The sequence below is a fragment of the Juglans microcarpa x Juglans regia genome, chromosome 6S (assembly GCF_004785595.1).
Source record: "Juglans microcarpa x Juglans regia isolate MS1-56 chromosome 6S, Jm3101_v1.0, whole genome shotgun sequence".
In the NCBI taxonomy this organism is placed as follows: Eukaryota; Viridiplantae; Streptophyta; class Magnoliopsida; order Fagales; family Juglandaceae; genus Juglans; species Juglans microcarpa x Juglans regia.
Window position 1 is genome coordinate 15849803 of NC_054605.1, and position 138516 is coordinate 15988318.

Here is a 138516-nt window from a genome sequence, read left to right on the forward strand (position 1 = left end):
TTGATATATATATATATATAAATGTTTAAAGACGTTAAAAAATGTGAAAAAAAAATTAATTTTGCCTAGACGGCATGCTCAACGGTCACTGCTGGGCGGCAGCCTAATATCACTTATTGTTGTGATGACTTTAAAAATACACTTATTTAATCAGATCGGTGATAGTTCTATTGTTCTATTATAGACATTATGACCGGGGAGATTTGGAAAACATAGGTATTTTACAATCCAACAACACCTTGTCATATAAGCATGGCCACTTTCTAGTGACATTGTAATCTAGCCTAACCCTCAAGCCCGTGAGAAGAATGAAAATTCTCGTGATAAAGGACAGCCACTTTTGGTGATCACTTATGTCTAGGGATTGCACGAGCCTCCATGAATGGACATAAATGAGAGTGTAATTCACGTGGAAATGACAAGTGGATTTAAGCCCCCTTTAGATACAAAAATGTTTCGCCCTGCCCATCTCGGACTCATCTTATATCAACTCACTATCTAAACTGCAATTGCCCACACCTAATAAACCAAAGATATCTCCATAAATGGTATGATTTTTTTTCCATAATATTTTTTCTATCAAATTTTACCGCTAAAATAAAATGTACCAATTCATGGCAATTCAAAAAAGAAATATTACATCTACACAAATATTTTTACAAAAACAACTTTCATGATCATTCAATGATGAGTGTCAATTTTGGCTAAACAGAAAATTAATTAAAAAATTAAACTCAAAATAAATCTAACGCATTACCATGTAAAACCACTCTTATAGAATTCTTGTATAAATTAAGCAATCCTCAACTAAAAAAAGATGAATGATACTCTTCATTACAAATATTGTCATTCATGGTTACACATGGTTATGTGTCATATTTCAAACAACTTCTTTTATCAGTCGTTTAAGTGACTTACTTGAAATTTACCGCATGTTGATGATATACAAAATTAAGATAAAAAAGGGTATTGCTTTGTAAAAAGAAAAAAGAAAAAAAGAGGGAATCTTCCTCTTCTAAATCTCAATTTACCAAGCTGTTCAAGCAAAAAATTCTATCCAGTGAAGAGTGTTTTTTAGCATGACCAAAACAAGAATACGTGGAAACGATGTTTTCATCCTACTTTATTACTCTTTAAATAAAGGACGTTGTTACGTCGATTTATATCGAAATCCATTATGGATTTGTTAAAGTCTTTTTTTTTTCTACTTTTACTTTTATAATTTTTTTAAACTATTTAGATATTTTTTAAAAGTAAAAAAAAATAACGTATTCATTTAAAAACACTTAATTAATCACCAAGTAAAAAACAAATTAAAAAAATCGGTATTTCCCTTAAAGAAATATATTTATAAACTTTAAGCTGACAGAAGGGATCCGTGGCGCAATGGTAGCGCGTCTGACTCCAGATCAGAAGGTTGCGTGTTCGATTCACGTCGGGTTCAAACCCTATTTTTCTTGATATTTTTTAGTCCAATCACTGAATGCCATCTGTGTCCGGAAACTCATCCCTCACTTTCCTATTGACGAGCCCAAAATGTCTCAGCGAGTTATTCCTAGAAAAAACATTCGACATCGCATCAATGTCCTTTGCGGCGGTGTAATTTTCTTTTCCACAGGTGGCGCAAATCTCATTGGAAAATAATAAAAGGGTAGTGGTAAATACTGTTTTAGTGTGTGTATATTCAAGACATTGCATCAATGTCCTTTGCGGCGGTGTAATTTTCTTTTCCACAGGTGGCACAAATCTCATTGGAAAAAATATCGGAGATTTGTATATTTTAAGATTATAAATATTATTTTTTATAATTAATAAAAGTATACTTTTAAAAATAATAAATAATTAAATTGAACTATTTATTATTTTTTTTTTCTTTCATATTATTAGCTTCTGAAAACCTAATAATTAAATTCTTAGAGATTGACTCAAGTGGTAAAAACTTTGATTTTGGTGGTATGCTCCCTCTAAATCTAAAGTTTAAGAAACAAAATTTTATGAATAATAATAGTAAGATAGTTTGTAAATAGTAATGAGATAATTTGAGTTTAGTACATTTTAGATTTTAGGAAAGGAGAGAACAAAAATTGAATAAAAAATATTATAAAATTAAAATATTGCAATAATATAGTTTTATAATATTATTTTTGTTTAGAGATTTAAAAAAGATTGAAATTTTTATTTTATTTTATTTGAAAGTTTAAAAAAGTTGTAATGATTAATTTGAAAATTTTGTATTTGAATTATGTTTAGGGTCATCTTATCATTACAACTTTATCAAATTCTTACACAAAATATAATAAACAATTTAACTTTTTCAAATATCAAAATAATTTTTCTAAATTCTTATGCAAAATATAATAAATAATTTAATTTTTATTCTACTTTTTACAAACCATCTCAACTCATTAGCCAATCTCCTCATTTGGTTAAGCCAATGAAGATGCTCTCATCTAGCACTGTTCATCCGGACAGGATTTTTTCCCGGCTCGGTCCATAACTCGAAAAATCGGATTCCGTTCCGGCCCGGATAAAAAAGATTCCGAAACCCGGATTGTAAAACCCGGACCAACACAGTCCGGGTACCAGGTTTAAACCCGGTACCCGGGTTTTTTTAAAAAAAAACGTATTGATAAACCCCTCCCCCCCCCCCCCCGACTACTTCGACCCACCTCTCTCTTTCTCTCTCTCTCTCTCTCTAGTCTCTTGCTATCTCTCTCTCGTTGCACTGAGGTAGATGCAGAAACCCTAGCAGTCGCCATCGCGTCACCGCATCTCCTTCGCCGTCGTCGCATCTATGTTGCTGTCGACCTTTGCTCTCGGTCGTTATTCCGGTAAACACCCCCCCCGGGCGACTACTTCGACTCACTTCTCTCTCTCTCTCTCTCTCTCTAGTCTCTCACTCTCTCTCTTGTTGCGCTGCGGCAGAAGCAGAAACCCTACGTCCCTAGTTGCCGCCATTATGACTCCGTTGCCGCATCTCCTTCGCCGTCACCGCATTTGTTTGCCATTGAGATGGGTCGTGCGGTGGTGGATGGATGCTTTGACCATCTATTTGCTGGTGGCCGTGTGGTTTTTGGAATGTTTGGAAACTTGTTTTTTTTTTTTAAATCTGTATTGGGTATTAACTTGTTTATGGATTCGTTGATTCTCTATTTTAATGAATCTGTTTGGTTGTTGAGAAAGTTGAAGGAAAAATACCCAAATTTGTTTACTTAGTCATTTTCACTCTCTGTATGTACTGTTTGGTTGTTGGAAAAGTTGAAAGAAAAAAGCTCAATTTCATCATTTTCACTCTCTGTATGTACTCATCCATGCTCTATTTGAGTTCAAGAGAAATTTCCATAAACACCACAGTTTGAGTCCAATGTATCTAGAATTCTTGATGGTCAAGTCAATGATTTTTGAGCTTAAAAGGCCTTGTTTGCATGAATAACTAGGGGATGAAAAAAAAAAAAAAAAATTCCCGAGTACAATTCGGATCCACACGAGTTTTGGCCTGGGTCTGACCTGAAATAACCTGATCAGGATTTCAACTCGAATTTAAAATCCAAATTTCGATCAAGATATACTTTGATTCCCGAATCAAAATCCGTATGAACACCCCTAGACTCATTTTAACTTATCTAAACTTTTCTCTAAATACAAACCGCTTCAAACAATGGCCTGACATCCTTATCATTCGGACAAATTGACTGACTAATTTGGTAAATTCACAACGTCACCCCGTCGTCACAAACAATCACCCAGAAAAGGGCATTATGCTTCGTGCCCGTTTCTACCGTCGTCACCGCTTCCAACTTACCTGTATCTTGTCCCTTCTCTTTCTCTCCCTCTACAATCGAGGGTTTAAGTTTACCCCTCCGATGACAGCGTACATTTTGACCCTCCCCAAACCCTAAAGAAAACAAATTCCCCAATACGCTCTCTGTTTCTCAATAATAAACTATGGACGGAGTCGATAATGGAGGCGAGGCGTCCGGTTCTAGCGGCGGTGATCATCCGGCCCCAACTCCGATGCCGACCGCAAATGCGCCGCCGCCGTTCTTGAGTAAGACGTACGATATGGTCGATGACCCGGCAACCGACCCAATAGTGTCGTGGAGCCCCACGAACAACAGCTTCGTGGTGTGGAACCCGCCTGAGTTCGCCAGGGACCTCCTGCCCAAGTACTTCAAGCACAACAATTTCTCCAGCTTCGTCAGGCAGCTCAACACCTACGTATATGCCTTCCCCAATATGTCCATTGCTTTCCTCAACTTCTTCTCGCTCTTCTTTTCATTGCTTTGAAAGGTGTGTGTGTGTATGATTTGTTTTGAGAATCTTGGTTTCTTATTGATTAAAGATTACGGTGTCGATGTTGATCGTGATGAGTACACTAGTGGAATTAAGAATTAGTTTCAGCAGTGGAGTAGAGATCACCCCGTAGAAATGAGAACGATTAGGTCTATTATAGAAGCCTTTGTTTGGTAGCTGGGAAGGCCGAGGGATCTACTTATCCAAAAAACTAGAGAGAGAGAGAGAGAAGGCTGGGGAATGGAACATGAGCTTTGAATTCAAATGGTTTGTTTTCTTTATGGTGTTTGAGGTTCTGGACCAGCGATATTTTTTTCTAAGTAACTTAGTAACCAAAATTCCATTAAAAAGCTCAGTCCAAGTATATTTGAGCTACGATTTAGGGCTAGGTTTTCTTGCATGTTGTAAAGACCAAGGAAGGCTCAAGTCTCAAGTCAACAGTACAATGGGAACCCATTGGAATCTCATAAAAATCAAGAACTTCTTGTGATCCCCGGTAGCAAGTATAAGTGGCTCACACGGCTTGCTTGGGTCGGAAAATTTTTTGCTCTTTACCATGATTCCAATGGACTCCGATTGTATCATTCACTAGTGCTTTTGGAGTATGGGCCCCAGATGTGACTTGGGCATTACTTGGGTCATTACAAATAGTATTAAAGCCAATCCCAACAAAAATGGGGGATTTGAGTTGTGCCACCTATGATGGAATGATGCGACAAGGATTTTGAGAATTTGAGGGGAGGAGATTGCAATACCCTATATCGAGTAAGTATAGGTGGTGAATGGGACCCACATTATTTGAGAGTGAGAAATTCTTGCTCTTTACAATGATTCCAAAGGGCTCCAATTGTACAATTGACTATTACTTTTGGAGTATGGGCCTAGATGTGACCGGTGCCTTCTTGGGGGTATTACACACGTGGTCATTCCCTTTGTTTAGTTGTTGAATATTTGATGAAAAAAGGTAAGATAAGAAAATGAATGAATGGATTATGGTCTTTTTTTTTTCTACGACTTTTTTAGAAACTTATGTTCTTGCAGCAAGTGCAAAGATCTTGTCGATGATTTGATACTATTGCTTCTGTCTCCAAAAAAATGAAAAGTTTGTTTAATTTGAAGTTTTGATATCTCGTCTTCCTGCATTTTTATCAGCAATCAAATGGAGCAAAAGTGGGAGAAAGGGAAAAGGAAGCGAGTCTCAGGTTGATCATGACCTGATCGCATGGTTAACAATGGTTTAATCTTGTCATATGATCTTGTTGTTTCAGTTGTAGTCATGGTATGGCTGAATGCAAGGCAAACATATTAATCGATTGGAGAGGATTTAGATACACCTCATGAAGTATTTGAAAACGCCTCAGAGAGATTACTAACAGATACCTATCAAAAAAGATTACTAACAGATGGGGTGTGTAAACTCTTTTTTCTTTTCATGATAAAAGCATTCTTTTTACTTATTTTTTAATGAGTAAAGTTGCATGTTTTCTCCAAAGCCCCTTTCTAGGGCATAAGGACAGTGTTAAAAATTTTGGTGTATGATTTTTTTTTTTTTTTGGTTCAAAGCCCGTCATAATGCATAAGGTTGGATATACATTTTTTTAAAATGCCAAGGAGTATGGTGGCTTTCCATTCAAACTGGTTGTCATCATTGGTGCCCTGGCATGTTGTTTCATCCAGCTCAGATGGGATTTACACCCTCTATGTAAGACTGGGGCCCTAGAAGTTTAGATGTTTTACTTATAAAAAAAAGAAGTTTAGATGTTTTGGGAAGTGAGTTGAGTTGTGAAGAAATCTTGGTAGTGTGTTGACAAATATATTTCAAACCAATGAAGATAAGAGAAATGTTGCATTCTTTAGTATCATAATGCAAGGAGAAAGTTTGTAAACAAGAATGTGAAAATGTTGACTTTTGAAGTTTACAATGCATTCATATTTTTGGAAGGTTTATCAGTTAATAGCAATAAGATTTCTGTGGGATATTGGCTTAAAGAATTGAGGTTCATATGTTTATGGTGGGATTAGCTTGGGTGATGCCAGGACATTGTGGAACGAAGTTTTTGCTCGGGTGGGATTAGCTTGGGTGATGCCGAGACGGGTAGTGGACCTCCTAGGTTCTTGGAAAGCCATTCAGGGCAACTCTCAGATCGCCTCTATTTGAAAGATGGTTTTAATATGTTTATGGTGGTGTATTTGGAGGGAGAGGAACGAAAGAAGTTTTGAAGATCAAGTGCGGTCAATGGATGAGCTTAGAAGTTTATTTTTCAATACTTTATTCCATTGGTTGGTTGTAATTGATTTTCATGGCTTCTCGTTTCATGAATTCCTTGTATCTCTAAACTAAGCACGCCTAGGCGTTGCTCTTTCATATGCACTGTATACTTGGGCTTTTTCCTATTCTTTTGATCAATAAAATATTGTTTACCGATAAAAAAAATTGGAACAATATAATAGTAGCGCAACCAAATATTGGAGATCTATAGAGCATAGGCCATACTGGTTCCCATGGGATGAAATGTTGGGATGGATTTTCCATTTAATGGAGACACATTCTATGTAATAGGGTCTTAAAGTGATTTGGAATTTTGCCATGCAAAAAGGGTAGAATTTGATACAATCACATGATTATTTTTATTGCAGCTAGGTTAGTAATTTACTTTTGAATTGAGCATTCAAAAACTACCATTGTGTATAACTGATTGTAGTTGCTGAGAATTTTATGGAAGACTGCAATTCTCTGTGATTTTGTTCCTTTCTTTTCTTTTTTCTTTTTTCTTTTTTTTCCTGACAAGTGGTTTTGTTCCTTTCATTTGGGTCATGTCCCCTTGATTATTCCTACTTGCAAAACCCCAGGATGGATTGTGGGGAATTGGGATTCTTATTCAGCATTTTATCTCGCTATTTAAGCACAGCCCTGAGTGGCGCTCTTTTCTCTTTGTTGAAGTATCTCATATTTGGTCCCCATACTTGAACATTGCAGTAGTTCCATCATTTCTATGGCGCCACAACAAGTGAATGTGGTTTTTCAAATGAGTTTGTTGCTTCTAATTTATGAACTTGATGATTATCATGTATGGAATTGAATTACTCCATAACAATTTGATATTTAGGAAAAGTTTACATACATTTTCTGCTTTATTATTTTAATGTAACTACTTGCATTTTTTATTGTTACTGTTTTAATTTTTTTTAATTTATAGAATATGTTTTTCTGTTCATGGATTCTACTGGTAATTTCTTTCTTCTGTTTATATTTCGTTGAGTTGCTAAAATGAGATATATCAACTTTGTTATCATTGTTTATTCTGCTGATAGAATCGTGCTTTGCCCCGCCCAGTTTTGTTCTTCATTTTTTTTGTCACCTTTTGTTGAACAGGGTTTCAGGAAGGTTGATCCAGACCGATGGGAATTTGCAAATGAGGGCTTCTTGAGGGGCCAAAAACACCTGCTTAAGAGTATTAGTCGGCGAAAACCTGCTCATGGACATAGTCATCAACAGCCACAGCAATCACAGGAACAGAGTTCATCACTGGGAGCTTGTGTAGAGGTTGGGAAGTTTGGCCTGGAGGAAGAGGTTGAGAGGCTTAAGAGGGACAAGAATCTGCTTATGCAGGAACTTGTCAGGTTGAGGCAGCAGCAACAGGCAACTGATAGTCAGCTGCAAACCATGGTGCAGCGTCTTCAGGGGATGGAGCAGAGGCATCAACAGGTGATGTCATTCCTGGCAAAGGCTGTGCAGAGTCCTGGCTTCTTGGCCCAGTTTATGCAGCAGCAAAATGAGAGCAACAAGCGCATAACTGAAGGCAGCAAAAAACGGAGGCTTAAGCAAGAAGATATTTCCGAGAGGGAAGATTCTCCTGCTCCTGATGGACAGATTGTTAAGTATCAACCACTAAAGAATGAGGCAGCAAAGGCAATGCTCAGGCAGATTATGAAAATGGATGCTTCCTCCAGGCTGGAATCTTTTAACGACGAAGATGGTTTACTGATTGCCGATGGTCCATCATCGACCAGTGCAATGGACGGTGGGAGCTCTACAAGCCATGTATCAGGAGTGACTCTGCAAGACGTCTCACCAACTTCTGAGAAAGTTGCAACTCCATTCCCAGTCCCAGATATGAGTCTGCTGGTTGGAGCACAAGATGCACATTCCATTTCTGTTCCTGAGGCCAATGTAATCATGCCTGAGCTTTCGCAAATACCTGAAATGATGCCCGAAAGTATTGTGGACATTCCCAAGGAAAATTACATGGGACCTGAGACAGGCAATGGAGGATTTTTAGATCCCTCATTGGAAGTTAATGGGCCTCTTCCAATAGAAATTGATGATATCTCCCCAGATTCTGACATTGATCTCTTTCTAAGTGATCCCAACTTTTGGGATGACCTTGTGCAAAGTCCAGTGCCGGAAGATATTGAATCAAATTCTGTGCATGGTATGTTCAAGGAAAATGAAGCACAGCCAATGGAGAACGGATGGGACAATGTTCAGCATCTGGACAAGCTTACGAAACAAATGGGCCTTCTTACATCAGATATTAAAGAGGCCTGATATTCGTTACTACATGTACATTAGTTTCACTCATCGGATGAGGTAATACTAATCGTACTAATCGTCTTTCTAATCATGCAATTCTCTTGTTTTGGTCTTTGGAAGAGAAGCTAAGGCCCCTTGTCTCTGTTCACCCTTGCTTTGTTTTGCTCATATGGAGACCTTTAATCTAGTGTTTTTGGTTCTTTTCTCTGAATCCTCCTTTACCTCATGTTGATGATGTGTGCAGTGACTCGATGGGATAAGTATTGTAACTGGCTATAGCTCTGATTTTATGTTCCTTTATACGAGTTGATGTCCTGCTCTAGGTAGGCTTGGCCTTTGTTTGAAAGAATGAATGGTAATGGATGCTTTGCTGAAAAAAATAATAATTTGAGTCTAGATTATTTTACTAGATTAGATTTCCCTTCTGTAAAATACGCATTTTTGTTCATAGTTATCTGAAACATTGGCAGTAAATATAGATCCTTCTAAAGTTTGACCTGGTGAATGTACATTCTGGAACATGCTACTGGAGGTTGGAGTTATTTGGTTGAGGGACAATTATTGAAACAATTATCCTAAAGGGAGCACATGTAGGTCTGATCTCTTTAGGGTGGACCTAATATGGATAGTCATAAGCAGCCCAAGCAAAATCCATCTTCAACTTGAAATGATATTAGTGGAAACGATACTTCTACTGAAACCTGTGGGTGATTAAATTTGGAAGCTTTAGAAGTTCTGCTACATATAGTCACTTTTGCATACTCCTTCTGCACTCCACTAATGTGATTGGCTAAAACAGTTATTTTATATTAAAAAAAAGTGACGCAACCAATCAAATTGGTGGAGTACACAAAGCCACCGCATATAGAGTTTTTGTTATTTTTGTGGTACGATTTGATTTGCAAGATTCAAATCTGTAAATTTTTCTTACAAATTAAATCAAGCCACATCAGCAGTATGCAGCGTGTGCGCTATACATCGGCTCATGAATAGAATTTTCCTTGTGCATGATTCTTAGAATAGCCTACAGATATTGGAGCTCCGTACTTTTAGCAAGATGAATTGAATTTCTCGGATATATGATTCTTTCTGATCTATAGATGCGGATCCTCTCCAATGGCTTTGCAGCTTGTAAGAAAAACCCTTACCAAGGATAGCGCCATAAAGCTGATGCAGGATATTCCTACGCAACAAGATCATGCTTGCTGATGGTACGCTTTAGCGTAAAAAATATATGCTTGCCACTGAAAAAGAGGGTGTTATAACTTATTACTAGCGTGAAATTATTAATTCTATTTTATTTTTTGTTTTGTTTATAACTTGATTGTGTAGTTATTTTAGCCTCTTTCTTCTTTGATTACTAATTTTAGTGGACTATTTATATAGAGTAAAAAGGATGAAATATTTTCGTTATTTTAATTTGATTTAATGTATGATATGTTTTAGAAGTGATAATTTTTATCAATAAATTACATTTGTAAGTTAGTATGGAGGATATAAGTCTGTTAATATGTTAAAATCTGATTATTTTTAAAACCTTAAATGGATGTTCAAATCATAATGGATTAACTGATCTTGATCTTACTCACCTAATGAATTAAATGTATATCAGTTCTTGTCATCTTGAGTTTTTATTTTAATTTTAGAATCTTCCGTCAAACTCTTGTTAATTCCTAACAATCAACTTGTAGCGTGGCATCAATCAATCATAATTTTAAGAAATGATATTTGTAATTCTAGTATAAATCTCGCGTATTCTCTTTGACAAAAGTAGATAAATTTGAAATTTGTATGAATTTTTTTTTTTTTTAATGACAAACCCTCTTTAGAATTGTATCTAGCTATAATGTACAAGTCTCTTTGAATGATAATGAAAAAAATGCAATTTAAGTTTTTAAAAGTATTTTAAACTTAAGAAAAAAATAAAATAAATTAGTAAATAAATATTCAAATTCAGATTGTTTAAAAAGAATAAAGAATTAATATGGAATTTTAATACATTTCATTTCTTGTTTTTTTCCTTTTATTGACTTATTTAATTTAACTTCTTTGAAAACATAAGGCTTGTTTTAAATAATTTTTAATTCTTTAAAACTATTTTATCTTTTTATTGGTTTTTAGAGAGATGATATACATGTCAAGTAGGGCTGTACGAAAACCGACAGACCGACCGTCACTGATTGAAATCGGCCGCTGGAATTTGGAATTGGTCAAACCTGGTGGAGAACCAGTTGGGCGGCAATGGAAAATGTTGCAAATCAACGTCGGTTGGTTCGGTCCCGACTTGAACCAGCCAATATAATATATTTATATATATCTTAAGTAAAATGACATTGGTTCACTTAAATGAATTAAACGGTGTCGTTTCTCTGTTTACCTCTCATACATTTCTCATCTCTCTGCCTATAGAAAAATTTAAAAGTTTCAGATGATTCTCGTTTCAACTTTCCTTTTGGATTCTTTGGAGTTGATTTGTTGTGAACTTATGAATCTTGTGAATTTGTGATGTAGCACGTTGGGATCGAACTCAAGTAGAAATCATAGGATTCAAAACCAACCCCCAAACTGCTAAACCAATCGATACCGACGGCCGGAATTTTCCCTTTGGATTCTTTGGAGTTGATTTGTTGTGAACTTATGAATCTTGTAAATTTGTGATGTAGCACGTTGGGATCGAACTCAAGTAGAAATCATAGGATTCAAAACCAACTCCCAAACTGCTAAACCAATCGATACCGACGGTTGGATTCCGGCCGATTCTCTATCTCTCTCTCTCCATGTCAACCTATTCAGTCAGTTTTGGCATCTTAAAAACATGTTAGGTTTGGTTTTCAGCCCTAGTGTCAAGTTTTAATTGATTGCCATATAACATTAATATTATACCTGGCATGTTTTAATTGCTGATTTTAGATAACCTAACAAGTATTAAGTAAGTAAAAATCATGAACTGATTTTCTTTGCACTAAATTTTAATAGTATGAAATTATTCCGATATGTTATATTTTAACTAATTCATATGTTTATTATTTAAACAGATGGCAACTAAAAATATGGTATAAGAAATATAATAGAAAATATTTTAGAATTATAAAATTATTTTTATTATAAAATATATTTATTATATTATATGAAATCATACTATTTTATAATTTTATTTTTATAAAATCTCTTTATAACTATTCTCAATATGATAATATGCCGTGTGATCTCAAAATAAACACTCAATAATGAATTCTAAAAAGAGAATTACTTTTTTCTTTTTCTCAATAGAAGCTGCTTTTTTTTTTTTCCTTTCAAAATGCTTGTCCGAGACCTTACATCTCGGAGCCATAGCACGCTGTCCTTCTGCATTCGGTAAGGGACAAACTGACTGTCTAATTTGGTAAGGATAGTGCTAGCGGGCCGCGCTGTGCATACTGACAGTCTATTTAATATATTATTTTTTTAATAATTTTAATCATTAAAAAAAATCATCCTACTCTTAATTATTAAAAAAAATAATTATTATTATTATTTTTTTATTAATAGCCATTTTTTTAATCGTTAAATCAAATAATTAAGATAATTGAAGATAATTTTGAAGGGCTATTTGGTAAATTCACAACGTCATCCGGTCGTCACAAAAAATCACCCCACAAAAGGGCATTCTGCTTCGTGCCCGATTCTACCGTCTTCACCGCCTCCAACATACCTGCATCACCCCTCTCTTTCTCTCTCTCCCTCCCTCCAATCTACGGTTTAAGTTTACCCCTCCGATGACAGCGTACATTGTGACCCTCCTAAAACCCTAAGAAAGAAAATTCCTCAATCCGCTTGTCTTTCAAGACTCAACTATGTCCGGAGTAGATAATGAAGGCGAGGCGTCCGGCTTAAGAGGTGGAGGCGGCAGTGATCATCCGGCACCAGCGCCGATGCCGAGCGCCAACGCGCCGCCGCCGTTCCTAAGTAAGACGTACGACATGGTCGATGACTCCGCCACCGACCGAATAGTGTCATGGAGCCCCACGAACAACAGCTTCGTGGTGTGGAACCCGCCCGAGTTCGCCAGGGACCTCCTGCCCAAGTACTTCAAGCACAACAACTTCTCCAGCTTTGTCAGGCAGCTCAACACCTACGTACATGCCTTCCCCTATATATCCATAGCTTTCTTAAACCTCTCGTCGCTCTTCTTTTTATTGCTCTGAATTGTGCGCGTGTACGTGATTTGTATGATCACGATCATGATGAGTACAGTAGTGGAATTAAGAATTAGTTTCAGCAGTGGAGTAGAGATCACCCTGTAGAAATGACAACAATTAGGGTTATTATAGAAGCTCTCTTCTGGTTGCTGGGAAGGCCGAGGGATCTGCTTATACAAAAAACGAGAGAGAGAGAGAGAGAGAAGGCGGGGGATGGGAAATTAGCATTAGAAAAATTCTAGACATAAGCTCCAGCACACCACTTAAAAACATCTGATTTTATTCTTTTACCCTCGTATTTCATATTATATTTTGAATTCATTGTTTTGTTTTCTCTTTGTATGAGGTTCTTCAACTGCGATCATTCTGTTTTTTTAAGTAACAAGAATTCCATCAAAAAGGACAAAAGCTCAGTCCATGTAAATTAAGTTCTGATTTAGGGCTAGATTTTTGTGCACATGGTCGTTACCGCTGTTTGGTTGCTGAAAATTTAATGAAAAAAGGGAAAATAAGAAACTGAATGAATGGATTATGGTCCTTTTTGTACGGCTTATATGTTTCGAAACTTATGTACTTGTTGCAACAAGTGCGACAGTCTTGTTGATGATTGGATACTATGCTGTCTCCGAAACAATGAAAAGTTTGTTTAAATTGAAGTTTTGATATCTCGTCTTCCTGCATTTTTATCAGCAACCAAATGGAGCAGAAGTGGGAGAAAAGGAAAAGGAAGCGAGTCTCAGGTTGATCACGACCTGATCACTTGGTTAAAAATGATCTTGTCGTTTGATCTTGTTTTTTCATTTGGTAGCCAAGACATAGCTGAATGCAAGGCAACCATATGAATTGATTAAAGAGGATCTGGATACACCTCTTGAAGTATTTGAAAGAGCCTCAGAGAGATTACTAACGGATGGGACGTGGAAATTCTTTTTATTTGCTTTTGATGATAAAAGCATTCCGTAGTTCAATTGAAAAGGGTTGAAGCAGTTCAGACTTGATCACACCTAAATAATCAATAGCTTGTGGATGAAGTTGCACGTTTCTTTTTTATGAGTAAAGTTGCATGTTTTCTCCAAAGCCTATCTCTAAGGCATAAGGACGATGTTAAAAAATCTGGTGAATAAGTTCATGTGTTTTTTGTTGAAAGCCAATCCATAATGCACAAGGGTGGATATACCAATTGTTTTCCAATGCCAAGGAGTATGGTGGTTTCCATTCAAACTGGCGGTCATCATTGGTGCCCTGAGGCTGACATGTTGTTTTGTCCAGTTCAGATGGGATATAAGTAAGACTGAGGTCCGAGAAGCTTAGATTTTTTTGGGACGTGAGTTGAGTTGGGAAGGCAATCATGTTCTTCGCATTCCAATAAAATTTCTTTGGCATAAGACGTAGGTGGCTGAAATTGGTTGCGTGTTGAAAAATCTATTATAAATCAGTAAAGATAAGAGAAAGAATATTCTGTAGTATCATAAGGAGAAAGTTTGTAAATTAGAATGTGAAGATGTTGAGTTTTGAAGTTCCTAATGCATTCATACTTTTTGAAGGTTTATTAGTTAAAAGAAATGAGATGGCTGTGGTATATTGGCTTATAGAATTTAGGTTAACTAGAATGTCTTCTGATAAAATGGAACATTGTAATGGAGGATGTGCAATAAAAAATCAAAGATCAATAGAATGTAGGCTTCGGTTCCCGTGGGATAAAATGTTGGGATGGAAACTCATTCTATGTAATGGATCTCAAAGTGATTTGTTTGCTTTTGGCGTATCAAGAATTTTGTCTTGCAAAAAGGGTAGAATTTGATACAAGCACATAGATGTTTTTTACGGATCTGCGAATGTAATTTTCTTTTGAATTGACGTATTCAAAACCTACCATTATATATGACTTATGGCAGTTAGCAAGAGTTTTATGAAAGACTGCAATTCTATCCGATTATGTCTCTTTCATTTGGTCTGTTTCCTCTTGATTCTTCCTGCTTACAAAACACCATAATGGATTGTGGGGGATTGGGATTCTTATTCGGCATTTCATTGCACACTATTTAAACACTGCCCCAAGTGGCATTAGTCCTTTTTTTAATGAAGTATTGCATATTTTGTCCCTGTAGTTTAACTTTTCCATGTGGTTGCAATAGTTATATTTCAGTAGTTCCAACATTTCTATGGCCCTGTTGCAAGTGTATGTGGTTTTTGAAATCTTCATTGCTCCTAGTTTATGAACTTGATGAGGATCATGTACAGAATTGAATTACTTCATAAAATTTTGATATGCAGGAAAAGTTTATGTACATTTTCAGTCTTATTTTTTAAATGTAACTAAAAGCATTTTTTATTACTACTGTTATTTTTTCAAAAATTTAGATAGAGAATTTACTTTTTTGGTCCATTGATTTGTGCTTTGCCCCCACCGGGTTTGTTCATTTTTTTTGTCAACATTTGTTGAACAGGGTTTCAGGAAGGTTGATCCAGACCGCTGGGAATTTGCAAATGAGGGTTTTTTGAGGGGCCAAAAACACCTGCTTAAGAGTATTAGTCGGCGAAAACCTGCCCATGGACATAGTCATCAACAGCCACAGCAATCAAATGAACAGAGTTCATCAATGAGAGCTTGTGTAGAGGTTGGGAAGTTTGGTCTAGAGGAAGAGGTCGAGAGGCTTAAGAGGGACAAGAATGTGCTTATGCAGGAACTTGTCAAGTTGAGGCAGCAACAACAGGCTACTGATAGTCAGCTGCAAACCATGGTGCAGCGTCTTCAGGGGATGGAGCAGAGGCAGCAACAGGTGATGTCATTTCTGGCAAAAGCTATGCAGAGTCCTGGCTTCTTGGCCCAGTTTGTGCAGCAGCAAAATGAGAGCAACAAGCGCATAACTGAAGGAAACAAAAAACGGAGGCTTAAACAGGAAGATATTTCCGAGAGTGAAGATTCTCCTGTTCCTGATGGTCAGATTGTCAAGTATCAACCAATAACAAATGAGGCGACAAAGGCAATGCTCAGGCGGATTTCGAAAACGGATGCGTCCTCCAGGCTGGAATCTTTTAATGACAAAGATGGTTTCCTGATTGCTGATGGTCCATCATCGACCAATGCAATGGACAGTGTGAGCTCTACAAGCCGTGTATCAGGAGTGACTCTGCAAGAGGTCCCACCAACTTCATCTCATAGTGTAACTTCCAACAAAGTTGCAACTCCATTCCCAGATATGAGTCTGCTGGTTCGGGCCCAAGATGCACCTTCCATTTCTGTTCCTGAGGCCGATATAATCATGCCTGAGCTGTCTCAAATACCTGAAATGATGCCAGAAAGTATCATGCGCATTCCCAAGGATAATTACATGGGACCTGAGACCGGCAATGGTGAATTTATAGATCCGACATTGGAAGTTAATGGGTCTCTTCCCATAGAAATTGATTATATCTCCCCAGATGCAGATATTGATCTCTTTCTAAGCGATCCTAACTTTTGGGATGACCTTGTGCAAAGTCCAGTGCCGGAAGATATTGAATCAAATTCTGTGCAGGGTATGTCCAAGGAAAATGAAGAACAGCCAATGGAGAACGGATGGGACAATGTTCAGCATATGGACAAGCTTACGAAACAAATGGACCTTCTTACATCAGATATCAAAGAGGCTTGATATTGGTTACTACATGTACACTAGTTTACTCATTGGATGAGGTAATACTAATCATCTTTTTAATCATGCAATCATCTTGTTTTGGTCATTGGAAGAGCAGCTAATCTCTGTTCACCCTAGGGTTTTGCATATATGGAGACCCTTAATTTAGTTTTTACTTTCTTTCTTTTTCTTTTTTGTGGATTTTCCTTTATCTCATGTTGGTGCTGCTTGCAGAGGCTAGAGCTATGGTCTTATGTTCCTTTATAGGAGTTGATGTCCTGCTCTAGTTAGGCATGGCCTTTGTTCAAAAGAATGCATGGTAATGGATGCTTTGTTAAAAATAAAAAATATATAATAATAATAGTAATAGTAATAATAATCTGAGTCTTGTAGTCTGCGTTCAGAATATTTACTAGATTAAATTACCCTTCTGTAAAATACACACTTTTGTTCGTAGTTATTTGGAACATTTAAAGTAAATATATGATCCTTCGGAAGTTTGACGTGGTGAATATGCATTATGGAACATACTATTGGATGCTTGAGTTATATGTGTGTGTGTGTGTGTGTGTGTGTGTGTGATAAGTAGAGGTTCGAGTTATTTGGCAGGCGCATTTCCTTGGTCTAGAATGTCCTATGTACACTAGTCATTGGATTGTGTGGTTAAGGGACAGTTGTTGAAACAGTTATCATAAAGGGTGCACATGCAGGCCTCATATCTTTTCGGTTCATAGGGACCTAATGTGGATAATCATAAGCATCCCGAGCAAAACCCATTGACAACTTAAAGTGATATTATTGGAAATGATACTTCTTTAGAAACCTGTGGTTGGGGAAGCTTGAAGTTCTTGGTGAGAAAACATTGTCAAAGGTTAAATGAATACAGAATAAGACTTTACCCAAGCCTAGAATTTTGAGTTTGACAGGATGCTACCTGTTCAAAGTTTGATCAGAACTCGGTAGGTTTCCGCATGATTATTTGAAGAGAAGTGACATTCATCATCATTTTAATCATCATCCCCAATATAGCATCAAATGATTGGAAAATTGTTTGTTATCGTTTACTTTATCTTCCAAGTCATTTGATACCTCATAAGGGCAGATATTGGAGCTTTATATGTTTTAGAATTTCTCAGAGATATGATTTTTAACCATTCTATAGACCGATCCTCCAATGGTTTTGCAGCTTGTAAGAAAATCCTTCACAAGGATAGCCATAAGCTTATTCAGGGCATTGCTACACAGCAATATCATTTTGATCTTAAATCTTAGGCTCTTTTTATTGCGAACTTTTGGTCTATTCTATACATGGTGACTTGGAAACGTTCAAGTCGTCAAAAGCATTTGCCACTGCAACAAAAGGTGTTCACGGTTTATTATCACTAGTCGTGGAATTATTAAACTATTATTTTTATTCTATATTTATCACTAGTCGTGAAATTATTGACTATTAATTTTATTTTTATTTTGTTTTTAACCTGCTTGTAAAGTTTACCAATTTTAGTGGATTATATACATAGGAAAGGCGATGAAAGATTGTAGATGTAAAAAACCGTAGTGTTCTTGACCTTTAATATAGAGAGACAGACAGAAATGACATAGTTCAACAGAAGCCAACATCTTTATAAGAGCAAGAAAGCCTCGAGCGAATGCCAAATGTTTCCATTTTCCTCTTTGCAAAGAAAACTGTCGTCTTGATACGTGCCTGAATAGGAGCAAATGATCAGGCCCTCTTGTCAGCTAATGGCAATCCATAGTACCCTATAAACCTTCTGTTAGTTAAGGGAAAAGCGGCCTCTACATGGTTTTGCCTTCCATTTCGGCTTTTCTGATCTTTATAAATCTGATTTCTAGATCCTGCAGGCGTAATCCCTATATCTTCCAATCATATCCCATGAGTTAGTGATCAAAATTGTTCATAAAAATAGGGTGTCCGGTTAATTACTTTAAGTAGCAAAGAGTTGTGAAAAGTACGCGTGTCAATGTGAATACTCACCTAGAACGGCAGGTTTGGAAGAGATGAGAATTTTGTGTTTTGTTTGAGAGTTTAAAATATTGTGTTTTAATATTATTATTGTTTTGGGATTTGAAAAAGATGAATTGAGATTTGAAAAAGTTGAATTGTTTATTATATTTTGTATGGGGATTTAAAAAATGTGTAATGAGAAGATGAGATGAGATGAGAATTTTGTGTCTCATCCCACCTCCCAAACTTGGGATGAGATGAGATGAATTCTCTGATCTGCTTGTGGCTTCTCTTACACACTTCAATCCCATTTATTAATAGTTTGACACTCGTCAGATTGAGTTCTATGCTTCTCTTAAATACATAGAGTGAAGAAGTATAATCAAGAGTGAAGGAAAGAAGAGAGCTTGGAAGGAGTATTAATGACATTGGTGAGAGAGAGAGAAGGCATTGGCCGCATGCGCTGAGGCTATCACTGCCACCACCAAAACCAGCATCTGAGTTTCAACACCAAACCCAATTCCCGACATTCTTGTCATGCCCCCCCCCCCCCCCCCCCCCCCCCCCCCCCCCCCCCCCCCCCCCCCCCCCCCCCCCCAACTCCCGAGACCCCAGGTATCAAAAACCTATCCGACCTTGAGAAAATAGCCATTCTTGGACATGGTAGTAGCAGCATGGTCTATAAAGTTCTACACAAGAAAACCATGTCAATTTACGCGTTGAAAGTGCTCAGGATCAATCAAAATGATGTCAGTGTTTACCTACAGGCTGTATGTGAGGCCGATATCCTCAAACAAGTTGACTCTCAATATATATAATAACGTGCCTTGCAGTTTTCGATAATCATTTTGTTGGTGTGAAATGTGGAGGCGTTCTTTGCTTGAGTGGCTCTACAGCCGGGAGCTGGGAGCCACCGCTAGTCTTAGATTGTTTTTTTTTTTTCATGTGTATTTTTTAATGTTTTTAAATATTTTTTAAAAATATAAAAAAAAACAATATTATTAAAAAATACATACTTAATCATTAAGTAAAAAAAAATTTAAAAAAAAAAAAAGGGAGCGGGAGCTACCAGCGGTAGCCCCCAGCGGGACATATATCATTTCCCTCTTTGCTTTGTCATGGAGTACATGGAAGGTGGCTCCCTACAGGACGTGTTGCGAGCACGACAAAGATTGCCTGAGCAGGTTATCTCTAGAATAGCCAAGCGTGTCCTGGAAGGATTGCACCATTTGCATGGCATGCAGATAGTGCACAGAGACATAAAACCATCAAACCTTCTTGTAAATGATAAGGGAGAGATAAAGATTGCAGATTTTGGGGTCAGCCATGTCATGGAGAGGACACGTGAAGCATGTAACTCGAACATTGGCACATGCGCCTACATGAGTCCAGAAAGATTCGATCCAGAGGGGTGGGGTGGTGATGATGTAGATGGGGTTTGCCAGGGATGTGTGGTCACTTGGGGTGGTGGTGTTGGAATGCCATGTTGGTCATTTTCCATTAATTGGTGCAGGGCAAGGGCAACCACCTGACTGGGCGTCATTGATGTGTGCAATTTGCTTTGCAGGAAGGCTAGAGATGCCGGAGACAGCCTCGCCAGAGTTTCGGAGCTTTGTTTGAAGGTGCCTAGAGAAGGATTGGAGGAAGAGAGGGACAGTGGCTGAGTTTCTTGGTCATCCTTTCGTGAACAAACGTCGCATTTCTATGGAAGGGTGGTTAATTAATTGATTGCCCTTAATTTGCACAATTCAGTTGCACTTTGCATCCTTTTCTTTTCCGGTCCCATTAGAATCTCTTTTTGTTTACATAACATATAATTTTTTTTATTAAAAAAACATTTTATTTTTTCAAACTTGAATGTTTTAAAAATAAAAGTTTTCCAACCCCACATCATGTCATGAGTATCTGGATTGTTGTCATGACGATTAGAAGAAACTAATTTGCCAAGCTGCCTCACGACTATTATATGAACATGCTGCGAATCATGTAGTAAATTAACAGTCCAATTTGCAGGTCTAACAATTTAATGCCTCAAAATTTCATAATTGCTCCTCTCTACCTGGACTGATAGCAGGGAAACATGCACTAGTCTCTGTACTCGGACAAAGCAGCGTTGTGTATCACAAGTTGGAAAATAAAATAGTGAAACAAACCAGAGAAGATGCTCATTTGATTACACACATAAGAGAATAAATAAAAGTTAAAAATTGAATAAAATATTGTTAAAATATAATTTGTTAATATTATTTTTATTTTGAGATTTAAAAATTTTGAATTATTTATTGTATTTTATATGAAAGTTTGAAAAAGTTCTAATGATTAGATGATATAGATTGTATAATCAAACGAGAATCTCTCATAAACAGTGGATAAAAACGATTGCCTTCCTTTTACTGTGAAGGTATCCTACACGCACATGATAATTATCGAAGAAAAATGATAAATGTACTTAAAAAAAATTTATAAAAAACTTCTCTACATGTAAGTTAATGATATGCTAAAAATTATGAAATTTGAATTTAAAAAAAAAACTAATAAAATGAGTCTTATAAGTAAAAGTGTAAATATATGAATACTAATTATCGAAATAAATCTTTTTCTTTGGGTCATCTCTGGATCCTGAGTGAGAAAACATTACACACGGACAATAACATTCACTGGAGTATGCATGTCGTTGACCAACTACAACTGCAATGTTGCAGATGTTATATACTGACCACATTTTGTCGTTTGATAATTTATAAAATAATAATAAAAAAGCAATAATAATATCATGTTCAGTTTCCCTGACAGGAGAGGCACAAAGTCAAATGAGCCTGGGATGGTTGTGTACAAGACATCCGTATGGAGAAACTAATGAAACATGGAAAAGGCATTACCATTTGAATGGCATGTAGAAGACAATAAAACGCAAAGAATAACGAATTTAATTATATATAGGATAAAGGACAATTACACAATTAGCTGTAACACATCCTGAAACCCCCAAACACCTTAGAGGAGAACAATTATCCCACCCCATGAAAGCATCCAAATACAGTAAGCAGACACCCTATTTATGTACCAGCTTGCACTAGAAGTGACACACTTCAGTCAGCCATGATGTCTCGTAAAATAATACTTTTAAAAGAAATTAATAAAGGGATACTATCTTGTTGCTGAGCACCGCCAAGTTTTGCTCGACAATTGGATTAAGCTGCAAGTACTATGATCACAATGAGAAGCACAATCCCAAATATCACCAAGAGCAAGCACGCCTGCACAGAAAAGTATATTTTGTTTAATATGATTGCACATTCAATTTTGAGACCATTTGGTTCACAGATGAAAATAGTTCATAAAATATTTTCTATGGCTTTTTTGTTTTTTTCCTCCTTTTATTGATCAGCACTGCTTTTTATCAATTAAGCATTGATGCTGCCTTCTCTTTTCTTTGTCGCCATGGCCGGTTGGGGGGTTGGGGGGTTGGTTTAGGGGGATCATTAAAATCATCAGCTCCAGAGTCAGGCCTCCAACCTAAAGAACCAAGCACACTCTATGCCTTTTAAATACTAGTGTTGGAACCCTTGCAGTATAACTAAACTGAATATTCATATGGCGCACGTTTTAAGCTCATTGATAAACCAAGAGAACTACATAAACAATGGCAGCAAAAGCCTAGCATTGTCGATGGATAGCTATTTGGCCATCCTAATCTTAATTTTGGTACTTAGAATTGCTTTTGGAAAAGCCTATCATAAAACAAGTAAAATGGACAGCATTTAGATTGGGTCATCCCAGCAAAGGATGCATGAAGTCCTGGAAGTCAACACCCTTTGTCATTTTCCCAAAAAAATAAAGGACTGTCACAATTACCAGGGATGAATTTGATCTTTGGGTCTTCGATGCTTTCACAAGTTGAGATTTCCCTTGTGAAGTGGCAGCCTGAGAACTCTCGATATTGGAGCCAATATCATCTACAAAATAAATATGCTTGAAATGTGACAACATGAGCCAGACTGGCAAAATATTGTCAACTTTTGGTGCATAAGCCAGACAACTTACCAATCATAGCTCCTTGCTCATGAACCAGCACGGCAAGATCTTTGAAGATCTCATTCACTTCACCAATTTGATTCTGGATTTCTTGTATACCTTGCTCCCTTTCCTCAATTACAGCCTCATTGAAGGCAATCTCATTGTCCAACAGCAAGACCTCCTGTCTGCAGTAAATCATTTAGAAGTTATGGGCAGGCAGCTTGTTCCAAACTCAATTCGCGTGACTGGTTAATGAAATCAAGATATAGAGCAGCAAGAAGCTAATGGCAGTTGGGCAGACGCAAATTGGTCTTCATGGTTGAGGTTTCAACAGCAATGCTCTTTGGGCATTAGATATGTAGCACTTTTAGGGAAAAGGAAAGAATTTTAGGCAGAAATACAGAGATCTGTCTTGAGTTTTCTAGAATTAAACCCCCATCGGGGGTGCAACCTAGTGGACAAAGAGAGGTCTTGAGATGAGCTGTAGACTCAGAGATCCTGGTTCAGTCAAGATTACCTGATACACAATTCTGGTGGGGGAGTGGAGTCATGTATTATCCAAGTTCTACTCCCCAGGGGTGGGTCCGAAGAGCCCTGTCTTGGTGAGGTTAGTCATCAAAAAAAGTTTTCTAGAATTACACTTCAGTCCACATTGAAGGATTCTATCAACAAAAAACATATGTTTATGATCCCGACTTGGCATTTTGTTTTAAACAAAAATTAGGATTATGCTTATTGCTTCATTTGAAGGGGAAAAGGAAGAAAAGAAAAATATATAGCCGTGTGTGGAACATACAGGATTGAATTTGGAGTAAGAACTTATAAAATTACCATGCATCTTAGAATAACAAAACTGAGCTATTTGAGGCCTTTTATTTTTCTTCTTATAAGAATTCAGGCATTTCATATTAGTTGAACAATGTCATTAATAGTTTTTATCTCTTCATGACATTGGATTTAAATTGTCTGCTACATATGACAACACATGGGAGGTTGAAGTATATTCTACAAATACGTGGGAGGTCCACGAATTCTGTTAAGCCTACAGGAGGTTGAAGTATCTTTCCCAAATAATGTCAAGTTCGGAAGAGGGCGGCTAGAGATAAAAAGGAATCCCACAAAGGGATCCCACACACTGCCACGTCTACCTTTTTTCTCTCTCTTTCTCCCCCCTCTCCCTTGCCTCTCCCCTCCTCCTTTCCCTCTCCCTTTCCCAACCCCTCACTGACGTCGCTGCCACAACCTCTCACCAACGTTGCCGCTGAATCTTCCTCACCCCTCGCTGACGTCGCTGCCACACCCCTCACCTTCCTTGACCCCCGTCGGCGTTGCCCTTCACCACAGCCCAGTCATCTACCTTGCCTCCGTCACCAGCAAGTACGAGCTCTCTCTCTCTCTCTCTCTCTCTCTCTTTCTCTCTCTTCAGGCTGAGGGGGTGGGGAAGGGTTGGGAAAGGGAGAGGGAAAGGGGGAGGAGGGGAGAGGCACGGGGAAAGGGGGGAGAGAGAGAGAGAGAAAGGCACGGGGGGAGAGAGGAAAAAAAAGAAGAGGGAGCCAGTGTGCCACATCAGTGTATGGGATCCCTTTGTGGGATTCTTGTGTGTCTATAGTGTTTTTCAGTTCAGAAACATATTCTTTTACAACGTCAAAATAATGTGATCTTGACTATAATTAAATATTCTAAAGATAAAGGGAAATCATCTATCCATCTCACATAGAGCTTCACCAAGACAAAAAGATTCAAAATAAACAAACCAAAGAACTCCGCATTTGGGGCATCAAATTAAACAAGTACATAGATTAGAAGGGTACATGTATACTTAATCATTAAAGGTGGAGATAAATCACAATTAAAAAATTTTGGTTTAAACTCCAAATACAACCATAAGTTCACCATTAAGTTCTGAAATCCAAAATTAGAACAGAATACAGTATATAACATTTTGGTAATGTGATGGAGGATAGGATGATTTGGACTCCAGATGGGAATTCTAGGTTCTCAATCTGTTCCTATTATAAGGCCCTTTCGGGATTCTCTAATGATCATTGTTTTCCTTATAAGGCTATTTGGAAGTGTAAGGTCCCTCCTAAGATTGCTTTCTTTATATGGACTGCTTCTCTTGGGAGAATCCTCACCAATGACAATCTGAGGAAACGTGGTCTCGTCATTATGGATTGGTGTTTCTTGTGTAAGAAAAATGGGGAATCCATGGATCATCTATTTTTACATTGTGATGTGGCTCGGTTCTTGTGGAATGAGATTACTAACCAGACTGGTGTTGCATGGGCTATGCCTGGGTGAGTTGTGGAAATTTTGAAGTGCTGGACAGCTATTGGGGAAATATTCACATCGCTGCTGTGTGGAAGATGATTCATCTTTGTATTATGTGGTGTTTGTGGATGGAGAGAAATAAGAAGTACTTTGAAGACCAGGAGCGGAAGAGATTTTTTTATAATACATTATTTTCTTGGGCTTCGGTATTTATAAGTAATGAGGGCAGTTTTCATGATTTGCTTGTATCCCTTATTGGTGTTTAGTGGTACTTAGGCTCATTCTGTGTATACTTCCTATGTACTTGGGCTAAGCCTTTTCCAATTATAAAGTTTTACTTTTACTTATAAAAAAAGAATACAGTATATAACAAAAACGTTCAAGAGCAAGGAAATAGAAGCTTGAACCCTTTTTTAATTTTTTTTTTATGGGACATATGCAAGAGCATCGCCTATGCATGCCAGTTTAGTTGAACATTGAACGGTAACAGAAATATTTTTTTTTTTAAACAATTGGAAAAGGACACAAATGGATGAAATTAACAAAATATCATCGATGAACAAAGCTCGCCTTCTAGATTCCACGAGAAGAGCACGCTGTTCTGGACTCTTATCTGAATTTGCATGTATCTCACTGGCCGTGTAGCTGTAGGAAATGACCAAAATTCTAAGATTCATATCACATAACCAGGAAACTTTAAAATTATAAAGTAAATGGATTGCCAAACAGTGGGTGAGCTGCACAAGCTAGTACTACATAACAATAAATTGCTGAAAACAAAAATATTTTGAGGAAGATTTATATAGAAATGCCATTCATAATAAAATTCACATTTATTTGGTATAATTGATTCATTTTCAAAAAGCTGCTTTCTGCAAGCATTAACAAACACACAAACTTAAAAGGAAGGAACAAACTGGAGGAACGCTCTAACAAAGCTGCAAGCTAAGTTGTTAAAGCTTCCAACAGATACCTGGAAGGAAGAATTGCTTGGGGAGAAAAAGCAGTGTATGCTGTTTCCCGCTCAGCTGCCAGACGTTGAGCCTTCTGAAATTCTTTCAGCACTGCTTGAAAGTCTTTTGCAAGTTTAGCATCGGCAACTTTTTTGCTGGCCTGGAATTAGATGGGAGCATTCAAGATCATTAATATATATATAAAATAAAATAAAAAAAACAAAAGAAGACAAAAGAGAAGTATGAATGCATTCTAAAATGAAATTGCTTCTGATTTTAGCACCATACAAGTGTGCTTCTAATATCCATTCAACTTTCATACTCACGTAGGATTCTTATCCATAGCCTGCCCTAAAACTAACAGCCACCTAGATGTAAGCATATTCTCAACTAACCAGGTCTATGGAATTCCTAACAACCCATGAGATATTCAGTATAAAAAGTAGTGGCCTCACACTTCTTCAGTACACAACCATACAATCACAGGTAAACCAAAGGTAACTATAGTCACACTTGCATCTTAATCGCTTAAATGAAGGCAAATAAGGTTTCTTCATTATTTAGAATAAGCAGGCAGGAATGTGCTGGACAGAATGAGGAAGTAGGGGGGAAGGGGGGATCTGAATTTTTTTTATAAGTAGAGGTAGCTATTACAGACTACTTACGTTAACTTCTGCATGATGATCTATTTCACTTGCTTGTTTAAGTTTAGCTGAAGTATCCTTCACCAATTGCCCAATATGTAGCCTTGTCTTGTGCCTGTAAAATATGGATATGAGGACCACTAAGATGGAAATTCATCATTCCATGATTTTCTGGACAAAGACCAACCAACGATGATGAAAAATTAAAGAAAAACAACTTTCATAAGGAAACTGTGGCCCCAACATATATGTGTGAGGTATTTGTGTAGGTATGTATGCGTGTATATCATGAATAATCCAAAAATTACACAAGACATCTAGTCAGCACACTTAATCAATTTTTTTTAAAAGAAATTGAAGTCCTAACAGGACGAAATAAAGAAAAGAAAAAGGACAGCACATAGCAAGTATATCATACACATAACTTCCACACCAAACACAGCACATTCCAAATGAGACAGCCATTTTATCCTTACTTCGAAAAAATAAATTGAAGTGATAAACCGAACATTAGAACCTGCAAAGGAAGATAACTAGAGAGCATGCGATTAAGAAAACAAGAGGAGAAATACCATTAAGACTTGTCATCTTAATACCCAAGCATAACCTGATCTTCTTGCATGCCGGAAATATGGGTGGATTAGACAACTAAAAGCCCGTCTTTGTCTTAAAATGAGTATGCTGAGCCCTTTATTTTGAGCATAAGACAGCACATAGCAAAGAACCATTTTATTATTTTACAATTTCCAAATACTTATAAAAAAACAACTCCCAACTAATAGGAAGATCAGAGGAGGCTGAATAAGCTAACTGTGCGTTCACAATAACAAAGTATCCAAGTCACGGAGAAGTAGCCCCAGCATACATTACCTCTAAATTCCCATACTACAATGCAATCCTCACTACAAAGCTAACCAAAAGCAAGAAAGCAATACATTTACTTCCCAGATGACCCTCATCACCAGCACCTACGAAAAAACACTAAATCAGCATTGCCTTCAAAAGCAGAGCTTTATACGAAGTATCAACCGTAAACGCAATATATTGCGTCAACCGTAAACGCAATAGGTTTACTTCCCAAATTCTAATCCATGATTATGCATTCTGGGCCTTGAGATTAAAGATCTTTTTTTATCTTGTTTTAGCCGTTGCTTCCGCTAGATCGATGGGATCATATCCTGTTACAACCCAATTATTCAAATCCCAAATCAAGAATTCTCCCTCCAACATACTATTGAAGACCAAACTCGAACTCAAAAAATCAATTCAACCAAATCACGCAACTCCCACATGATTCAACCTACACATGCGAATAATACGCTATATATGTATGAAGTAATGCAAAAATAACCCTTGGATTTTTCCAAGCAAAATTCAGACACGGGAACCGAGAAAACGGGACTCACAGCTTCTCTCGCAGTTCGGGCGTGTCCTTTGGGGTGCCGAGCGTGTTGACGAGCCTCTGAAAGGTGGACACTGCGGTGTTGATCTGGAAGATCCCGGAGGCGACGGCTTGAGTGGAGTCCTGCTTGCCATTGATGCGATTGCGCCTCAAAGCCGAGGGGCGGCCCGCCTCGAGATCCCGGAAGCTCATTATCCACGTATTATCGAAAACCAAAGCCTAACTTTCTCGAGAAAAATAAGAGACAAAGTAAAATTTACCTGAGAAAAATGGCAGAAAGGTTAGTGTTTGGTTACAGTGATCCGGAAAACCCTGCCATGGTAAGGGGAGAGTCAAGTTTAAGGGAGCTGATAACACTGCGGAGAACGAGGAGACAAAAGGAATCGACGGTAATAAAGAGAGGCATCTAACAAATCATTGGGCAGTTGGGAGTTGCATTCCCTCGTGTTGGACTTCAAAGGTCTAGAATACGTTAGATATATAAAGTATTTCACAATATTTATTAACAACATTTTTTAGTAGGATTTAGTGTATTTTCATAATTTCATAATATTCATTGATAATATTTTTAAAAAATTATTTATTTTCAAATGGTTTCTTCTATCAAATACTTACATGACAACCACTTATGATTATTAAGATATAAAATAAATAATAAAATCTATATCTTTTTATTAGTTTAAATTTTTAAGACAAGTGATGATTTCACATAATATCAAAGTAAAAGTCCTGAATTCAAACCTTCATTCTACACTCTACCACATTTAATTAAACATTTCTCATGTTAGGTCACTCATTGAAGGAGAGTCTAACCCACACCTAAGGGGAGTGTTAAAATATAAAATAAACAATCAAATCTACATATTCTCATCAGATTAAGTTTTTGAAATAAGTGATGATTTTACAATGATACATCAAGAGTAACTAGAAATGACAGCGCCTAAGATGAATAAGAACATTTATCGCATTTTTTCTTAATAATTTTACAACATTGAGTATTGCCAGATATAATTTTAAAATATGCAAATCTCACACATTTAATTTGAAAAAAGTGGAGTTTTATCATTAAAAAAATATTTTTTTTCATGTATGTTCTAGATTTATCTTTTTTTTTTCTTTTTTTTTTTTTTAAAGTGAATGATAATTGCATACTTTAAACTTCAAATATCATTTATAGGAAAAATTGTCAGTTCTCCACAGCACACCGCACACCGATGTACTTGACAAATCCAGTCAGGGAGCCATGCACGATTCAATGTAAGAACTCCCCTCTCCCTCCTCCTCTCCCTTCATCTCTTCTCAAATCTCTCTCAGTTTCAGAACGCCTTCAAGTTCTTCTCCCTCCGTCGCTTGTCTCTCTCCATTTCGTTGCTTCCCTCTACTCTCTCTCAGTTCATAAACCAACTTTCTTAGTTCATTTGACTTTTTTTTTTCATGAAGATGAAGGGAAGCCGAGGAAGAAGTGGAAAGAAAAATAGGAAAAGCACATGACAGCGATGAAATCTACTAGGACTTTCCCTTTGTGACTGGTGTTATGGTCCAAAAGGAAAAATCTACTTGAAAGTCGATTCCCCACAACAACATAAACCCTCACTCAACCTTCCTCTGTATTCCAACATAAACAAGAAGCACACAACCAAGAAAAACATAAAAAGATCTCAAAATTAAGAAAGCAAAATGAATATATATATATATAGAGAGAGAGAGAGAGAGTGAGAGAGAATAGCTAAGATACAAATTCATTAGAAATGGAAAGATATTTACCTGGAAAGCGAAATCAAATAGTGGGAAAGAAATAACATGAAAGTTTAGGTTGTGGCATGAGAGAGAGAGAAGAAGAAGAACAAGAGATGAGGAGGGGAAGGGGATTGCTCTTTCCTCGGTGGCCCCAAACAGTGGAGGGCGTCACAAACATGGGAGAGATTTGGGGTAGGAGAGAGCAAACTGATTGCTTGGGGTTGGGGGGAGCCGAATTTGAAATGAGAAATGATGCTGTTGTTTCATATTTCAAAACGCGTGTTTTAGGTCGGGAAAAGAAAAATCCAAGTTGGCAGGTGTGCCGGCATAAGGACTCCGAATATAAGAACACCTCTCTAAACATTATTGTCAAATAATACAAAAGGGACAATGCCCCCTAATTTATCTCCGTAACGTGTAACCACAATGTGGGGCCACGTGATTTATTAAAAGAATTAAAAATTAAAAATATAAATATAAAAGGATAAAGATAATTTAAGATTTTAGTCTTCATCTTTTTAAATTTTTAAACGTTATTTTATTTTGAATATATATATTAATATTTTTAATAAGTCATGTGACACTACAACGTAATGTCACGTTGAGTAATATAGTAACATTTTCATACGAATGTTATGATAAGTTGGAATTAGAGCCCGGATACAAAGAATAATTAAAATATAAGACAAATTGCCTATTAATCATGCAGTTGAGAAGTTTTCGAATAAGGACCAAAGGCAGGTCAAATAGTTAGATAATATAAAGAGAAATGATTTATACGTGTTTAAAATAGATAAGTGTCATATAAGTTTTTGTAAAAAAATAAATTTTACTTTAAAAAAGTGTAAAAAAATATTATTTTTATTAATAAAACCCACTTTTTTACAAATAGCTTGGCTTGTACCATTACTCTAATACAAAACACCGTAGTTTATAGGATTTATCTTTCTACATGTAGTTGCTGTATTTTCACGTTTATAGGCTTTATTGTTCTTCAATAGCTTGGCTTTTTCAATGCCTTTCATTTTCACGTTTGTAGGGTTTATTATTAGTAGGGTTTTTCTTCAATAGCTTGGTTTTGAATTTTTTTTGCAAAACATTTTTTTGTTTTATTATTTTTAAGCATTTATCCACCAAAATAAAAGGGTTTATTAATAAACTTAGATACTCCACTACTTTCTTAAAAAATTTGTAATAATATAGTGTAACTCGTAACTTCTTTTATATGTTAAAAAATTAAGCTAAAAATATTATAAAAAATTTAAAACTCAAGTAAAGAGTAACAAAGAAATGCATTTTAAAAAACTAAAGAAATATTTGAAAAATTACCTGTGTTTAGTAAGTAATCTCAAACTACTCTATTACTGTTCAGATGGTAAGTGAAGTAGTCTCAAATCACTTTTTTCTATTCACTATTATTTACAAACAGTTAATTATTATTCACAAATTATTTACTATTTTTTATTACTATTCATTACTTTTTTACAAATAATCTGAGGTCGTCTCAGCATCCAAACGTAGCTAAATGAATAGAATTAAGAACTAACTGTTGTGATATTTAAAGAGAAGAAAAATTATATTTGAAGCCAGTGTGCAAAGTAAACCATTTATTTTATTGACATAACAATATTTAATTTGCTAGAAAATTTTAAAATTAATTTTGTTTTACGAATCGAGTGTTACGATATAAATAAAATGAATGGTATGTTTTGAAAACCGACTTTCAAGTAGAACTTTTAAAGTAGTTTGGTGGTATAGGCCATATTTTTAAAGAGAATCATGTGGAATTGAGTTTATAATTTTCATTCATATTTTAATTGGAGTTAAAAAAGGGTAAAGTTCCTTAAAAAAGAAATACTTATAACTTTTTTTTAACTTTATAAAAATTATCTTTATATAAAATATAAAATAATTTTAATTCTTAATTATCAGAAATAGAAAAATATTTATCTTAATAAATGAGATTATTTAAACATAAAATTATTGGACAAGTACTCTAATAATGTTCAAACATTATACAGTCGTCTACGACGATTTATGAGGAGGGTTCAAATTCAATGACTCGAATCATCGAAATTCCAACTCCGTGTCGGATGCTCTCATCATTTAAAAACCCTTCCGAGACGGTACTTGCACGTGCGAAGACCTTGCCGGCGAGCGGCACCTTCCACACACGTACGACCAAAACCCCCCTATCCCCTCTAAAGTCTCACCGTCTAGACATATATATCATCCCTTTTAGCTCTCTCTCTCCCACGACCTTACCTCACATTTTCCTTCGGAAAGACTCTGCAACAGTGAGAAAGCTCTATTCTTCGTCGAAGCTATTTTACGATGTCGGTCAGTCTCTCTCTCTTTCGTGTATCTTTACTACAAAAGTTTTTTCTTGATTTATCATGATTTTATCGATCGATCGATCGATCGATTGCTTATGGTATAAGTTTGGTGTTTGACTTGGTGATAGGCACAGATCTGTGTCAAATTGTGAATGATATATTTTTTTCACAGTTTATCGATTTTTTTTATATTTAAGAAAATCTGAAACTACTGTTTTTGGTGTGTTAATCGAATGTTGATTTAACACGAGTATTGCGCTCATTATTTTCCGGCTATGCTGCTTATTCTTTCTACTCAGTTTTTTTTTGGTCGAATAAAGTTCTTATCATCGGAAAGATGTTTACTCGTGTTTCGATTATTGGATGGGGACTATTGGGTTTGATTCGTACTGTTTTGCTCATGGAAAGAAAATCTTCGGATGGTATCCCTCTTGTGCAAAATAAATTTATTTTAAGGAAATGTGAATGATTAATTTATTGTATAGATTGATGATTCTCTGTGATTGGATCGGACGGGAAGTTCATATGTGTGCACCATTTGTTAATCGAAGGCTAGAATCGCTAGATACTTCCCTTTTATCCTAATCATTTCATTTCTGACAGAGTCAACCTTTAATGGATTGAAACACATGCCATGAGCATGATAGTCGTAAATGGCAGATGTGCTTATTGACGAGGCATTAGGTGGGTTTACAGATGTGTCGCATGGGTAAACTGGGGCTTGACGCTAAGTCGCTAATCATAACTTGAGAATAACTTATTATGAAGGAGCGATCTTAGAAAGAAATTTCCATTCAACTAATTTTCTTACTACGCAAGAATTTACTCTCTGCTGTAAAAAGCATTTTGCTCATTCTTCATTGCTTTCTTCGCGGTGGTTCTAATGGATATTCTTTTCCAACTTGGAGTTGATGATCTCAACTTCTAATTTTGTGTGACCCCTTGTTTTGCTACATTTTGAGTTCTACTGTTATTATTTTTTCATACAAGTTAAACACATTATATATTTTTTCATCTTTAAAGCCTGATCTCCTTTGCTGTACTGGTTTTCTCTGTGCTGTTTAAATTATATATTTGTTCTAATTGCAGGCGAAAACTGTTAAAGTTAGCAATGTGTCCTTAGGAGCATCTGAGCGAGACATCAAAGAGTTCTTTTCTTTTTCTGGTGATATTGAATATGTTGAAATGCGAAGGTAGTGTTTTAATTAGTTCTGTTCTCTCTCGCTCTCTCTCTCTCTCTGGATCATTATCATATGAATAGCAAGCTTATCAAATGCTTATGCAGTGATAATGAGCGGTCTCAAATTGCTTATGTTACCTTCAAGGATTCACAAGGAGCTGAGACTGCAGTTCTTCTTTCGGTAATTTCACTTACGAGTACATATATTTTTTGTGAAAAACGGAGAAAACCACATATTTAAACCTTCTTAATTTTTCCATTTTCCAAGACTCCTAAATGAAAATGCATTTCTAAGATGATACTAAACATGCCATACACCTGGGATCCAATTGAAATATGGATTAGAGGTAGCCTATAAATTAATCCCGGCTTTTTGGGTAAAGACGTGATCTTAGGGTAAGCTAGGTGAAGTGAAAAGAAATCAACTAAGGAGCATTGCAATCCACAGGTGTGTGGTCCATGAAGTTAGTGGGAACATCCATTCTTGACGAGCTCAAGAACGATTCCAGTCTAGAGATGATATTGTACAAACTGGTTCTGCAAATAACATTTTAGGAACTTTATTAGAAGTTGTATTCCCATTCTTTCCTCCTCTGTATCTTTGCTCTGCTTCAAGAAATCATCCCGCCTTCTGGTATGTGCTTCCTTTCTCGTGAAGAAATTTCTAAATGTGAAAATTCTCTTGAATGCACATACATTTATGGCCATTTGAATTTGCACCTACGACTAGTCCTAGCCGTGGGACTTTGAAGGGCTTGGTTGTTTTAGTTAGCGGATGTTAAAGTTTGACTGGCAATTCTGTCTTACTGAAAGAGAGATTTTCTAATTGAGACAGAAAGCAAGTAGAAGAAGCTGGATTGTTTAAATAATATCTTCAGTGATACTAATGCTAAAGAGGCTACGGGACAGCTGCAACAGAGGGCAAATACTGCTGCCACTCATTCTCATTTATAAAACAGTTATCCATGTGAAGTCATGCTATCTAGTCTCCATTTCTGGAGGAGAACGTTTCCGTTGCAAAAATGTCATGGTTTAGATTGGGTGTATTTGTTGAATATCCCCACTGTCTGTAATCCCTGTGCTGTCTCCTGGCATCCTTTTAAATCAGTGGAAATTAAGAAGCTGGGAAAAAATTATGGGGCCTGTCACATGGCCAGGAGAATTAATTTGGCTTTTTTAAGTTCTCTGTAATCTAGCCGAATGGTGAAAAGTCAAAGTGCTAGGCCTACTTCAATCTTTTTCCAGCTTAAAACATATGTAGTTTCTTAATTTCTAAGAATGCTAGGAATATAGAAACACGTGTTTATAAAACTTCTTGTAGTTGCCAGAATGAAGTTGTTGAGATTGCTGGGTGACAAGTTGACAACACTAAAATAGTGATATAATAATAAACTCCATTCAAATATTGCATTAACTGTGGACCAGATGAGGACAAGTTGTTGTAAGTGGTTTGGTCATCTGTGAGAAAGATCAGTAAGTGTACTTGAGAGGAGAAATTTTTTGATGAAAGCTGCTATAAGTGCCAGAGAAATAAGAAAGTTGGTTGTGGGAGTGCAATGAAATCATGTCATATGATATGACTCGTATAAATCAGCAGATGATTTTATTACTAAAGCTGATGGTCTGCTTCAGGGGGAAAAGAGGAAAGATTAGCATTGATCCTTTGATATGTGACACGATTTATAACCCATCAATTCCCATAGTTTTTAGTGTTTTTAAAGCTGAGAAGTGAGAAATGGTTTTAAGATTTCTCCACCCATTGTTTTCTGAATCCTAGGCTGGTAGACTTGGAGGTGAGGACATACTAGATTTATGTGGAGCATCTCTCTCTCTCTCTCTCTCTACACACACACACACTCGTATATGTATATATATCATCATCATCATCATTACTGTTTACAAATAATGATAGCTTCTATAAGAGGTCAACTGTACCATGGTATTGCACAAGTTTATGGTTTTATACATAGGAAAAAGACTCTGAAGAGCATATTCAGTTTTGGCTGTAAGCTTTTATGACCTATGTTTAAATTGTTTTTGTTTATGCATCATAAACTTTGCTCCTGTCAAGGAGGCATGAATATCTAATGGATAGAGGTCTTGGATCTCGCTTTATATATATTCAGTGTGATGAGCAATGTACTGATGGCAGTTTGGGTTTGTGGCGCTATACTATATGTCTTTTTTGAAATTTATTTGGTCATATTATGATGTGTTTGATGTGTCTCATACGTAACATGGCTCCCAACTCTTCTATGCTCATAACCAAGTTTCATTTATTACTGCATTTATCTCAGGGAGCAACAATAGTTGATCTGTCTGTCAGCATAACTCCGGATCCAGATTACAAGCTGCCACCTGCGGCTTCAGCACCCCCTGTAAGAGTCTCGGAGTGAATTACCATATACTGCATAATCCAGAATTACCGTGACCAATAGCTCAAATCTCTGCAGGCAACACAAAATAAAACTCCAGGTGGTACTGAATCTGCTTTTAGAAAGGCAGAGGATGTGGTTAGCAGTATGCTTGCTAAGGGCTTTATACTGGGCAAAGATGCAGTCGGCAAAGCAAAGGGCTTTGATGAGAAGCATAGGTTATCCTCAACGGCCACAGCCAAAGTCACCTCTCTTGACCAAAAAATTGGGTTCAGTGAGAAAATAAGTGTGGGAGCTTCTGTGGTTGGTGGCAAAGTACGGGAAGTGGATCAGAAATTTCAGGTTTCGGAGAAAACCAAATCGGCAATTGCTGTTGCAGAGCAAAAAGTTAGTAGTGCTGGATCTGCCATAATGAAGAACCGGTATGTATTAACCGGGGCTACATGGGTGACTGGGGCTTTCAGTAAGGTTGCAAAGGCAGCTGAGGAAGTTGGCCAGAAAACAAAAGAGAAAGTGGGAATGGCCGAGGAGGAACAGAAAAGAAAAATGGTGGATGACTATGCTCAAATTTATCTCTCCGAGTCTCCAAAAGCACCTATACCAAGTGAGCAACAGCAACCTTCTAAGCCAGCACCTGCTCAAGGTTTAATCCTTTGACGTGCTATTTTTACTGTAAATACAATTTGTCTGAATTCAAAAATCCCTCGCTGGATTACTTTCTCTGTGTTTTAGTGTGAAAGGGACTGTAGGACAAATTCCCCAACTAGTTGGTCTTGATTTCATTTAATTTGACATTTCTTTATAAGAATGTCAAACTGAGTGTTCACGATTTTATTTTTGACCATTTGTTTTTCTTAATCTTATGGATAATGGATCTGTTTGGATTACCTGTTAGATTTCACATAAGCAACGATATGCAATTTATGATTGTTACCAAAAGTTTAAGGCCTTGTTTGGATAGTGAGATGAGATGGTTTTAGATAAGTTGAATAAACTATTGTTAAAATATTATTTTTTAATATTATTATTATTTTAAAATTTGAAAAAGTTGAATTGTTTATTATTTTTTATATGAAAATTTAATAAAGTTATAATGATGAGATAAGATTGGTTGATAGTGTTTCTGTATCTAAATGGAATTTAATTGTGGTGTATGCTAATACTTGTCTGGGTTTTCTTCTTGATTCATTTTTGGGTTTTCTTATAATGTCTACTAATTGGATTTAAATGTTTATTTTTCTCGGGCTTTTTAACATACAGCTTAGATTCGACTCAAATAACAAAACACGACGATGGTAACATTATTCATCTAACTCTTTAATTTATTATTTTAAAAAATAAGAATTGATATAAGAATTTAATATAAATCAGCATTGTAAGATAAAGGCAGAATGCAATCTATAATTTTTTTTTTAAAATTATTATCGAAATGAAGCTACATGTTGTAAACTCACTGAGACCTCGTTTGTTTTTACCGGTGAGATGAGTTAAAATTAAAATTAAAAAGTTGAATAAAGTATTGATAGAATATATATTTTTAATATTATTTTTATTTTAAAATTTGGAAAAGTTAAATTATTTATTTTATTTTATATTAAAATTTAAAAAAATTATAATGATTAAATTAAATAAGATAAAATGAGAATAGATGTTTTTGAAAACGAAGGAAGACTTAATTAATAAATTACTCCAAACCTGTGAAAAACGATCACGGGCTGAAGTGGTATAGCTTCTCCTCGTGATTGGTGTGGGGGCCATCATACTTCGTCTTTCCTACTAAGCAAAGGCGACCCTTTTCAAGCGGTGGACCTGTTGCGGGAAAATGATGTTTTCATTAATAATAGTAGATGAGTAGTAGTAATCCTATCTTTATTCTTAATAATGATTCAGCCAATCCATATGAGTCAATGCCAACACCGCCGGTTAAGATAAACGGATGAGACAAACACCGCCTGTTAAGATAAACGGATCAGATTTATCTATTTAAATAATAGGTCATATCATGTCATCCATTTAGTATTTAATTATAAATTAATCAACACAAAATAATATATTTTAAATCTTTTTACATAAATAGATTAAAATGACTCACATAATTCATTTGACTTGATTAATATAATTTTATGTAAATAATAAAATTTATATTTATTAGTAGTCATAATATCTAAAAAAATAATAAGACTACCTACTAATAAAAAAATATCAATATTTTTTAAATTTTAACTTATAATAAAACTAATATTACAAATCCAATAATAACAAATATAAGCATGAGTTTAGAATTACAATCTCAACAATAAAATATAAGTATATTGATAAATATCAATATTACATTCTAGCAATGATAAAATTGTAATTTTGAAATGAAATTTAAATGAATTCTTGCGGGTTGATTTCGGGTTAATCGGACGTTATTGATCCGTTTATTAATCATGTATTAATGAGTCAACATGTTTTGACCTGAACATATTTCTATCAAATTCAAATCTGTTAATTTCATATAGTGTTCGTATTGAGTTCACGGGTCGTTTTTAGCATAAATAATTTTTATGAATATATGCCATTTAAACACTGAAAAATTTTGATGTTAGTGTTAAGATTTAAGAGGATTAAACTATGGTTCGTTCTATCTTATGGGGAGCATCTAAATAAGTCCCAATGCTCGACTTCGGCATTACATACTCAGTATGGGAGTCATCTAATTTCCTCCTTTCTCCTGCAGATGAAATAAAAGGCCAATTTCATCAAATGAGCACCGCAACTATATATCTTAAATGTTAAATTTATGCTATTTATAAGAATGATATATACAACCAAAGACATATGAACCAATGACATAACACCCAAACCTTTAAAATGGACGTCTTGAATTCGAACACCCTGCCGGAATAAAAAAAAAAGTATGATATATACAAACGGTAGAACCTATTATTATATTCATAAAAAATAAATAGTATAACCAAATACATCATGACTTTTATTTTTATAAATACATCATTACACTTTATTTTTATGGACCTTTTATCACACGGCAGGCCTCCACCGTAAAATCAAATGACCCACCCACCAAAACATGCTAATATTCATCATGCCATATGCCATAACGTTGTGTCCCGTGATCACCATCGCCAATTTCATCGTTCACATCTCAAATCCGGTCCTCTTTTACACAGCTTGTTTGAAGAAAACACAAAAACAAATTAAAAAATAAGAGAAAATTGTACTCAAAACATCCTTCGCATGAATCAATTTTTTCACTTATATATTAATATTTGTCACGTCAATACAATTATAAATATCACGATTAGCAAATCAGGAAAAATGATACTCTCATCACTAATTCTTATTACTCGATATTACAGTTGAAATTTTTTATTTTTTTTTTACTTAGTGATTAAAAAAATATTTTTTAATAATATTATTATTTTTTTAAATATTTAAAAGTGTTAAAGAGTACATATAAAAGAATAAAAAATAAAAAATCAATTATGTTTAACGGTAACTCTAAACGAGAACTGAGAGCGGCGGACGTATTACTGTTCATTTACACATCCTAAAATCTTAAAATCTTATCTAGATTACTTAAACAAAAGGTCCACGTAATTCTAATAGTATAATATTAAATATAATTTTTAAATAGATAAATCTCATATAATTTTTTTTTTTTAATAAAAAGTAAGATCCATTAATAAAAATTAATTTTTTTATATTTTTTTACAACAACTTATATATAAAATTTATTTATTTAAAACTCGTAAAAATAATTTATCATTCCAATATTCATCCTTGCTATCTTGGAAGCACGGAAGACCCGGAAAACACAAAGTTCCGAGTATCGAGCTCGTGAAATTATGATGTGGGCAGCACGTACAAGTACCACGTCTATACAGCTGGCATTCCAACCCATTATGAGGTGCGGTAACGGTTCGAACAGCCAGCTGTATCCACATTGGAAAAGGAATAAGGATACACTATAAATCACATTTAATAATAATATTTTAAGAGATGAAGTTATTTTTATAAATTATTTTATACAAATACTATTCATTCGGAATGTAAAGTCTTGTGAAAAAATAATCTTATTGTTTATTTCTGTTCATCTAATATTATTCTGTCTCGGATTGGACACGGCGGTATCTGTTGTTCGTTCGATAACGAATAATTTCTACAAATCCGAAACAAAAAAAAGCCATGCTGCAAACCGATGTACTTGCACGTGCTAGATTACAGAACAAACCGATGAAGATGGAGTTCACGTGTGGATTCTAGAGAGAGAACCGGAAAATGCGGCCTATAAATCGGCGAGTTTTCGGTGGGAGCGAGATTTCGGGGGCCGTTTTCCCAGCTCTTGCAAGTTGCGGAGGCTTCGGACCCAGACAGCGCCTTTTTGGAGCTCAATATATCGCTCGACATCGTTAATCTCGGTCGGTTGATCTACGAGGAAATCGAAACAAACGCATCAAGGTAAAACGGCGAGATTGTGATAAACGTTAAAACGCGTTCGATAAAAAAACACACGCACGAACAAATAAGAACAATTACAATAATTTTTTTTTAAAAAAAAAAAATATCAGAATCTGCATTTTATACCAATGTGCTTGGCCGGTCGCTTAAATCCATTGAACTGAGCCAAATCTGAAACAAATAAAGCGAAAACCAACGACGACAATTAAACAAACGGAAACGATGGGGAGGGGGCGTTGATAGTGAGTAGGACGAAGACGTACCAGACTGAGAGGGACTGTGGGAGCAGAGGTAGAGAATGAGAAAGCAGAGGAGGGTGAGGAGGGGGATGACGTGGACGAACTTCTCGGGCCTCGGAAGCGGCGGTGACGACAACGACAGACGGCGAGGCTTCAGTGCTTTGTACTCGTCGTCATCGCCGCCGCGGCGCTTTGGATCTTCGACAATGAGGGTATCGTCCTTGGCTGCACCATGGCCATGGATCTTCGTGACAGGCGAGCCCAGAGACTGTCTATGCATCGCAGAGAGAGAGAGAGAGAGAGAGAGACGCTGCTCAGTCAAGATTCTTGTGTTCAAGATTTTTAATTAAAAATAGGACTTCTTTCTTTTTTTGTCTTTTGGTTGCCGTTGCTTTCAATCCACCTGTCTGTACTCTGTAAAAGAGACGGAGATAAAGAGAGGAAAGGAATACGGGTGGGTGGGGACTGTATTGATTTGGAACCCTCTCTCCGATTCGGGACCATTCTCTCTCTCTCTCTAAATTATCTGTACAGTTTCTTTTTGTGTATAATTGCTCAGTGCATCATTTCTTTTGTCCATAGGTAAAATGGAAAGAATCTTAATTAATAATAATGTGAGGAAAAATTAAAATTTTATTACGTGTAGTGTAAAAGTTGTGATTGGTTGACAATTTTTTATTTTAGATTTCTATAAATAGAGAACGTACCAAACAAAATTATAAAACGATTAAAATCAATATTTGGTTTAAAATCAGAAATTATTGGAACCGTATAACAAACTGAGAGATGAAATTTTCCTTCATTTAGCTTCATAAGAATCATAAAATCACCAAGTTTTCGTGGCCATTAAAATATCATAAAAAATAATTTATATTATCTCAGAATATGCAAGTCTCATATACTTCATTTAAAAAAATAGACAAATATAAAATTCATATAAAAAATTTATTACCTTACTTTTTTTATTAAAAAAATGAAAAATTCACACATTTTAAAATTATATCTGTCATCAGTTCCTCTTCGAGCCAGTGGCACCTATAAACAGCATTTATCGGAGACTAATTGCGAGCTGCCACGTAGGTGTTCCTTAGTAAACCGTGTAAGACGCATAGCAGGGGATCACTCTACTCTCTCCCCTTCCCGCTCAAGCTCCAGACCGAATCTCTCATTCCTGAGTCTTTCTCTTTGTGTACTCAATCTCTCTCTCCTTCCCTCTCCGAATACCATAACCGATTTTCAGAATCTCTCTCTCTCATTCAATCTCTCTCCTTCCCTTTCCCTCACTAAAACTAAACCGATCTTTAGAATCTCTCTCTCTCTCCTTCCCTCTCTCTCATTCAATCTCCCTCACGAAAACCTTAAAACGAAGTTCAAAATCTCTCTCTCTCACACAGGAATTCCTTCAATCTCTCTCATTCTCTCTCCTTCACAAAATCAAGAACCTGAAATTAAGACCTCAAAAATCAAAGGACCTCAGGTACCAATTTCTCTAATCCCCAATTTTTTTTTTAATTCCTAATTTTTTGTAATCCCTAATTTCTAATGGTCTGTATTTTGTTGTAGGATTTTTGGCTTTGATTTCTCACTGTTCACAAGTTGTAAGGAGAGAGACGAAGATGGAGTGAAGGATCCTCGATAGGCAACGTGAGGGAGGGTGATCGCCCTTCGGTTCAAGAGAGAGAGTGTGAGAGATCAGAGATTATAAGAGACTGAGGTCTTGTCGAGAGAGGGAGGGTTTTTGCCTTTCGGGATCGAAAGAGAGAGAGAGAGCGAGAGAGCAGAGAGAAAGGGAGTGTTTTACGTTTCTGAAGTGTTTACTTTTTGCTTCGGAGAGGGATGGAGGGGTTATTCCCTATTTGCGCACCTCTACCGCAACTTCATGTACCGCACACGTGGCAAGGTGTCATTGACTTTCGATATATGCAAGTTGTAGGTAACACCTGCAGGAAGGTTTTCTCATCCCCTTACTATTGTTTTGGGTATGAATCAGTGTTTTGAATTTCGTACCGGCCGTTGGGTTGGTACAGGTACCCTATATATTTCATACCGCCCTAAATACCGGCCGTACCGGTCACTCCAGCCTCAATTTCGGTTTGTACCTGCCTATATTTTGGTCTTCAATTTTTTTTATTTTTTTCATTTTTTCAAACTACAAACTTATTTTTTGACCTCCAATTCAGATTAGGCTATTTATAATTTATATATATATGTATTTATATATAATTTATACATATATAGACTATTATTTTAGAATTTAATTTATATATATTAATATATATAATTTATTCATATATCGACTATCTCGAAACGGTATCGGTACTGAAATATTTCATTCTAGTACCTTGACCAGTACAAATTCCGGTACAGTATTCAAATCATTAGTATGAATTGTTATTTTTGGTCAAAATTCTACTTTTAAGTGACATTTATTTATTTCTTAAATCACCAAGAAATACGATATTTTTTCTAGATCTTGACATCTTATCACGAGAGCATAGAGAAGCCCAAGTCCAAGCCCAAATCAAATGCTGTCGGGTCGATAATCGAACCCGAATCAGACCCTCTTTCAATATTTCTTCAGTCCCAGCTCCGCTCGAGATCGTAGCCAGAAGCTAATTCCTCGGGTCAAAGAGATCAAGCAAAAATAATTTTCCTTCAACTTTATGCCAAACAGGTAATCATCTGCAACTTCCCTTCTCCGTTGGATTGATTTACATGTAACTGTACCGATTCGAATTGTATTATTTTTAAGTTATGTTTGAATTATATGTACTTATTGCTGTAAACCCTAGGAATGGGGTTGTTATAACGGCCTTTCCGAGATAATCCTGTTTTATTTATTTATCAAAGTAAGTTAAGCTGGCTCTCTCTTTTTTGAAACTGCATGAAGCGGGGTCCTTGTTGTGCAAAGGAATCTAATTCATTTCATTGTGATCTGCTGTGGTATATTGGTATGGGGATTTGGATCCTAATGTGTGTTGTTTTGAGGTGATGCCTTTAGCCCATATGTTCTCTCTACCATTGCAATTCCATGGACTCTGATCTCCGGTAATCGGTCTCTTGTGAGAATGAAGCTTTTGTTCACAAAAAAATTATGATTTATTATTATTTTTTTGAACAATTTAGGGTGTATTCTCACCATTTTAAAGTTCTTAAAATTTACAGAATGTAAGTGTATATTATTGTAGTTAGTCGAGGTGGATTATTGTATAGGAAGGGGAGACATGGTTTTATTTATTATCATTGCTTGTTGTTTTAACTACTTCTTTCCTCCCATTTTATCTCTCTTTCTGGTGTTGGGTTCAGGGTGGGGGATGAGGGGATTAGGATTGCACAGATGTAAATGGTGCTTGAATTTGAAACAAAAAATGAACAAGTTTAATGGCATGTGAGGAGGAGTACTTAATAAAAAAAAAAAAATCTCAAATTACAAGACTAGATCAAAGATGTCTGCATAAATATGATGAAGACGACGATAATAGTAATAATAAGAGACTAATTTGTATTATTACTATTATAGTCATTATTATTATCTTTATTCATGCTATAGGTTGATTGGAAAGTAAAATTATGGTATTCCAACTTGTAAAAAAAAAAATTATGGTATTCCATCAAAATAAAAAAGATTGTTCAGAAAGGGAACACAAAGGATGCTGTTGGAGCATGAACATTGTGGTTAAAATCAGAAATTTATAAACTAGGTTTGGTGTTTTGATTGTGCCTGTAGAATATGCCCCTACAATTGGAGAATGAAAGAGAATGAGAGTCCATGAGTTTAGGTTACATGAGGATAACAAACCAGCATGTTCTATTTTATGGCTTTGAGGTTCCCCGCTCTAGGCAATTTAACTTAATGGTTGAAAGCCTCATTTGGTTGCTCATAATTGAAACTATTAGCAGTATCTGTATTTTTGGAAGGGGGTTATTTTCAGTAAAATTTGGTTTTGTCGAATTTAAGTTCAATTACAAGGTAATTTATATGCTCTGACTCGCCTGAACCCTGAGGGTTCTGTTGTTCTTGTTATCATTTCTCTTTCTTGTGGGTGGGCGGGGAGGGTTGGTGTTTATTATTCTATTACTATTGCAGGGTGGGAATTTTGGTTGCCTACGCACAACTTGTTGAGTCTTCCTTGAATGTATTTTACAGGCAGTAAAAGGCACAAACATCAGAATGGAATTAGCAGACAGGGCAGTTGGGTTTCTATTATCTTTCATCAGCATATCCATATTCACGTATTATACTTTTTGGGTCATCATTCTGGTCAGTCTTCCTACTATTTAATTAATCTCATCTCCTATTTTTTAACCAACCAACCAACCAAACAAACAAACAAAGCATACCATAAGGTAAAAATGTCCTATTGATGTTGTGCTGATATCTTTTTATCTTTCAGCCATTTGTAGACAGTGATCACTTCATCCACCAATATTTCCTCCCGCAAGAGTTCGCCATACTAATACCTGTATTTGCCGGTGTGGTTCTTCTTTGTTTCTTATGCGTATTTGTTGGATTTGTGATGCTAAAATCCAAAAAGAAGAAGGCTTGATGGAATCAGTTTGGTCATTTATTTTTTTATTTCTTTAAAAAAAAAGAAAGACCCATAGAGCTTATACTTTTCTTACTCCCCCATCCCTCCTTTTTTCCAATAGATTTTGTGATGATATGGACGAGAATTTTAATTTAGATTTGTTGCAGCTTTCAGATTTTGCATATCTCTAATTCTATCGTTTCTTATAATATTGGAAGCTCACATTTTATATATTATCTTAGGATTGAAGGTCAGTTTGGAAAATAATAGATGAACCACTTCATGTGCTGCATTTTGCTTATAATTTGTCCATAACGATTGCTTTCTTTCGCATTCGGTGTGCTCTGCTGTTGGGTAGAAACATGTGTTATTCATGAACTTGCTTCCCCTCCTTCGCTCGTCCTTTCCGAAGGAGGAACTCATGTCTCAGTATGAGCTGCCTATGAATTACAGCCGACCCCACTGCTTTTGAGGGCGATGGGGGGCCTCACACTGGCAGCTCTAGAGATGTGAGGCTACGAGACTTTTCGATTGTAGAAAAATTCGCTTTTAAGATCTTATGGGCTGTTTGACAAATCATATGACTGTATATATATATGTATATATGTATATATCACATGTATATGCATGCATGCATGTATGTATGTATGTATGCGCATTTTCATACAGATATATTCAGTTTATACGGTTGGGTCAAGCAGTGACAAACCAAAAGGAGCTAAGCATTAGGACATTAGGTTACCAAATTTCCAATTTCACTACCAATTAATTATATCTGGACCAAGATATTAATTTGATACAAGATATATACTTGTAAATTATCCATCAACTGGGGGATCCCAATCCCAATTATCTCCTGTGGGTAATTCAACAAATCAAGGAATTGCAAATCACAATTCTGATGTTTTGAGCGTGTCAATGATCAGAACAGTAATGATAAACCGCTAAAAACAACACTTTGAAAACGATCGCAATATCTCCAAAATCAAAGGGCATGAAATTAACCAAAAAAAAAAAAAAAAAAAGCTTACAAAGCTAAGAATTTAGAACATGTCTTTTTTAACTAAGAAAATGGGAGCTGGAGATCATGAAGAAATTAACACGATCTTCCTGACTAATTAGCCCAATGTCTAGAATATTGATCATCATGCATCCGTCACTCATGAATGAAGGGAATCATGATCATCTGCTCCTGCGTACGTAGCCAAATAATTGTAGATCATGATTATCAATAATCTTACTCTGCGTGGCGTGGGAGTTTGTCCAACCTGCAAGAACGTGTGCACCAATTATATATACTATAAGAAAAACGAGCATTTGTGACGGATTGTTTGTGACGAGAATACAAACTCGTTCTAATAAGAAATAATCATTTTTACAGAAAATAGTTGGTCACAAATAAGTAATTTTCTTGTAACTAAGTACGAGAACAAGTTCTAAAAACTTGTTTCACCATCCATGCATGACCTATATATGCTTTGACGGTAGAATGTTGTTGATCTCGTGTGAAAATCATTAAAACAACCTAGATGACGAAAATTAGTACTAGTACTGCAGCCTCATAAATTTTCAAATATAGCAATATATATATCTGCTGTTTTGCAAACAATTCTTGAAAGACGAGATCAACTTCCGGAGCCAGCACAAGATCAAACATTATTATATGTTTGGTCTAGCTAGTACAAATCTTATAACTTCGATCGACTGTAACGTCTATTGTATATATATATATATATATATATATATATATAGTGCTCATGCATGAGTCGGTCCCTTTCTAAAGTTCATGCATGTCTAAGTCAATTTTTCAGGCCGATTGCACAAACAATATTAACAGTAACGAGAATGAAATTTTGAAAGAAAATAACAGAAACACTCGTAACCCAAAAAAAAAAAAAAAAAAAAAAAAAAAAAACAGAAATAAAATCAGCTAGCTAGCATAAAGGTGGTTCTAGCTAGTAGTATTGAGTTGGCATGCAAGAATGAACCGAGTCATAAATCGTTCAGATACAATTTTTTCAAGGAATCACATGATGCTAATTACAATAGTACTAGACGAAATATAACTCGATCAGGCACCAGAACGTAATTTTGTGACATGATCATGATAAGAGAATGGTAGCCAGATGCATGCATGGCTTCAGATCATGACAGAATCTGAAACATGATTTAATAATTAGAACCCCCAGATTTGAGTTATATTATGAAACTTCCCCAAGAGGCAAAGAAAAGAAAGTATAACATATATATATCTAAGGCATACATCATGCAGCTTGTTCAGATCCTGATCACGAGGAGAATTGGTACTCCATCTCTCGAGTTAAAACTATTAGCTTATTCGGATGAAAAAAAAAAAAAACGATGATCATGGTTTATTCATTGATCGATGTACTTTGCTGTGTTTTTTCAAATACTTACATTAATTTTGGCTAATTCCTTCTTAATGAACCGAATTGTATGCTAAAATCCCATTCCAAGCAATTAATGGAGTACTAGCTGGAGATGAATTGAAACTTGACAGTTCAATTAAGTTAAAAAACAGCGAGATATTAATTTCAGATCACTTCCTAGCAAAATGATCATCTCAAAATTAAGTACTCCACTCCGCACATATTCCAAGCAATTTCACAAACACCCACAAAGAACTTCATATGCTAAGAACAAATGAAAGATCAAAGAAAATCAAAACAAAATTAAGCAAATTATAAGAGAAAACCCATACCAAAAAGAAACAATATCCGGCCATGATAATTAATGTTTCATTTCAAGCCCATGAATTATCAAATGCAGCAGAGGTTATCGCCTGCGAGAATTCCTGGAAATTAATCCTCCCATCTCCATCCGTATCGGCCTCCTTGATCATCCCCGTCAACTCCTTCACAGTAAGCGCATGCCCCAGCTTGGCCATGGAGTGCGCCAACTCGGCTGCCGTGATGAACCCATTTCCATCTCTATCAAACATCCTAAACAGCTGCTTTAGCTGGTCTTCTGTGTATGGAGATTTAGCCGGAAGAAGCTCCGGCGCCACAAGCGCCACAAACTCCGAGAACTCGACCAGACCGTTGCTGTTCTTATCAGCCTTTTGGGTCAACGTTTCGAGCTGTTCCGGGCTAGGTTTTAAACCAAGTGACCGTAAGAGCGATCCGAGCTCAAGTTGTGTGAGACTCCCATCATTGTTCCGATCAAAAGAACGAAAGATTTCACGTAGCTCGGCGATTTGCTCGTCGTCTAATTCAACTTGTTGTTGCTTGTTGCTCATGTCAACAATAGAAATCAATCTTCTGATCTTTCTACCTTAATCTCTAACTCTCGTTAATATGATCAACGTCTTTGAGTCATGTAACAATGATCTATCATATAACTATCGTAACCAAATATATAAGTTTGCAGTTCCTTATCTATGTTTTGAGAGAGGGAGATAGATCAGAGAAATCATGATTACTTTCATGTCTTTGTGTGTACCTGCAGAAAGGAATTAAGCATTGAAAGATCCGATCGAGATCTACTTGCATGGAGATCGTTCTTCTTCCTCCTCTTTTGATGGGTTTTCCTAAGTACCAGCAACCTCACCAAATTCTCGGATCTGGATCTTGAATTATCTTCGCTGATCGAGAACAAGAACAAGAATAGATCAGAGAGAGAGAGAGAGAAGATGGTGCTTCTTCAAATTCAGTTTTTGTGAAATAACTAGCGTTCGATTAAAGGTCAACACCAAGGACAAGGACATGATGATCGAAGATTAATTTGGAACTTAATCATGATCTCTCTCTCTCTCTCTTCAATAGAAAAATCCAAAAAGAAAATGCTGAGAAACAGGCGGGAATTCCGTGAGTAATGCCCACGTCTTGCGTGCATGATGGCAAGTGTCACGGATATATAGGACTTCGTCAACAGCTTGTTTTAAAAAAGTCTGGGGTTTGTGAAATTTAAAAGTCTTTAAAGAATGTTACAATCTAGCCAATGCCGCTTTCGAGGTATTAATAATTTGTCTAAATTTGATCAGAGATTGGTTCGCAGGGTGATGTGGTTGGTTGGTATTAGGATATAACTGGACTGTACGTTGGATTGTAGGAATTGTGGGAATAACTTGTTATAGGGGATTTTAACCAATTATTTTTCGTGGGAAAACAAAAATAAATCTAGAAGGTTGGAAGTTGGAACATTGACCAAGGACGGTGGTGTTTGCAAATTAAGAGATTTATTCCCTCATCGTATCTTATAATGCCTTAATTTGCACAATAGACCGGAAGTGAAAAAATAATTATCCTCAACCCACGAGGTGATTCAGACTTCAATACAATACTCTTCACATTTATCTATAAAATAAATAGCAAATAAGTATAAATAAAAAAAGACACATAGATTTACGTGGTTCCAAATAATACTTACATCCATGGATTGTTTAGAGGCGAAATCCATTATAATGAGTGTTGTTACAATCTCTTATAGCCTCATATATCTTACAATACAATAGGAAAATTTAGGGAAGATCTTTTAGAGTTGTAGTGGAGTTTCTGTGGAGAGATCTTGTGTGTAGAAAGCTTGTGGAGGATCCGTTCGTTTTGTGGGAGATCTCCTCATATATATAGAAGTCCAATTTGCCTTGTGAAGCTTTTTCCTGTTAGAAGTTTGAGTCTCTTTCCTTTTAGGAGTCTGAGTCTTTATCCTTTTAAGAGTCTGTGAGTCTTTCCTTTTAGAAGTTTGTATCTTTCCTCTTAAGAGTCTGTGTGTTTTTCTAGCTCTTAAGAGTCTGAGTCAATTTTCCTATCTTTTCTTAACTTTATCTCTTAACTTGAATTTCGACTTTATCTTAAGACTAAATTATAGACTGCTGATTTGATCCCTACAATATCCCTATCATTTCTCTTGATAATTGTTGCTTGGATTCTGAAAAATGTAAAATCCAATCAATATTAAGCTAATGGATTGAAGTGATCTTTAGGGGAGGGGAGACATAGTTGAGGACCTGATGTGTCGGACTGCCTAACAAAACATGCACTAAAATTGATTGTGATTACAAAAAAAAACATTCAGCTTGCATCCACTTTTGAAAGATTGCTTATAAAGATTGAACAACTCCTTTGCAGACCCTAAAGAATGATTAGATTTGACAGAAACGTGGTCTTCACCAACATAGATATATAGTTTGGAATAATATATGGAGTACGAGAAACTACATTTGTCAGCGTACAAATCTCGCATACTTCTTTAAAAAAACGTAGATTAATCTAATCATCTGGATACAAAAAGTATTTTATCTCATCTCATCTCGTCATTACAATTTTTTCAAATTATCATACAAAATATAATAAACAATTCAATATTTTCAAATTTCAAAATAATAATAATATTAAAAAATAATATTCTAACAATATTTTATTCAATTTTTAACTTTCATCTTAATTCATCTCATCTCAACTCAACTCAACTCATTATCCAAAAGAAAATACACAAAAAAAATATTTTTTAATGGTAAACCCTCTTTTCTAAAAAAAAAAAATATATATATAAAACTTACACACCTTATGACTATATCTAACATTACTCAAATCATAATTATGTGGTTTGTTAATTAGATATATGCATTATGCATTATGGTAAGGAACATGGACCTGGTAATAACCAACACCATTGCTATGCTGGTACGCATCAAAAGCACCAACCGTTCTGTCTTCCATCCACTCCACTTTCCTACCCATTTTGACATCTTCTCTAATGTTAAAAAGTTTATAATATAAAAGGACGGTGCTTCAATCATGCATACATGATATAATCGTCAAAGATATGTATGAATTTGGTCACAGGTTTCGATTTGCCATCTGCCAATCGATTCATAATCTTTCAAACTCACAATATTACAAAAATATTGCCTCGGAGCGGACAAATTAAATGTTAACTATTGCTTATTTTGAATCTCTTCCCTTCAAAATTTAACAATTCTATGTATTATTGCAATGCATGCAGGGAAAACAAGAGCTCTGTCTCACTCTTGCTATGGCTCCCTGTTTTCCTTCATCCTCTTGGCAACTCAAAAGGAACAGGGTAACTAGGTGAGAATGACGTCTTAACCTTTTTTGTTTTTTGGAAAAAAGAAAAAGTAAAACCACCATGGATATACAGAATGACAATGACACAATTGTTTTTTCTTCTATTTAAGCAGAAGGGGAAGGTGGGAAGAGACTGTTATGTATATGCCTTCTATAAATAAATGGTGGCAACATGGACCTCGCTACTGATCAAGCAGAGGACTCCCTTCTTTTGCAAGCACAAAAAGACCACCATCTCCCCTTGAGATTCGAAAATCATCGTCAAGGTAAGTAGTCAAAAGCCAGGAACTAGTACGTTCACCTGGAATGGGAACCTTAAGAGGCGGCTGACCAGAAATGACTCGCGATATGCTTCCAACTGCATCCTGCAGCGGACCAAGGGATTGCTGCACAGCCGACAGGTTGATTCGCTGCCCGAAAACATTGACATTTTCTGGGAGATCAATAGTTGATTTTATCTCTGGAGGTTGAAAGGTGCCTTCCTTAAATGCTACCTGAACATATTGAAGTGTTTGATAGTAAGATTTTATACTCAGGTGTCTATCGTAATAAAGTTTGCCAATACATGGTTCCAGAAATAATTGCTTGGATAGGCAAATTAAAAATTTGCTAAAATGCAACCTTCCAGTTGGGCTACTACATAAAAATGATGATGCTAGATTCTATTATTAATATTATTTAAAAAAAAAATTAAATGGATAACTTACACACGCATCCAAGATGTTCTATTATTACCACTAATACTATCATGATCATTGTCTATATTATTATTAAAAATACATGCCACCTTGTTACAGTAAAAAAATTGTTCAGTCACATACTTTTAGCTCATGGCAATACCTGTATTCTTGTGGGACTCCGAACTTCAAAAGTAGCAGATGCACTGAAAGAAAGAGTAGCAAAAGGACTAGACAATGTTGTAGAGTTCACGATGGTAAGATCGCTGGTGTCAATTGTTTGGCGTATCTCTTTCACTTCCAAAAAGGGTGAAGTTCCTGCTGCGAGAAGTGGTAACAACTCAGAAAATGCAGTGTACCTGATTAGTTGGAAAGCAAACTGTGTAAGCAAATCAGGAACAAGTTTACTCAATAAACACAATGATAAAAGCAACAAGCTTCATCAATTTTAATGAAGAAGCTGTCCACATTGTTCCATTTATCCAAACGACACCAATACATTATTTCTATGTCAACTACATCAGCCTTCTATGGATCCATATTCCTGTGCATATGCCACATGGTCCAACTCAATGGACCATGGCAGAAAGGAACAAAATACAGGTCTGAAAATGATTCATAATACAAAGTGATTTTCGGCTTCTTAAACAGTACAACTCGATCCAATTCGGGGAAAAGCAAAAATGCTATGGTCCTAATCCTGGGAAGACATTTAGATGTCATTTGTATAATTTTCTTCGAAATCCATACAATTTCAAACTTCTGCATCCCAAATCGTTAAGAAGGCAGCATGATTTGATTTTTTTTTAATCCTACTGCCACATTTTTGCTAAGCTCAAAAGCGTAGAAATATACATTATTGTCTAATAACCAAAGAAAGATCGTACGTGTGGGAGTGTTATGAATATATCCCATTCACAAATAGAAATTTTACATAGTTTTGTTCCTACCATGCCATAAAAAAAGAAATCGAACGACAAATGCCAAGCCAATGAACTCACAGTAAAATCCAGTTTCCATTGAGAACCCCCGGTGCTTCGGTAGGCGCCGGTGTCGGGTTGACCGCCTCCAACTGACTGACCAGCTCCGAGACCTCGGCCCTCACCTCCGGCCCAGCACTGAACCCAAACTTGGTCCCGTAAAAAGTGTCCACCAAGCACCGCTTCAGCTCCGCACGCTTGTTTGCAAACCCATCTTCCGTCGGCACTTCAGGCCTATCCGTAGCCGCAGCGGAGGCGGGGCTACCATTACCGATGGCAGAGTAATCGTCCTTCTCCTCTTCCGTATCACCGCCTCCGCCCCATTCATCCTCATTCTTGGGAGGGTCCGGTGGATACTCAGGCTCGGGTTCGGGCTCGGAAGGTTCGCCCCACTCGTCGGAGATCCGGGGGTTGGGGGAGGGATCGGAGAGAGAGGAGCGGGCGAGGCGGAGGGAAAGAGGATATCTGAGGAATTGACTTCTAGGGTTTGGGGAAGATAGAAAGGGAGAGAGGAGGAGAGGGAGAGGTTTACTGGGATTAGGGATTTGGGAGGAGAGGGAAGGGTGAGAGAGTGAGGAAATGGTGGTGGCAGTGGAGAGGAGAGCCATTTTTTTCCTGGTCGAGCGTGTAAGGTGAGAGACTCAAGAGTCAAGAGAGTGAGTTCATTCACTGATTTGTGGGGGGTTTTGTGACACGTCTCTCAACCTTCGCAAAGGACAATTGGTCATTTTTCGTGTACTACGGCGACTGAGAATTCGAAGTCTCCCGACATATGTTTTCTTTTTAATGTATTTTTTTAATTTTTTTAATATTTAAAAGGAAATTATAATATTATTTAATCACTAAATAGAAAAATATAAAAATCCATTATCGAAATTTCTATCATTTTCTTAGAAAAATAAAGGATAATAATTCATTCTCTTTTTTTTTTGCCAAAATTCCTAATTCTTAAAATAACAAAAATAAAATTTCTGAGCGACTAAAAGAATAATAATATTTTATATAATTAGATCTTAAAAATATAATATTTTTATAAAATAATATTATTTGTTTACCGTTGTTCATGCTAAAATTGGCAATTCATTCTAAAATGGGCCGCTGTTTGAAAAAAGTTTTTACATTTTTCGCTTATATATTTGTTTGCTTATTTATGTTTAAAAAGAATTAAAGATTTATTCTACGGAGAATGCAAAGATTTTTAATTAGGTGAATTAATAGGTTTTTGTTTAGTAAATTTATGGTCATTTATCTCTTATGTTTTTCCCCATCATTGTACTGCACTGTTGGGAATCAAGTTAGTATAATTGAATTCAAGGCTGAAGATATTGAAGATCAGAATGTCAAGATATGTAGCAATGGTAATAACCGAAATCACTGCAGCAGATTTGTTGAAATCTCAACAATAAATCAGGAACCCAACAAATGAGGAAGACTCGATCCTATGATTCAGTGATGATAAGATTGTATAGCTATATTCCTACTGTAATCCTTTTTAGTTCAATTGTTTACGTAAATATATGGATCGGTTGTAATACTCTTATATATATATATATATATATATATTGTTGTACAGATTACGTTTAATCACGAAATGAAAAACATAAGATTCAATTATTTTACATGGTATCAGAGCAGCCATCAAAAGACCAACGGCTAAATATCTTCATCTCACTTTAAAACCCAATCTCCCTCCATTACCTCCATGCCTTCTATTACTACTATCAAATTGAGCTAAGATAATTATCTTCTCTAGAAGGCTAAACTGGTACCATATTTCTGCGGACAGGATCTTTTTGGTTATCTCGACGGAACCACACCAAAACCACCAAAAACAATTTCTGTATCCCACCCCGAAACCAATGTTGTTTCTGAGAGACTCAATCCTACTTACTCTCATTGGATCAAACAAGACAACCTCATTCTTAGCACTCTCATGTCTTCTCTTACCAAAAGAGTGCTTGCTCAAGTTGTTACTTACACATCATCCCATGATGTCTGGTGTGCCTTGGATGCAACTTTCTCCTCAAAATCTATTGTGCACATTGTTCAAATCAGCACACAATTGGTCACTACCACTAAAGGTAGTAAATTTGCCACTGAATACTTCCACTTCATCAAGAGGCTAATGGACGAGCTAGCAATCGCAGGCCAGCCAATGGCACGAGATGATACTATCACAATATTCTTGTAGGTCTCGGCCATGAATATGACAGTTTTGTGTGGCCTTCATTTCTGCTCGCACTAATAGTATGTCGCTTGAAGAAATTTATTATGTAGGAACAGGTCATGGAACATTTACCCAACCAGCAGCCCATGCACTCGACTCTGATGATGCACAACACGAGGAAGAACAGCCTGCTTCTACTAACACTCATTCAGTGATCACCAGGTCAAAGAATCATATTCATAAGCCTCGACAACCACATGATAGCTGCATTCAGTACCCTTTATCGAGAGCTTTGATAACAGCAACTGCACCTCCAACAATTGAGCCAACTTCTTACACTGAGACTTCCAATTCAACCCCACTGGCAAGATGCTATGAATAATGAATTCACTACCCTACTCCAAAATGGCACTTGGTCTTTGGTGTCCCCATCACATAACACCAACGTTGTGGGCTGTCATTGGGTGTTTAAAATAAAAAAGAAGGCGGATTGGACCATTGAACATTATAAAGCACGACTCGTAGTCAAAGGTTTCCACCAACAAGAAGGAGTCGATTTTTATGAAACTTTCAATCCAGTCATCAAACACACAACTATTCGGTTAGTGATTTCTATTGTCGTTTCTTATAATTGGCCTATAAAGCAATTGGATGTACAAAATGTATCCTTGCATGGTGACTTACAAGAAGATGTGTTCATGTTACAACCCCAATGTTAAATTCATCCACAATATCCAAATCATTTGAGTAAATTACACAAGTCACTCTATGTATTGCGGCAAGCCCCAAGAGCATGGTTCTCCAAGCTCTCTGACAAAGTCAAGTCTTTGGATTTTCATGAAAGTAAAGCTGATACTTCTCTATTTATTTTTTAGAAACCAACTATTATTATTTACATACCTATATATGTGGATGATATTTTGATAAGGGGCTCAAGTTCAGATGCAATTAGTCGTGTGATTAAATGCTTGAAAGATGTTTTTATTGTCACAAACTTGGGTGCACTACATTTCTTCCTTGGTGTTGAGGCACTTTGGTGTACAAATGGAATTTACTTCACTCAACGCAAATATATTGTTGATTTACTCAAACGGACCAACATGAACAAAGCCAAGCCTTGCACAAGTCCCATGGCCTCTAGTTGTCGTCTTACTTCCAATGATGACCATCCTTTTGAAGATATAAGTCTCTACCGAAGCGTCGTAGGTAGCATGCAATATTTATCCTTCACAAGGCTTGATTTAGCCTTTGCGATACATAAACTCAGTAAATTTATGCATCGACCTCTTGATACACATTGGATGGCAATCAAGCGCATATTGCACTATCTTAAACACTTGGTGTCAACTGGTCTATACATCACCAAAGCTGCTGATATGAGATTGCAAGCTTACTCAGATTCTGATTGGGCTACTGATCGAGATGACCGACGATCGATTGGTGCTTTCTGTGTCTACATGGGCTCCAATTTAATCTCTTGGAGTTGCAAGCAGCAACCTACAGTTGCTAGAAGCAGTACTGAGGTTGAATACAAGGCGCTAGCAAACACAACAACCAAGCTCACTTGGATAAAATCTCTTCTATCTAAACTTGGTCTTCCACAAAAACAACCACCAATTCTTTGGTGTGATAATATTGAAGCCACTTACCTCACATCAAATCCAGTGTTTCATGCACGAACTAAGCACATAGAAATTGATTTCCACTTCATAAGAGACTAAGTTCTCAATAAACAATTTGGTTCAATTTATATCAAGCCGAGATCAGTTAGCAGATGCACCTACAAAGCCATTACCTCCATTGAAGTTCAAACATGTACAACACAATTTGCATGTCCGTGAACTACCCTTTAGATTCAAGGGGCATATAGAGAATCAAGTCAGTATAACTTAATTCAAGGCTGAAGATATTGAAGATCGGAATGTCGAGATATGTAGCAACGGTAATGACCGAAATCACAGCAACAAATTTGGTGCAATCTCAACAACAAATCAAGAACCCAACAAATGAGGAAGACTCAATCTTATGATTCAGTGATGATAAGATTGTGTGGCTATATTCGTGTTGTAATCCTTTTTAATTCAATTGTTTACATAAATATAGAGATCGATTGTAATACTCTTATATATATGTTGTTGTACAGATTACGTTTAATCAATGAAAAACAGAGGATTCAATTATTTTACATGCACTAACAAAAAAGAAATTTTTTCTATTGTCCATACTCGTCAATTTTATTAAGGACAAGAGAGAGAGAGGGTAAAATAGACAAAAAGTATATAACATATACATAATCTATTTTTTACTTAAAAATTAATATTAGAAAAATTTTATTATCAGGTCGATATGTAGAATACACATAGTAAAATACTTGCATGACATAATTTGATTTGAAAGATAAATTTTAAAACTTAAATTTTACAAATAAAATCTGATTATTTAAGTAATGTGTCATTACTGGGTAGCGGACTACTAGGTCATCCTGATGGAGAGTCAAGGAAGTGACTCTCACCAAAGTTGGGAGGTGAAGTCTGAGCCTTCATACCCTTTTATCTCAAGAGTAATTCTACATACAATCGTGAAGTGCGTAAACGCCGCGTAATCGCTTTGAAAGAGAGTGAGGCCCACTATTAAAAAGTTAATTTTTTTCATGTGGATTCTATGTTTTATTCACTTTTTTCAAAGCGATTACTTGGCGGTTGCATAATTCACGATTGTAAATATTTTTTCTCTTATATCAATAGGGAGCTCATCCATCTTTCCTATCATAAGTTGATGATCTAAAGCCATTGATCGATGGAAGAGTCTTTCTCCAATGAGAATGAAGAAAGTTTTTGGGCAATTGGTATGCTCTATACACTACCTTAATAATAAAACAACTCTTCATATTATATATCATACAATTTTAGGCATAAACACAGAAAATTCTTAATGCTTCTTGCAATCGTGTGGGGGAGTCGGTGTGCAATCGTTGCCCATCTGGAAAATGAAACAATTTCATTTTCGACAAACCACGTCGTTTTGGTAAAACACATTGTGAACTCCATTCTTCCTTATACTCTCTTTCATCGCACCCCTTTTCCCCCTTCTGCTTGTTTCTCCTTCTCTCTGAAGCTTCTTTTCTTTTCTTCCACAAAGAAAATGTCCTTCCCAATCACCATGGCCTTCATCTTTGCGGATCCAAAAACTTTATTCCCTTCTTCTTCTTTCTTCGCAACCTGAACCTTTGCTGCTCTGTCAAGATGCAGGATTATATGTACGATACTTGAGTTTCGCGTTTTCCACGTGTAGCAAGCTTTTGTGCCTGCAAATCACAAGCAAAAATATTTAGATAACTTCCATAGTATTCAAATGTAAAGGGAACAAGATATAAACAATAAACATTTTCTCATTCTAAAACTAGCTCTACACTTTGCCTATTTTAGCCTATCGTGACTGGAGCTCGCTTGAAAATAACATTTTTGGTTTATAAGCGAATTCACTTAAATGAATTCCTATAAATGTTAAACAATCAATAAAGAAAACTGGTAAACAAGAAAAAAGAAAATTTTTTACTACGATGTGTCGAAATATGGGTTTACGAACCGAGGGTGAGGAAGAGAACAAATCAATTTGCACATATCCTTCACAAATTTTGTAATGAACCCTTTTATATTGTAATTTTTCGTCATGCAGTATTTTACTTGTGAAGATGAGTCATAGAAAGCCATGGAATAGAAGAAGAGTGCATATATTTTCACTCATTTGCTTAAAACTAGTGAAAAATGGAGGGAAGAAGAGAAAAATGTCTAGTTTGTAGAAAAAACTTGGAAGACTCTGTTTCAAGATCTATCGTCTCAATATATATATATATATATATTTTAATTTGGTTGGCGTGGCACCGACTGCACAACGGTTGCAAGCAACTGACTGTCCGTAGAAGAACTAAAACACATATTGTCCATGTATCTACCGATTTATGAATGTGAATATGCATGCATATAAATTTGTAAAACAATTTTCCATCTTCAATCTAAAAATCACCATTTACTTTTAAAGTTGTGATTGTAAAAGAGAAGAGAGATTTAGGGCTCTTTTGAACACTTAGAATATTTCATGATATATGTGAATAGTAGTAATGAAATGAGTTTAGTTAAGATATTTTATTGGACTTTGGGAGATGAGAGAAAAAATTTTGAATAAAAATATTACAAAGTTAACAAATGATTTGAATATTATTTTTTGAATATTATTTTTATTTTAAACTTTAAAAAAGTTGCATTGTTTGAAAATATGAAAACCTTGTAATGATTAGCTAATGATTAAATGAAAAGGTTGAAAACCTAAAGTTAAAAAATATTTTTTATTTGAGTGAGTGATATTTAGAAATGAAATATTTAAGAATATATGAAAATAATTAAAAACACCTTATTTCACGTACAAGCCTTACGAAAAGCAAGAAGTTTGGTTTGGATTGAGAGTTAATCTCAATCCATCTCATCTTATCTCTCTTATCATTACAACTTTCATAAATTCTCATACAAAATATAATAAATAATTCAACATTTTTAAAATTTAAAATAATAATAATATTTTATTTAATTTTTAATTTTGATTATCTCAACTCATCTCTCTCAACTCACTATCCAATCTTAACCTAAAACAAAGTTAAACTTTGTATATTGAAAAAAAAAAATAGTACCATAAATTCGGAAGAGATAACCTTCAAACCAAAAGTGGGCCACCCAATGGGAGGCTGATATTGTTTTCTTTAAAAAAAAAATTTGAAACAAACACAATCGGAGCCCATTTTAAAAGGAATTAATTAAATAAGAGATTGAGTTGTTTGAACCTCATTAGCACGAAATTAGTACCCTTTCTCAATTAATAGATCGAAGCCCTGATCTATATGTACCCTAGCTAGCTACCCTTTAATTTGCTTCTCAAGAAATTTCACACATTTTTGGGCAAAATTTCAATTAGGGTTTATGCTTGATTCGAATCATGAGACGTACGTACGTACGTATGAAGTTAAAAGTACTCAGGATATGTTGAACAAAATTATCTTAATTCGTATTGTTTCTGTTGTAAGTGTTAGTGGGTTGAAGCATATATTTATTGTTCAATGGCTTAGATGGGTGATCAGAAGGGAAGAAGGAATCAGATATTGGGGGTGGGGGTGGGGACTTGGCCAGGAGATAGATCTGAAATTAGGGTCATAGTCATTTTGAAGTACTCTGTCTATCTGAACATGTGGTAGTACTGTATATACCATTACTTTTGATGATGAATATGAGAAGATCACAAGTCCGGATCAGTATCTACTTTTCACAAAATAAATTAGGGGAAAATTGTAGGAGTATGATGAGTGATGAAAGAACAAAAATCCTTCAACTCGTGTTTGGTTTGATTATATGATGTTCATGGGCTACTGGAAATTAGAGAAGACAAAGCCAGCCAAGACCACATCCTCCTTGATGGATGGCTTAGCACGTGAAATATTTAATTAAATGAGATAGAGTATAGAATTAGGAGTCAAACTCAAAACCTGATCTTCTCTAATACCATGAAGAAAATGAGCATTTGGTGTGCGTAAAAATGTCTCTAACACCGTGAGAGTGTTGAGAGCCTTCTCCTTGTATATATAGACATTAATTACAATGTGTTTATATGATATGAAATTACAAAGGCGCCGTTGGAGGACTACTATGTACAAGGAAATAATCAACTGGAGTATAAATCATATTTAGGAACAATTGCTAGTATGGTCCGATATAGCCGTTGGAGAGGAAATTATGGTCGTCATAGCTGTTGCTGGAGAAGTATGGAAAGTCTTCTCTGTTTGGATACGAGCTAGTTCTTCTTTTTTATTTTGATTAATGAGCTTAATATTAATAGGAGACCATAGAGAGAGAGAAGAGAGAGAGAGAGCTAAACTTGAAGTACCCTAATAACGACGGAGATGTCAGCAACATCGACTGAGAATGTCTATTCAAATGATGATTTATGCAATCAAGGATGGTAGGTGTTGTTTCTCAAAATCTTTATTTCAAATACAAACAAATTAATAAGATATAAGTACTTTTGGATATATGGTTTTGTTTATTAACCAATACAACTTCATTTTGCTTGACGTACCGGCTATTAAATATCAAGTGCAACGCATTCAACTTTAAAATTTATGAGCCAATTGGATGGTGTAAATTATCACCACTTTACACCATGTGATCATCCCTTTTGAATGCATGCGAACACAGCATAGAACCATTATATATTATATATTAGACATGATGAGTAACCAACTGATCGATTATATTGAAGAAAAACAGTTCTTGTATATATACTGTTTTTCATTGCTAAGCTATAAAGGAAACTGATCATGAAGAGAAAATAAAGAGAGAAGAATCTTTATTTCAGACTTTCCTGTTTAAGTTTCTGATCTCCAATTCGATCTCAAGTATTTGAAAAGAAATTGATCTTCATGGGTCAGAAATTAACCATTTCGATCTTCACCTCATGTACTTGAGTAAAAAAAGAAAATTCTAGTGAGCCAAAAAGTAATTAAACCGCCGAACTATATATATTATCTTTTGATATTCAAAAAACGGCAATTACAAGTTTCATCTCTGTTAAAACAAGGAAAATAATTACCTATACATCATCATGTATTCCTCACGCATTAGAAGAGAAGAGAAAACTTCATGTTCTTTTATTTTCTCAATATTCTATTTTTAAGCTGGTGTATAGAGTACGACATGATTCACATTAATTAAGTGATAAGATTTAATTTGTAAAATTTAAATTTAAAAATTTAACTTTTAAATCAAATTATCTGGGGCTTAAAATAGTAGTACTCGTATCTTAATCACAAGCCATGCTCACTAATTTCTATAATTTGGCTTTCATATGATATAATTAAATATCTCACAACTCAAAAACAATCCAACACACATTGACACGTTGATCCTTAATTTCCCATAGTTATTGCACAATATTTTCAAATAATAAATATACAGCCCAAAATCTCAAACGGCATCATGCATGACCTGCCTTGCTCGTCTTGATTTGGTCATAAAGTAACTTCACGAACAAATTAACGTACGCTGTTAGTTTATGATCATTAGACCCCCAATGAAAGACCATGCATGCAACTCAATCTGCCAGATCAGAGGGAGACAAAAGTTGTAGATTTTCTGTCGGGACCCACAGCTAGCTCTCAAAAGAACGGTCACGATCCTTTGACATTGTCACGACCTTTTTTCTTGATTTCTGCCCTTCAACTCTCTTCCTCTCTCTCCCCACGGCCTGTCTCTTTCGAGTCAAAAGTAACCTAACCCTAACTCCCGGTGACTTTAAGTTACCGTCTCCGTAAAAACCCTAAACTACTAACAGCAGCACTATCCTCACTCGAAAATGGAGCATGTGTACAACACGGAGGAGTGCAACCTCGCGTGCAATCTCACGGATGTTTATGTACTCGTGGAGTGGTGAAGAGGGAGATCGAGGTGCTTTGACTTTGGGTATGGCTGAGAGAAACGCTTGGATTTCCACAGAGAAACGGCCACGTGTAGAAGAAGAAACAGCTCGACTGAGTAAGTGGGCGTTTGGTCGGTTTCTGTCAATCCGCATTTACCACACCACAGTAATTCATTATAATATTACCGATTTATGGAACAGATCAGATGGTGTGTCTAGAAATTGTATAGAGAAAGAAAAATAATCTGCGAGTGAGAATGTGTGTGCGCGCGTATTTGGGGGTTGTGCAGTACTAAGCTATAGATTTCAAGGTGCAAAGCTAACTGAGAGAGATTTTCTTTCTTCATCGTATTCGTTCTTCTGAAGTTTGTCCTTTTTTCCAAAAAACACCGACACTGGTGGGTGTGGTTGTGGTTGTGGTATAGTTTCTGATCCACGTCCCACTCTTCTTGATCTTTTTCTTTGATTGTCTTAAATTCCGATGACTCTCCTGCACTGTTTTTAGTTCCTCCATGGCTGTTTTAGAAAACCAAATAAACCTGAATTTGGTTTTGTATGCCTGTAGTACTGTTTTTTGACCTAGCTAGAGGTAAATATTATTGGTTTTAGGAACGCTTCTCTTTCTTCTTGTTTTCCGCAAATTTTGAGCATTATCTTTCTTACGTCTTCATTCCCTTTTCCATTCTTGTAAATTTTGAGATTTCACAAAGTTTTGGCGATTCCTGCGCTGTATCGTGGGGTTATGCCCGTTGATCTAGTTAGTATTTCACTTTCTGAATCTGAGCTTATTTTGCTCTCATGACTGTAATATTTTTCCCAAATTTCTGGTGTAATTCCCATATAAATTCTGATTTTGAATATCTTGTATGTGTTTTCGTGAGATAAAATTAAACAGGTCAGGATCAACGGAGCAAAGTCTGCTACTTTCATTTGGGAAGAGAAAAAACCATGTATGGGGACTGCCAAGTAATGTCAACCCTACGAGCTGGTGACGTAGTTTCACCAGAAACCCTCTTTTCGTCGGCGCCGGTCCAAAACCCTAGTTTCAACTTCATGCCTTTCCAGCCTTTCCCTCCCATGATTGCTGTAAGTTTTCTACCGTATATCTTCGTTTCATGTCCTCTTTCCTCCAAGATGTACAAGTGCAAAGTGCAATAGGGATACAAATACCGACTTTCGTGCAAATTTCCTGCAGAAAGAAGAAAACGGGCTGCTGAGAGGAAAAGATGAGATGGAGAGTGGGTCTGGGAGCGAACAAGTTGAAGAAAAGTCGGGGAACGAGCAAGAGAGTGAACAGCCTCCCAAGAAGAAACGCTACCATAGGCACACTGCTCGGCAGATCCAAGAAATGGAATCGTACTCCCTCCCTCTCTCTCTCTCCCTCTCTCCTTCCCTCTCTCTCTCTCTCCCTCTCTCTAGTTTTCTATCATATTCGCAAAATATTTCTCACAAAACCTCTCTATACAATTTTCTGTAATAAATGTTTGTTTCTTCTACTATACAGTTTGTTTAAGGAATGTCCACACCCAGATGACAAGCAGAGGCAGAAACTCAGCCAAGACCTTGGCCTCAAACCGCGCCAGGTCAAGTTCTGGTTCCAAAACCGGCGAACCCAGATGAAGGTACTCAAATTTGCATTTCTGGGATCCATTTAAAGCTTTCATTTTCAAAGGCAACCCCCTAACATGTGCCAACCCTTTATGAAATGATCAGTTAAGCCCCACGCTTAGCCTAGCAAGCACCTTTCCCAAGGAAGCGCGTTTCATTTTCCCCATCAAACATTTGAATTCCTGAACGGCTAGAAGAAGAATCTCATTTACTTCGGGATACACTTTTTGCTTATAGTTTTGTGTACAGCCTGTATTTCATTAATGTGCGCAATTAAACCCTACCGGTGCATGTGCTTTCCAGAGAGTCAAAGACCAATCGAGAATAAATGCTACCCCATTTAGGTTTACATGGTGTTGGTGGGGGGGGGCTCAAAAGTTTTCATGCCAGATTCGATGTGTGTAATTCATTATAAGATCGATGGAAGGCGGGTTACGAATATTTGTGCGCAAGAATGGTGTGGCGTGCTAGGCTTATTTAAATATTCTTTGTTTTACTTGGAACTTATCTTATAGGCACAACAAGACCGGGCGGATAATGGGATACTTAAAGCGGAGAATGAGTCTCTAAGACAGGAGAATTTCCGGCTACAAAGGGCGCTAAGCAATGTTGTCTGCCCTAATTGTGGAGGTCCGGGAATGCTGGGAGGGGAGATGGGCTTCGACGAACACCAACTTCGCCTTGAGAATGCTCGGCTCAGAGAAGAGGTATGGTAGAAGATAATTTGGGAACTATATATGAAAGATTAGATTGTATTTGGATGTTGAAGTGAGTTGAATTAATAAAATATTGATAGAATATTTTATTTTAATATTATTATTATGTTAAGATTTAAAAAAGTTAAACTTTTTAATTATATTTTGTATTAAAATTTAAAAAAATTGTAATAATGAATTTCTATAGATTTAGGAACACGAAGCCTAATAATCCCCATATACAAATTAAGACCAAGTAATTAACTTTTGACCCACTTTAATAATATTATTACTTTTAGTAAATGAGCTTCAATCTGAGTTACGTAGCACTCATTCTTGGATCACATGCTGTGAGAGTTCTCTAACATTTCTGTGCAACTTTTATATGTGCATGTTGTCTAATGCAAGTTTCAAGTTGGAGCATAACAATTAATTTCCTTTGGTGATTACAAATGTTGGAAATAATGTTTTACAGCTTGAACGTGCTTCTTGTCTCGCTTCGCAATATGCTGGTCGGCCAATCGGAGCAATGCAGTCAGCTGCTATGCTTATGGCCCCTTCATTGGATTTGGATATGAATATGTTTTCAAGGCATTTCTCAGACCCTATGGCTTCATGCACAGATCAAATGATTCCAGTGCCTATGTTAATGCCTCCAGAAACTTCCCACTACCCAGAAGGCGGTCTATTATTGGAAGAGGAGAAGCCAATTGCATTGGAGCTTGCCGTTTCATCCATGGATGAACTGGTGAAGATGTGCCAAGGAACTGAGCCTCTTTGGATTCGTGACAATCAAAATGGAAGAGAAGTCCTTAATCTTGAGGAGCATGCGAGGATGTTTCCGCGGTCGTTGAACCTCATCAAGCAGCACTCGAATGAGTTCAGGACGGAAGCCACCCGTGATAGTGCCGTGGTTATAATGAATAGCATCACCTTGGTCGATGCCTTCCTTGATTCTGTAAGGAGTTTGCTCATAACCAGGATCCATGATTTCTTAAGTAGCATATACATAAATATATATCTTTTTCATCTATTTCTAGGCTATTATATATATACATATATAATACTGCATAATGTGGGTTCTTATTTAGTAGCCAGCTTCTACATAATTGGGCACTTGTTTGATTTTTTACCTTCATGTTTCAGAACAAGTGGGTAGAATTGTTTCCTTCAATTGTTTCAAGAGCAAAAACTGTTCAAGTTATTTCATCAGGTGATCCTGGGCACGCAAGTGCTTCTCTTCAACTGGTATGCTAGCTAATGCTATACCTTAAGATATATATAAATCTTTTTCTTCCATTTATAATTTGTTCTTACATACAGTACTCGTTGATCATGGTTTGAGTCATGTCTTTACGTACGAATATAATTAATTTCCTTAGCCATGCAGCGCTTTGTTTTTCTGTTATAGATTGCTCGTTTATTTGTTTGCTACGTGAATGTTTGGGCAGATGTATGCGGAATTGCAAGTTCTTTCTCCTCTGGTACCCACTCGTGAGGCTCATTTCCTTCGTTACTGCCAACAGAATGCTGAGGAAGGGACATGGACAATTGTTGATTTTCCAATTGATAGCTTTCATGACAACCTTCAGCCCTCCTTTCCCATATACATGAGACGGCCCTCTGGCTGTCTTATTCAAGATATGCCAAATGGCTACTCCAGGGTGTGTTAATTACTGCCACCATTATTTGATTTAATTTTTTCGATAAGTAATAATTTGTACAAATATATATATATATAGGTTACATGGGTTGAGCACGCAGTGGTAGAGGAGAAACCTGTTCATCAGCTATTTAGTGAGTTTGTCTATAGTGGGATGGCATTTGGAGCACACCGCTGGTTAGCTGTCTTGCAGAGACAATGTGAAAGAGTTGCAAGCCTCATGGCTCGAAATATATCTGACCTTGGAGGTTCTTAACTTTTTTATTTTGAGACAAGTGAAGTGATGTTTTAACTAGATATCTCATGATTATCTATTTTAACCTTGATCATGTTGCCATGTACAGTGATACCCTCTCCAGAGGCACGAAAGAACCTGATGAAACTGGCTCAAAGAATGATAAGAACATTCTGCATCAACACCAGCACTTCTAGTGGGCTGATATGGACGGCTCTATCAGATTACCCTGATGACACTGTTAGAATTTCTACAAGGAAAATCACAGAGCCTGGACAACCAAACGGGCTCGTACTCTGTGCTGTTTCCTCTACTTGGCTTCCATACACTCATGACCTTGTCTTTGATCTCTTGAGAGATGAACGCCGTAGATCTCAGGTTCAGACTAATTGCAACTCTTTTAATTTACTATTCTATTTAATGATCTACTCCTTTATATATCCCAATATTAATATTCAAACTGGCTTATTTGAATGAGTTATTGAATGTACGTATTCATGTACAGCTTGATGTTCTCTCCAATGGGAATTCGTTACATGAGGTGGCTCACATTGCAAACGGCTCTCATCAGGGAAATTGCATTTCTCTTCTACGCATCAACGTAAGAACTTTTTTGAGCTATGATTACTGCTCCTTTCGAGTGGTGAAGCTATCGTTGCCTAAAAAACTCGATGGAAAATATTTAATTTTCATATTTCTAACTTAATTCATACTGCAAGCAATTTGCATCGAGGCTCAATTCCACATCCTTTAATTGTTCCAAATTTCTGTGCGGGGAAGATAACCTTTTTTTACAGCTGATCTACTACGATCCGACCCCAATAGATTCAAAAGCTCAGTTTCGTTGCTTGGTCCTTACAGATTAAAATGCATTTTTCAATTCATTTTGGTTTTTTATACATAATATACGAATATGTGTCACATTTTTTACACTGTTTTTCTCCACCTTCCTGCTATAAAAATGAAAAAGATTCCATTCTTTATTTGCATGCATATGCAGGTAGCCAGCAACTCATCCCAGCACGTTGAGCTAATGCTGCAAGAGAGCTGCACCGACCCGTCCGGGAGCCTTGTTGTGTACACCACCATCGACGTGGACTCCATCCAACACGCAATGAGCGGCGAGGACCCCTCCTGCATTCCCCTCTTACCAATAGGATTTGTCATAGTTCCGATTGGATCCACGGACACCACTAATATTTCCGGCGATGGGAACCAAATCCCATCATCCGAAGATCAAGGGGGTACTGCACCTAGTTCTTCTCCAGGCTGTCTACTCACAATCGTAGTCCAAGTTCTCGCAAGCACAGTTCCATCCGCAAAGCTCAACCTCTCCAGCGTGTCGGCTATCAACAACCACTTGTGTAACACAGTGCACCAGATCACTGCTGCTCTCAGTAGCAGTACTAGTACCACCGGCACGACCAGCTGGCCTGATAACAGTACTAGTGCCTTAGGCTCTTGTACTGAAATCGCAAGCGCAACACCCAATTAGCAATAGCTTAGGAGGTGTTTAAATGTACCCAGAATTTCCTCCCACTTTTCCCAGATCTAGAAACTACCTAGCATGAGGTAAAACCAAAGACATTTTGATCCATGAGGGACTGATCTAGGGTTAGATTTTTGTGAAGGAGCTGCTTGCACGTACAGGGGCCAGCTCTAATTACCATGACCCATCCTTTTCCTGTTGGGAACTGGGAAGAGTGGGAATAATTCTGGGTAATTTAGTTGGAAAGCGATGCGGAGCTTGGGGTGCCAAGTTAATAATTAAGATCATGGGTGAACTCCAGTATTTTAAAGGTAAATAAGGGACACTGTAACTAATGATAGTGGTCATGGTAGGTGTTATTTTGTTGGGTGGGGGTGAAGGTGGAGATCATGGGGTCGGGTTGGTTCTGGGAAAGACGTTTGTAGCATTAATGATCATCATGATGGTACGTTGTAGTAGTAGTGGAAGTAAAGATCAATGTGTGTTTGTGTGTGTGGGTGAGATAAGAAGAGGCCAGAGGGGGAGTCAAGAGCGCACCAGACATATATATATATGACCCTTTTTTTTTTTTTTTTTTGGTAAGGCTTTATCCTTTCTTATAATCGAGACCAATGGAGATGGGCCTCATCACTAGTCATGAAGGGTTGTGGTTCGGGTATTGACTTCTGCTTGTCTGTCGGCCAAGCTCGCTCGTTTTCTCTCTACTTTTTTCTTGTATTTTTTTGATGAATTCAATGCTATTTTGAATTGACGTTTTGATTTTTAAACTATGGGTGTTTTGATTTAAATTGCTCTCTTCTGGATGCAAATGCTTAATTTCATGGTTTGTTCTTTTTGGTTCGTTTCATGTATTGCTTTGCTTTGTATGATTAGTAGTGTACGTATATGTTAATTATCAAAGAAAAGCGCGAGTATTTGCATGGCTCGTTACTTGCTAGCTGCATGGTAACAATTTCGTACCAAAAGAAACATTATTGTTGATCAAAACAGAAAAAATTAAAAAAGAAATTATATTTACAGTCATGGAGTACGTAAGTGCCGTGCAATCTTTTTAAAAAAAGTAAGTGAATATGACTCACATGAAAAAAATTAAATTTTTAATAGTAAACTCTACTCTTTTTCAAAGTAATTACGTTACGCTTATGCACTCCATAACTGTATGTAACATTACTCAAATTAAAAAAGTGGGACGGCTGGTCATGATCCCATCTCGTGGGTATGTAGCTGAGGTATTAAAGGACTAATTCTCATTGTAAATGATCATTTTCGTTGTAAATATCTAACTACCAATAAATGTTGTTCTTTTAAACCTCGTTTAGTTATATATATGAGATAAGAGAAAATTTAAAATTTGAATAAAATATTATTAGAATATAATTTTTTAAATATAATTTTTATTTTGAGATTTGAAAAAATTAAATTATTTATTATATTTTATGTTAAAATTTAAAAAATTTGTAATGAGTATATATCTCATCTCATCTATCAAGCCTTAGTGTGCAGTCGATTATCAAGTATACTTTCTGTTTACATCTGATAGTCAAGATTGTGTCATGTCTATTCCACATTGAATGTAATATATAAAGAAACATAATTAAGAACGATAAATATTTTATAGAATTAATTTTATGTAATCAGCGGTCAAGATTGAATCAGTCGAAGACTTCTCAACAACATTAAAAGTATGGGCTTGGAGGAGGTCGAGATCACGACCCAACCACTGATATTCGTGGGCTGCACTACCAATTGCAGTATCGACACTATTTTTAAATCAGCGATACCTCTATCTATCTATCTGTTTGATAAGGAGCAATCTGACCATCATGGTTTATTCCAAGAAAATAAAAATAAAAAATCCCAACCCTTCGATCTCAAAAAAAAATATATATATATATTATAATTTTAATCGTATATTTTCATTGTCCAGATAGTGTCGGCCCGGGACCATATCCAAAGTTACGAATAAACTAAAACTGAAATGGATGGCCTAACCACAACCTAGCTTGTCACATTACGGGTGAAAATGTCACATAAATTTATTTGTTTCATCGTTTGTTTAAACTTTATTCTGGGGGTAACATTATTAAATGGGCTTTTGGTCAAATGTTTACCAACTTTTTTTTTTTAAAAAAAAAAAAAAACAGCTGAAAGCAATCACTAGCTCTCTTGATAACGTTCCATACGGTCACAAAACAATTAATATGGCAATAACTTTATTCTAAAATAAGAATAATGAAATATCAAGGGACTCAAAATCTCGTGTTAAATAACGTCGAGGTGCGAGTTTTTTTACATGAAAAAAATCAGTAGTTTTTTTTTAATAGTGAATCTTAATTTTTAAAATAAGTGTGCAAGACTTACATATTCTATGATTATGTTTAGTATTAGGCCTAGTTTGGATAATGGAGAATACCTCATGTATTAATCCTGAGAATATTGAGAATACCTCACTATTATTCATTATTTTATTATGAGTACTAATGCTACGTAAAGTCTCTATTTGGAGACTGCATATGCAAATCTGGATAATTTTATCTTTAAAAGCTTTTTAATATTACAATAATATCCCTTTCAAAGTATAATAATTTTCATTTAATGAAATATATCAATGGATCTGCACATAGAATTTCTCTTTTATTATTATTTTTCATTACTATTCACTACTATTCAATATTCTATTTTTATTTTTTATTCTTATTTACAAAATACATGAGAATAACTTATTTCCCAAACACAACCTTACTTTTAAACCACGTGTCAATGGGCACAACAGGATAATTCCCAAGTGTTTTTGGGCCTTTACAAGTCAATTCTGAATGCAGCCCATGTTTCTTTGGAAGTGTTGGGGAAATTATGTTGAAATTAGTATGACTCGATCGGTAAAGAGTGTGTCGTATATATGCATGTATTTAATAATTTTTTTTTTTTTTAAAGTTTTCTGCTTCTATTTTTTCTTCAAATGTGAAATTATAGAAAAAGGTCTAGAACCCATGTATATTTGGTTCTAAATTCTATAAAATGGGTAAAGTCATGTGAAAGGATGGATTCAGATGACCAAAAAATTGCTGACCCTTCTTCAGCACTGACTACTGACTAGTATTAGTATACGATGGTGATTTTTTTGTTAGGCGCAGACCATGACTAATTGGAACCTCGTCTTTGGTGTTGAATATTTCAATCCCAATCATAACACGTACGTACAATAGCTACATTGAACATGTATGGCTCCTATATATTTGACACCTTTTTTTTTTTTTTAAATAGAGAAAATTATTTTTGGATGTTTAAAATATATTTTGATTGAAAATGACAGAATGATATAATTCTTAATTCAAACATATATAGGCAATTCATTTTTAATGGACCTTTGGATAAACAAGCTTGTTTGATAAAGTAGTGCTAGATACAATTCATTTCATATATAGAATAATATTACTAAATATATCTGTATATTTTGTTTAAAATAAATAAATAAATAAATTTACTGTTAATTAATATATATTTTTTATATAAATTTATTTTTTTTAAATAATTACACGGGACTTATAAAATTCTTTATTTATATTTACAATCTATCTCAATTCATCTAAACTCATCTCACTACTATTTATTACTATTCAGTAACTTTAATTTATAAATCTTATTACTATTCACAATTCATCTCACTATTATTTATAATTTATTTTAATTAATCTCAATTCATCTTTAATTTCAAACGATACCGATCGGACCGAAAATCCTTTGCATGACAATCTTTTCCCGGATGGGTTAAACAAGTAGTGTACGTACTCACGTGTTAGATAATCATCATGATCTTGGTCAAAACACTCTCCCTCTCTTCATGTAGACTCGTGAGTCGTGACTTCTCAAAGCCCTAAATCCTAGGTAATTACAATTTTTGATTCCACACGCAAATCTAGGCTTTTTTTTTTCAGAATTTTCTTTTTTTTTCCAAGCACATTATAAGGAAGGCATAAGGGAGCAACATGCTTCCCCAAAACAAGGTTACTTTTATGCAGGTTTGGATACAAAATGTCCGTGATGTTGTTAAAAGGGGAAGCAAAAAACAACAACATTTCAACAGATAAACTGATACCATGTTACTAAAAGAGATGATAATTCACAGAAGATGAGAAGTGCATAATGCATGCAAGCATCGATTCAAGATTTTGAATAGAGTGTTGTCTCTCAGACAGTTTATCCGTAGAGAGTTATAATAATAGAATAGACCGTGTCAATCACAAATAAATTTATATATTGAGAGCCTTAAAAGTACTAGTTGACTTGTATTCTGCATGTTTCAGGTCAAAATTATAATATCTCGTTATAAATGAAGGGAATTCGTTCTACCTTTAAAAAAAAAATTCGATTCATCATATTTTTTTATCTTATTATATTATATACATATATATATATCACATGATATATATATCTTTGCAAACTTGGGTATACGACCAAACATGATATCACATATATATGGGTATCGATTCACCATAAATGAATAAACAAAACAAGATAACACAACAATCAGAATAGCAATAAAATACTAAAAATAGAAACCAAAAAGATATAAAAAGGCCATCGAGAAGCCAATAGATAAGTTTTGAGGCATAAAAGGCCAAAAGACACATTGAGGTGCTCGAGACATGATCATATATATTTCAAGTGCGTGATGATAATTACAAGACTACCACGTAATAATATATGCAATTTTAGGCTATACAAGTAGGTACAATGTCTTTAAAAATACTGATACCTAAAATTCATATAAAAAAATAATTTTTTCATTATAGATTTCTCTGTTTTTTTTTTTAAACAACTGTGTAGAGTTTGCAAGTCTGTATCTAATATTACTAATATATTTGAAATATATAATTAATTAGTAGAATAAAAGGAAGGCCATAGGGTCGGACCGACAAAGGGACAAATGAGGAATCTGCATGGTGTAATGGAAGCTTAGTGACAATTCCACACCCAATTGATCAGCCTCTAATTCTGAGCCAGCAATATATATGATATGATAATGATCACCAAAAAACCAGAAAAGAAAAAGGTAGATTTGCCTATCAAATTAAAGCCATGCACCTCCTACGTACGTCGCTATATATATATATATATATATATACATGATGTGTAGCTTTCCAGATCATTTACTGTGGCACTGAATCATATATAGGTGCGATTGCATGCAGTATGAAAACATTGACCAAACAACTTTCATTATTCGTGTTGACGAGCAAGCGTCATATATAGCTAGCTAGCAAGCAGCATGATAAACTTTATCTTTTCCATTGCTCCTTGGAAAGAATATTAGAATAAAACCACTACACTTTAACTATATATCAAGTATTCTTAGTTTTTATATATGCATGATTTTTAAAAAAATAATGTTTCAAACATTCCAAACAGTTTCATACTGATCATGCTTGTGCCACCCTGCATGTAGCATTCTCACAACTTTTTCAGCATTTTCACAAGGGAAAATGAATAAAACTTGTTTTATAAGGAAATTAAAAAAGAAATAATTGTTGTAAAATATGAAGCTTCTTATGATACCCAAATGATAAGGGTACAGGTAAGTGGTGTATGAGATTCTGTATTATTTGGGAATGAAAAGTTATTGCTCTTTATAAGATTTCAATGAAGCTCCAATTGTATAATTGATTAGTCCTTTTAGAATATAGATCATATGGTTTGGGTCTTACTTTAGGGCGATAGAAACAGTATCAGAGTGATCTATCCCAATTAGAAATATAGGATTTAAGTAGTGCCACCTACAATAGATGGGCCCGACGAGAACGTCGTGAATTTAAAAATGAGAGATTGTGATACCCTATATGATAAGATGATAAGGTAAGTGATGTATGAAATTTCATATTACTTGAGAATGAAAATTTATTATTCTTTGTAATGCTCTAATGAGGCTTCAATTGTATAGATCATGTGGCTTGAACATTCATTTGGAGATAGGAAGATATTAAGGTTTAAATTCAAGACTTTTATTTTGATATCATGTGATATCACAATTTATCTAACAAATTTTTTTTAAAAATTAATTATTTATATTATATTTTTAACTTAATCAAATTAAGAAAACGTATATATTTAGACCACGTGAAAGAAGTAGAAGGAGAAAACATTGACCCATGCGCCGAAAAGTAAAAGAGAACGAGGAAGAAAACTTTGAACCTAAATAAACAAAGAACAAAAAACAGAAACCTCGTAATGAATTCGCGAGAGACTCTTTCCACGCGTCCACAGCATGGCCGTTTCCTCTTCCTCTTTTGTAAATCGGTAAACGGCGTGCGTTTGGTCAAAGTAGACGACTAGATTGGGAAAGCTTTCTTCTCAACTTGTCGGCTAATTTTGTTTTTGTATTTCGAACGGGCGGAAGTAGTCATACTTTTGCACCATTTTTCTAAACTTTGTATGTTTTTAGTGAATGAGATCTTGACCAAATTGGGTATGTGATAAACTGTGAAAATGAAATTTGTGGAGCAGATGACAGGTGGTCTCATCAAATGTTTTTTTTCATTTATAATATTTTCGGTGGCTCGGAAATTAATATAGGTCAAGAATTTATAGATAAAAAAAATTATATTATTCTTCATTTTATTTTTTATTACCTTTAACTATGCATATTCTCTTATGTACTTTTAAAAAGGAAAAAATTATTTTACTCACCTACTGCTCTACTTGACTGCTCGAGATTTTTTTTTTACTTAATAATTAATGAAATGATTTTAAGTATATTGATGTACTTTTTTTATCTTTTAAAAATATTTAAATATATTAAAAAAAAGTTGCAAAAGCAACTAGCGGTCAAAGTGATCTGGTTACTTTGGGCGGCAGAGTAGCCTAACTCTTTTAAAAAAGAAATGTTATTATGCTGCCTCAGATATACCACTTATTTTGCCTCACTGATGACTTGATGTGGCACCACCATGCCGCATGATTTATTAAAAAATAAAAAATGAGCACAGTGAATCTAGGGTTTTAATCTTCATTTTTTTATGTTTTTAGATGCCACTTTGTTTTGAATATATATTTTTTTTGATTTTTTTTTAATAAATCACGTAGTGCCACGTGAATGGAACAAAATGAGCAGTATAATTGAGGCAGCATAATCGTTAGTGTTTTTCTTTGTATCCTAAAGTAATAATTTGAAAAGTCTTGAAATGTTGATCAGATTTCCTGGCCTCCCTGTTTCATTCGAAACATCAATGTTAGCACATGGACTTGGCAGATCAGACACAGTACTGAATTATGCTGCTGATTAAGAATATAATCTGTTAATTAGAGTGAATAAATAAGTGTTCAAGTAGCTGACTTTTGAGGCAAATTCCAAACACCAAATTCATAGGATTCTGTTTGTCATGATCTCCAAGAAGGACTTTTTTTTTTTTTTTACCCTTTTATGAGAATGTACTTTGTTTGTGGAATCTTCCGTTTGGCCTTAACATATGTATTCGACCAAATGAGAAAATAGGTATCAGCTTTAACCTTGTAATTTTGATGCCATTATTAATGCATGCATGCATGCATGCAAGCATATGAATTACTTATTATTGCAAACCTCTACAAAAGAAGAAGAAGAAGAAGAATGTTCATCGCTATAAAGAGGCATTCTATTCACTTTTTAAGCTTTCTATTTACACAAAATATCCTTCTATAACCAAATCATTTTGCTTGTAAGTCAGTGTATATAACATTGACCTCCACAACGTTGATATGAAGTACGTAGTTTGGTTTTCATGATAAGTTTAAAAATAAAATTTAGAAAATAAGATTTTAGTATGTTAGAAGTAAGGATATATGGTGTATCTTGATCCTTAGTGACTTACAAATATATATATATATATATATATATATATATATATAATAACAAGATAAGTGTCTGTTTGGAGTTGCGGTACGACTGTATTTGGATGTTGAACTGAGTTGAGTTGAGATGATAAAATATTGTTATAATATTATTTTTTAATATTATTATTATTTTGAGATTTGAAAAAGTTGAATTGTTTATTATATTTTGTGTTGGGATTTGAAAATTTTGTAATGATGAGTTGAAATGAGTTTGGGATCCAAACTCACCCTAGTCTTAAAAAGTGTTTAAATAGCTCTTTAATAGAAAAATTAGGTTATTTGGATGTTACGTATTAAAACACTTTTAATCTCAAATAAGCTAAAAAGTATGTTTGACGATTTTCTTCAAACATACTTTTCCGGATAATGCAAAGCATAATTCAAATTTTAAAAAGACTGTTAATTGACGAAAATACCCATACAACTCTGAGATAATTATAACTTTCAAACTTCCAAATATATGATTATAATTTTTAAAAATTCAAATAATCATTATTTCTACCTTCGAAGTCACCTTTTTAATTTGTTTCCAGACAAACGTAACGTGTTTGAAAGTGCTTTAAACATATATGGTTACCAAATATTAAATAACTTGTAATTAATAATAGAATTTATTATTTAAGTTATAAGTTATAAGTCCTGAAGTTATAAGCTATATTTCTCACCGCAATCTCAAACATGCACTAAGACTTTTAATTGTAGAGCTTTATTAAAAAGTTTTACTATTAAAACTTTTTAAAAAAAATATAGAATTATCTACGGGGGAACTCTTCGATAGAAACTTCAAAATGGTGATTTTAAAAAGTAGATTTTTAGTTTTTTTAGGTGCTTAAAGCACTTTTTATAAATTTACCATACATACTATTTTTTCTCTTAAACAAGTATATAATATATCCCAATATGGCTGGCCATATTGATATATATTTCTTCCTCACGTACAGCTTAGAATCCTTCCTTCTTGAAGGGTTTCTCTAACAACAATCCAATCCAAATATGCCTCCCGCCATGAAATGTCATCTCTAAGAAGTAAGCTTTCTTTTTCTTGTGAGTTCATCAAGTCTACTTCAAGTTACCCAAAGTCTCACTTTCAGCAAGTATAATCTTTCCTTTCTTTCTGATCTGATATCCTTGTTGCAAGCAAAAGGCCCCATGCAGTCCCAATCTGCGCCATTGCCATTACAACACGAACCATGGCGGCCACTCAATCTAATTAAGCAACCTTTAATGTCATGATCAGACCCCCGAGGCTGAGACACGTACACATGAATGTCATATAACTGAATAAGACTTCACTAACCCTTGTTACAACCTGTTTTGGGTCACCAACTTTTGTCCTAAATTCCTTCCTTTTATATATCCTTATTGGTTGGTAATAGGTCATGATGATGAAGTACCTCTCCGCCATAAAAAGATTTGTTAAACCACGTCGTAAAGGGCGTTGAAATCTTATTTAAATGATACCTATTACCTAATACCGAGAAGGAGATTCCCCTATTTTTTAGTGCTGTTGTTGGTGTGTTCCTTATTGTGTATATATATAGATATATATATATATATATAGAGAGAGAGAGAGAGAGAGAGTATTATATAATATGTTGAAAAGAAAAGTAGGTAAGAAAGTATTAGTATATGGCAAGGCTCTATGATTGAATACTTAATGTCTCTTTTGCTTATGCCGTGGCTTGATGAAAGCCAAAATATTGTGTATTTATGTATAAGAATATGCTTTATGGAATCAACCGGATAGAACGTGACACACACATACACATACACTGATTACGCAAGAAGATAGCTAGAGATACCAAAATAATTTGATTCTTGATGGGTAATTTGCTGTGAATCAGCTTTATCACTAGGATTTTCTATGATTATATATTCGAATAAACAGCTTTTGGATTTAAATTCCACTGTTTTGGATGCCTTTGCGCTTGCCAATTAAGAGAAAAAACGAGAAAAAAATATTAACAGGTATACCTATTAATCTACCCATTATGATTTTATGTGAACATCATTTTCCTAATATTTAAGTGGTAAAGTCAAGATTGAACGCATAAAATATTTTTAAAAAAAGAAACAGAAAATAATTTGTTAAAAAAAAGGATAATATAAAAAAAGGGAGTCAAATGCTATACATAATTGTTAATTAGATGTTAAAAAAGCACGAGTTACTACCAAAAAAATGTTCTTATAACATTCATTTCATCACATCAAGTATATGCATGCATTAATCCTCACTTTCTCTACATCATGGACCTAATTTTCCACCAATTTTGTTATATACCCCGTCAATATTGTATCATAACCGGCTCAATTAGCCAATACTATATAGAGAAATGTTTTAATTACAAATAAATTTTATAAAATTAAGTTCACAAACTAACGTGTTTTAATGTGGTACGTAAAATTATAAAATTATTTTCATTATAAAATAAGATGCAACGTAACATGCAAAATTATGTGATCAGTTTTTTCAATTTATTATATATGATAACTGATATGTAAATGCCTCTGCACCACATATCATGTACGTAACATAATTTGATTTGTAAGATTTAAATTTTAAAATTTATTTTTTAAATCAAATTATAATATAGATAATGTGTATGTACAAGCTTCACAATAGAGTTTTAGAGCACTTGCATTAGACTCGTCAAATGAGTCTAATCTCTAAAATTTGATATTTTTACTTTAAAATTATGAGATTAGATTCACCACATATCCAAAAATCTCAACATTTGAGCTGCGGGACATTTTTATTTATCATCAAATTTGGAGATCTATACATTTTATTAATAAAATTAGATTTTCGCCCATATCATTTCTTTGAAGGTGGCCCCAAACGTGAATTTCTTTAAACGTGGTGTGTAACATGGACGAAGAATTTCTGTGTTTTTTTCTATTGAATTCATGTGCATTTTTCTTTGAGCATAAACTGGCGGCCCCAAATTAGGCTGAGGAAAAAAATTAAGTTGGTAAAATGTATTTGTTAGATAATTAAATTGAAGAAAAAAATTAATTAAAAAATTAATTTAAGTATCAAATTAAATTATTAATTAATATATAATTAGTGTAATTTTAAAATATAAAATAAAAAATCAAAATATTATTATTAAAAGATAATATTATATTATTATTTTGATGAATTTAATAGTTAATATAATATAAAGTTATGAATAAACAGATTTTAGATAAATAAAAATATATTTTTTTTATCAAATTTAAAAATGAATTTAATGAATCTAATGATACTTCTCTGGTCACAAATAAATAGCCAAAAACGATTGGTGGACAGTCACGTACTTATTAACCTACCTACACCGTATAATAGAACCGGAAGTAGGAAAAGGTCCGGTCAACAAACCACGTGTCTTGGGCTGTCCGCACCTGACACATCGACCAATGTAATTATCTTTACTATCTCGGAATGGAGTTTTGTACATCCACGTCACTCTTTCGCATGACGGTTGAAAAATGGTATAATTCTCGTTGTTTTTATAGACAGAATCTCACGGCTACATTTGACTTCCACGTTCCAACCTTATTGGGGAAAAGTAAACTTGGAGCTTTCTCAAAGGGTTATTAATGTCAACCCATTATAGCTAGTAGCAGCAATTTTAGAATGTATACTCTCAATAGTTTATTTTATTCTTTAACTCTATGTGTAAACTTATATGGGTGTGCAAAATTCAAATGTGAGTAGGCTTTGAGGCATTGGTGAACGGGTATACAAACAAGACCAACACTTTTCGTACTGATTATATATTTAAAACAAAATAAATAGATTCCTGGTTTTTGTTGAAATTGTTCGTTTTCTTCGAAAATACATAATCACGAATAAATGCTTTCTTATTTGAAATAATTATGGTCATAAGTTATAAATATATGAATTATTTCTTATCCTAATATCAATTTAGTCAATATTAGGAAAGAGTAATTCTATACACAATCGTGAAGTGCGTAAACGCCGCTTAATCGTTTTGAAAAATAGTAAGACCTACTATTAAAAAATTAATTTTTTTCATGTGAATCTTATATTTTATTTATTTTTTTCAAAATGATTACGCGTCAGTTGCACAATTTACGATTATAAATATTTTTTCTCATTTTTTAAACACCTTTAAACATCTAGATCTCGTTCATTTTAACAAAACTTCTTCAAATTTTTTCAAATTCCTATACAAAATAAAATAATCAATTCAAAATTTTTAAATTTTTAAAAATTATTAAAAAATATATTCTAACAATATTTTTTTTAACTTTTATCTCAACTCATTTCATCTATTCTCATCTGTGAAAATAAACGAGACCTTAAAATTATTTTATACCAACTATATTACGGGTTTGTCTACTTATCAGGATAAATATATTCTATTTATGTTATATATATATATATATTCACTTGTAAGTGAAGATACATTTTACACTGAAAAGAGAAAAATGAGATGTTGGTAAGATGATTGGAGAATACCTTTTATATTAAATGCGTGCCTCAAATGGTGGGAAACTTCTTTTTATGGGAGTATGTACAAAATTTTTAATCACAAACATTACTACAACATGATATTGTTATTGTTGTAAATAACCAAACACATTTCAAGTTGCTTTATTGAAGAGAAATTGAGTTGGCAACTCGTGAAATTGATGTCACATCATAATGAAATTAATATAGCTCTACCTTGCCTTTATGTATGGTACCCGCCGGCCTTTTTAGCGCAATGGATGAGGTTGTTTCCGCATCCCCATCTCTATATGTAAGTATCACATTTTTTTAGTTCCTTCTTTTTCTTAATGTGCCTTTAATTTAAATATTCAGGAGCTTGATCTATTAATGTCTCCTTAGAGGCATCTACTTCCCATTCTAATTATTTGTTAGGACAAATATTATTGCAATATACGCTTTATATTTTTCTAATTAATGAAAAATATATATTTGATATTAATTTATAATTGTTTTGATTTTAATTTACTGTTTCTGGTGTTTGTATTCTCCACTGCATTCAAATTTATTTATCTTTCCTTTAGAAATATTCTCCTTATGGCTATATTATTTAAAAAAAAAATGCATTGAGCTGTGAAAAATAAACCGAGCATGCATAGTTATTTTTACGTATTTTTTATATATTCTACTATTGTGACTGATTGTATCATTTTATTTTAATATAAAATAATTATTTTGACTAATTACATAAAAAAATATATAAAAATAAATGTATTTAACAGAACTATGCAGAATCTATGGCAGGACCACTCTTTTTCCAGTATTTTTTTGTTTTAATTTAATTTAATTTTTATAAAAGATAATGTAATCTAGGTTCCAACAAAGAGAGCTGGTTTCCCAAGGGCCGAAGAGATGCAGACCGAAAGTCCCAAACATTGCGTCAAAGAGGGAAGGTATTAAAGTTAATTTGTACTGTTCATCAGGCAATTTCGTCAATTCAACTACTTTCCTGACACAGAATCTCTTCTCTGCTCCCTCCCTAATCTCTCCATTGAAACTCGCCCTTCGCTACAGGTATTCCCTTCCAAAGTACTTTCCAGGACAGGTGTTCCCAATCCAAGGCGAGTATCTCATCCTTAAAGTACCCGCAAAGTAAGGAAGCTGATTTCTGCTGTCGAGTAAATTTCGTGATGCGATGGGTTCGTGTGGCAGTTACTTCCAAATTAAAATTAAGATTAAAACATTAAATAATAATAATCAAGGCTGAAAGAACACGAAGCCGGATAAAGTGTAGCCTAGCCTTGAAGCCAGATAAGGTTGACTTAGCATTAGAGCCGAGCCGCCAAATCGACTGAAATAAGAATAGTATTACGCATACTTTTTCTTCGGAGTTGAAAGGCTTCGTTTTCGCTGACTGTGGAAAACTAATCATTAGACCAAGCTCCGCCTAGCAAAAGCTGAAAGGGACAAACCGCCAATAGGATTAGGAGAGAGAAAGATAAGGCAGCGGAAAACCGGAAACCGGGTACTACCGGTCATGTAGGAGCGTGAAACCCGCTTTAACCGCCAGCTCTGTCGGTTCTGGCACCACAGCCCCTGACGGCTCCTCACATTCGAAACCGCTGTTCATCCGCCTGCCACCTGTACTTTTTTTTTTTGCAGAATATTGCCACGCCGTGTTTGGAGTCCGTTCGGTCACCGCGTATTGGTATTTCTCTTCTCTAGTTGCCTCGCTAAGTTCTCGTTTGGAAATAGATTACGTTTTAAAATTTTTATCTCTTCTTATTTTATTACATTTTATTTTTAAATATAATTTAATTATAAATATTTTAAAATTATTTCTTATAAATTTTTCAAACTTTTAAACAAAAAAAAATTTTTTAATTTTTAAATCTCAAATAAAAATAATATTATAAAACTATATTCTAATAATATTTTTTATTTAATTTTTTCTTTTTTTTAATTAACACAAATTATTTATAAACCATCTTATTACAAATTTTCATCTCCTTTTACTCTCCAGATGAGCCGAGGATCTAAAAAGTCCAAAACACCTCTCGGCTTTCTTCCTAAAGGGATAAACCGACGAGGAGACGGTTGTCTTTTCGTTCACAAGACCAACTAACTGGAAGGTGGGCGAGAGTGACCCATGTATAGGCAGTTAGTTTCGACGTAAAAAAGTACGTGCGGATGGGATTTCAGATCCGCTACATTTCGTTATTTTTTGACCGTTCAAAGTTACAGATGAGGAGAAGGACGGTCAGATCGCCTTATCCTGTACGATTTTACGCTCTTGTTAAGCACACATGATACGGTTCCGTTTTCCCTGCCACGTCAGAGAAATTCCCGATTGTAAGGGTAATATGGTAAAGTCCCTAAAGGAAAGTTCCGAAACCAACGAAACGCGATTAATGGGGAGAAAAAACGCGTTTTTCCGGCTAGCGTTTGGTTGAACCACCACCCTCCACTTTGTTTCGCACTATCTCCTCGCTTTAAATTTAATTTAATTGATTGATAATAAAAGAAAGCAAAATTAAATTGATAATAAAATATTCGGTTTAACCTTTTAAAGCGCTAAATTATTTTGAGTATAAAACTGTAAGCTATCCACCCTGAGACGTTTTTCGGTTTCTTAAGCCTTCTCTTTTTTTTTTCTCTCTCTCTCTCTCTCTCATCTATGTTCTTCTCTCTTCATCCCTCACCGGTAAACATCGTCCCTCGCCGGTAAACCACTACTTTTGCCGGCGACAAGCCTCCGCGTTTCGCCGTAAACCCGCACATACCTCTCTCTCCGAGTTCCGTTGGTTTCCTTTTCATTTTTCGTGACTCCCGGTCGTAGAAGGCTTCGGATCTCCGACTCTGACTTGGCTCGGTCTCGCTCGTCGCATTTTGAGAGAATGTGGCGGGCCTGGTTCGCTTTAAAGGCTTAGCGTTGAGTCTTTTGTGGCTGGGATCGTGATCTAGGGTTTGGTTTTTGGGATTCGGACTTGTTTTTGTCGTTGTTTTTTATTCTGCTCACGGCGAAGCTAACTTAAACGGAGGCTTATAGCGAAGGACCTCGGAATGAAATGGTATGTGGTTCATCCTTTTGGCTTTTGGTTTTCTCTCTCTCTTTTACATTTAATTTGCATTTTCAGAAATTTCTGTTAAAACTTGTGTAAATTTATTTTCCTGTGTTTCATTGTTTAGATCTCGGACATTGTTTTCTTTTGTAGCGGGCTCCTAATTTTCCCCCTAATAATGATAGTTTTTGTGATTTTTTCCAGATGTTTTTTATTGGGGTCTGGTTCGTAAACATTCAGAATTTTACGTACTTGTTAAGGCTTTGAATCAAACTTATACGATGCAGCATATCTGACGAGTTTATATACATGTATATGCATACGTACGTACATACATACAAATACATATATATATATTTAAAAGAGGAGTTATTTCTTTCTTCTCATCCCCGATTTAAGAGTTTTTTTTTTTTTTTAAAAATTAATTACAAGAAAGTTGTTCCATTTGTAATTTTTCTTTCTCTGTTTTCAGTTTTTCTTTTTCTAATTATGTTTTATTAGGGAGGCATGTAATAAAGAAGTTGGTCGTGAATCGTGATGAAGATTTCATCGATACTGTTCAATAAATCTGGTTTGACTATATTTTTTTAACTATTTCGGGAAAATGGATAAGATTGACAGTTGCCTTGATAAATATTGAGCAATACATGGTTGATAAATTTGTATAAATGTTGGTTACTTCAACTTTATTGGGTAAGCTGGGTGCAATTGTCGAATGTCTGTACGCTGGGCTGACTTATAGGTATCATTTCTGTCATATGGAGAAACAGTTAAAAGTTGTAATCTTCTGTGTCTTAAAATCACCTATACCTCTGTTACCATTTTGCTGGTTCTGAGTGCCTTAAGTAATATCTTTTGCCAGGTAGAAGGAAGGGTTTGTTTATCTAAAGAGGTTAAAAATGGGTTAGAACTTCTGAAGCATAAAAGGCTTCAGCGAATGAAATCAGACACCATTAATGAGACAGCAAGTATCACTAACATGATGACCAGGAGTGGAGGAGATTCTTTGAGAGCTTCAGCATCATGTGGCGTGAGGCTTCATGGTAGTGCAGATATCGTTTCAAAGCGCAAGGTCGACAAGTTTGACACAAGTGATCTAGAATGGACCGAGAAAATTCCAGAGTGCCCTGTGTACTGTCCAACTAAGGAGGACTTTGAGGACCCTTTGGTATTTTTGCAGAAGATAGCCCCAGAAGCTTCAAAATATGGTAAAATCCCCCATGCATTTGTGTATAGGTTTTGAATCAAGTCACGCTTGTTGTGGTCTTTAGTTTCATTTCTTGAAATTACTATTTGCCATGTTATTTTAATTATAAAAAAAACTATTTGCCATGTTATTTTGTGGGTTTGATGCACCATATTTGTGTGTTGCCACATGCACAGATACACAAATGTTCCTTTCACAGTGGTGGTGTGTCTTTGTAAGATCTTTCACATTTTTGTCCATAAATTTCAGTGGGCTCTTTTATTTTGTAGTGGTTGAGAGTTAAGGTTTTTTTTTTTTTTTCATCATTTACTTTTTTTTTTTTTTTTTTTGTTGTTGTAGCAACAATTTTTTGTGACAAGGATCATACCCTAATGTTTAGAATAAGTTTTGGTTTCCTTTTTGTCATTCCAAACTGACTAGATCCTCAGCATGCAAGGGGTGGGAGAAAAAGAGGGAAGGCAAGTAGAGTTAGTTATTATTGGCTTTTTCAGTGACATATGAGGAGTTCTCAAGGGGTGGACCTCTGTGTTTTTAGGCTTGCAGGCTAAATTCTGAATTATAAGTTTAAATTAATCAATATACGTATAAAAGAAAGTTTAAATTAATCAATGTGAATGGCTTCTGGGCATGCCAATTGAAGGGGTAAATACTCATGCTAACTCTATGCTGGTCTGCATAATTTGTCCTCATTCATTACCCTCATATATTCAAGTGCAGGTGGCAGGTCTCAGCTTGTAGGATATAGGCATACATTGAAAAAGGGGTGGATTTTGTAGCTATATGGAAATTTTCCCTTTTTTCATCACTTTTTGATTATATTATTAAATTCTAGGTTGAGGTCTATAGATGGGTTTTATTTCATCATGGTTTATCAAATTCTAGGTTGAGATTTTGGATGCCAGTAATTTTTTTTTTATCAGTAAATTATTATTTATTGATGATATATTGTTCTGAAGAATTTTTTATCGAAGATTGGTTGAAGCAATGAAACCCAGTCAGTGTTCTGATATATTGAATTATAAAATGGATTTCATCGAACAAATGGGATATAGGCATACATTGAAAAAGGGGTGGATTTTGTAGCTATAAGCCTATATGGGTTTTTTCTTTTTTCTTTTTTCATCACTTTCTGATTATATTATCAAATTCTAGGTTGAAGTCTATGGATGGGTTTATTTCATCATGGTTTATCAAATTCTAGGTTGAGATTTTGGATGCCAGTAATTTTTTTTATCAGTAAATTATTATTTTATTGATGATATATTGTTCTGAAGAATTTTTTATCGAAGATTGGTTGAAGCAATGTAACCCAGTCAGTGTTTGAATTATAAAATGGATTTCATTGAACAAATGGGATAGCCTTATGTTGACACAATGGCTTCATGCCCCGGGATGTAACGAACTGATACCACATAAGGAATTTGCTCCTAGATCATCATATTAGTTTGTTTTAGCTTCTTTTTTTTTTCTTCCTGCCTTCTTTGGAGTTTTCTGATGGAAATTCTATTATTTTTACCATTTATTATGTTTGCAATGACTTCATTGCTTTATTTGATGCGTCTGGAAATTAAGCTTTGGAGTTTTTACTGTTTTATTTTCCTCATGAATTGAATTTGACCTCTTCCCCTTTTGTATTTTTACTGGTCACAGGAATATGCAAGATTATTTCCCCATTGAGTGCGTCTGTTCCAGCTGGGGCTGTATTGATGAAGGAGAAATCTGGATTCAAGTTCACAACTAGAGTGCAGCCTCTTCGTCTTGCAGAGTGGGACTCTGACGATAAGGTCACCTTTTTCATGAGTGGAAGGTAAATTCCTTTACCTTAGAGAGCTATGATACTTTGAGTTGATTTATTCTTTGGTTTTGAGCGTGTAAACTTTTCAGAAATTATACATTTCGTGATTTCGAGAAAATGGCGAACAAGGTTTTTGCTCGTAGATATTATAGTGCTGGATGTCTTCCTGCCACATACATGGAAAAAGAATTTTGGCAAGAAATTGCTTGTGGAAAAACTGAAACTGTTGAATATGCCTGCGATGTTGATGGTAGTGCCTTTTCATCTTCTCCCAGTGACCTGCTTGGAAATAGCAAATGGAATTTGAAGGTTTTAGCTTCTTTAACCCTTTATTCTTGTATAACTTTTAATGGAGGTTCTTTTGCTCAATTTTAGCACCAGATTAACAATTTTAGACTAATTATCACTGGCTAAGTGTCCAGAAGATATTATCTCTTCCTTTATGTAAATGAATTTACAAACCCCATGTTAAGTTCTCCTTGATTTTCGAAACCCCAATATCATAACTTTATTTCTGTCCCAAAGTCCAACATAAGCAAACATAAGATGAATTTTCTGTTTTTTTCCTACATCAAAGCTTTACATTATTTAAACATCATTTTACCTTTTTCTATTCAGTTTTGATATTTATTCTGGATTATCCTTCCACTAAGTCTTATGTATAACCTTTTTTTCCCTTTGATTTCAGAAACTTTCACGCTTGCCCAAGTCCATTTTGCGACTTCTGGATAGAGCCATTCCGGTACCAAGAAGAAAACTTTCTACTATTTTGGAAATTTTTATTTTAGTCCGAGAGTTTGTGTTCATTCACTAATTTACATCTATTTCAGGGAGTAACTGAACCTATGCTTTACATTGGAATGCTTTTCAGTATGTTTGCTTGGCATGTGGAAGATCATTATTTGTACAGGTACGTTTTTTTTTTCTTCTTAGAGTTTCAGTGATCCAGCATATCTGCTTTGTATATTGAGAAACGTCATTATATGTATTTTTTATTTATTTATCTGTTTATGATTATGGCAGTATGAATTATCATCATTGCGGGGCTGCAAAAACTTGGTATGGCATTCCGGGTCGTGCAGCTCTGGAATTTGAAAAGGTGGTCAGGGAACATGTCTATACTCACGACATTTTATCAACTGGTGACGAAGATGGAGCTTTTGATGTTCTTCTGGGAAAAACTACTTTGTTTCCACCGAATATTCTTTTGGAACATGGTGTTCCTGTCTACAAGGCCGTACAAAAGCCTGGGGAGTTCATAATTACCTTCCCAAGAGCATATCATGCTGGCTTTAGTCATGGTAGGATTTATAATTTGGTTATTCCACTGATGAAAAATCGGTGAAAATACTAGTAAATAAATATTCCATTGATCTCCCTTTTGCTTAATTATGTCAGAATTTCTGAAATGTATTTATGTTCTTATGGGACTCTAGGTTTCAATTGTGGTGAGGCAGTGAACTTTGCAATTGGTGATTGGTTTCCTTTGGGGGCAGTAGCCAGCCTACGCTATGCACATCTTAACAGGGTGCCTCTGCTTCCTCATGAAGAACTTGTGTGTAAAGAGGCAATGCTTCTCTCTCTGAGTCTTGAACTTGAAGATTTGGATTATTCAGCGGCAGACTTGGCCTCACATCGTTGCATTAAGATTTCTTTTGTAAATCTGATGCGTTTCCAGCATTGTGCCCGTTGGGTATTAATGAAATCAAAGGCTTGCAATGGCGTTTCTTTAATTTCTCACGAAACTATTGTATGCAGCATATGCAAACGTGACTGTTACGTAGCTTATATCAACTGCAGCTGTTACATGCACCCCGTGTGCCTTCGCCATGGTATGCTTTGCTTGATATGCTGTTTCATGTTAATTAAGCGATGTAATTTGTTTAGAGACTGTTTGGTTGTTACAGAATTTAAATGGTCCATTCATTGTTTTTATGGTGTTCACAGCACAAATCCATCATCTTGAATGGAGTTGACAGTGGGGTATCATTCTCTTTGAAAAAAAAAAAAAGGGGTTGACTGAAATGGAAAGCTTCACCACTATTTGTAGAGGATTAGATGTTGGAATTCAAGTGCCCTTGTTTAGGATTCTATAGTTATTCATGTTGCTCTTGAATTTCCTATTCATGATGATGGATTCTATTTTTTTCCCCCTCAATATTTTGTGCAAAACACAATAAATGAATTCAGTTTCTATCAAGCCTCTAGTTATTAAAAAATAATAGTAAAAAACCTATCATGCATAAAGATAGACCCTTATTCTTGCTTGCATCTTCTTTATTACTTAATGCTGATCCTCATTGCCAACCCAGATATTGCGTCTCTTGACTTTTCTTGTGGGAGCAATCATACGCTATTTGTGAGGGAGGATATTACAGAAATGGAAGCTGCAGCCAAGAAGTTTGAGCAGGAAGAGCGAATATTAGAGGAGATTAATCGACAAGCTAGAAGTGGTGGTAACTTGTATTTACACCCCTTTTCGTATATGTGTGGTAGAGCTGAAGATGGATATTCTCCTTATTGTGAGATAAAATTGGAGTTGAAACCTGAACATTGTGTTACAACTCGACATCAGTCACAAGAAGTAGAGTGTCTTGCTGATAGCCAGCCCATGTGGAGTTCTGGTGAAGAGAATATGAGATCTGAAGTGTCTGAAGCTTCCCTTTCTTGTGCTGCATCAACTGTGTCCTCTTCAGTAGAGCCTCTTGAGAGCTCAGTACAAAGCAATGTAAGATCTAACTCTCTGGTCACCATCTGTGGCTGCCCTTCGTGATACGTGCTGTTTGTGTGGTTATTCATGCTGTTTTTGTTTTGTTAAGCAGTTAAAGGGGAATGCTAACTTATATTCTGGGAAGCCTAACTCCAAAAAGTATTTTGAAGAAGCGTCACGCTGTGCGCATGAATCTTCTCTATCCTCGCACTCTTGTGACGAATCCTTCGGTACACCTTCCAACAATCTTCATCAATCAGGATTTAAGCCTATTGTAGATCAAGACAGTGATGATTCTGACTCAGAAATCTTTAGAGTTAAGCGTCGTACTTCACTGAAGGTCGATAAAAGAGATGTGAATGATGCGTTGCATCTAAAGCGTCCTGATCACCAGGTACGTTTTGAATGTCTTAATTTCTGATGCATGCATCGGGCTGTGTTAATATGTTGTGTTATTAGGTACCAAACACCAGACTTCTACCAACTATATCTTTGCTGTGTATTTTAGCTGTGATTTATTTTACAATCTGTAGTTTTCCTCCAGCATCATCATGTAGCTTGGGACTGAATTTGTAACTAAAATTCTTTGGGATTATGGTTGGAACTATTATTTTTATCGAACCTACTCCCCAGGGTCTATTGAAGTTGAGACTTATTCATTATTTCTTTTGTTTTGGGGTCCTTCCATTTTTGATGCATTGTTCTCTGCTGTAACTTTCTTGTCAATAAAACGTTTTTTTTTGCTTATGTACCTTTACTTTCTGGTTAGGCAACTTGCTGTCTTTTCATTGTACTTTCTTAGCTTTGTTTTGCCATTTAATGAAATATTGCTCAGCAGTAATTATTCTCATCAAATGGCCTCTTCATCAGCTGGTTATTTTTTTCCTTTAAAAACTACATATAAAAAAAAGTCTGTTTTCCCTTTAAAACCTAGGGGCTTACGTCCTGCCTACTTGGGCATTACCTAGATTTCTACTAATAAAAGTTTTACTTACCAAAAAAAAAAAAAAAAAACCGCAGGGCAGTTTGCAAGTTTGTGAATCACTTTTGCCCCCTCATTGGAATGTTATTACTCCTTTGGATACCATCACTTTTTTGGAAGTTTAAACTCTTGTATGATACTTTTAAGTTCTCTTTATATTTCCTTCTAATCATATGGTAGTTAGTGATTGCTCACTACTGCGGTATCTCAATACAAACAGGGGCTTAAACGGCTGAAGAAAGTCCAAACTGAAGGGAGATGTGGGCAACTAATGCCATCTGATTGCTGCATTACTGATGAATCACATTGTAAATTTACCCCTCCTACTCATTATAAAGAAACTCCAGATTGTGCTTGGAGGGACGGGTTCGCCAGAGGAAGTAGCATTCCCATTTCCATCAAGTATAAAAAGTTGGCCAATGAGGAAGCAACAAGTAGACAGCGGGAACACCAAAGAATGGATAGGTTCCAGCTTGAGTTGGGAAAGACCTTGAGGGAACCACCCCCTATAGAGATTGGGCCAAAGCGCCTTAAAGTCAGAGGTCCGTCATATTTAGGGACAGAGCAGGTTGGAGTGAAGTTTAGATCACTAGAGTGACAAAGAATCGTGGTTGGCCCTGCCGCTGGAGCAGATCTTGAACCTGACTATGCTAACTTTACTCTAATGGGGTTCTAACTACACACGGATAATCTAAAGGGATTGATAACGGGAGCAGTGGCGAAAAGATTAACCAAGATTAGGATTAAGATTTATATTCTTTGTGCAGGGGGCCCTAATTGGGGCGATTTGCACGGGTGGTGATTCTTGGGGTTCTCGAGCCGGGGTGTTTTTCCAGTCTTTGGCAGGAGAACCTTCCCTGCTTGCTAAAAACTTGGAGATCTGACAGTAAATGATGTAAATTTTCTTTGTATCACTCAAATTAATTTTTGTGAGGGAAGTTTGGGTATACCCACCCATTGCTTTCTCATGTACCTGCTGCTTCCGTTTCATCTAAGTTCTTTATTCATTTCGTAGCGCAATTGGTCATTTGTACACACCTTGGACTACTTTAATAAAACGCAGAGAAATGCCTTTTTCTCTCAATATTTTCTTTCCTTCTGTTTGTAGCCTCTAAATTCTGGATGTGTTTATTTCATTTATTTGCCTCTTTCTCTAAAGAGGGAGGTAAATAAATGCATCAGACCGTATGGCTATTGACATTATTTCGTCATTTTTTATTACTAAGAATAAAGATAGGTTGACCAAGTTATCTGGACGGACAATCAGTCCTATTTGCCCTTATATAATTTATGCACAAATGTTTCAGGATCTGCATCATTAGGACTGGACTGATGCCGACTTCGATGGTTTTTACAGCCCCAAATTTGCAAGGTAGCATTAAATAATTTCAAAATGGGTACAGAAATACAAAATTTGTTCCCATTTTAAAAAAAAAAAAAAAAAAAAAAAAAAGGAAGTTGAGTCAGTGAGAAGGAAGAGAATGGGAACACAAGAAACGCAGGATTAATCAATCAACATCAGAGATAGATAGTGCGGTTTATGCAGACAAAATTGTCTTAAATTCGTGGGTTCATACGACTGCTGCCTTTTTGTCATTAAGAATTTTGCTATATACAGTTATTTTTATGTACTATTTGCACACCTCACTTATATGATTAGCTAAAACAGTTATTTTATATTAAAAAAAAAAAGTGACGCAGCTAATCGCATTAGTAGAATATACAAATAATATGTAAAAGTGACTGTACATAGAATTTTTGTTTTCATAATTGTAAATATTTGAGCAATAGTTAAGAAACTACAAACACTTTCACTATTGCTGTACCATGTTCGTTCCCCCAATAATAAACTTGCACATTCAAATAATTTCTTTCACCTCATTAGAAACCATAAAATCATAGTCATTTTTCTGGTGTAATATTATTCAATTTCTGAGGTTGCGTGGTTCTGTACTTGTGTCGGTTGAAGTTTAAGGCATCATGTTTGGGTCGATTCTTCCAACTCTCACGCGCGCACAAAATTAAAAGGAAAAATCCCACCAGATAGGCGTATTAATTATATATTATGCCCATCAAGGAGAGTAGAAAACTCAAGTCCCTGCATAATGGCAAAGCAGCGCAACAACCACCACCGAAATCAAGAATCCAACAATCTTGTTACCTGTGAAGAGTTGCTTTTACTCGCAATTATTACTGCATCCTTCCTTTGCCATTAAACATTCATGTGTTTATAATGTCCGTCCGCCATAAAGCTGTGTAGGTTAACCATTGGCATTTTTTGCAATTTTGGTCTTCCCTCTTGTCATCCATTGATTTCTAGTACATTCGTCTAATAATAGCCATAAATAGCGCCATAATTGATGTGTTCTTCGAGGGACTTATGATCTGATCCGCTCTTTCATTAGAAGACACATGACTGAACAAAGAAAAATAAATTGAATTAACAAGTGCAAAAGCTAAAATCCATGGAAAGTAGGACGTCGTACTTTCCATGGATTTTATTTGTATTAGTTCGTTTAACGAAAGGTACCTTAAAATTAGTTTTTATTGAACTCCAGATAAGATTGTTTTCAAATATCTTAATGCCCAGCTAGCAATGAAAAAACTAAAAAAAAAAAAAAAACAGAGAGAAGATGATGAACTTCGCCTTGTATTTGCATCAGACTCATGCATGTTGTATATATATAGACCTGCAGGCCAGCCAGCCCAAGTTGCAGCACGTCAGTCATGAGTCAGTCTCTGTGTTTAGATGTTAAAATTGGCTCAAAGATGATATAATAAATTATAAATCGTGGGGCATGAGCGTGTGATCAATTTGGAGGAGGAACCTTCACCGATCATTCTTTTATACGTCCTTGGCCTACTACTTGACGAGAGAGGGAGGCAAGGGCATGACCAAACTTGAAATAGTTTGATTGATTTTGTAAAAAAGATAGTGGGGCCAGCTGTTCCTACAATCACTTCCGGCCACCTTTATTTGAAGAGAATAAATGTATCATGGAATGGTGGAAAGTGAAGCTAAGAAAAATATAGAATGAGAGAAAAGGAACAAAAGAAAAATTTATATATGTTAATGGGTTCTTGTCATAATCTAGCAGATATCTTTCAGTCACTAGTTTCTCCAGATTTGTAGGGCACATCTCCCTTTGCTCTCTATTAGTCGTTGCAAAAGATTCAAAATGTTTCATCTTTTTGTTATTTTTGTATTACGACTAACAACAGGATCCTATATATAGTCTTAATGCTTGGACTCAAATAGCATATAAAAGTCATGTTACCTGGCTTTGATTGGAGAGAAAATCATCTACTTTACTTTTTCTGGTCATGTTTCTTGCAGCTAGGGTATATTTTCTTTCATATAAGGAAATTAAGCAGCTAGCTAGCATTTCTCATCCTTTAAGGTACAGAAATTATATGTGGAATATTATTGATTTTTCTCCACTAATTTATATATACTTTAGATTTTATCCAATTATAACCTAGTGCATGGTCCAAAAAGCGATAACCAATTGAAACTAATAAGAGATGATGATCATAAAAAATTCTACGGCTATTATAATTAGGAGATTATCATCTCCATAAAAGTAAATCTACAAACTGACATGCATGGTTTCATATGAAACGTTAGATTTATGTACTTTACAATAAAAATATATTTACAATCTAACGTACCACATTAAGACACGTCAATTTGTAGATTTAGTACTTTTGTATAGTCTGATCTTTGTGCTCTTCTTTAAAATATTTAAGTGTCATTTTAAGTAGCCCAACCATTTTGCGAATAAAAGTATATAGTAGTACTATTCTAAAATGTGTTTCTGCATGCCAAAAACTACTAAAACTGATAAAATACAAAAGATTGAAAATATTCCGGAATTAATAAGTTAAATATATATCGAGAATGCTAATATTTTAGTAAGCTGGCAGCAAAATTAACCAGCGATCTAGAGTGATTAAAGGGGAAAAACAAAACGTAATAATCCAGCAAGATCAAGTACTTTTGGTCACATAAATGTTAAATCAATGAAGACCATTATATCCATTAATATCGTTCTTTGCCAGATTCCTTTCTCACAAACATAAGAATCGAAACTGTTAGAATGATCATATCGGCTACATTAAATATGATCTTACAAAATAGTTTAGTACTGTCTAATTTTTTGGATGTTATATATGTATTAATATGAAGTAATTAAGTAGTACTGCATGCAATATTAGATATCAACACTACCCGGCCTTGTGGTATCGATCTCTCTCGTCTCGGAAAATCTATTTATAAACCTATTTGTCGACACACGTGCCCAATTTCAATATTTCGTGTCGTGTTCTTATACGTTGTATCGACTGTTTATTACCTTAATTTGTATATATATGCATCTTTCAAGGGCAGCAAATACTATTAATTACGAATTTTTTACCACTCATTCATGATATGATCTTTCGACTCACACAAAAGACAATAAAGAACTTCATGAGGAACATCCCACGGCAATTATTTTGACAATATAGGTCATCGATCCATGTTCAATTACATTTATAAGTTGATTGGATGTCTAAGCATGATTGAGTGGTCGAGAAAGATTGCTAAGAAAATAGAAAACATGTTGACCCATATGCGACTAAAGAAGACAAAAAATGTCCATAAAATAGTGGCACATTTAATGTCGGCATTAGTGATTAATTTCCCCTATAATTGAATCATCAGTTATTTATCTTCAAGTCACTAATATCACAACCCATTCACATTCTGTACATCCTAAGTCACATGATTTTAGCTATATCTCATTGATAATTAGTCAACATATTCATCCAATTACTTGATCGAATGCTGTTTAGAGGCCAGCTAACCTCACAGCCATGCATGCTAGCTCCGAATCACAATTGACCAGATCATGATCAAAGCTGTCGGTATATATATATATCAATCATGCATGCATCAATATCATTTTCTACTAATTTGAGAAGTACTAGATCTACAATAAGATTATACAGAAGCAAACTTATAAATTAATGTAACTTGATATATATATGTACGTATCATATGAAAAATGAGTATTTGTAACGAATTATTTATGACTATTTATAAAAAAAAAAGACTAATTTTAATAAGAAATAGTTATTTTCATAAAAAATAATTAATCATAAATAAATCTTATAGCATGTTGATGTGATTAGCACATAGAATCACGCAAGATATTAGATCGACATACATATTCCACAAAAGCAGTGGTTTTACAAGAAAAATAAATGAGACGGCCTGCATGCTGCATGCTGCAGGACCTAGTACTACTACTACTACCACCACCACCACCACCACTCCAACGCGTTTCACATCAATCAAACATATTGATCATGAATGGATGATTAGGTTCACATAATCGTACCAATGTCAAAAGAAATTATAATACGATTAAGGAACCACCTTATAATAATGACAAAAACAGCACATCATGTCGATCATGACTAGGCCAGCTTCCTGAAAATAATTACTCGCTATTCATAATTAGTTTTTTTGCATCATTTTACATCATATTCATACCGATATATATTTTGAGTAAGCATTTTGTCATGTCTTTACCGAACTAAGGACATTTTTGCAAGGAGCTAGCTGATGGAAAACGTGCATATATGCGTAAGAATTGAGATCGATCATATAATTTGATTGACCATATATATAGTTAAGTTTGAGTAATTTTACATATTATCGTGAAGTGGGTAAACGCGTAATCACTTTGAAAAATAGTGAGGTCCACTATTAAAAAATTATTTTTTTGTAGGTTCCATATTTTATTTATTTTTTTCAAAACGATTACACGGTAATTATACAATTTACGATCGTAAATATATTTTCTCATATAGTTCACATATCCCTTTAATTTGTTCTTTGAAGCAACGTTCTAATCATGATCATCTCCATATATAGAATTAGTTCTATCTTGTAGTACTAATATTACGCTATTTATAATCATAGAACACCAGCTTGGCATTTTTTGATGATATTCTTGCTTTTCGATTATTAATTTGATCCTGCCTCTAGTTTTACATGATGGACTATCTTATTATTCCAATATATGCTTGATGCTTTAATTTTCTTCCCAATTATCTAGACATGAGATAGACCGTTGTGGAATGTTACTCTAACTAATTATGAGCTATATATATATATATATATATATATATATATATATATATATATATATCCAATTGATCGATCACATGGCATTAATTTGGGACCATTTCAAGAAATTATTTACCCACCTAATAAATTCACTGATCTAGCTATGAATTAAGACACTTACATGATTTGTTGCTGAATATATATATATATATATATATATATATATATATATATATTGGCCAATAATGCATGTTCTAGTACTACATTCAATAAGATATCTAGCTCAGGAGCTGGTTGTCCCAAGGAAAGAGAAAAGAGGATATTCATCATACTAATGAGCTCCCTAGTATAGTTAGCTTTAGATATACAGTTTCGATCGGTTTTATCCTTTAAATAGATAATTGTTAGACATAAAAAATTATAAAAAATAAACTTACAAACTGACGTTACTTTATGGGATCCGTTAAATCTATTTTACAAAAAAAATAATTTTATAATATGACATATCATATCAAGCCATATGATCAATTTATAGTTTATTTTTATATAATCATTTTGTAATAAAATATTTTTTTATAATTTTACGATATATAAATCTCACATATTTTTTTTTTTAAATATGGAGACCATCATTAAAAAAAAATTGTCATTTTTTTAAAATGAAATGCCCTAAACTTAAGCTACATAACTGTACGAATCATTTTTCGAAAAATTAACCATACGAAGTAGCCATGTACGATACTGTGAAGTACTATATCTATAGTGGTAATTTTATTTTATTTTTTCTTATTTAATTATTAAAACAGTATTTGCAGTAACCGTGCATTAATTGGAGTGTCCTTTTGATGTGTGGACTGTGGACTCTGAAGAACCATAACTATACATGAAGAGACCAATCTACCCTTTTCAATCACCGCTTCAGCATATATATAGGAATTATGACTTTTCCACTGCATATGCCCTGATCTTACGACAACCAAAATATACCTTAATTTTCTCGCGGAAAAAAGTAAATAAGAAAGTGCAAGAAAATAAATGATGGGCCTTGAAGTACTTAATTGATTATTATCAAAGGACGTTCGACGACGATCGAATGCTGCGTTTTGGAAATTAGGGTTTTATCATGATCATCGCACAAATGAACAGCTGTAACCAAACAACGCCCTAGCTAGCTAGCTAGGGTGTGGGAATTATTAGGGTGCAATAATAATTATTAGTGTAAATACTCATCTAGAAATATGTGGAAAGGAGCACAAAATTAATTAATTACCTTATAAGTTAATTTTCAACTATTAAGCTAGCTCATGATGTGTTGCGTGCATGGGAAGGTTAGAAAAAGTGTAGTAAGATTCTTTATAATTATTTAATTTAAATATTCTTTATAGGCATTTATTTTAAATATTTCTATAATTGAAAGATCAGGGAGACTATTTTACAATATTTTTATAATATTGTTGATATAATATATTAGTACTTTCTGAATAATAATGTTACAAACCACACGACTATCTTATTTTCATCTTATTTTATAAATGTGATACGTTCTATCACCTTTTAATTATTTTTTTAAAATGTAAAAGTTGATAAGTAATGCCGACCACTTTATTATAATGAGATAAGAGTAGGACAAGAATGTCCCGTTTGGATAGTGAAAGTATTTCATCTCATCTCAACATTAGAATTTTTTCAAATTCTCAAATAAAATGTAATAAATAATTCAATTTTTTTAATTTCAAAAATAATAATAATATTAAAAAATAATATTCTAAAAAATGTTATTCAACTTTCAACTTTCATATCAACTTATCTTATCTCAACTTATTATCCAAACGGTACCGAAACTCCTTATATATTCAATATTCTGAATTATTATGGTTTATCCAATTTTTCTAATTAATTAAATGAGTTATTTAGACTGAAAATTATAATGTATGATAATTCTTAAAAAGAAGCATATTTAAAAGGAGACAAGTGCACACATTAATAAAATTGAGGGCTATTTAAAAAAAAAAAAAACAAACGGAAAAAGAGTAGTAAAACTCATAAAAGGAATAAAGTCCCAATTAATTATTTACTTTTGTGTTTCTCATCTTTTCCACCCTTTTTCACCCTAGTATCCACCCCCACGTCCACAAAAAGAAAAACACACACACACACACTCACTATCTCTCTCCCTCCCTCTGGTCCCTCAAGTGTCCTTTTCTCACATATACCTCACACAAAGGAAACAGCCATTCACTTCAAACCTTCTCATCTCTCTCTCTCTCTCTCTCTCTCTCTCTCTCTCTCTGTGTTCCTGCAACTACTCCCAAATCGATCAAACCCCATCTGGAAAGAAAACCCAGAGACCTCACCTGAAAATCTAAAACTCATTTCCCATATCACCAAAAGTAACCCATAAAGCTCATGATCTTTTCTGATCCCTGATATCCATTCTGCTATATCATCAACAACACAAAGAAAAGAAGCTTACAAGAATCATTAGAAGACGAGTACAAGAAAGAAAAGGAGGAGGAGTACTTCAGGCCGGGGCTTGTTTGGTCGTTGTAGAAGATGGAGCTATTCCCAGCACAACCAGATTTGTCCCTTCAAATCAGCCCTCCAAATAGTAAACCCATAAGAAGTACTTGGAGAAGTACTACTACAGAAGAAGAGGTGGGTTTGGGTTTCTGGAAGAGAGCTTTGGACTCCAGAACCTCCATGTCCTCAATGGCCAAACCCGACACCTGTTTCGACCTCTCGTTGTCGAATCCAAGGGCTTCCGAATCCCTCACCAACCATATTCATAATCACCAACTTGGAAATGGAAATCCTTTCCAGACCCTCCAGAGAATTAACCACTACCCTCAAGTACTCCAACACCAGCCAATGTTTCAGCAACCACCGCAAGTACTAAGCCAAGAACTTGGTTTTCTGAGACCCATAAGAGGACTTCCGGTATACCAGAACCTTCCTAATTTCCCATATGCTCAACAGCCCCTAGATGCTTCTCAACCTTCTTCCATAGTTAATACTTGCACAAGCTCAAGTCCTTTTCAATCTCAAGGGTTAATGCGATCAAGATTTCTATCACGGTTTCCAGCTAAACGAAGCATGAGAGCACCTCGGATGCGATGGACTACTACGCTTCATGCTCGCTTTGTTCATGCTGTTGAGCTATTGGGTGGCCATGAAAGTATGCTTCATTTTGCTCTTTCTATCTTTTCTTTCATTGTCTCCTTCTTCTTGCTTTTGCTTTCTTTTTGGCACTTCTTTTTCGTCTTACACCATTACTTCTTTCTAATTTGCATTATTCATGAGCCAGAAAATTAAAATGAGAAAGAAATTTGACTCACTACAAGAAAAATGAGTTTTTGTAACCAGTTAATTTCAACGAAATGACTATTTACAATTAAAATTAGTTGCAAATAATCTTTTAGTTACAATAAATTGATCACAAAAATCCGTTTTTGTTGCAGTGACTGATTAACTTTTATATATTTTGTTGACTTATTTAACTTTTATTTTGTTATTTTCTTAATTTATATTTTCTCGTTGGGGTTTAGGGCGACACCGAAGTCAGTTCTTGAGCTTATGGATGTGAAAGATCTCACTTTGGCACATGTTAAATCACATTTGCAGGTGAGAAAGACCTCTCATTCCCTAACAATATCAATGGATTCCCCTCTTTGTGCTAGTCTCCTGCGTGCAAATTAGGGAAATTTTGAATTATATGCTGAAACTTTTTGTTTTATATCTTCCCCTCTTAAATTTTTTTAGGATTACACACTTTCGTTCTTTCTTTCTTTTACTTTTTTCTCGAGCTCTTTAAGGTTTTTAGTATTTGAATATTTGAGAGATGAACTTTGCATTTGTACAGCGTACATTACAGGAAGTTGTTAATTGCATATATATATATATATATATATATATATATATTTCAAATTCCAATGATTTCCATGCAGAGCGTCTCTCATATCCTTAGCACTTCCTTTTCTACTAGATCTGATGCTTCTGCAAGCTAATTAACAGCTTTATGCCTGGAAGAATGAACCACCAAAACTAAAAGAGAAAAAAAAAATACTAGCAGAGGAGAGGAGAGAGAGGGCCGAGAGTCCCAGGGTAAAAAGGTAAAAAAAAAATAGAAGAAGAAGAATAGGGGAGAGAGAGAGAGAGAATATTATAGATTTCAGTAACCAAGTGAGACAAAGCCAAAGGAATTCAAATGAGTCATACCCAAACCGAGACAAGCTCACACTCAATTCCATTATTTTATTAAAGAAATAACATTTTACCTTATAAGAAGAGAGAAGTGTAGAAAGAGAGAAGAAACAAGTACAGAACACCATCATTTCTCAATGATGTCTTCCTCAGATGTGGTTTCTAACCACTCCTTTTTTTAACCATGGTAAACACGTACAGCCATACATGCAGATCAATAGCCATATTTTACATAGCCATAAATGCTTCTGTCTCCTCAGAGTGTACTGCACCATATAATTTCCAGCTCTAATTTCTGCTTTCATGTTTTAATAAAATAGATGCTTCCCTCCAGTAATGTACATTAGCTTTCTATATTTTCATGTAGTAATGTACTATATAATTACCATATATATAATATTAAGCAAGTGCAATGTACTATGTTATTTATGAACCTGACTCTGTATATATATAATTTCCTTTTCTACTTTCTGATTCCATGTTTTAGTGCAAGTATATGTTTTCCCTAGAGTTATTTTTATGGAACAACTATGTTCTTTCTTATAAGTATATTCTCTTTATCTCGAATCTACGTTTTCTTAGTCTCCGCAGCACAATTGTTGATTAATTCGTATGATTTTTACAACAGATGTATCGAACCGTGAAGACCACCGATAGAGCAGCAGCTTCTTCAGGTGAATGCCTATGTTCTTGATCTTATATTTATTATATTTTAATATTCCAGTTTATATCTGGATCCTTTTTTTATTTTATTTTTCTCAAATTCTGGTTGTTTTTGATGTTTACTGAAAGGGCAATCGGATGTATTTGAAAATGGGTCATCTGGAGATACTTCTGAAGACTTGATGTTTGACATTCACAACCCCAAAAGGCTTCAACTATCCGTTCAGCAGGGAAGACCATTGACTACTCAAGATCACAAAGATTATCGTGGTCTCTGGAGCAATTCTTCAAGGTACGGCCTGCTTATAATTGCATATTATTCTGCAAGTACTCTACCTTTCATTTTATCGAAGTTCTTAATCCTTGTATCATATGCTCCATTTATTGGATATTGTGGAATAATCTCGGTTCGTCATTGGTACATGGTTGCTGAAAGATCAGAACGAAAGAAAATTTGGTAGCGCATATATATATGCTTGTAGCTAGAAATATGAACGTACGTTAACGATGGCCGGAGACTGAAAGTACTCCATGATGGGCTCATCATAGTCCCTCCTAGCTAGTTGTTAAAAATTAGGAAGAAAAAAGAGACCCAATGTTCTAGCTAGCTACCATATTTTGAGACCATGAACTTCGATCCATTTGACAAAATTCACACAAGAATGAAGATATCTCTTTCCCTTGGATTTTGTGGGGGCTCAGATTTAGGGCTATTAAATGGGGGCCTACAATTGGAAAACTTGTTTTCAAAGCTAAGCCCTTTGATGGACCCATTAATGGAAAACTTGGTGCCAAACTTTAATAGATATGCTCTTTACTTCCTTGTATATATAGTGATCTGTTAAAGGGTATTTGGGCAAGCAAATGGGTTGGATGCACCTTTATTTCAATCAGCACAACATCATGTTGAGTGCATGAGAGGCTGTAAACGAGACAGTAAAAGATCTAGCTTTCTTTTCTCAGTTTGCTTTTTTATTCTGCATGGCTTCCACTGATAGGAAATATTCTCTTAATATGTTGGTTTGTAGCAGTAGGGAAGCTCGGTTGCATGGCAAACCAAAGTATTCTGGTGGAAACATAGCATCTCTTCATGATCAGGTACCATTTTCAAAAATTTATTCCTAAAATCTCCTTTACTTTGAAAATTTTACAACCTATGCACATGCCCGGCTATGGGAATGATAGAATAAAAGAAAGGTAAAAGGAAAGAATGTTTTCATCTTTCTTCAACCGACTCATGCATATTAGAAAGAGCGAAGAAAGCTGGGGGAAAAGGAAAAGGCGTTTCCAAAGCTACTTTAATTATATATCATCAGTCCTTTGATAAATTCAAGGGGCATTAATGTTGTCATCAATCTACGAATAAAAGGGCCTTTTTTTAAAAAAAAATTTAAAATCCCCCCACTCCGATCCCTCGCGTTCCTTAAACAGAAAAAATTGCCATAGAAGAAAAGAGATATAAATCCCCACCAGCTTTTATCATCTTCAGCCTATATATATATATATATATATATGGCGCTCAAAAGCAAAACCATTTCTGATTTCACTCGGCCTAGCTCAAGTGGAGTGTTGAACCTCATATAATATGCATGGAGTTGATCCTTATAATATAATAGCATGCAGCAGCGTATATGCATGGAGAGATTGTGGAATAATAATTTGGAAGATGCATAAATATTACATGCATGCACATGCATACTGCGACAAACTTTCTAATTAATTTTCTCTAACCTTGCTTGTTTGATCTTGATTATATGTATTCTTTTAATTATTCCCGACGGCCGAAGTCACATGTCCTTTGATTATTCCGGCCTCGCCTCTTCATTTCACACGACTTCTTAATTACTAGATAGATGCTGCTTCTCTTTTTATTTCATCGCATTCCTTTTTCTTTTTTTCATTCCCTTATTCTTTTTGTCTTTTTTAATGGCGGGGGGCTTCAGAAGGACATGGATCCAAAATGCTTAAGCTATGAAAGGATGTCATCAGATGTGAACTCATCAGCAAACCATACAGGGACAAGCCCCAAGAAGCCTAATTTGGAGTTCACTTTGGGAAGGCCACTGAGAAATCTCTTCTGATCAGTACTCTTCATTTTGAAATCACTAAAACAGTGAAGGGTCGATCGGGCACGGGCCGAGAAACTGAGAGGAAAAGAAATGAAAAAGAAAACAAAAGAAAAAAGAAAGTAAAAGGAGAGCTAAAGAAGACAAGGAGACAAGAAAGAAAGCACCAAAAGGAGAGAAAAAGGAAGAAAAAAAAAAGCATGGCCTTCCTAGCTATGAGACTCTGATCAGATCTAAAAATCAACATATATATTATATTGCAACTTAAAATATGAGATCTAATTGATTTTGTATGTTTTTGCACTCAGGTAGAGAGAAAGATCATCATATCAGTGGGACACCTTTAACTTCTATCTTAAAGTGTGAAAGTGATCCTTGGTAATTGTAATGTAGCACTTTATATTTTGTAAAATACTGGAAGTATTCTTACCCAAAGGGGTTGGTGCTGATATATCTTATCTATTTATTCCTAGCTAGCTAGGCATTTTGGCATACTTTTATACTTTACACTTCATCCAAATGGAAAGATCAAAAGTTCGAGAATATCAAAGAAAAGAATATTGGAAATAAAGACACAAAGAATGGGGGGAAAACGAAGAATTTCGATGCATATTTATGGTACTCCCAAATAGTGATTTGAAATTTTCAGTTCCATATATATGTTCATTAAGGGTTTCTAATTTTAATCAAATTCTTTATGTTATAAAAAATCAACGTATCTTGCGTGGTCTCCAAATTATTCAACTAGGCCGGCCGGCCCTGTTTGGATTCAGAGATGGTTTTATGATCTCATCTCATCTCATTATTATAATTTTTTCAAATTCTCACACAAAATATAATAAACAATTCAACTTTTTCAAATCTCAAAACAATAATAATATTAAAAAATAATATTCTAACAATATTTTATTCAACTCATCTAAAATCATCATCTCATCTCACTATCCAAACCAGCCCATACGCTATTTGAGCTTGAACAAAGCTGGTTCAAATATAGATGGTGTTCTTATCAGACATGCATGCCAAATTAAAGCCTTGTCATTTGACTTTAGATTTTGTATGGATAGAGACCATATTGCACAGCATAGTTCGCTTTCCAAAAAAAACGTCAAAAAATATATATTGTTTAAGAGCCATTTGACCACCAAAGGACGAGCTTCTCTGAAAGAGGTAAAAAAAAAAAAAAAAAGTAGCAGACATTAATATAAATTTAAGCGAGAAATGTCTTGTGTTTTGTTAGCTATAACTATATAATTAAGATTTCCATTTTGTATGTAGTGTCCTGCATTAAATATTGGAACCATAACCTGTCATGAATTAATTAAAGATCGTAATTAAACTGATCAATTAATACATGTGCTTGATCAACAGATTAAGGGTGCGTTATTTCAGCCCCTTAATTTGAATATATAGCGTTAGCAGGACGATTGAACATCAGCCCCTTAATTAATTTAATTAGTCAGTCTTATCAAAATATTTAATTATAAGCTGACGACGTCATATTTCCAATTTCGATGAGGTTAATTATACATTAATTGAAGGTTATACATATAATCTTCTTAATTAAGAAATCAGTGGTGTTTTTATTTAATTTTCATTTCTTTGCATGTATTAAATGTTAAGATCACAAATTAAACACATAGTGTAATAAATGTCATCGAACTTGTTAGGAGCTGGAATATTCTTGCTTCGTATCGAACTTTTTAATTCTATACTTAATTTACACCCATTTGCCAAAAAAAAAAAAAAAACAAGTAATAATATTAATTAATGTAAATATCGATGAAATTTATAGGAATTCATGAGGAAAATAAAAGCCTTTTATAAGCAATGAAAAAAATGGTGAAGAAAGCAAAATTAAATAATGGCTGGCGCGCAGCTCATGACAGTTTGTAATTATATATATGGTTGATGCCACCATGAAAATTAACAAAGCTAATTTTGCACCGAAAACTAGGGCTTAATTAATCGATCTTAGAGTTAGGGTTTAGTACCAATTTATAATGGCAAGCAAGCAATTAGCTCTCTAAATTAGATTGCGTACCAAAGAAACAGAACCGCATCGATCGTAGCTAGATTAGGAGTACTGGAATTATTAATTAATTACCTAGCTGGTACGTATTTAATGCGGCACGTTTAATGCTCTCCTAGAATTTTGCTGAACTATTAATTAAGTACGTATGTTTGGCTGACAATATTACTGAAAACAGAAAATGCTGATCTTTATATAATAACCTCGAAATATGTTGTTAATTACTATTTTTTATGATTTTTTTTAGCGGGGATAGATAAGGGAGTGATGCATCATGTTGGCAATGTAATTATCATCTGTCATGAATTTTATATGAAAGGTCAGGATCATTTGTTAACTTTAGGTTGAGGTGTCGTACTTCTCTACTACTATGGATATATATACATATAGGAGAAAAAGGGGTCGAGAATATATTAATATTATTATATATTGTACGATAAGGTTCCTATCGTGTCTATGTGTACATATGATCTGATCTAGTCAAATCGATCGATGTAAGATTAACATATATATAATCTTAGACTAATTCCATCCTATATCCGATATATAAATTATGACCTCATCAGGCCGGAATTCATGTCGACGATCGGGATTACTCCAGATAGACAGCTTTACGTACGTATATATACATTATAACTTTAGACAAATTAAGTGACGTCGACCGTCCCAGCTTAAAGCTGCTGCCATGGCCGTGAAAAACACTGGTGTTTTGTGTCCACACGTTCTTCACCACAAAACATAAGCCAGATTATTGAGTTTGATCTTGTACCGCGTACAGCAATCACATTCAGTACTTCTTCAAACACACACATAAATATTGCAGGAAAGAAACCCCAAGAGCATGTATATATGAGAACAGGTGCATGTAATTATCAATTACTTCAGCATGATGTAGGTTTTAAAGGCTTTATTTTCAATTGTGTAAATTTTGTAGTCAAGACATTTTTATAAGAGATTATTTTTTCTCGTCAAGACAATATATAAAAGAGACGAAAGGAAAGGGATATGACGTTAATAAATGCAGTCAAATATGGACGCTGAGTTTTACCATCCAATACTAAGTTTATCATGTATTGAAGATCAAGAACTTATATATATATAAATATATATATATATGTATATATATATATACTAGTCTTATAAACTGGACTAAAATTTTTGTGGATCTAGGGTGGTTATAGATATATAAGAGAGGTGGGGATCAGAAAAGGAAAAAGGAAGTTAGATTGTTGGTGGTGATAATAATGCTTGATTCTGGGATAACCTCATCCTGCATATTAATTCACTCATGATCTCAATCATGATCTTATACTATTCCTATATATAGCACATGATCATGATCAGGCCAGGTAAGACTGTAAGTATACTTTGAGTAATGAAACGTCTCATGATCAGGATTATATATATATATATATATATATATATATATATATAGGAATGATCGATGAAGAATATTATTTATCAAGGGTAAGAATAATAAGATGAGTCCTTAATTATTACCCTCCCAATTACTTGGTGCACTTAATTTTCTCTAATTACAATTCCTCATGATTTTAATTGGCAGTTCGAATATTCGGGGTTATGATCGCGCGAATGTCGACCCTTTGAAGCAAAAGGAAGTTAAGCAATTCCAAACCTTTTTTAGGGCAACCGAAGACGTTTCAAGAATCATTAAATCCAAAGAACGAACAAACCCTAGAAAGAAAGAAATTAGCTGCTTGCAAATTGCAATAGTCAGGGATTCATGTGGTAAAGAGTATGGGAATGGGAGATATATCATTGCCTGGTCATGGGTGTGACCACTTGACATATTTCATGGAAAGCTTTTTAAAGAAGTTGTCGGTTCACCTTTTTCAAAGACATATGGGACAATTAATAATGCTGAAATCCATGCTAGCTAGCTAGCTCTCCCACTCGCATCTAGGTCATGCGTGTAGTATTATTTCATGTACCTATAAATGCGCGTGAACTGTGAACATATATATAAAGGACACAAATCATCATGATAAGAGATAATGTAAGAAATTATAATTGGTAGGGATCATTTGGCTCTTTAAAATTATAAATTACAGGCCGATGATCTTGCTTCCTCATGCATGGTAGCTTTTTAAGCAATTATTGCTGCATGATTACTGTCTCTAGCTAGCTAGCTCGCTCCTCGATCTTAATTTTCTTTCTTGGAATCATAAAACAAATAGATAAAATGAATAGTGAAATTTCAAAGAGTGAGTACATATATATATATATATTAGCATGTATGACCCACCTCCACTTTGATTAATTCTTCTTTTTAAAGAGCCATACGCTCTGCTTGACACATGACTTATATATGGTTCAGTACGTGATGCTATATATATATATATATATATATATATATATAAATGTGGCTTTACAATTTATAAAGCTAGCCCACTTGATATTGTATTTTTTTTTTTTTTTTTTTTTTGTGTAAGTAGGATGATTATAATATCCTGACCATAAAAGAAGTTGCAGGACCCTTTAAAAGTAGAATTTCAAACGGAAAACTTCGTAAAATTGTAGGATTTAAAAGGGGTTACGTTCGTTTAGTACTCTAGACAACGTTACTGATCATAAATTTAGTTTTTTTATTTTTTTTTTAATGTGAACGAAAGGAAGAATAAGCATACTTATAAATTAATGTGTCTTGAATATTTTGAATATCAGAAAAAAATAATAATTAATTAATGTGTCTTTATAATGAATTGACCTAACGCGCATGCATGCAGTACCAAGAATGGAATACCGCTATATATTGTGGTCCAGGGATTTTTGTGGGTGGTACTATATATATGCTACAAGATTTATAATTTGGTAAAGTGCAAATCAGTTTGAACAGAAAGACTCAAGATTAAGGTGCAAAATCGTCTTCAATATGAACTGCGCGCATGCAGCAATCATCCTGAAATGAACCGTAGTACGTTTCATTGAGTACATACTTATCATGAGAAGTACTGATGGTTACCTTCTCGTCTATTTAGTATCAATCTTCAAAAGGGTTAATATATATATATACATCAAAACTTGCAGAAACAAAAGTAATTAAGTTTGCAGAAATCAACTAATTTCTAATTATATTATGTAAATTGATCGAAGAAAAATCATCTACTCTGATACTAGCCCAATAGTACTGTTGATAAAGGTCTATGCTTTTCTTCCACCAACTTTATTAGTTTAATGTTCTTTTCCTAAGTGGATATACCCAAGAAGCTAAAGTACTTTAGAATCTTTGAATGGGGTATTCACTAGTACTACTCTAGCTAGCTCGATCACAAAAAGACTCATTTTCAGGATGCGTGTCGCCCATTCTAAATTAAGGACGTTCCTGGTAAATTCTCTCCGGCCTGTTTTCTTTTTAACTAGGCTTTGCTTAAATGTCTGCATCAAAGATATATAATAAGACTTCACAAGTTGGACCATTCATGACATGGGAATTCGCCATCGAGATCAGGAGTACTACTGCTCATGATCATGGAGCCTTAGGTATCGTTTGGATTCGAAGATGAGTTGAGATGAGTTGAGATGGATTGTGAATAGTAGTGAGATGAGTTGTGAATAGTAGTGAGATTTGTGAGTTAAAGTTGATGAATAATAATAAATAATAGTGAGATGAGTTGAGATAAGTTGAAATGAGTTGAGATGCCTTGCGAATACAAACTGGGCCTTAAACTCAATATATTGGTGTACGTGTCGATCAATGATAATCTTAATACTATTTGTCAGCTAAACGTGTGAAATTAAGCATATCCGAGGCGTGTACGTGCTTGCCTGTGCCAAATAATAACGATTAGAGGAAGAGGGTAGGGGATTTTAAGGCAAAAATCAGTTCATTTTGAGAGTGCAGAGTTCCTTCTTCTCAAATTGCTGATACCAGGAAGATATGATCCTCTATACAAGTGAGAATCATGCTGCATGCAGTCATCAATGTATAGCAGGAGAAGAGCGGTGCATTGGTTTGTGTGACTAAAAAACAAAGGCTGAATTATTAAAAAAATGAAGGAATAGCCAAGACGAGACATATAGTAGTCATGCTGATTATGACAAACCAAGATAGCTCTTCTAAAAGACTACATTGGTCAATTTGCTACACTAATTCCTAATTATTAATCAACGTGGGATTAATGTTAATTACCATATGATCAATGTAGTAAAAAATATTGGACTACGTATGTACAGCTACCAAAATCAAAAGTAAATCAACTCAAGCTTTTTAAATCTCAAATGTACAAGTGATCTTAGACTCGTCCCTTTTATAAAGAAGTAGATCACATTACGAAGAAGTGTGAAAAATTCAATTTTTCTAGGCCTTGTTTGATTATGCAATTCAAATGATCAATTGAGATGAGATGCTTTTGTTGAAAGTTGAATAAAATATTGTTATAATATAATTCCTTAATATTATTTTTGTTTTGTGATTTGAAAAGGTTGAATTGTCTATTATATTTTGTGTGAGAATTTGAAAAGAAATATAAGGATTATATGAGATAAAATAAGATGATATAGTTTAATTTTATGTAACCAAATCAGCCTTAAGTAAGATTTACTTTTTAAGAAAACAAAAAAAACTTGCACAAAATTTGGCATTTGGACAGCATTAATTTTTTATTTTATTGCTGTTTTTCTTCTTATCCTGCCTGAATATTTGAAAGTTCATTTTTAAAAAAAAATAAAAAAGAAGAGGGAGACAAATTAAAAGGAAGGAGCAATTTACTCAAGTACCGCTTATAGGCAATAGAGGCCGTACTGTAGTGCAGCTTAATTCACCCAGTGCTAGACTAAAATTAATAAATATATATATATATATAGCTGCATGCGCGCAGTACTGTCACACAAACACAGAGAGAGAGTCACAGACGTAGAATGTCAAATTATTTATTCATCATTACCTTATCATTCATTCTTCATCAACGTCTTTTACACGTGTCAAGATTTCCTTTCATTGAATTTCACTCACCGGCCCTGCAGCCGTCAGATCTGTCTGTCTCTGACCCGGACTACTGTTGTATGGGAAAATGACCTGTGAGAGTAACGCTATTTTTTGACGCCCTTGTTTTCAACCGGCCTAGTTGGTTTCATGCATGAATTTGCAGAGCTTTGAGTAGCTCGAGAAGTTTGCACGAAAAAGTTGTGGTGAGGGTACATGTAAAGTCATTAGGTGACAGCAGGATTTATGGAATTTTTATGCAATAAATCTAGATGATTAATGCCTGCAGACTTGCGCCGAGAAACCTTCTTTTTTCTTTTCCCCTGCCCCTCCTGAGAGTTTCATGCTTTCTGGCATTCTCGTGTCATGTAGCTTTGCTTTGTGGCATTCGTGCAGTCTCATTTATAGCATACATCCACGTAATGAAACTTGTTTTAGCCAGCTCGCTTCTGAAGGCTCGATAACCGAAGATATCTCTCCTCCACAGCAAGGTCATGCATGCATGGCAGTCGATAGCGGTTGGGAAACCAAATTAATTGATGTGTTTGGTATTGACAGAAAGATCAAAACCCTTAGCGGCCATGTGAAGGACATGATGCAATAATGTAATCTTTGTCCAAAAGGACTCCTTCATGAACGGTCAATAATAAAGGTAAAACGTTGTGAAAAAAGAGTGAAACTTGCACCTTTGTGGGACATATTCTGCTCGATGATCAGTAGAGTTTCAGATTAATGTTGTTTTTTTCCAAGGTTGGCATGATATACTTTAGGCAGCTTGCTTTTCCATAGGTCTACTGTTCTTGGTATAAGAGAGTGGCCAAGATAACTATTGAGCCCAAATACCAACAAAAAGTAATTAAGATAAAATAGTCCCCACTCTGATCTTCTTACCATCTGCATGCATGGCCTGTTAATTCATCAACCGACAGTGAGATCATGCATACGGGAAGTATCCTCTCAATTTGAGTTAGTTAAAAATATTTATAAGTATTTTGATTGTTAATTATTATGCTTTTAAAAAGGTTTAAAGCTGTGATGAGTGAAATCGTCATCAAAATGCTAGCTAATTATTATTCATTTCGTTCCGTTTCTGCAAGCATGTACTTGAAAAGAACCCCATTCTACAAAGTGCATGGAGAGTATTCATTATGCAAACGTTAAATATCTATTGAGATGATTGCGCCTCTTTTCTGGTCAGTATATATTATCATAACAAGGTTATGGCAATGGACTGAGTAAACAAATAAACTCTTGCATGGGGTAGAATTAACTAATGCATTTAGTCTAATATCATTGAACTTTAGACTATGGAGATATGAATGTAGTCTAGGACCCCTTTGGTCTTGTTAGTTTAATTCTGAGTAGTGTTACAGACAAAATAGATTTTATAAATGTAAACTCACTCACTAATGTAGATTCATATGGTACACTTGTAATAAAAATAATTTTACAATCTCACGTACTATATCAAAGCATATCATTTGTTAGTTTACTTTTATAAATTTCTTTTGTGGCTAAAACATTTATCTTTACTCTTAACTGAATTTCTAGCTGGTTTAAATAGGTGAACAATTAGTTTAGAAATTTAGATCAAGGATTTTAAATTTAATCAGACGCATTGGGTCCTTTTGGGTACGATCTTAAAAAATGATATTGAAATATAATACGGTCCTCGACCAAAATTTGGCGAAAATCCCCCCCCTCCCCGCGATCGTCGAGTTTATTAAGGACTTGTTTAATCGTTTGAGATGAGGATTTTGTAAAATAGTAGTAAGATAATTTGTGAATAGTAGTGAGATAGTTAGTGAGATAGTTTAAATATTTTTTAGGTTTTGAAAAATGAGAGAGAAAAAGTTGAATAAAAAATATTATAAAATTAAAATATTATTAGAATATAGTTTTATAATATTATTTTTGTTTGTGGATTTGAAAAAGTTAAATTATTTTTTATTTTTTGTTTGAAAGTTTGAGAAAGTTGTAATGATTAGTTTGAAAATGTTTGTATTTGAATTATATTTGAGAATGAGATGAGATGATATGAGAATTTTGAAAAGAGATGATCTATTTCTAAACAAGCCCTAAGTATTTTCTTGCAACTTTATAGTGTGGAAACTTATATATGTTATAACCTGCAAAATGAACAAGAGTTAACTTGCGAATTAAATATTTAAAAATCAAATGAGGATTAAATTTATTGGTAAAGTATTTAATTAAACCATGCAGAAGAAAAGATCAAAAGCACCGAAAAATGCAAAATCTAGCTAGCAATTAGTACGTACGGACAAGGAAGCTAGCCACAGAAAACTAAGCTAAATTATTTTCTGACATAAATATATATACATCCGCACATGTGAAAGGCAGACAAAGAACAGAGGGCATAGGAGAAACTAACAAGAACAAGAAGGAACGTCGAAAACAAAAGACGAAAGCTCGTGTCCACAGTATATATATATATATATATATGAAACCGTTCCTACAACACAACGCAATATAAGCCGAGATTCTCGCGGGCCGGAGCCATTAACGATGTCATTCCTTTCTCAAGAAAGAGAGAGAAGAGATCGAGCATTTCGTCGTGATGAACAAAGAGCATATAAAGCGATAAAATCGTGCTTTCAGAGCACTGTCGCGCATGTCAACGGAGGGTGACATGTCGACGGGGTGTTAGGGAATACGGTCAAACACATAGGGTCGATGTCAGAGACAACGGGAAGGAAAAATGCATGAGAGAGAGAGAGAGAGAGAGGACCAATGGAGGCCAAAAATCATTTTGCAATCTATTGCTTTATGATTGACGCCACGCTGAACGGACTGTCGTAGTAGCATGCAATTGCATTGTATTGCTGCAGATTTCAGAAAGAGGAGAGCTCGAGCTCGAGCTCGAGCTTTTGTTGGCTGTTGCTTTGTCGTTTGACGTCTAATAAGGCAGGGTCGCAGGAGGGGCCTCGAATTGGGTATTGGGATGAGTGAAGAGAGTGGGGATGATGGAGACCATACCTCCTGCACTTCCTGCCCCTTTGAGAGCAGTCCTGTCTTTGTCTGCCCGGCATTCAAGGCGGGCTACTATTTATAATTTTAATTTATTATATATTCCACCCCAAAGAAAAAAAAAACACACACACACAGTAAAAATGAATGTAAATAAAAAGAGGCAAGAACTTTTGGGTTATTCTTTATGTGTTGTATGACTATTTTTGGAGAAGAGTATATCAATTTAATTCAATGCTGGGAGGCTTGCCAAAATGGTAAGATGATTTGTTTAGAGTTGCTATGCAATTAAGAAGTTTAGGTCTAACTTTATCCATGCATGCATACATATGCCATAATGTTTATAAGATCAACTCCTCATGTTAATTTGAATCATTCATAGTATTCGAGTCGACCTTTTTTCTTTTCTTTCTTTATATCAACTAGAAATTAAGAAAATCATATATATGCTCATGTGAAAACCTTCTCAACTTTCTTTTATTCATTTGAATTTAATATATATGCAGGCTGTAACAATGCAATAATAATATAATAACCGTACATACATATATATAACATATGATTTGATATCAATATAAATATATATATATATAAGTATGTATGCATATAATATGATATGGTAGAATTTATGCTGCACCGATTTTTGGAAATTAATCAACAGCTTTTTTAATTTAGTACTGCTTCCCCCTCTAATTTTTATATATATATATATATATATATATATATATATATTCCCGTACAAGCTAGCTAGCTAGCTTGTTCATTGGATCCTATCTACCTGACATTACCGGCATCAAGCAGCATGGGCCCGATCTATGAAGGAAAGTTCGAGAACCCAGCTAGCAAATGAAGATGAAAGAAATAAAAATAAAAATGAACTAGCAAACATGGCTTAATTAATCAAAGGCTAGTACTCAGAGTATATAGGCAATACCATGAGTATTTGAATTTTCTTTAAAAAATTATGATGCATCATGAGTACTACTACACTACTACTGTATACATGCATGCATGGTGGTGACATTACATAGTCGTTATGTACTTTTCTTGCTCCTTTGAGCAATCGGAGCCACATACTCTTCTTGCCAAGTGGTCCAATAATATTTGTAATGTCAACTCTTTTGTCTTCAATATAAATTAAATATATTTATTTTTATTAATTTAATTTTTAATATAATAATAATTTAACATGATGATGTTTGAGTTAAAAAAAAAATCGTGACTCCCGATATTTTGCCATCTTATCATGTAAAAAAGAAAAGTGGACACAAAATATCGTCTTGTCTGTAAACAATAATATTGTATTTCAAATCAATTCATTTTCTTCAATACACATAAATCTTTCATGGATTTTACATAGGAAATTAATTAAGAGGTGAAAAAATTTGACAGCGCAACCAACCAGTACTGTTGTCTCGTTATAGGCAAGAGTTTGTTTTGTTTTTTGAAGAAAAAAAAAAGAAAGGTTTGTAGTTTTATTTTTTATTTTTGAATGGCTTGATGTGTGACGAGTGCTGAAAGTTTTATATGCAGCTGTGGAACGAGACAACAGTCGCTCTTAGTAAAAAAACATGTAGATGTGGACAACCAACCTGCCATTGACCATTCACAAATGACTATTTTCCGAAAGCGATTTGATATATAATGCATATTGTTCAGAATTGAGTTGCACAAATAATAATAATAACAATATTAAAAAGCAGATTGTTTATGTTGAGAATTGAGGTAAGCCCACTGAGACCAAAGGCCCAAAATCAAAAAGTCAACGGAAGTAAGATGGGCGAGGGGCGAGGCTTGCTAGTTGCTAGGATAAGCTGGATTACAAGATGGAGGAGAGAGTAACATAGGGTGGGCAACACAAGAGGAAGATGATCAAGAGAAATCATGCTCAATACATATTTACGAACAATGGACAACTACCAAAACACTCTTACTATAAATACCCCCACATACCTATAAGGTAAAAGGAACAAATCTCTCTTATTTTTCTCGTTACCCCCGGTTCAAGAAATTATTTTTTTTAATGTTCGACCCTATTTTTATTCAATAGGAGTGCAAAACTTACATACTTTAAAACTGTATCTAACATTACTCTAATAGAAATACACAAAAGAGGATATAAACCCAGTCTCAAATTTTTCAAAAAATTGTGGCTTTTAAAGTATCTCAACTTTCAGATTTTTGTCCTATTTCTCAATAGGAGTATAGGATGCGTGTGTAAATCGTCCATAGATTATCTATCAGAAAATCAACAAGAAATAAATTAATAAGAAATAATCGACTTTCAAACACGAGCTTCCACGTCTAGCATTGCTCATAGACAAAGATAAGCCAAACTTACAGATTCTAAGTCCCTTGTTCCACTATTACCTAAACTCCTAGGAATAATAGACAACGTTTGTCACAACTAATTTTACAATCATGTTCAAATGAGGGCATTTTTATAGTGATAATACTTATTATAACTATTTCATAAATTATCTTACAAAAGTACCCTTCATTTAAAACATGGTTGCAAAAAGAGTCGTAAAAAGTTTTATATATTTTCCGCAGTGTATGTAAAAACCTAGAATCATCCAACATGGTACTCAAAACTTCATGTCGACGCATTTACCGACTGAAATGTCCAACGTCTTCACCCCTTCGGCACCACCACATGCAAACGTTCAAGTGCACCACTGTCAATTAAAGGCATCTTGCACCTTTTCTACATTAGGCTTTGGCGCTTCCGGTTCATACTTGGATTGTGTTGGTACCTGCATCAGCCAGTAAGATATGTATTTTACCATTATTAGATTGGAATGTCCCTCAAGCAGTACATGAATTTAAATTATTGTACCATAAATAGTGACTTGAAGGCTGCATCCGAAACTTGGAAAAGAGTGCCAAAATTACCAATACCCAGAATTGTTAGGGGGCACGGGTCCGTCTAAACGAACTCTCATATGAACAGTACCCCCCAGCACTTTCGACACCTTCAATACAAAAATTTGTATGCTATCTGTGATCTGTCAACTCAATCCAGTCTCAGCCATACATATAGTTTTCCTTCACAAAATCCTAACAGACTCCTTTCCATGACTTACTTTTGATGCAGGACCAGTTACATCATGTAGAACTAACTAGGGGTACGTCAAGAAAGATGATCCTCAACAGGATCACTGGTCCAGGGCAAATAAGGGGTAACACCATTGTGTGATCCACTACTGCCATTCAATCAAAGAAATGGAAAAGAAAAGAACATTCCGGGTATGGGTATTGTATTTCCATTTGCCAAGCGTTCTCCTAAATCCATGTTTTGGTAATTCAAAACCTATAAGTTGAATAATATGATATACGGGGTTTGATTTTAACCAATACCTAGAGTTTGATTTAGTAAATGTTATGCATAACGAATTTCGCATAAATTGAATGTCATTTAACATGAATCTGAAGTTCTCATACTTCTAATAGTTTTTCAAAATATAGAAAGTCATTTGGAGAGCATAATAGACACAAAATTTCATGTAATCTTCTTTTTTCTTTTTCTCTTTTTTTTTTTTTATTATTTATGTCGGAGAACTTCTCCAAGGCAGAGCCCTTCGGATCCACCCATACAGAGTAAACCCCGGTCCCGTGCACCACACCCTCAAAAGTTTCCCTACACGGAATTGGTTAAATCGCTGACTTTTCACCAGATGGTGTGGTCCCAAAGGATTGTTTGCACCCATGAGGTGTTAAATCTTGAACCTTAAAGGGAGTGATACCCAAAGACTAAGGCCTTCACCACTTCGCCCAACCCCTTGGGGTTTTACTATAATCTAAAGCTAGACCTGACGAAATACCAATCCAATGAGAAGTTATTTCGTGGTGTAAAATTTTCAAAAAGTTGAGCATATTACCATACTCTTTTCTTTTGCTAGGTAAGAAAAGATAGGAGAGGGCAACGAGGTGTTAGCACCCTACCCGCTGGGAATATGAGGGCCTTAGGCCATATTACCATAACACTAGCTACAATATATATTTTTTTTTATAAGTTACATTAGCTACAATTTTACATCTGATGTGACCCTTTATTAATGTCGCAACACCAAATAACTTTAATAATTGTTTCACAATCCCATCCTTGAATTTTCCGCTCATACTTAAAATGCATTGCCACATTTGGAGTGCCATTTGCAATCAAATGCAAAAAGTCATATTGCCTCGTATATCTTTAACATATCAAAATCTAATTACATAAATTCATGATTAAAATGACCAGACTTCATGTATGCCACTAACTCCCGACCAAATGGAGATTACCTTCATCAAGCTACCAAATAGATTTTAATTCTGGCAGAACCAACCATTCCAAAACCAAAATGAGCCTACCAACAAATAAACCACCAAAATTAACTGCTCCTAGTTGACCTAGCTGGAACATAAAAATCCAAACAAATAAATTTGTCACTGAACAAACTACTAAAAAATTTCCAACGTGGAAAAGGAGATGTTTAAATCCCTTTGTTTTTGTAAATGTAACATCTCCCCATTTCCCTTAGTAGGCCACACTTTTGATGCACATAAGTAATAACTCCTTGCAACAAGTAAGCACTGCTAACCAAGAGCCCATAAAGAACTTTTCAAATCAAATCAACCTAGAAGTATGAATCATACCTTGCATTGAAGATTAGTGATTGTAGACCTTAACAAAGTATCTCCAACTATAAATCTCAATCTTTTGATAAATTCATCGCGCACTATATTCTTTGCCTGATTATCCAAAAGAAATAATTATGTAGCAAAAGTAAAGATAATTCAATCAAAACAGAAGATTGAGAGGAAAATGTTTTTTTTTTTTTTTTTTGGGGGGGGGGGGGGGTTAAGCAAATACCAATTCTCCTAACATACCTTGAACAAGCCATAATGCAATTTAATTTCTTCCATGGCCTTTGGAGGAACTTTATCTGAGATAGCATCAAACAACATGGGAAAAGGCATCCAAGCGGATTTACAAGTTCTTGTACTGCTTGAACCTAGACTAGCAGCCTTCCCCTCGGACTTCCCAGAATTTGAAATTGGTTGACTTATGCTCTCCTAATAGAGAACAAGTTTTTTTTTTTTAAGTAAAAGCAAATTCAATAAAAGCACAACGGGCACAGTCTAAGTACACAACAGTAAGCACCCAACAAAATGGATCGGGGAAACCAAAATCAAGAATACATGAATTCAAGCACCATTTGATAGATTAACTTACCACATGAACTGCGGGAGACTCTAAATGTTGGCCCTGAGTCACATGACAAGACTTAGTAATCCCTGAAACAGCGTGATTAGTCTCACTTCCAACCAAAAGCCCTGTAGGAACAACATACAGCACTAGTGCTCAAGTACCAAAAAAACTTGAATAAAAAAATCCACGGTATCCATACAGCATCTGCAGGAGGCCCGGCTGGCTACCTCAATAGACAGTGGTTGCAGTGATGAATCATCTCTTGAATGCAACAAAGCCCAACCAAAAGGAGATATCTACGATCCACGGATGAATCCTGTTTCCTAAAGCTAACAACTTCTAAACCTTTTTCCGTACAGGTTTGAAACAGAAATTGGGCAATGGGATCAACTAGTTTATTTGTGATAAATCAAATAAGTAGCAAGAATATCATATTATATATATATATATATTTTTTTTTTTTTTTTTATGCCGGGAAACCTCTCCAAGGCAGGCCCTTCGGACCCACCCCTACAAAGTAAACCCTGGTCCTGTGCACCTCACCCTCAAAAGTTTTCCTACACAGAACTGGTTAAATCACTGGCTTTTTACCAAGATGTGTGGCCTCCAAGGATTGTTTGCACCCATGAGGGGTTGAACCTTGGACCTTGAAGGGAGTGATGGGTGACCAAGGCCTTCACCACTTGGGCCAACCCTTTGGGGTTATGAATATCATGTTATATAATGTGAGAACACAAGTTCTTTCACAATGTTAAGGAGAAGTGAAATCATGAAACAAAACGGCACTCAAGGAGTGATAGTCACCTTCAGCTTTGGAAGAGATCTTGAATTTGACAACGAATTCTGGATAGATGTGTGTGTTCATATTCATGGTCCAGATTATATAAAATCTTGGATTTTGAAGGTCATCCACTCCACTGTCAAAGTCCTTGCAACTGGGACGGTATTGTTTAGTGCCAGGACAAACGGCCTCCATATTTCCCAATATCACTCGACAAAATACCATATTCCGTACCCCATTTTCATCAACATCACATTGACTTGCACTGTAATCAAATGAAAATGTTCAATCTTTGTCTAAATACTAATAAACTCAAAAGTAAAAAGAAAAATGATAATTTGGACAATGACAAATGATTACATCAAAAGAACTCTGTCGTTTGAACTAATAAGACGTAGTAATAACAATCATAATGGTGCATCCCATGCCTTTCTTAAGGAAAATATTGTTAGTCCCTTCCCTCCATCCCGACAGTAGATGATTTTTTTAGCGGTCGCAAAATAGATGGAAGTTTCAAAAAATTACTGCATTTATTTCTAATTTCCCATATGACTTCTAAATTTGAACCAACCTTTTTTCACATTTGCACATTTTTTTCAAATTTGGGCCTACTTTTTTGGCTTGCCTGAGGTTATTTTAGAATATTATTTGCTTTATTAAAATGTGTTGCTGACTCAGTTCACCTTTCATCTACAATGTGATGGGGAGAATAGTGATAACATGCATGTTGTTATAATAAAATGATGTATAACTCTTGAGTGAAAAAATAGAAGTAACACAAGGGAACATGTATCAAAGGTAAACTACACTAATCATAAAAGAATAATAATGTATTCCATCCCATACCAGATTAATTTCTTTATTTCTTCTTTTTTAAGGATAAGAGTAAGGGGATGTAAGACTGTTTTGAGAAAATCTTATGGGATTTTGTAGTAGTGGGACACTTTTTTTTTTGGTAATTAAAAATTTATTAATATCAATAGGCGTAGTCAATAGGAAACACCTTGCTAGGGAGCAGAAATAGATACAAGGAAATCATGAACAAAGCCCAAGAGGGAGAAATTAGAAATCTATCCAATCTAGACCAAGCCCTTTTTAAAGAAAAATAAGCCACTGTACATTCCCCAACACACTCCTCAATACTCGTTTGGATTGAGAAGAGTTTTTGAGAGATGTGTTATATGAGTTTGATCAAAGTCGTGGAGCCCATTGAAAATATGAAGGGAATAAAATTTTCGTGAGGATTTAAAAAAAAAAGGTGAACGTTGTTTTAGTTTTTGTTTGTTATGGATATCAAGGTGCGATGTTTTAATGATTGAGATTGTTTTGGTGTAAAAAATGTTTGGATTAAGAGTAGGAAATTTTGAGAAACTTTTGGTTCCCAAACATGATCTATAGAGTACTGCCAAAACAAGAGGTGGCCAGTTCTATTGAAGAAAGGGACAACAATCCCTGCGGGAACAGAAAATTCTCAACTTCTCCAGTGGAAGTCGCTAGTACGCAATAAAGGTTTCATTTTTTATCAGTCGCAATAAAGGTTTCCTTTTTATCGAAGAAATTTCTCATCATTGCTGCTGAAAATACAATATTTAAAGTATCCATGTTATACTTTAATTAATGGGCCACAAAAGAAAAACTCCAAACCTTGTGTAAGAGCTGTTAGCAGCTGCAAGATGAACACCAATGCCATGCATAGACTTGATTGTGGAAGGTCCACAATGACCAAGCCCATATGTCATTACTGTTGGCAGCTCCACTTCAGAAGAAGCAAGCCAAGCATATCGAACATTCGCATCCCCACGACACTTTTTGGTTAGTTCTACCTGCTTCCGGAAAAGCTCAAACCGAGCTTGCATCAAAGTACTTGAGCAAGGGTATATCTCAACAATGTCAGCACTACAAAAAGCACCCATACCAGTAAGGAACGTCTTTTGCACAGCAACACAATCAAATTCTTCATTTTCAGATTCAGGAACGGTGACTAAATCTACCTTCATCAGTTTATTTTCCTGAACAGCCTCGTCATTTTTTGCACCACCTTCCAAATTGCAACTCCCCTCAACGTCTAGATCGTAGTGGTTGCTAGCAGGTTTACGATTGATTTGAATCTGCTTAACTAGAGCATTAGGCTCCCCACTACATTCCTTAATAGATTGGTCCGCTCCATTTATTTCAATTTCCAGCTGCAGTTTGATCTCAGGAGACCCAAAAGACTCCTCAACCCCTGGGAATTGATATTTTCCACTTTTGGGTGGATTGAAGTCAAAGAGTTCATCTTCTGCATAAATTTCTGGAAAGAAGCAGCTACCTGCTTCATCAATCCAAGCAATTGGTTGCTGTAAACCAGTTTTTAAGTCCATTTGAAACATGTGCAAAAAATCAAGCAAGAAACAATGCTCATTTAACTCAATCTCCATAGTAGCCTTCTTTACCTGAAAATCCTCCCTAACCATATCAACAATTTCCTGAGGAAAATCAATCCATTCACTATTCTGATAAAACATTATACGCTTAGGTGTACCAGTTTTCATATAATTTGAATAACGTCCATGTGAAGATCTCCCAACACGAGACCAATGATTCATGAGCTTGTTTTTAGACCCATTACGCATAAGCTTGCTTTTGCATCCATCCAATTTCCTTCGCTTTCCAAGCTTATTTTGCAACAAATCCAAAGTGGTGCACTGTGGTATCATTGCTCGGTGAATTCCATTTAAATAAGCAGGAAACATGGTCGACCGCTTTCTTTTTGGATCAAGCATAACTTTCTGTCTTCTATCCGATGCCTTCACGATTTTTGCTTCCATTTCTATCTTGACCAATATCTATCCACAAGTCTAAATCTAAAAGCTCAACTATACAAGTAATATAAAAGTCTAGCTCTAAACCAGTCTCGCAAAAACTGAACCATTATAGCAAACCCTGAAAGGTAGAAACTAGTTAGAATATCTGTGATATGTATAAAATCATCCTTTGAATTTTTTTTTAACTTGTATAAAAATGAAAGTCATACATAAGTCAACAAGAAACTTTGAACCAGCAAAACAAATTAGAGGATGTCGACAGATTGATGTCATATTCAGACAGATGCACAAGCAATAGACACAATTGTGTGCTAAAAGAGTGGCCTTGGTAAAGAGGCAATTGACATGGTACAATTGTGATAAAAGAAGTATGGGAGAGTATGTCGTTATGTCAAGAGAAGTGCTCAGGAGATTGTAGAAGCAATGATGGTTAGCGTTAAGCTCATTTCTTCACTGACAAGCAGATTTCTGGATTTAGCTTTATCACAATTACTGCTTAAAATCATCTCCAAGTTATATTCATTAAAATTGGTAACACTAAAAAATCTATCACCAAGATAGAAGTGAAGTGAACATTACCAAGAATCATATCAACATATGGTTCGCTGAACAGGGTTACAAGTAATGCACTAATCTTAAACAAGTTCCAAACAAGTTCAATGAGCTCTCTCACTCACAAATCAGTTTCAAAGAGGCAATATTTTCCCCTTTATTTTTGGATTTTCCCGTTTAGTTTTGTATCTTCGTCCCTTTGAACCCACTATTTATTGTTTTTAAAACATTAAGAGAGAAGAAATAAAACAGGCAATGAAACTGCAAGAGACATACGTTGAAAAACAGATGATTTCTTACTTTTATTTTCTGGAACAGCAAGTTGAGAGACATTGGGAAGGGTCACGGGAAGTTGCAGAAACCTACAAGTCCCTTTACACATGGAATCTCTTTCTTTAAGTGAAACTCATCACAATTTTTTTTTTTTTGGGAATGGGTATATGCTTGTCACAATTTTAATGTCACAATTTTAACCATCTAAGGTTAGGTTTGGATAACGAGTTGAGATTAAAGTTAAAAGTTAAATAAAATATTGTTAGAATATTATTTTTTAATATTATTATTGTTTTGAGATTTGAAAAAGTTAAATTGTTTATTATATTTTATGTGGAAATTTGTGAAAGTTGTAATTAGAGGTGCAAATGGTCTGGTCCAGTCCAGTCCGACAATGGACCGAATATTTTTGGTCCATCGCCAGACTGGACTGAACACCCAAAGGGACCGGACCGGACCGGATCGGTCCAGTCGGTCCGGCCTAATTTTTTTTTATATTTTTTTAAATAATTAAAAAAAATTATTTAAAATACTAAATTAAATTAAGTGACCTATTAATGTGGATTAAGTAACAAACTCAATAAAAAAAATATTTTATATGGTCAATAATAATAAATTATATGAAAATTATATTATTAATTTATATAATTACTATATAATTAACTAATTGATATTATATATTAGTTAATTCATAAAATATTAACAAGTGTTAATAACATATTTTAAATTTTTTATTGTTAATAGTGATAGATTAGATGAAGATATATATAAAATAATGTTAATTTATAGAATATTAACAAGTATTAATAACATATTTAAAATTTTATATTGTTAATTGTACAATTATTATATAAAAAAATTTTTTTTTTTTTTTATTTTCATTCGGTCCGGTCCGGAAAAACCCTAGACCGTGGACTGGACCGAAACTTTTCGATCCTCTAAAATGTGGACCGAGACCGACCGGACCAAGTCTCGGTCCGGTCTGGACCGAAACGGTTGATCTGGTCCGACCGGACCGTTTATCAGCCTAGTTGTAATGATTAAATGAGATGAGATGGGTTGAGAGTGTTTCTCAATCCAAACTGAGCCTAAGTCTTGGTTTCTGCTTTAATATATTATATTAGTTTATATATTAATTAGAATCGATTCTTTTCCCTTGAGTTTGAAAAACATATATTTCCCTTGCAAACACTAACTTTTGAAACAAGCAATGAGCTAATACCACTTACATAACAGACATCATTAGACAAAAAATTAAACACATCACTAACAGATTACCCATACTCTTGCATGGTTTTTTTTATCGGTAAACAAAGTTTTATTGATCATAAAATAGACAAAGGCCCAAGTATACGCAACATATACAAGAGCATTGCCTAGGCATGCTAATTTAGTGATAGAGCGGTACTACTCTGCCGCCCGAGTAACACCGTTCGGTGTTACCGCTAGTTGTAAAACTAGTTTTTTTTTTTTTTTTTTTTTCTATTCACATTTTTTTAATGTATTTAAATATTTAAAAAAAAAATACATCAATACATTTAAAATCACTTTCTTCATCATTCGGTATAAAAAAAAACCGAGCGGTATACTTTGGGCAGCATAGTAGAGTTTTCCTTTAGTGATATGCTCATACACTTGCATGGTTCTACCATTGTTCGTTATAAATAGATAATCACTTTGGTTAATAATTCCATTTTATACTGACTCGTGATTACATCCGGCTTAAGGATGGACTATGCAAGTCAAACATGACTATCATGCTTATGTAAGGTGATACAACTTTAAACAAGGCCACATATACAATACTTCTAATGCATTGAAGATAATTCTTTTACTTATTTACAAGTAAGAAATCTTCACTAGAAAGTGAAAAAACACAATCAAGTAAGCAGGCATAGAAGATATTTCATAAAAATCATACACAAATTTACATAGTAACCTCAGGAACAACACATACCTAGCACAGCAGTTAGCATTCATGATGTACATGTTCCTCTTTGCCATTACCTCAATAAAACTCAACAAAGAAAATCCACTTTTTTAATCTACAGCCCAAAAAAGCTCTGCACCTAAGAATAGCATCCATCCAATAACAGGTGTCAAAAAATTAAATTCCTATACAAATGGATTAATTCATGGACTAAAGATAATGATATAAAACAATAGCTTGTAATCTCAATATTGAAGAAAAAGATGAAACTGAAACGTTTTACAAAACAAGCACACGCTAGATTCCAATTCTATCATTCAATTATTCGCAGAAAAAATATGGATTAATTTCCCGAAAAGGATAGCAGAAGGACTCCAATAGACACCCGAGTTCGCCCTTTTCACTATTCATTTTTTTTCCTTTTTTACTACCTAAAAGAGCAGTAGTTTGAAAGATGGAAAATTCGACTCCATTTAGAATGGTTTGACTTAAGATATTTATTGAGTTTTGGGAAAAACGATAAAAAGTTGAATAAAAATATTATAAAGTTAAAATTTTGTTTAAATATAATTTTATTTTGAAGTTGATAAAAGTTGTATTAATTTTTGTATTTTGTTTTGAAGTTTGTAAAAATTGTATTCGTTTTTGTGTTTGAATAATAATTAAGTAATGGTTAAATGAAAAAGTTAAAAATTTGAAATTAAAAAGTATTTGATGCCTAGGATTCTAGAAAATTAGAAATTTTAAGAATTTCATGTCTCGAGATTGTGTCCATACGTCCCCTTATTCTCTTCGAGCTTGGCGGCAACCAAACAATAAAAAAATGAGTAATAATATATACACAATACATTGTACTACACATTTCACAACAATGTTATAAAATGAAAGTATTTTTGTAAAATTATGTTACTTTTATATGATGTTTTACAAAAATACCCCTCATTTAAAACATAGTTGTGTAAAGTGCTGTAAAAAATGTTTTTGTAAATCATTTTCCTACAAAAATTATACATCACAATTTCGGGATTTGTATCCCTTTACTTAATTAAGATTCGCACCTCTAATAACACAAAATTCATGTAACCTCGAAAAATAAAAATCAGATCTGTTAAGAATATAATACAAATAATTAAATCTATATTTTCTGGTCTTCAAATCATACATGAAACCCACTAATTTCTGTACCAATATTTTTGAAAAAATTATCCCAAAAACACAAACAGAAAATTTGTGCAATGAAACGAGAAATTCACCGAAAGCAGCTCTTAAGTAGATAAACATAACAAAAACGAGTCAAAAACAAGAATCAATCGGAACCGGCCCCGATCTGTCCGATTTGAGCCCAAAACCAAAGAAAACAGAACCAAATCCTTTCTAGCAAAATAAACGAAAAAATGTCGATTCCGCTAAGTTAAATTCACTTCCAGACAACGTCAGAACAGAGAGAGAGAGAGAGAGAAAATTACCTGCGATAAATAAAAAGATTTAGGGGGATCAGGGATTTGACACCCAGGATAAAAAGCTTCCGACGACGAGAATTTAAAACCTAAACCCGTCCAGATAACAGAAGGCAACCGTATGGATGCAACGCCGTTAATAAATATGGAGCTGACTCCGGATCCCTTAAGTCGGCGTTCTTCGCCTCATAAGCCTTGTTTGTCCTCCATGGTCTGCATCCCTATCTCCGTCTACTCTTTAATATTTTGCTTGGACGAGAAGCAAAGGAAAGTGGGCAAAGATACTATTACCCGCAGGTTTTGATTTGTTGTCGTGACTGAATACGATTGGCCGCAGGCTTTGTTTGACTCTTCGGTAATCGTTAGGTTGTGTTAGGATGCGCGTGTGGTCCACTTTGTCTACTTCTTTCATTTTCTTTTTTATTTTCCTTTTTTTTTTGTTGAACTACTTTCTTTATTTAGGCTACGTTTGAGTAGTAAGAATATTTGATAAGTGTTGAGAATATTTATAAATGATAATAATAAAATAATAATAAAATAATAAATAAAAAATAATAAATAAATAAATAAAAAATAATAATAATAATATTTAAAATATTCTTAATACCCAAACGTAGGCTTAACTTGCGAGAAACTTCCTTTTGCCAAAGGGCAAAGAGTGTCTTGCGAGTGACCCACAGAAATTTACAATAAAATATTAAGGTATCATTTGTTTTTCTAGATAAAGAATGAGTTAAAATTAAAATTAAATAAAATATTTTTTTAATATTATTTTTATTTTAAAATTTTAAAAAGTTAAATTATTTATTTTATTTTGTGTATGAATTTAAAAAAATTATAATTATTAGATTAGATGAACTGAAATTAATCATAAAAATAAACTGGGCTAAAAAAAATCAATGTTCAAGATATATTTTTTAACATAATCACATATATATTTTATTAATTTATAATAATATTAGATACAAATTTAGTACCTACAAAATGTGACACTTTATTAAAAAAATGAATTCTTTTAAATGAATTACACTTTTTAAAAGATTTGATATTTGCACGTTTTAAGATTGCACAAATTATTTTTTAAAAAAAATATTTTATCTCACTTAGTAAAATATAAATTATGAATTATATATGACAATAAATTTGATATTGAAGGGAAGAAATTAATTAATTTACTTTCCCCTTCAAACGATGAACCTCAAAATTTTCTTAAAAAAGAGTAAAGTTCTTTTTAGATTTTGAATTAATCTCAACTTATCTCATCTTAAATAATTATTATAAATTTTTTAAATTCTCACACAAAATATAATAAAAAAATCAATTTTTTTAAATTTCAAAATAATAATAATATTAAAAAATAATATTCTAATTATATTTTATTTAATTTTTAACTTTTATCTCAATTCATCTCACATTAACTCACAATTAAAACCTCACCTAAGCTAACATTAGCCAAGTCGCATGAAACCCGAAAATTGACTTAACATCCCCCCGACAGCGACATATATAATTGGCGATTTTTGTTACAAACCATGATGGTTATATCAATATGAACTAACGAAATTATTAACATCTTTTACGGACTCTAGATGGTTTAAATTTTAATCAAATACTTGAGCTAATTATTTATTTATATATAACTTTAAATCATAGTGCACAAATCGTCAGCTTGCCTCGTTTGCATTCAAAATTCATCACAATTCATCTCATTTCATCATTATAATTTGCTCAAATTTTTATACAAAATATAATAAACAATTTAATTTTTTCAAATCTCAAAATAATTTTTTCAAATTTTCACACAAAATATAATAAATAATTTAACTTTTATTCTACTATTCACAAACCATCTCAACCCATCTCAACTCATCTCTGAATCCAAACCACTTCTTAGGCTCAGTTCTGTGAATTTTCTCAGCAAGCATCGGAAAAAATCGTGAATAAAACTGAGCTAAACCAAAGAAATTCTCACGCAACTTTTTCCTTTTTTCTTAAGCAATCAAACTTCATTAAAATAAAAAATGATACAAGGGTGGGATTCCCCAACAAATACTCCAACACAACAACCATAGTGTGTTGATGAAATATACAATAATATAATAAAAATTACAATAAAATTAAAATTAAAATGAAGTCAGTTTAGATTGAGGGACAGAAATATCACTCTCTTTAAGGATATTCAAGTTCTATACGGTGTACAAAGTCTTAAATTAATCAGTACAGCAGAATTCCTCTTGATTTGACTCTTCTAGAATACAACAATCTAACTAATTGTCGTATAACTCAAACTTACTTTACACAAATGGTTGAATGTAGAGTAGGTTTGAGTAAGCTACACTCAAAAGAACGTTTCTTTTTTATCTGAAAAAAATCTCAAAAATACCTACGTACACACACTATTATTATTATTGTCTAAAAGTATCACTCCACCGTACGAAAGAGAGAACTCATCTTATAAAGAAAGTTGCCTATCTTTTCTAGCCTCAGTAAAGTTGAAAAACAAATGAAAACATAACCGTTTTTTCCAAGAGATCCGGCCACTAGTAATTCAAGAGAATTAATGCAGGCTAAATAACGTTCAAACAATAAACTCATAACATCTAATAACTTAAAAGTTTATAACCGTAGATTTTTCAAAAGCCTCGGCTCAAGCAATTGAATAATAAGACAAATATAAAGAATAGTAAAGGAGGATGCTTTTTTAACCGAAAGGCAATAAGAATCAAAGGCAGCCAACGTCAGTCTTAAAACGTTTTGGAATTCTTTTTCGATTACCCACTGGAATGCCTAAATGAACACAAACGTTTAAACTGTAAATAATGCCGCAAAACTTCAACTGAAGGAAACCTCAGTTGAAACCAACGATTATGACCTCTTAAAAAGAAACGTTATTAATAAAAAAATTATTTATTAAAAAATACCAATACAGTGCAAAAGTGGTGATAAAAAAGAAAATAAAACAAGTTTTGAGACTAATTTCTTAGTCACTATCCAAGCCCCTACAAAGAGGGTACTATCTTAAAAGACGTTCATAAGGTAAGCCACCGTTAGAAACGGTTTAAGCTAGTGTATTGTAATCCGTTGTCTTGAGATATTTTTTGGAGAGATTCTTAGTCCTTTTTACAAGATTACCGATTAGAGAAAGCGATAACCCGGATAGACCAGCATTGGAAAAGCAGATCTACGGCGAGACAGTAAACCCGCCCCTCTATAGTGGAGTGTGAGGGCCACGCGCCGGCAGTATGGAGGTGGGGTCGGGTCAATCTGAAGGATCAGAGGGTGGAAAATCTGTTGGTGCGGCGCGTGTAGCCGGCGGAGCTATTAGAGAGTGGCTGCACATGAAGACCACACGCGGAAACAAGCTGTGTGTGAGAGCCATGCGTAAACATTTTGGGCCCGATTTCACGACATCTCAACAGATCAACAACATGGGAACTTCATGGTGGGGCATGTGTCGACTTTATATGGCCGGAGTGCAACAGATCTGAGAAAATCCAAATTGAGAGAGAAAAACTACAATATAAGCATATTTACATATAGGTAGTGGAAAAGAAAATGAAAAGTAAAAGGAGATGGAGATGGAGAGGAAGGTAGAGTCGAGACTCACACTCTCCTCTCTAGCAACGCTAAACGAAATGATGGGTTTTTTCCTAAAGAGAAGTCAGAGAGAGAGAGAGAGAGGGAGGGAACGATTATGGTTAGAGAGTGTGTAATTTTTACGCAACTTAATAAAAGGAAAATATGTTATTTTCAGTAAGGATGAGCTTTACACCACCTAATATGAAGTTGACACGTCAGTTCTTATTGTTTTGTTAAAAGAATACATAACACCGAATCATATTCTTAAAAGCATGTGATTTCTTCGAGAAATAAAAAAGATCCCAGTAGTATTTTGTTTTAAATAATTTTTAAAAATTTTATGTGCAGTCACTTTTGCGTACTCCTTACGCACTCCACTAATATAATTGGCTACATTATTTTTTTAATATAAAATAACTATTTTAGTCAATCACATCAATGTAATGTACAAAGAATATGTAAAAATGACTATATATAACAGAATTCATAATTTTTGTATGAACATCAGCCTAGTTTAAGAGCTTGAACCAACCATGGACTCGATGGTTCCTAAGGGTCATGGGCGGTGTCAATCGGCCATAAGGTTGTTGACAAAATATCTAAGTAATACATTTTGCTACTACAATAGCTAAACTCCATCTCAAGGCCCGCTGTAGTCACCACCCCACTCCAATAGAAAAATGATTGGGAGATCGAGAATGGTTATGCCTCCAAAGTGACTGGTATTTCTTTTTTTTTACTTAATGGTTAAGAAAGTAATTTTTAGTGAGTTGGTGATTTTTTTTTAATACTTAAAGGTGTTCAAAATTGATTGAAAAAAGAAAAAGAAAAGTGCATTTGCACTTATCGGTACGATGTAGGGGCACCTTGTAAGAGTTTTATTTAAACTCAATGTCCCACACACCCAACTTGATAGAGTTTGAAATAGTTCAAAACTTATTAGTTAATATATGAATTATAATGAGATAAGAAAACTCATAAGAGATAAGATTAACTCTATATCTCTAATCACAGTCAAACACAAAAATTTAGATTTCTTAATGGTCAGAAGTCTATAAATAGTATCGAGGGGTTAAAAGGTTCTCACTTACAACATCAAAGTGCCTCTAGCCATCGGGAGACACTTGTGAGGCTAAGTTGCTAAGGTGATCCTTCTCTCATAGTCAGATCCAATTCTTCATCAAACAGATGGAGAGAGGTACGTGTTTAATTATCATTGTTTCATTATTATGGATCATAGAAAATCAAATATCCAATTATTAATGTTCATGTTAAAAATATTTAACATGTGGTATCAGAGCCAGGTTATAGATTTTTTATGATCTCAATAAAATATACAGTGAATATATGCTTTCATATATTATGATTTTATCGTATTGTGAAAGATTAAAAATATTGGTTTTACAATCTGAGAAAGAAATTTTATGATGATGTTTTAAAATTGATTATGTGTTATATGAAATTACGATGCACTGACAACTATTAATGTATTTCAGTTTTGTGTACCTATTTCTCCTATTACGATAATTTGCATCTATCTTTGATTGGGCGTATTTCACATATTGTGTATTGTTTACGTTGTTGTGTGTTGAGGAATTGAAAAACCTTTTCGATGTATTGTCTGTGACAGAGAAATTGAATTGAGGAACTATCGTGTATGTATGTTGGTGGTTGAGGAAGGGGCTATCGTGTGAATCGGTAGCTAGCGGCGCAAGGTGGCCGTGTCACCGTGCCGATAAAAGGGTGGCGCAGAGGGGCTGTCTAGTCTTGAATGAGCACTGCCCCTACCGGATTATGGAACTTGTCGTGGATGAGGACTATCGACGTTGGGAAGAGGCTCGAAATCTCCTCCACGACGCCTCTAAGATGGTGGCAGATGGCTCTAAAGCCCATTGGCCGCGACGCACGGTGTTGTTCTTGTAAAAACAAAAACAAAAAACAAAAAAAAAAAAAAAAAAGAGAAAAGTAAGTTAGGGGTCAGCGGTGGAAAGGGGACGGGGACACCTTGCCCCATCGCCTCCAAGCCGGCGACGCTCGCAGCCATAGCAGCTTGAGGTTGTAGAAGACTGGTGTGGCGCTGCTTAGTTTGAGGGAAGAATAAAGAAAAGCTAGGGTTTTCTTCTAAAAGGCTAAGGCCTTGGGCCGTGGGCTCTAGCCCAACCTGAGAGAAAGGTAACGAGATACTATTGTAGGCCAGCCCAAAGAAGAAAGAAATGAAACCTCTAGGATTTCTTCTGACTTGTATAGAGCCTAGGTCGTGGGCCTTGGCCCAGTCCAAGAGAAAAGAAACGAGCCACTGATGTGGCCCAGCCCGAAAAAGAAAAAAAAAAACACGCGCACACACACACACACATAATGGAAATCAGCCTGTAGGCTCTGTACAATAGGTTCGAACGGCCTCACCACTGAACTAGGTTACTGAACTGGACCAGTCCAGATCTAGACCGGTCAGATGATATTATATAATAATATTATTTTAATAGTATTTATTTATTATAAATAAATAAATAAATGTGATATTTTATTTTATATGCATGTTGTTATTGTTAAATATATGTATTAAATTTTATAAATTCTCTATGCATATTATTATTGGTATATACATGTATTAAATTAAATTTTATGCATGTTACTATTTTTAAATACATGTATTAAATTTTATTAAATGTCAAATTCATGTTATTATTGTTAAATACATGTATTAAATCTTATGTACATGTTATTATTAAATACATGTATGAATTGTTTATTTTGGCTCTCATCATCATGCTATGTATATTTGTTTATCTAATATGTGGCAAATGATTTATATCAAAATTAAATGAAAGATTAGTTGCCCAAAAGTACAAGATTTTCTTAATTTTAGTGAAAAATCATTAAACTCCATTATAAGGTGGATAAAGTTGGAGTGAACAATTTGTGTGTCAAGATCTACTCCCAAATGAGGGTCTTGATGATTTTACTAGTTCATCCATTAAAGTAAAAGTTGAGATGAACAATTTATATACTAGAGTTTACTTTCAATGGATAATTCTAGTGATACAGCTAGTTCATTCACATAATTTAAGATTGGAGGAAACATTTTGTATGCCAGAGTTTACTCCCAAAGGAGAATTCTGGTGATACAACTAGTTTATCCATATAATTTAAAGTTGGAGGAAACACTTTGTATGTCAGAGTTTACTCTCAAAGGAGAATTTTGATGATATAACTATTTCATCCACAGAATTTAATACTGGTGAGAACACTTTGTATATCAAGATCTACTCCCAAAGGAGGGTCTTGATAACACTACTAGTTCATCCATAATTGATTAAATTTTGATTATTGTTTTTGAGTATCGAACTCAAAGTATGAATGTGATTAAAATGTTTTTCTTACAGTAAGTATACGAATATATTTACAAGGTTTTCTGTACAGAATTGACTCTAGTATAGAGAAACATGAGCGTGCCAAATTTACACTAAGAGTTGTAGACCCTTGTTTATCTATTTTAAGTCTTTACATCAATTATTATTGAGAATAGTGATAAGGGTAAGAAAAGTACAACATTTTAAGAATATTGGATTAATTACTAGATATCAAACTATAGGAATTTCTTAATTTTGTACATAATGGTTTACTTCAGAGGCATTATTATTTCATTAAAGTAATGAATATAAAAAACTTGGTAGTATGATTGTTAGCTAGATACAAATTTATTTTGCTAATTTGTATGAAAAATCATTTGTATCTTTTGGGAAATGAAAAAAATGATGGTGATAAAAAGATAAGAATTGTGTCAATTAAAAGAAACAATGACACATGAAGATTTATGCGTCATAAGCATGAGACATGATTCGAAGGGAAAGGTAAGCCTTTTTTCTATATAAGTTTCGAATCGGATCTTATACATATTTATACATTCTTTTTAGATTGAACTTGAGTACAAATGTTCATATGTATTCTATCTATATAAATTTCAAATCAAACTTTATAAATGTTGATACTTATTTTAGTAGTTGAACTCGAGCACAAATGCTTAGATTTTTAAATTGTTTCAAAATGCCATTTATGATTGTTCCATTTTTCATTCCAATAAAATTCTTATTTGCCTTTATAATAGTGATTTTGTTAAAAGTTTTTCTTTTTCACTCATGAGGTATGTATTAGAACCAAGTAAAAAATGATTTATGAAATTGTTTTACAATTTGTGGCATAGAACTTGAAACATAATTTGTAACATAAAAGTTTGAAGAATATCTTCAAGAAAAGTTGTAGAAATTAGTAAATAAAATATTTTTCGCATTTAGGTTTTCTAATCTCAGGATGTGTATTGATTTGCATAAAAGGAAAACAAATCAAACTTATCAAGAAAAGATGATACAAGAAATAAAGAGTTTCTTGAGATAATGCATATAAACGCATGTAAACATTTTCTCGATAATGTTTTATAGATATAAGTGTTTCATTATTTTTATAGATGATTTTCATGGTATGGATATATCTATCTGCTACATGAGAAGTCTTAAGCCATTAGAAATTATTGAGATACTTCTCATGGGAGGACATGTAGGTAAAAATGTGAAAATCATCGAATTAGATTGAAATAGTAAGTGCTGAGAAAAGTATTATGAGTCAGGTCATAACTCTGATCTATTTTGTTAACTTCTTGAAAAGATGTGTACTAAAATTATTAAAAACAATGGTATATATCTTAAATTGTGTTATCAGTAAGTAGTCTCAGAGACTTATTTTGAGTTGTAGAACTTGATTTAAGATATATACATGTATAGATAGTCAATTTAAAGTAAGACTTTATAATCCAAATTAATTAAAGTTGGATTGTATAATAGTTAATAGGTACATCATTGATTACTCAGGGAGATTCAAATGATTTAAGTTATATTGTCTCTATCCAGAGAAATTGAAATGTCAAATTCATTATGGTTGGCAAAATCAGTGGGAGTAGTATAGAACTAGAGATGTGATTGTTGTGAAGTGCATTCTTGTACTTCAAAAATACTTATAGTTCATTTTATGATTATCTTAACGATAACATGGAACAATAAGCAAATGATCATCTACCTCATCAGAGAAACACCACTGAAGAAATGGTCATGGAGACATCAGAACAGGTAACCTCATATAATCTTTTTTATTTGATTTTTGGTTAGGTTGCGTGGTGTATTTTTTAAAAATTTGAATTTGACATAGAAATAAATAAAAGTTCACATATGTTTTCACAAGTTATAGAAATAAATGATTTTATAAAAGATTGATGCATAAAAGAGTGATTGAAATCCATGAATCTATGTAAAGTCTGTAATTTCATCTAAATTATTTGAAATGTATAAAAGTCGAATGTAAATAGGTGTTGGAGACAAAACCCTAACTTTAAAGTCAATGTTGAACGATATAGAGTCAAACTTGTAATTAAGAATTTCACTTAGAAACGAGCATTGATTAGAAAGATATTTCTAATAAACCTGAAAGAACTCATTAAGAATCACTATAGCATTAGTATCTCATTATGGTCTAAAGTTACATCAAAGAAATGTGAAAACAATTATAGAGTGAAAGTCTAAAATCTACAATAAATGAATAAAATGATTACTTAGAAGAGATAGCAGATTTTTTAAAATGATTACTTTGAAAAATTGGTATCAAGAATTTGATAATATCAATATTGTTTTGGAATTAAGAAAAACATTGTTAATGTATATACTTGAAAGTCAATGAGAGTATATTTGTATTTATGGTCATGCATATATATGACTTTTGACAAGTATGAATTATGATTTATAGTATGGCATTAAAGTTATGTCTCTAAGGAATTTTAAAAATGAAATTATAAATGAGACATCATTCGTAATTGAGATTGAATCTTAATACCGAGACGATGACTGTTAGGATTGTCTCAGTATATTTGTATAAAGTTTTGAAAGATTTTACATGAAGAATTGTTGTTTAATAGATACTTTAAAAATAAAATGTGACATGCTCAGTATTTTACATTGTCCTCAAATTGATTAGATTGTTAAGAAAATTTTATATATAACTGTTATAATAAATCCGATGATTGCACAAACCTGTATAAGGCTAAATGCCAATTTTTCAGTTAACATTCTTGGTTATTGCCAAAGTCGTCCAAGGATGTTTGACCCAAAAGCTATGAAAAGAGTGTAACGTTATTTGCAAGAAATTAAAGACTATATGGTTGCTTTAAGAAGAACTGATACTCTTAAGGTAACTGGATATTCAGACCATATTTTGTGGGATTACTCTAATGATAGAAAATACAGTTATAGTTATGTATTTTGCTATCTAGTAGAGTTATTTTATGGAAAGGTATGAGGCAAATCTCTTACTATGTGCAATAGGGACTGAGTTTGTGGTATGCTTTAAGGCCAAAATGTATAGTCTGACTAATAAAACTTATCTTAGAACTTAGAATTGTCGACTTATAGCTGAGCCGCTAAGAAAGTATTGTAAGAATTCCTCAGAATATTTTTCTCCAAATGATAAATATTTAATGAAAATTTAAATACATAAGTATTAAGGAAAAAGTACAGAAACAAATATGTCCATAATAATAGTGTGTTAATGATTATACTTTAAGGGACATGTTGAAAAGATGGGTCATATTCTTATATCCATGATATGAACATGCTAAAGAGATCATTGATATGCTGAGTATTTTGTTACTGGAAATTAAAAGATATTTATTATAGTTGTTTCTGTTTTCTTGTCTTTCCACTTTATATGTACATTAAATGGTATGGATAAATGATGACAAGATAACGTCTACGATAGACATGAATTGAAACTCAATGTATTACAGTATTAACCTTAATTTTTTCAATTAAAGATCATGTTAAATTAAGTTACTGGTGTTATGGTATATGGAAGGGAATTTGTTGATCATATAACAGAGGACCGCCATGACTCACATTGGTAGCTGGTTTGATATTGATATTACGAAACTCATGAAATATATTTGAGCTATGAAGGTTTCAGGAAATGAATTTGCGTAATATGGTTAATTTTCTGTAATAAACCCATGAATAGAAAATATTATTTATGAGCGTATGGGCCAAGTGAGAGAATGTAAAAGTTTTATTTAAACTCAATGTCTCACACGCCCATCCTAATAGAGTTTGGAATAGTTCAAAACTTACTAGTTAATAGATGAGTTATAATGAGATAAGAAAACTCTATATCTCTAATCACAGTCAAATACAAAGTCTTAGATTTCTCGATGGTCAGAAGTCTATAAATAGCATTGAGGGGTTAAAGGGTTCTCATCTACAACATCAGAGTGCCTCTAGCCATCGAGAGACACTTGTAAGGCTAAGTTGCTAGGGTGATCCTTCTCTCATAGTTAGATCAAATTTTTCATCAAACAGATAGAGAGAGGTACGTGTTTAATTATCATTGTTTTATTATTCTAAATCATAGAAAATCAAATATCTAATTATTAATATTCATGTTAAAAATATTTAACACACCTTTCTCGTCCCCTTAGCATTGTCCACTCCAATAACCTTCATGCTTCACTAGTTCCCTCCCTCCCCATGTTAAGCTTTTTCGATCTATAAAGCTCTGTTCTACACCACCCAAACAATGGGTATCAAACATGTAAGTTGAAACTGTGAAAGTGGTAAGCTTTTGAAGTTTTGTATTGTTATTTAACTTTCACCCAAAGAGAATCATATCTTTGTTACTCGATCTATTTGTGGGTCTTTAATCTTTTCATTAAAATTCTTTGTAGCTCTTGTGAATGTTCTTTAACGAGAGAATCCCTTATAGCTATTTCAAATTTTGTATTTTGCGAGAATTCACTCCACTAGATCATTGGTATTAGTACTAATCCCACTTTGAAATCAAAGATGGTGTTCGTAGTCGACTGCCGGAGGTAGAGTTATGCAGCATCAAAATACACCTTTTGTTATTCGGAATGAATTGATTGAATTTTAGGGTGATGATTTGGTGCTCTCATTTCCTTTTTCAAAAACAATTAAGAGTATATGTTTTATATTATTATTTGGTGGTGTAAACCTTTACACCAATAAGGACAACCACTTAAAGGGAAAAGCATGTTTATGACAAAGGGTGATTGGCAAATATACTTTGATTGGCTTAATTTTGAACCACTTTAACATTACACTCAATTGATTTGCATGTGAATTGTCAGTGAATTAATTCTAAGCTAAATTATAGGCACTTACTTTATTTTCTAGAGTTCAAACAAAAACTCCACTAGGATGTCCAAATTCAATCCTTCACATGCACATCTTAACTCATGCATGAGTTAGGACTTAGGAGTAAGTTTCGAGTACCCAAGGCTTTGCCATGCTCCCTAACCTCATCAGCCAGCTCCTTCATCAGTCAGCGGGACATATGCTGACACAAATTCAATTCCAAATCCACAAGATAGGGTACGACTAATGACCAGACAAGACGGGATAAAGCAAGCAGCAAGGAATTGGCTAAAAAAAACAAATGCGATGAAAATGGAACATTAAGGCTGCATTTAGATGAAGAGATGAATTCAGTTATGAATAATAGTATTTTGTGAATCTCATTAATATTTTACTTTTTTAAGTTGAAATGAATTGAACTTTTTTACAAAAAATTGAAAAAATGGTAGAACCTATTAATGATTGGTTTGAAATGAGTTGAGCTGAGTCCAACAACCAAACACAGCCTAAATGGAAAAAACGAAAGTAAGAACTCATTTTAACACTTGGAGTATCTAAGAATTGTTTTTTTTTATAGTAGTAAAATTGTTTGAATTAAAATACTTTATTGAGTTTTAAGAAATAGAAGAGAAAAAATTGAATATAAATATTATAAAGTTTAAACATTTATTTGAATAGAATTTTTTAACATAATTTTTATTTTCAAGTTTGTAAAACTTGTAGTAATTCTTTTGTTTTGTTCTAAAGTTGGTAAAAAGTTATATTGATTTTTGTGTTTTGATAATGATTAGATGAAAGAAAATTTGATTATTTAGAATTGAAAAGTGTTTTATAATAATGTTTGAAAATAAAATCATATTTTATAAAAAATTTTATCTCACCTCTGTGTCCAAACATCTCAAAGTCTGTTGTCGAATATCCCCTCAAGTCAAGTGTCCCTCCC

At 34.5% G+C, this 138516-nt stretch overlaps 12 protein-coding genes, 1 long non-coding RNA gene, 1 other non-coding gene and 1 pseudogene across 26 annotated transcripts; 9 read left to right on the forward strand and 6 right to left on the reverse strand.

Annotated features, from left to right (window-relative positions):
• Window positions 1–1372: 1372 nt before the first annotated feature.
• Window positions 1373–1444, forward strand: TRNAW-CCA. The gene has a single exon. It is a non-coding gene; the product is annotated as a tRNA-Trp (tRNA).
• A 2274-nt stretch (window positions 1445–3718) lies between these two features.
• LOC121237119 (heat shock factor protein HSF8-like) lies at window positions 3719–18621 on the forward strand. 4 transcript variants are annotated; one of them, XM_041133704.1, is made up of 4 exons: window positions 4205–4218; window positions 5446–5572; window positions 7667–8884; window positions 9956–10260. In XM_041133704.1, exons 2-3 carry the CDS (start codon window positions 5516–5518, stop codon window positions 8840–8842), a joined length of 1233 nt encoding a protein of 410 aa, XP_040989638.1. In that variant the 5' UTR covers window positions 4205–4218; window positions 5446–5515; the 3' UTR covers window positions 8843–8884; window positions 9956–10260. The 4 variants fall into 4 exon arrangements, with proteins under 4 accessions (XP_040989637.1, XP_040989636.1, XP_040989635.1 ...); XM_041133703.1 differs by lacking the exons at window positions 5446–5572; window positions 9956–10260 and adding an exon at window positions 17809–18621 and having other exon boundaries at window positions 3719–4218; XM_041133702.1 differs by lacking the exon at window positions 5446–5572 and having other exon boundaries at window positions 3719–4218; window positions 9928–10260.
• Window positions 12471–20476, forward strand: LOC121237118 (heat shock factor protein HSF8-like). 2 transcript variants are annotated; one of them, XM_041133700.1, is made up of 4 exons: window positions 12679–12942; window positions 13696–13745; window positions 15453–16681; window positions 20156–20476. In XM_041133700.1, exons 1-3 carry the CDS (start codon window positions 12822–12824, stop codon window positions 16638–16640), a joined length of 1359 nt encoding a protein of 452 aa, XP_040989634.1. In that variant the 5' UTR covers window positions 12679–12821; the 3' UTR covers window positions 16641–16681; window positions 20156–20476. The 2 variants fall into 2 exon arrangements, with proteins under 2 accessions (XP_040989633.1, XP_040989634.1); XM_041133699.1 differs by lacking the exon at window positions 13696–13745 and having other exon boundaries at window positions 12471–12942.
• On the forward strand, window positions 17550–20476 carry LOC121236656 (annotated as a pseudogene).
• A 1030-nt stretch (window positions 20477–21506) lies between these two features.
• Window positions 21507–28267, reverse strand: LOC121237122 (syntaxin-22-like). Its single transcript, XM_041133706.1, has 7 exons — window positions 27880–28267; window positions 26495–26588; window positions 25850–25989; window positions 25447–25521; window positions 22633–22790; window positions 22444–22544; window positions 21507–21845 (listed from the first exon to the last, which is right to left on the reverse strand). Exons 1-7 carry the CDS (start codon window positions 28065–28067, stop codon window positions 21780–21782), a joined length of 822 nt encoding a protein of 273 aa, XP_040989640.1. The 5' UTR covers window positions 28068–28267; the 3' UTR covers window positions 21507–21779.
• Window positions 28268–31646: 3379 nt separating this feature from the next.
• On the forward strand, window positions 31647–36390 carry LOC121237123 (binding partner of ACD11 1-like). 2 transcript variants are annotated; one of them, XM_041133707.1, is made up of 5 exons: window positions 31647–31948; window positions 33038–33141; window positions 33234–33309; window positions 35426–35506; window positions 35582–36390. In XM_041133707.1, the coding sequence occupies exons 1-5, from the start codon at window positions 31670–31672 to the stop codon at window positions 36158–36160; spliced, it is 1119 nt and encodes a 372-aa protein (XP_040989641.1). In that variant the 5' UTR covers window positions 31647–31669; the 3' UTR covers window positions 36161–36390. The 2 variants fall into 2 exon arrangements, with proteins under 2 accessions (XP_040989641.1, XP_040989642.1); XM_041133708.1 differs by having other exon boundaries at window positions 31654–31952.
• Window positions 36391–39559: 3169 nt separating this feature from the next.
• On the reverse strand, window positions 39560–40545 carry LOC121237124. The gene is made up of 3 exons (XM_041133710.1): window positions 40231–40545; window positions 40094–40138; window positions 39560–39937 (listed from the first exon to the last, which is right to left on the reverse strand). Exons 1-3 carry the CDS (start codon window positions 40484–40486, stop codon window positions 39795–39797), a joined length of 444 nt encoding a protein of 147 aa, XP_040989644.1. The 5' UTR covers window positions 40487–40545; the 3' UTR covers window positions 39560–39794.
• Window positions 40546–42710: 2165 nt separating this feature from the next.
• LOC121237125 (dolichol-phosphate mannose synthase subunit 2) lies at window positions 42711–44971 on the forward strand. Of its 2 annotated transcripts, none has more exons than XM_041133712.1 (3): window positions 42711–42880; window positions 44294–44467; window positions 44601–44971. In XM_041133712.1, the coding sequence occupies exons 2-3, from the start codon at window positions 44378–44380 to the stop codon at window positions 44751–44753; spliced, it is 243 nt and encodes an 80-aa protein (XP_040989646.1). In that variant the 5' UTR covers window positions 42711–42880; window positions 44294–44377; the 3' UTR covers window positions 44754–44971. The 2 variants fall into 2 exon arrangements, with proteins under 2 accessions (XP_040989646.1, XP_040989645.1); XM_041133711.1 differs by having other exon boundaries at window positions 42718–42880; window positions 44354–44467.
• Window positions 44972–45601: 630 nt separating this feature from the next.
• LOC121237126 (probable calcium-binding protein CML11) lies at window positions 45602–48559 on the reverse strand. Its single transcript, XM_041133713.1, has 2 exons — window positions 47458–48559; window positions 45602–46003 (listed from the first exon to the last, which is right to left on the reverse strand). The coding sequence occupies exon 1, from the start codon at window positions 47992–47994 to the stop codon at window positions 47500–47502; it is 495 nt and encodes a 164-aa protein (XP_040989647.1). The 5' UTR covers window positions 47995–48559; the 3' UTR covers window positions 45602–46003; window positions 47458–47499.
• A 2233-nt stretch (window positions 48560–50792) lies between these two features.
• Window positions 50793–53112, reverse strand: LOC121237127 (plastoglobulin-1, chloroplastic). The gene is made up of 3 exons (XM_041133714.1): window positions 52461–53112; window positions 51623–51818; window positions 50793–51276 (listed from the first exon to the last, which is right to left on the reverse strand). Exons 1-3 carry the CDS (start codon window positions 53045–53047, stop codon window positions 50965–50967), a joined length of 1095 nt encoding a protein of 364 aa, XP_040989648.1. The 5' UTR covers window positions 53048–53112; the 3' UTR covers window positions 50793–50964.
• Window positions 53113–62231: 9119 nt separating this feature from the next.
• On the forward strand, window positions 62232–68500 carry LOC121237128 (homeobox-leucine zipper protein HDG5-like). 4 transcript variants are annotated; one of them, XM_041133718.1, is made up of 12 exons: window positions 62232–62372; window positions 62957–63147; window positions 63257–63417; window positions 63566–63683; window positions 64185–64376; window positions 64840–65322; window positions 65511–65612; window positions 65816–66028; window positions 66107–66275; window positions 66372–66640; window positions 66768–66863; window positions 67263–68500. In XM_041133718.1, exons 2-12 carry the CDS (start codon window positions 63010–63012, stop codon window positions 67755–67757), a joined length of 2436 nt encoding a protein of 811 aa, XP_040989652.1. In that variant the 5' UTR covers window positions 62232–62372; window positions 62957–63009; the 3' UTR covers window positions 67758–68500. The 4 variants fall into 4 exon arrangements, with proteins under 4 accessions (XP_040989652.1, XP_040989649.1, XP_040989650.1 ...); XM_041133715.1 differs by having other exon boundaries at window positions 62268–62650; XM_041133716.1 differs by having other exon boundaries at window positions 62269–62480.
• Window positions 68501–75734: 7234 nt separating this feature from the next.
• Window positions 75735–86180, reverse strand: LOC121237130. Its single transcript, XR_005934871.1, has 2 exons — window positions 86146–86180; window positions 75735–75846 (listed from the first exon to the last, which is right to left on the reverse strand). It is a non-coding gene; the product is annotated as an uncharacterized LOC121237130 (long non-coding RNA).
• LOC121237129 (lysine-specific demethylase JMJ706-like) lies at window positions 82676–90895 on the forward strand. Its single transcript, XM_041133720.1, has 11 exons — window positions 82676–83126; window positions 83980–84325; window positions 85975–86131; window positions 86209–86428; window positions 86808–86861; window positions 86950–87029; window positions 87143–87420; window positions 87556–87951; window positions 88432–88847; window positions 88942–89223; window positions 90032–90895. Exons 1-11 carry the CDS (start codon window positions 83124–83126, stop codon window positions 90407–90409), a joined length of 2610 nt encoding a protein of 869 aa, XP_040989654.1. The 5' UTR covers window positions 82676–83123; the 3' UTR covers window positions 90410–90895.
• Window positions 90896–98173: 7278 nt separating this feature from the next.
• On the forward strand, window positions 98174–103309 carry LOC121237132 (probable transcription factor KAN2). 2 transcript variants are annotated; one of them, XM_041133722.1, is made up of 6 exons: window positions 98174–99103; window positions 99473–99550; window positions 100758–100803; window positions 100922–101084; window positions 101821–101890; window positions 102736–103309. In XM_041133722.1, exons 1-6 carry the CDS (start codon window positions 98483–98485, stop codon window positions 102871–102873), a joined length of 1116 nt encoding a protein of 371 aa, XP_040989656.1. In that variant the 5' UTR covers window positions 98174–98482; the 3' UTR covers window positions 102874–103309. The 2 variants fall into 2 exon arrangements, with proteins under 2 accessions (XP_040989656.1, XP_040989657.1); XM_041133723.1 differs by having other exon boundaries at window positions 98175–99103; window positions 101824–101890.
• An 11774-nt stretch (window positions 103310–115083) lies between these two features.
• Window positions 115084–126079, reverse strand: LOC121237131 (inactive poly [ADP-ribose] polymerase RCD1-like). 3 transcript variants are annotated; one of them, XR_005934873.1, is made up of 9 exons: window positions 125821–126058; window positions 124382–124493; window positions 120440–121717; window positions 118819–119060; window positions 118039–118100; window positions 117693–117878; window positions 117459–117554; window positions 115660–117216; window positions 115084–115576 (listed from the first exon to the last, which is right to left on the reverse strand). XR_005934873.1 is itself a non-coding variant. In XM_041133721.1 (8 exons), exons 3-8 carry the CDS (start codon window positions 121600–121602, stop codon window positions 115502–115504), a joined length of 1863 nt encoding a protein of 620 aa, XP_040989655.1. In that variant the 5' UTR covers window positions 121603–121717; window positions 124382–124493; window positions 125821–126079; the 3' UTR covers window positions 115084–115501. The 3 variants fall into 3 exon arrangements, 1 of the variants encoding a protein (XP_040989655.1); XR_005934872.1 differs by having other exon boundaries at window positions 118039–118139; window positions 125821–126056; XM_041133721.1 differs by lacking the exon at window positions 115660–117216 and having other exon boundaries at window positions 118039–118139; window positions 125821–126079.
• Between the last annotated feature and the right edge of the window lie 12437 nt (window positions 126080–138516).

Excerpts from the sequence above, each read along its gene's own strand:
- LOC121237119 (XM_041133703.1), top strand. The coding sequence starts at position 3,946 with ATGGACGGAGTCGATAATGGAGGCGAGGCGTCCGGTTCTAGCGGCGGT. Across the intron at positions 4,219-7,666 it reads TCAGGCAGCTCAACACCTAC|GGTTTCAGGAAGGTTGATCC; the intron begins GTATATGCCTTC and ends TTTGTTGAACAG.
- LOC121237126 (XM_041133713.1), bottom strand. The coding sequence starts at position 47,994 with ATGAGCAACAAGCAACAACAAGTTGAATTAGACGACGAGCAAATCGCC.
- LOC121237122 (XM_041133706.1), bottom strand. The coding sequence starts at position 28,067 with ATGAGCTTCCGGGATCTCGAGGCGGGCCGCCCCTCGGCTTTGAGGCGC. Across the intron at positions 25,522-25,849 it reads CAAGCAATTCTTCCTTCCAG|CTACACGGCCAGTGAGATAC; the intron begins GTATCTGTTGGA and ends CATTTCCTACAG. Across the intron at positions 22,791-25,446 it reads CTTCTCGTGGAATCTAGAAG|ACAGGAGGTCTTGCTGTTGG; the intron begins GCGAGCTTTGTT and ends GATTTACTGCAG.
- LOC121237132 (XM_041133722.1), top strand. The coding sequence starts at position 98,483 with ATGGAGCTATTCCCAGCACAACCAGATTTGTCCCTTCAAATCAGCCCT. Across the intron at positions 99,104-99,472 it reads AGCTATTGGGTGGCCATGAA|AGGGCGACACCGAAGTCAGT; the intron begins AGTATGCTTCAT and ends TCGTTGGGGTTT. Across the intron at positions 101,891-102,735 it reads TAGCATCTCTTCATGATCAG|AAGGACATGGATCCAAAATG; the intron begins GTACCATTTTCA and ends GGGGGGCTTCAG.
- LOC121237129 (XM_041133720.1), top strand. Across the intron at positions 86,132-86,208 it reads ACCTTTTTCATGAGTGGAAG|AAATTATACATTTCGTGATT; the intron begins GTAAATTCCTTT and ends TAAACTTTTCAG. Across the intron at positions 86,429-86,807 it reads ATAGCAAATGGAATTTGAAG|AAACTTTCACGCTTGCCCAA; the intron begins GTTTTAGCTTCT and ends CTTTGATTTCAG.
- LOC121237131 (XM_041133721.1), bottom strand. The coding sequence starts at position 121,602 with ATGGAAGCAAAAATCGTGAAGGCATCGGATAGAAGACAGAAAGTTATG. Across the intron at positions 117,879-118,038 it reads AGTCTCCCGCAGTTCATGTG|GAGAGCATAAGTCAACCAAT; the intron begins GTAAGTTAATCT and ends GTTCTCTATTAG. Across the intron at positions 117,555-117,692 it reads TGCATTATGGCTTGTTCAAG|GCAAAGAATATAGTGCGCGA; the intron begins GTATGTTAGGAG and ends TTGGATAATCAG.
- LOC121237124 (XM_041133710.1), bottom strand. The coding sequence starts at position 40,486 with ATGCATAGACAGTCTCTGGGCTCGCCTGTCACGAAGATCCATGGCCAT. Across the intron at positions 40,139-40,230 it reads CCACAGTCCCTCTCAGTCTG|ATTTGGCTCAGTTCAATGGA; the intron begins GTACGTCTTCGT and ends TATTTGTTTCAG. Across the intron at positions 39,938-40,093 it reads GCGACCGGCCAAGCACATTG|ATCAACCGACCGAGATTAAC; the intron begins GTATAAAATGCA and ends ATTTCCTCGTAG.
- LOC121237125 (XM_041133712.1), top strand. The coding sequence starts at position 44,378 with ATGGAATTAGCAGACAGGGCAGTTGGGTTTCTATTATCTTTCATCAGC. Across the intron at positions 44,468-44,600 it reads CTTTTTGGGTCATCATTCTG|CCATTTGTAGACAGTGATCA; the intron begins GTCAGTCTTCCT and ends TTTATCTTTCAG.
- LOC121237123 (XM_041133707.1), top strand. The coding sequence starts at position 31,670 with ATGACTCGAATCATCGAAATTCCAACTCCGTGTCGGATGCTCTCATCA. Across the intron at positions 31,949-33,037 it reads CGTCGAAGCTATTTTACGAT|GCGAAAACTGTTAAAGTTAG; the intron begins GTCGGTCAGTCT and ends TTCTAATTGCAG. Across the intron at positions 33,310-35,425 it reads AGACTGCAGTTCTTCTTTCG|GGAGCAACAATAGTTGATCT; the intron begins GTAATTTCACTT and ends CATTTATCTCAG.
- LOC121237118 (XM_041133699.1), top strand. The coding sequence starts at position 12,661 with ATGTCCGGAGTAGATAATGAAGGCGAGGCGTCCGGCTTAAGAGGTGGA. Across the intron at positions 12,943-15,452 it reads TCAGGCAGCTCAACACCTAC|GGTTTCAGGAAGGTTGATCC; the intron begins GTACATGCCTTC and ends TTTGTTGAACAG.
- LOC121237128 (XM_041133715.1), top strand. The coding sequence starts at position 62,617 with ATGCCTGTAGTACTGTTTTTTGACCTAGCTAGAG. Across the intron at positions 66,641-66,767 it reads ATGAACGCCGTAGATCTCAG|CTTGATGTTCTCTCCAATGG; the intron begins GTTCAGACTAAT and ends ATTCATGTACAG. Across the intron at positions 66,864-67,262 it reads TTTCTCTTCTACGCATCAAC|GTAGCCAGCAACTCATCCCA; the intron begins GTAAGAACTTTT and ends ATGCATATGCAG.
- LOC121237127 (XM_041133714.1), bottom strand. The coding sequence starts at position 53,047 with ATGGCTCTCCTCTCCACTGCCACCACCATTTCCTCACTCTCTCACCCT. Across the intron at positions 51,819-52,460 it reads AATGGAAACTGGATTTTACT|GTACACTGCATTTTCTGAGT; the intron begins GTGAGTTCATTG and ends CCAACTAATCAG. Across the intron at positions 51,277-51,622 it reads GGAGTCCCACAAGAATACAG|GTAGCATTTAAGGAAGGCAC; the intron begins GTATTGCCATGA and ends CAATATGTTCAG.